General features: G+C 46.4%; 3 protein-coding genes and 2 long non-coding RNA genes across 5 annotated transcripts; 4 read left to right on the forward strand and 1 right to left on the reverse strand.

Moving 5' to 3' along the window:
• Positions 1–241: 241 nt before the first annotated feature.
• On the forward strand, positions 242–6,923 carry LOC310702190. Its single transcript, XR_014523339.1, has 4 exons — positions 242–591; positions 2,593–2,715; positions 3,305–3,348; positions 5,791–6,923. It is a non-coding gene; the product is annotated as an uncharacterized lncRNA (long non-coding RNA).
• Positions 6,924–16,009: 9,086 nt separating this feature from the next.
• Positions 16,010–34,600, forward strand: NCR3 (natural cytotoxicity triggering receptor 3). The gene is made up of 4 exons (XM_083493511.1): positions 16,010–16,427; positions 28,889–29,242; positions 30,596–30,718; positions 32,178–34,600. The coding sequence occupies exons 1-4, from the start codon at positions 16,376–16,378 to the stop codon at positions 32,237–32,239; spliced, it is 591 nt and encodes a 196-aa protein (XP_083349637.1). The 5' UTR covers positions 16,010–16,375; the 3' UTR covers positions 32,240–34,600.
• A 10,624-nt stretch (positions 34,601–45,224) lies between these two features.
• Positions 45,225–56,352, forward strand: LST1 (leukocyte specific transcript 1). Its single transcript, XM_083493613.1, has 5 exons — positions 45,225–45,446; positions 46,723–46,774; positions 49,696–49,806; positions 53,137–53,159; positions 55,231–56,352. The coding sequence occupies exons 2-5, from the start codon at positions 46,747–46,749 to the stop codon at positions 55,480–55,482; spliced, it is 414 nt and encodes a 137-aa protein (XP_083349739.1). The 5' UTR covers positions 45,225–45,446; positions 46,723–46,746; the 3' UTR covers positions 55,483–56,352.
• A 14,590-nt stretch (positions 56,353–70,942) lies between these two features.
• Positions 70,943–96,185, reverse strand: LOC310701819 (regulator of G-protein signaling 3-like). The gene is made up of 7 exons (XM_083493240.1): positions 96,022–96,185; positions 81,221–81,643; positions 79,115–79,197; positions 76,259–76,324; positions 73,995–74,056; positions 73,121–73,287; positions 70,943–71,616 (listed from the first exon to the last, which is right to left on the reverse strand). Exons 2-7 carry the CDS (start codon positions 81,641–81,643, stop codon positions 71,425–71,427), a joined length of 993 nt encoding a protein of 330 aa, XP_083349366.1. The 5' UTR covers positions 96,022–96,185; the 3' UTR covers positions 70,943–71,424.
• Positions 96,186–118,469: 22,284 nt separating this feature from the next.
• LOC310702208 lies at positions 118,470–127,727 on the forward strand. Its single transcript, XR_014523358.1, has 3 exons — positions 118,470–118,824; positions 125,815–125,909; positions 127,658–127,727. It is a non-coding gene; the product is annotated as an uncharacterized lncRNA (long non-coding RNA).
• The last annotated feature ends 15,710 nt before the right edge of the window (positions 127,728–143,437 follow it).

A 143,437-nucleotide genomic window follows, 5' to 3' on the forward strand; every position in this document is an offset into this window, starting at 1 on the left:
TCCCTCATCCCTTCTGTGGTCTAATGCAACTGAAATGATAGCCACATGAGTTTTATTTCCTCCTCTTGACCATGTTGGAAATAAGTTGTGTGTGACCACAGGTGCCTTATTCAGGGACCATTAAGACTGTACAGTTTAGCTACGCTGGGGGGTTAGGCTGGGAGAACTGGTCAAGACCATGAACAACTGGGTCTCCTGCTTTTCCTTCGCTCTCACCCCCATCCCATTTCCACTGTCCCAGCTTCCCAGGCTCAAGAACCCCTCATGGTCTCCCAGCCCAGCTCAGCAGAAGGCATGGAAGGCGGTTCCGTCACCTTGCACTGTTCCTACAACTCCACCTCAGAGCCTAAGGTTGGGAGCTTCCGGTGGGTGAAGGAGCCAGGGGTGGAGGTCAGAAAGACCACCCGGGAATTCATGGGAAGGGTGAGTCCCACCTCGGAGCAGGCCTTCCTCTTGGGGAGAAGAGCCGACATAGAGATACGGGATCTGAGACATTACGACTCGGGGTGTATCAATGTGTGGTGAAGATCCCTGGATTCCAGGAGACATCGGGGAACGGGACTGAGCTTCGCGTGCTTAAAGCTGAGAAAGGTAAAGAGCTTGGGTTCTGTGGAAGGAATGTACAGTGGTTCCTCAGGTTACAGACGCTTCAGGTTACAGACTCCGCTAGCCCAGAAATAGTACCTCGGGTTAAGAACTTTACCTCAGGATGAGAACAGAAATCGCACGGCAGCAGTGGGAGGCCCCATTAGCTAAAGTGGTACCTCAGGTTAAGAACAGTTTCAGGTGAAGAACGGACCTCCGGAACGAATTAAGTTCTTAACCCGAGGTACCACTGTAGTTGGTCAGGAGGAAGGAAGGAACTGGGATGGGATCATTGGGAAAACAGTGTGCTAGACTCAATTGTTGCTGGTTTTATCATAGGAAGTTGCCTTCTACTGAGATAGTCCATCTAGCTCATTATCAGTTTACAGTGGTACCTCGGGTTACATACGCTTCAGGTTACAGACTCCGCTAACCCAGAAATACTGCTTCAGGTTAAGAACTTTGCTTCAGGAGAAGAACAGAAATTGGGCTCCGGCGGCGTGGCAGCAACAGGAGGCCCCATGAGCTAAAGTGGTGCTTCAGGTTAAGAACAGTTTCAGGTTAAGAACGGACCTCCGGAACGAATTAAGTACTTAACCTGAGGTACCACCGTACTGTAATCTACAGTGACTAGCACAGCTCTGCAGGGTTTCAGGAAAGATGCTGTTGCTCTACTACTCAGCTACAGGCCTTCCCTGTCGCTTGAAGCTGCTTGTGTAGAAAGTGCTGGGGTGTAAGTACTTCTGGATTTTCTGTGTAGACAGTAAGTTGGGGGTGAAGAATTGATATATTTCAGGAACGGGTGAGGGAGCTGGGTATGTTTAGCCTGTGTAAGAGGAGACTAGGAGGAGAAATGAGAGCCATCTCCAAATATGGTGCATGCTCTAGTTATCTCTCGCTTGGACTACTGCAATGCGTTCTATGTGGGGCTCCCTTTGAAGGTGACCTGGAAACTACAACTAATCCAGAATGTGGCAGCTAGACTGGTGACTGGGAGCGGCCTCCGAGACCATATAACATGAAATACCTACACTGGCTCCCGGTATGTTTCCGAGCACAATTCAAAGTGTTGGTGCTGACCTTTAAAGCCCTAAACGGCCTTGGTCCTGTATACCTGAAGGAGCATCTCCACCACCATCGTTCTGCCCGGACACTGAGGTCCAGCTCCGAGGGCCTTCTGGCGGTTCCCTCACTGCGAGAAGTGAGGTTTACAGGGAACCAGGCAGAGGGCCTTCTCAGTAGTGGCACCCTCCCTGTGGAACGCCCTCTCACCAGATGTCAAAGAGAAAAACAACTACCAGACTTTTAGAAGACATCTGAAGGTAGCCCTCAGTGTCTGGGCTGAACGATGGGGGTGGAGACGCTCCTTCAGGTATACAGGACCGAGGCCGTTTAGGGCTTTAAAGGTCAGGATCAACACTTTGAATTGTGCTCGGAAACGTACTGGGAGCCAATGTAGGCTTTTTCAAGACCGGTGTTATGTAGTCTCGATGGCCACTCCCAGTCATTAGTCTGGCTGCTGCATTCTGGGTTAGTAGTAATTTCTAAGGACCGGCTGCTGCTTTGAGGTTCTCCCCTAGATTGGATGGGCAGCAGTGATGTCACTGAATGTTCCCAAATATTCTAACTGCTAAGGGGAAAGGCCATTCTCAGGGTGTGATAACATGTGCTACATGAGAAATAGACAGCTGGTTGTTCTGTCTGAGAGGGAAAAACCCCATGCAAGGCCAGAGGACAAGACTGTGTTTTCTTGTTGGCGGCAATGAGGCAAGAGATTCTCTGTGCTAGTGTATAAAAATGCCCAGAGGAACATCTAAAGTTAAAAAGAAAGAATAGAAACCGCAACAGCAATCCAGCAGGATCTGTTGAATTTAATCTGAAATTTTCTCACAATGTCTTCCTGTATTGCGGCACTGTGTACATATGTGGGTGAGTGTGCCTTATAACATTTTGTTACCTTGATTCTGAAGTTTGATGATGTAATACCCCATTTATTCTCTCTCCTAGGAGATCCTAAGAAACCTGATGAGAATAGCACACATTCCATAGCGCTTTGGGCAGGCCTCAGCTCAGCCCTGGCGGTTTTTGTAGTTTCTCCTCTGATAGTGCTCTACTGTAGGAACAGACAAGGTGAGCAAGGTGACTGGAGCTTATCTCTAAACCAGAGATGAGCATTTGACAGACCTGGGGGTTGAAGGCAGGGTGGATAAAAATCAATGCTTTTTTTTATTTTAAAAATGGATTTTTAAAAAATTTAAATCGGATTTTTTAAAAAAATTAAATCATATTTTTTTAATTTAAATCGGATTTTTAAAATAAAATGCTTTTGGAGGAAAAATATTTCTAAAGATAGTTTTCTATTTAAGTTACATTGTAGTCCAAAGGCTATTCATCAGGAAATAAGGATTTGTTTTAAGTTTTTCATGTGTGCTAAAACTCTGGCTTTTTTAAAAAATAAAAAAAAAACCATTTTACCACATCAAGTTAACAAACATGGATACATATGCTATAATGTTATTGTTTTAGTTAAATAAATTGTTATTAAGGAAATGATATTATGTTGACGTCCAAAACATCTGGAGGGCACCAGCTTGGTGAAAGCTGCTATAGCGTAGCAAAGAGACGGGAACCAAAAATAGGCCTCCTATGGGTTATACTTAGAGGAAAATTTGTTCGGATTGCATCTCGCTCGCTACATTTTACGAAACTGAATTTGCAGGTTGCCGCCAAGCAAGAGGATCCGGGACGAAACGCCTGAGTCAGGTAAGCCCCGAGCTTAAAAACAGAGTCAGGCTTGCAAGTGTAGCGCTCAGAAACCTGGCTCCAAGCTGGATACGGTTGGGAGGCAGAAGGGCTGCAGTTCAGTCGCAGATACTTCATGGCATGGCAAAGGTCTCAGGTCTGATACCCAATATCTGCAGCATAGCTGTCAACCTTCCCTTTTTTTGCGGGAAATTCCCTTATTCCAGCGCCGTTTCCCGCTGCTTCCTGCTGCTATCCCGGATTGTTGGATATCCCGTAGACTGTCCCCGGGACAGGTGAGGCTGCTGATCCCTTATTTTCAAATCTGAAAGTTGACAGCTATAATCTGCAGACTGGCTTGTGCTTGAAACACAGTTAGCTAGCATAGATAATACTAGACAGGCAAGTTTGGAAACTGGGAGGAGGTTGGAGAGGTGAGGCAGAACTGATGTAGTCTCTAGCCCAGAGGTTTTCAGCCTTTTTGAGTCTACGGCTCCCTTGAGCAACTACAGTGGTACCTCGGGTTACACACACTTCAGGTCACAGACTCCGCTAACCCAGAAATAGTACCTCGGGTTAAGAACTTTACCTCAGGATGAGAACAGAAATCGTGCGCCAGCGATGTGGCGGCAGCGGGAGGCCTCATTAGCTAAAGTGGTACCTCAGGTTAAGAACAGTTTTGGGTTAAGAACAGACCTCCGGAACGAATTAAGTATTTAACCCGAGGTACCACTGTAAGGGACGTGGGTGGTGCTGTGGGTTAAACCACAGAGCCTAGGATTTGCCGATCAGAAGGTTCGAATCCCCGCGACGGGATGAGCTCCCATTGCTCGGTCCCTGCTCCTGCCAACCTAGCAGTTCGAAAGCACGTCAAAGTGCAAGTAGATAAATAGGTACCGTTCCAGCGGGAAGGTAAATGGTGTTTCCGTGCGCTGCCTCTGGTTCGCCAGAAGTGGCTTAGTCATGCTGGCCACATGACCCGGAAGCTGTGAGGAGATTTCACCCCTCCCATACCCAAGAATCTCCTGACCATCTCCTGATGGTTTCTGCTGACTCTCCACAGAGAAGAGGAGGCGTGTCCTGCCTATTAACTTATTCTGCCCAGCAACAAATCTGTGTGTGAGAGAGAGAGTCAGTCAGTCAGTATATCGGAGAGAGTGAGAGTGTTAGAGATCCTAGAGATTAGATTGCTGCTAAGAGCAGCTGCAGACTCTCAGTGTAGCATTGCTTTATGCTCAGAATATACAGCTCTGTATATAGTTTTGTACCATAGTTGTAGTTATAGAATAAACGGAAGATATTTTACAGAGCTGCTCTCCGAGTGGTTTATACTCTGCAAGACTCTGCAAAACTCTGCTGCGCAACGACTGAAGTATTGAGACAGTGTATCCGGTGCTCTCAGCTCTAAGCTGTGAGTCCACAGCACTGTGACCGTTTCCTGCGGGAAGGAGGTCTCTGGCGGTGCTACCCAGCTCGCCCAGCCCAGTCGGGGTTGAGATACAAGAGTCCAGTTGGTACACTGGCTCTAGGGCGATGCTGACAAGCTGTACGCCGGCTCCCTCAGCCAATAAAGCGAGATGAGCGCCGCAACCCCAGAGTTGGTCACGACTGGACCTAATGGTCAGGGGTCCCTTTACCTTTACCTTACCACTGTATATCCATTTTTTTTGCAAGCGGTCTCCCCCAGTGTAGTGCATTTTTGTACGCCACTTCCCCTAAGGCACTTGGTTTAAGACACACTTCGCCCAGATGTGCTCATTGTTCAATACATAGAATCGTACAGTTGGAAGGGACCCCATAGGATCATCTAGTCCAACCCAAATATGCAGCCGCCTCATACAGGGTTCAAGCCTGCAACTTTGGCATTATCAGTACCTAACCAACTGACCTATCTAGGCTATCTTTGGGCTGGAGACCTGCACTGCAAAATTCAGAGAAAAGCGAATTTAGAAGAACAGCTATCTTTTGGTTTTGCATATTGTTTTAGGAAGTGAGAATTAGGTATGTTGGCAATGAAATGAGAACCAAATTTCTCTGCCACCCCTGGACGGGCGCATTAATTACTCCCCGCATCCCTGGAAAAAACAATACAGTGAAACCTCAGCTGCCAAATGCCTCCCTTTGGAACATTTTGGCTGCCGAACGCCAAAAACCCAGAAATAGCTGCTTTAGTTTTCGAACAATTTTCAGAAGCTGAACGGCTTCCGGGGAGTTTTTTCTTCTTTTCTCTCCACTGACTTTGCCAACCACCCTTTGATCCTTGGTTGTCGAACGTTTTGGAAGTCAAACAGTCTCCTGGAACGGATTACGTTCGACAACCAAGGTTTGACTGTAATTGCAGTGATTGTAGTAAGGTTGATCCGAAGGAGCGATAACTTGCTAGAGGCCTAATGGCTGATGTTGTGGCTGTACCAGTGTTCAGGAAACAAATGATGACACTGATTCCTTGACCTCTTTCCGTAGGACAAGAAGGCAGAGTCAACGGCAGATCTGAATTATTCAGAGGTCGTCGTGAAGAAGACGGGGAAATCCAAGCGTCAAAGCGAAAAGGTCACATATGCTTCCATACGTGTATAGTCTTTTTTAAAAAAATATTTTTATTGCATTTTTGAAAGTTACAGAGAAAAGAGAAAAAGAATAAAAGAAAAAATACAAAAAAAGAGGGGGGGAGAATTTAAAAGATATGTGTACAGTGGTACCTTGGGTTACAAACGCTTCGGGTTACAGACTCCGCTAACCCAGAAGTAGTAACTCAGGTTAAGAACTTTGCCTCAGGATGAGAACAGAAATTGTGTGGTGGCGGCTTGGCGGCAGCAGGAGGCCCCATTAGTGAAAGTGCGCCTCAGGTTAAGAACGGTTTCAGGTCAAGAACGGACCTCCGGAACGAATTGAATTAAGTTCGCAACCCGAGGTACCACTGTATAGTCTTGGAGTAAGTGCCTTCATCCTCAAACCTACAGTAATTCCTCAACTTCCTGGCCCCTCCACCGACTGCTTGAAAATGGCTAATTCTTTTGGTGGGTCACCTAATGATTTGTCTGTCTGTTGGTAGCAATTGTAATGTGTTGGGCTAGATTTGCATCCCATAGAATTCAAGACGTAATGCGGGAAAATGAAAGAAATAAAAGAAACAATAAAACCCCCAATTAAAAATCAATATGAATATTTGACACGGGCATGCTGTAGACCACCTGGATGAAACTCATGTGCCACAGTTTGGGAATCCCTGCTCTATGTACATTCCTGATAGCAGGATTTTGATTTGTGGCAGCTTGAAAGCCAGGAGAGGAAGAAGGATGGGAAAACTGCCATTTCCTCCCACTTGGGTGACTTAAAGCAAAAACAAATGGGAAGGATGTAGAAATGTTTAGCACAACTTCGAGAAAGGTTTACCTTGGAATGAACTGTTTAAAAATGTAATGTTTAAATTCTGTTTTTCCAGATTTTGCTTCAGTGCTGTAAATTATTGGCTAAGAATAACAAGTCATATTCAACCACAGTTTTGTTAATAATGATGATGATGATAATAATGATATAATGCATATTTTTCTGTATCAGCAAAAACAACCAATTGAGATGTATAGAATTCAAGACCCAATAATATAAAATCATTCACTTCCTGCCTTATACAGATACCTATATACAAATGCTGATTAAAGGTTTTATTTTGCTTGCTACTCCTTTGACATTCTGGATTGGTATTTCAATTCATATTATGTCCTCCTGGATTCTATACAGTTGTACCTCGGAAGTCAAACAGAATCCGTTCCAGAAGTCCGTTCGACTTCCAAAAAGTTCAGAAACCAAAGCGCGACTTCTGACTGGCTGCAGGAGCGTCCTGCAGCCAATTGGAAGCCACGCCGGACGTTTGGCTTCTGAAAATTGTTCAGAAACCGGAACACTCACTTCCGGGTTTGCGGTGTTTGGGAGCCAATTTGTGCAGGAGCCAAGGCGTTTAAGTTCCAAGGTAGGACCATAGCTGTCAACCGTCCCTTTGGCGGGAAACTCCCTTATCCCAGTGCCGTATCCCACTGCTGTCCCTTATTGATGGTGTCCCTTAAATTTCCCGGGTTTCAAAGGAAGCAGCTCCTCTCCCTCCCTCCCTGCCGGCCAGGGAGGCTCCAACTGTGTTGCTTGGCTGCGTTGCTCACCCAATAAGGAGTCTAAGAACGACTGGGGGGTGGAGCTTGCATGCCTTGTGCCGATCAAATCGGCCGCGTTGCCTGGGGACTCGCCTTTGCTCAGCGCTTCCCAGCAGAGATGTGACAGTGGTTTCCCTTGCTGCATCCCCTTTGCCGGGTTGCTGCGCTGTGGGAACCACCGCTTGAGGCTTCGTTTGGCTGCTGGCTGGGCTTTCTGCCTTTGGCTCGGAGGGGCTCAGAAGTTGAACATACCTGTGCCCAGAAAATCCCTTATTTTGGCTGCTGATCCCTTATTTTCAAATCTGTAAGTTGACAGCTATGGGTAGGACAGTATTTGCCTTTGTTCCAAAAACATGCACTTTCCCATAACTATTTCAGTCATATAGTGGTATATTCTTTCTCCCCCATATTTAAAATATTTTAATGCAGGTCTAGCCCTACCATTGGACAAAGTGAAGTGGCCCCCTCAGGCAGCTGATTCTTTGTGTCATGAAAAGGCAGCAGAATGTTAGCTATTTAATGTCTCATTATTCTGCACCCCACCCCAGAGCACGTCAGGCACTCCTGTCTTCCACTGCCTCCCGCAGTTTGGTCAAACTCATGCTGGTAGCTTCGAGAACACTGTCCAACCATCTTGTCCTCTGTCGTCCCCTTCTCCTTGTGCCCTCCATCTTTCCCAACATCAGGGTCTTTTCCAGGAAGTCTTCTCTTCTCATGAGGTGGCCAAAGTATTGGAGTCTCAGCTTCAGGATCTGTCCTTCCAGTGAGCACTCAGGGCTGATTTCCTTCAGAACGGAGAGGTTTTATCTTCTTGCAGTCCATGGGACTCTCAAAAGTCTCCTCCAGCACCATAATTCAAAAGCATCAATTCTTTGGCGATCAGCCTTCTTTATGGTCCAGCTCTCACTTCCATACATCAAAATTACTTGAGCAAAAATTTGCTTTTTTAGACAGTTGGAGACCAAGGAGAGAGACTTATGAGGGAAAAGGGAGGAGGAGGAGGAGGTTGATAGGGTAAGTAAAAAAAGAAGATGGAAAAACTTCATTCAGAGGCAACAGAGGGTGCTATTCTCCACCTTTCATGAGCGATTCTACCCCTCTCCCTTTGAAAGATAGTGGCACAGATATGGCAGCAATTCTAACATTTTACCGACAGGTGTCAGTGTCTTCTGGCTGTCACAAAGCTACATTTTGGCTGAGCCCGAAAGCAAATGCAGCTATGGCTGAGTAAAGGGACAGCGTAGAGTGTTTTTGAGGTTGTACAAGATGTTAGAGATGTTGTTGCCCTGTGGGTGGGAGGTCGGATAAACTCCTCTTGTTCAACAATCTTGCAGGGTTTTGTAATAATAATAATAATAATAATAATAATAATAATAATAATAATAATTTTTTATTTATACCCCGCCCTTCCCTGTTCAAAAACCGGGCTCAGGGTGGCTAACAACAAATTTAAAACACTTTAAAACACTTAATTATAAAAGCAGCATAAAATACAGTATAAAAACATGAATAACAATGAAATTCAAAAATCAGTTTGATAATCCCCAGGGCTAGCTGGCTGAATTGGTCCTACTTGGGCCAGCGAGGAGGCCAGGGGAGAATTAGCTGTGGGGTCTCAGACCGGGTGATCTTCATAAAAGGGGAGGGGGAGGGAAGAGAAGGGAAATAAAAGATCAGGCTGAATTCAAATTAAAGGCCAGGCAGAATAGCTCTGTCTTACAGGCCCGACGGAAGGAGGTTAAATCCTGAAGGGCCCTAGTCTCATGGGACAGAGCATTCTACCAGGTCGGAGCCATCACTGAAAAGGCCCTGGGATAGTCTGACTTCCTTAGGGCCTGGGACCTCTAAACTATGGTTATTCATGGACCTCAAAAGCCTGCAAAAACTGATGGACCAGAGATAACACTGGGGCAAACTAAATCGCAGAACCATAGAGTTGGAAGGGATCCCAAGGGGATCTAGTCCAACCCCCTGCAATGTAGGAACCTCAGATAAAGCCTCCATGACAGATGGCCCTCCAACCTCTGTTTAGAAACCTCCAAGGAAGGAGAGTCCACCACCTCCCGTGGGAGTCCATCTCACTGCTGAACAGCTCTTGCTGCCGGAAAGTTTATCCGAATGTTTAGTCGGAATCCCCTTTCTTGCATCTTGAAGCCATGGGTTCGAGTCCTACCTTCCAGAGTAGGAGGAAATAAGCATGCTCGTTCCTCCATGGGACAGCCCTTAAGATATTTGAAGATGGCTGTCATATCTCCTCTCAGTCTCCTTTTTTCCAAGCTAAACATACCCAGATCCTTCAAGCACTCCTCATGAGGCTGTTTCCAGACCCTTGATCATCTTGGTTGCCCTCCTCTGCACACGTTCCAGCTTAACATCCTTCTTAAATTGTGGTGCCCAGAATTGGACACAGTACTCCAGGTGTGGTCTGCCCAAGGCAGAATAGAGTGGGACTATTACTTCCCTTGATCTGGACACTAGACTTCTCTTGATGCAGCCTAGAATAACATTAGCTTTTTTTGCTGCTGCATCACACTGTTGACACTTGTTAAACTTGTGGTCCACCAAGACCCACAGATCCTTTTCACACGTACCGCTAGTAAGACAGGTGTCCCCCATCCTATATTTGTGTATCGTGTGTGGGAATGTTTAGGGATGCGGGGAAGGATATATTGTCTAAGATATCCTATCCTAACTTGTCTTTGCAAGTTCAGCAAAATCAGCAGAGTTAACATTCCCCTTTTTAAACACACTCGCAGCAGATAGCTTGCTCAGACTCATTAGAGTCTCTGTAAATATTTCCTGGTATTTTCCCTGTTTAATCCCTCCTAAAATAAGACGCCACACAGTCTTCTGTAAAGTATAAAATGTTTACTCACAAGTAATCATCTGTTCATACAATGGTTCCCAGAAGGCAGACTTAAAAGGTTAGAACATAGTTTAAATGTGGCGACTATTTCCTTATGGGAGAAAGCCCCCCCCCTTTCTTCTCTTGGCCTGGAGCCAAGGGTGCATCTTAGTAGTGCTGTTGTTAAGATGGCATCGATAGAGACAAGATAAAAGATGGTCGCCAGCCTGTGGTTCTGGTTCTTTCTGTTGGATTCTTAAGCCTTATCAGAGGAAACTGGCCACTCTCCAGGCACTCGGCTTAAGCTCCTTGTTGACCTCCCCGTCTGCGTCTCCTGGCAGGATACAGGCTAGGTCACTATCGGCGATCCTCCTCAAGCGTGAGAAGAACACACCACTCTCCCCTCCTCCCTGCCTCCCCCAGGGAGGGGAAAGAGACAGACAGAAATGTATTTACATGTCTTTATTTCTGTCCTTGCAGCAGTACAGAGAAACGCGTCTGTATTCAACAGACTCCAACAGTAGAGAGAGAAAACTCCACCCCTGTACTTCCAGTACAGGTCAGATGACACTCTGAGCTAACATCCGGTGCTCAGTACAGTGAATAGACTGCCCCTTTGTTCCCATGGTCCAGTCTCAAACATCAACATCCTGTTTTGCATTCCAGCCACCTGCAGCTCGCTCTCGCATTGCTGCTTTTCCGTAACACTTTCTACTTCAGGAGAGGCCATGTCCATCTCAAGTTACACATAGGAAGTTTCGTCTCAGTCCTGGAAAGCAGGAAGTTCCTGCTGGAGGACTGAGACAACCTTCATGTCTACTCTAGTAATGTTGTGTTTGACTGCACCTGATTCTTACATCCCACATCAGGTTCTTCCCGCCTAAGTGTAGAGCCTTACATTTGTCCCTGTTGAACTTTGTTTTGTTAGCTTGGACCCCATTCTCCAGTTTTTTAAGGTCACTTGGAATTCAGATTCTGTCTTCTAAGGAATTAGCTACCCCTCCCAGTTTGGTGCCATCTGCGAATGAGTGTGTTGTTCAGTGGGGAAGTTACTGGTGTGCCTTGTCAACTCCCTCTTAAACTAATTTATGAGCGTGTCTGTGTGGCAGATTCAAAGCAGTTTAAATGTCACCCCGAAAACTTCTGTCCTGTGAGGGTGGCTAAGGACCTTTAACAGAGAACGACCAGAGTCATCAGCAAACTGCAAATCCCAGAATGCCTCGGGGCAACCATGGCAGTGGAAGGAAAAGAATTGGACCCACTGATTCCATAATAAAGCTCCACCTGGAAGAATCCTGTGTCCCACACAATTCATACTTTCAGAACTTCATCTGCCTTACTGACTTATCCCCAGATAGTGGATCTTCCTTCACATTACATCAGGATGATTGGATAATGCCTACTTTGATTCACCAGGTGTTATCCCAGAATGCCCTGAGTCGGAGGCTTCAGTTGGGGCAGAAAACTGAACTCAAAGAAACCACTCCAGTAAGAATAATAAAAATGAAAAACTCTACTGCTCTGGAGGACCAAGACGGTGGTGGATGCCTGGATTAACCTGAGGAAGGGGCCATGGATCTTAACAACCACAAGCAAGCAACCAAACCTGGATTTACAAAGTGCTGCAAATGAGAAAAATGATTTCTCCCCATAACACACACAAATGGATTTACAAAGTACCCCACTGGGATTATAAGGACATGGCAAGGAGGCATTTTGGCACTGAATTCAGTGCGGACCATTTCCATTTTACTCCATTGTGGTTTTCCTGGTGAATTTCACACACACACACACACACACACACACACACACACACACACACCCTCTTGTAAAGGGAGCCATTTGGCCTCTAGTTTTTAATATTCAGGGCTTCCTTCCTTCTGTAAACTGAACCTCACAAGACTATGTCCTTGTTTCTTTTAAAGTTATTGATTATATCCTGCCTGAGACACTGAAGAGGAAGGAAAAGCGGTGCCTTTTTTAAACATTATTCTAGACTTTAGAGGAAGGAAGCCAGGGCAAAAAAGATGTGGTTTTGAGAATTCATTGTCATGGCGGATTTGTTTTACGGGGGCCCCAGACTCCATCATTTGTCACTGTTGTGCTTAATTTAAGGATCCTCCTCTCTGTCATCGGCTGCTTGTGTGGTGTTGAGAAAATTATGCTGGTGTCCTTTCAATCAATGGGGCCGCCAACTATCCACGACTTATAGCAGAAATGAAACAATAGTCAAGTGACGCTTCAGAGGCTATGTAGCAAATGTATTCGTGGATTGTGAAGAATGATTTATTTGATGGACTTTAGCCCCCCAAAGGTTACACCACAGTAAATTTGTTAGTCTTGAATGTGCTCATGCCGTTCCTTTTGTTGCTTTGCTCGGATTTCACTACGGTCTGCTTCACAGGGTCGTTGTGAGGATCAAAGACCACGAAACAAATAAAAATGCTAAATTCATTCCATTTCAGGGAAAATAATTGCAAAAATATTGGCCAGGAGGAAATCAGTGCTAAAATGCTGGCGTATTTTCGTGAGGATTGAAGTAAAATAAAAATAAAAATGCTGCAGAAATGTGGAGAACTGAAAGTATGATTGAATGAAGACAAACTGAGGGAACGAAAATGGACAGATTCGTCCATCCCTAGTGGTAGAGCGTATGAAGATCCCAGGTTCACTTCCCAGCGTCTTCAAGTAGGGATGGAAGAATCCTGTCTAAAATCTATGTAGAACTGCTGCCAATTAATACAGACTGAGCTAGACGGACCAATGGTCTGACACAACATAAAGAAGCATCCAGTATCCCTATACTGGGACGCAGGTGGCGCTGTGGGTTAAACCACAGAGCCTAGGACTTGCCGATCAGAAGGTTGGCGGTTCGAATCCCCGCGACTGGATGAGCTCCTGTTGCTCGGTCCCTGCTCCTGCCAACGTAGCAGTTCGAAAGCATGTCAGAGTGCAAGTAGATAAATAGGTACCACTCTGGCGGGAAGGTAAACGGCGTTTCCGTGCGCTGCTCTGGTTCGCCAGAAGCGGCTTAGTCATGCTGGCCACATGATCTGGAAGCTGTACGCCGGCTCCCTCGGCCAATAAAGCGAGATGAGCGCCGCAACCCCAGAGTCATCCGCGATAGGACCTAATGGTCAGGGGTCCCTTAGTATCCCTATGGTGCTTTTTTCAGTCCATCCCATGAATTAAAACCTTGCATTTATATTTCAGTGACATTTTCTTTCCTCATTATATCAACCATTCGGTTGTGTGTTCTGGATCTGGAACAACAACAACAACAACTTATTACTTATACCCCACCCATCTGGCTGGGTTTCCCCAGCCACTCTGGGCAGCTCCCAACAGAATATTAAAAACATGATAAAACATCAAACATTAAAAACTTCCTTAAACAGGGCTGCTTTCAGATGTCTTCTAAAAGTCAGACAGTTGTTTATTTCATTGACATCTGGTGGGAGGGTGTTCCACAGGGTGGGTGCCACTACTACAGACTGCCAGGTCACTGGGTGAAATGGCTGCATGGACTACGATGGGGGCTATTCCTGCAGAAACAATCCTGGCTATATCGACATCATTGAGTCCTCCATATTTATTCTACCTCAGTTTTGAGGAATGCCAGCCTGGGGTGAAATAGAGAGGGGATGAATAAATAGCAATCTTGTATGTTTGGGGCTTTCGAAATGCATTTTAGAAACTGAAAATGTGGTGGGAGAAACGAAAGAAAATAGTTTCTATCAGCACGATTGGTGATAAGGTATACCGTATTTTTCCGTCTATAAGACGTCCCTGTGTATAAGACGCCCCCTACTTTTGGGGATTCAGATTTAAGAAAATCCACCCTCGGCACTATCCGTGTATAAGACAACACCCTAATTTTGGACATTGTTTTTAAGGGAAAAAAGCTCATCTTAAACACGGTAATCTTTAACCAGTATTGTCATGGGGTTATTTTCAGCGCTTTAAATCTTGGGAAAGTGTTGTATGATACTTCAGTTGCTGGATCAATTCAAAAGCATGTCTGTACTGGTGCCCTCCAGATGTTTTGGACTACAACTCCCATCAGCCCCAAGGACCTGTAGTCTAAAACATCTGGAGGGTACTGGGTTAGCTGTAACAAGTAACAGCATTCGCAGTGGCAACTGTACAGGACTTGATGGGTCGTCGGTCTTGCCCATGCTATCAACCTCCTTTTTCATGCTCAAACTGTGCAAAACCAGCAATGTGTGCCCCCCCCCCCCAATTTTTCTGGTATAGCGCTCAGGGTTACGGACATTGTACACCATTTGCTCTCTCTCTTTCCCACATGCGTGAAGATTGACAGCCCAAGAGTCCCCTCCCCTCTGCTGTGATGCAATGTGGTCTCAGAGTCTCTTCTTGTGGCCTTGCATTCTGCAGAAGAGAGATCAGATCAAGATAAAACTGTTCCACCGAACAGTGTTTGGGTGCGATTTCGAATTCTTACAAAATGCCGCCTGCTTCTCTTGAACCAATTAAGATTCTTGCTTTGGTGGAATATAAGGTGGAGAAAACAGCTGCAAAGAATAAAGGAATTTTTTTTTTTTAATATACATTTTTATTAGTTTTTTTAACATATCATTTCCAACAGTCCTTCTTATCTTATACAATATTTTAGACTTCTGTCTACAACCTCTGAAGATTTTCTGTTCTTTATGACTTGTTCTGCATTTCTTAATTTCTCTATTACTTTTAATTCTCATTAACTAATAATTCTCTTCATAGTCTTCCTTGCAATATTTCATATAGTCCTCCTTACAGAACTTCTTGCAGTCCTGCTAGCGTATTACAATTGCTTTTCAGATAGTTCAAATATTTACTCCAGTCTTCTAAGAATCTCTGGTCCCGCAGGTGGAGGGCACAAGGAGAAGGGGGTGACAGAGGACGAGATGGTGGGACAGTGTTCTCGAAGCTACCAGCATGAGTTTGACCAAACTGCGGGAGGCGGTGGAAGACAGGAGTGCCTGGCGTGCTCTGGTCCATGGGGTCACGAAGAGTCGGACACGACTAAACGACTAAACAACAACAACAAAAAAGAAAAGCTCCTTATCATCATTCACACCAGTGTCTTAATGCAACATTTTTGTACATGTGTAAACATTTTTGTTTGCCGTTTAACCTAATCTATTAACCTCAAGATGCTGCTCCCACAGCTTGGGACCAGGATAATTGCCCTTACATACTCATTCGACCCCTGGGCTCAACAGGTGAGGGTCTCCTACAGATACAATTTTATCCATTCTGAACGATATAGGAATTGGGCTGTTGAGTGTTGTGAGAACTGAAACACAGCCAAATATCGAAATTCTCACGCGTCCGAATTTTGCAATGCAGTTGTCCAGTATTTACAAAAATGCACATATTAAATAAAGGAAGATTTGAGAGCAAAAAAATATGCATATATTCGGTTAAAGTGCACATATTGTGGAAATAACATATTAAAACACACCGTATTAGGAGGAATTGCTGGCAAAAATGTGTATATTAGTCAAAACCACACACAAAATGTGCTTATTAGGGGAAATTCGCACCAAAATGCTGAAGGTTTTGTAATGTGTTTTTTTTGGGGGGGGGGCGAATTGATGCAAAAACGTGAATTAAATTTAAAACTGGACCGAGGAGAAACTGAGAAAATTGAAATGGACAGATCTCTGCATCCCTATGAAGCGCCCAGAGACTCTTGAAGCATAGGCTCTGATCCAGAACTTAAGAATTGCACACTTTCACAATGTAGGTTGTATGACAGGATGGCTGAAGACTATGGAAAGATAACAAGTGTGTGTGAGACACCTATTTCTGTCTCTGCGCTACCCCACCAGACCCCTTTCCTCTCCTATCTTCACCCCATCGCAACAACCTACAAGCTTCTCTCCGCATCTGCCCCACAAACAGGAAGCCTTGTTTTCAGCCGGTCCTGAGTGACTAGCAACTAGCATCTTTCAGAGACAAGAGAAACTGCCCTACTTCCCCATCTCTTATCGCCTTCCCCAAAAGGAATTTCATTTCTGTCCACAACTACCACCAACCCACCGGCTTTGCTCAGATGGGCCTCATGGACCTGAAAGCGATTCACTTGATGTTGACTCTGATCACAGGTAACCAAGGCAGGTGTGTTCGATGTTTCACCTTCACAAGGAAAAGCTTTAGGCGAGGGGGCCGGAGAGTCAAAAAAGGGCAGTTCTGTTCCAGATTTCTAGGGTTGCCAACTGTCTTTTAAAAAATAGTAATTGTGCGTACTGTCTTTTGCTGGCTCTGTTCCTGTGTCTTTAACAGCAGGCATAACAAATGGAAATTAGGTAAGCATTTTTTCTCCCCTGATTGCGGACATAATATGACGAGGAAAGCATCGCTTCTTTATGTCTGGCAGCTGACACAAGAGTAGAGGGTTGTGTGTGTGTGTTTTAACAAAGCCTGGAACTCTAGAATTTGCACTGTGGAATAGATCTGGTGGATGGAATTTGCTTGTACTCAGGCTCTGACTGATCACTGTTTATTTGGCAACAGGGAAGGAATCTTTCATCTGTTCACTGGTTGGGAATTTTTTCTTTTATAGTTTGAGTTGATTTCTCAAGCTTTTGTTCTGCTGGAGCTTGCAGGCTACCTGAGGCAGGTGGAGGTCTGGATTGTGTGGGCCGATCGGTGAGGGGCTGGGGCTGGGGGCAGACCCTGCTTTTTGGCAGGGCGGAGTGGGACTTGATAAGGCTTTGGAATCTACAGAATTTTAGGGAAGAGGGTTGTTATTTAGAGCATTTATACCTTGGTCTTTGGCTTAAAAGGCCCCCAGAGTGGCTTACGTACAGTCAGTTGAATGAATTTTATTATTTCGGTCACAGACCAGTTCCAGCCCACATACAATATCAAGGAAGTCATAAAACACGAGAGGGATACATTTGAATCTGCAATTAGGTATAACAGGGACAATACAGATATAGCAACAGTTAAAAAAATATATATAAATTAAAACTTTGTCTACTGTCAGTTAAACAAGGTGGTCCCTGCCCTCAGGTTTACAATCTAAAAAATGCAAGTTAAAAAGGTAAAGGACCCCTGGATGGTTAAGTCCAGTTGAAGGCGACTATGGGGTTGCGGCGCTCATCTCGCTTTCAGGCCGAGGGAGCCGGCATTTGTCCCCCAAAATGCAACACACAAGGGAAAAGAGACAGGGAGGGAAGGGGGGGGGGGGACAAACAGGCACCAATTCTTAAAATAGTAATTCTTATCACAACCAGCTGGCACAGAAACAGTTCAGGGGCAGGAAATGTCTGACGGAGATGGTCTTTCAGCAAAGCTGATGGAATGAGCCTCGTTCCCATCTCTCGCACTGAGGCAGTGATTTGGGGTGCTTCAATCATCATCATCAACCTTTTATTTGACCGTCAGTCAGAAAAAAAGCACATTTGTCAATACACAGTTAAAAGCTCCAGGAAAATTTTAGAACTTAGCCAACACTAAAATGGGCTAAACAGATAGCCCCATATCAATACAGTCAATTATAATCTTGCGACGCTTAAAAGCTAAAAAAAGAAATTTGGCCACCAAGGAAGGTATAGCTCTAGTGACGTTATTCAGCAAGTGTAAAACCTGGTTATCTCCGGATAGGAAGCTAGATTGACATAGGAGTGGGTCTATAAAATTATGTCTAAGCTCTGCATAGGAAGGGCAAGTCAAGAGAATGTGTTCAGTGGACTCAACCACACCCATGGCACAATGACAGGTTCTCTGGGCGTATGGTACTCCCCTGTACCTTCCCCACAATATCGCAGAGTCAAGGACATTTAATCTAGCCGCTGTAAGAAGTCTACGGTATTCCACATAGTGAATTTCTGCAAGGTAGGGGCTGGTATGGTCCGATAAATCTGGTCCCCTAGGAACATCCCTGGTTTTACCTGGGCTATGTCCTCTTGTCTGGCAATGTCACTCAGTCTCCGGGAGATCACAGCTCTAGGCTTCAATCACATATTGGCAAATTTGGAGGGTGCGCAACAGACCCACTCCCCTCCCACCCACAAAAACTGGACCTTTGGGAAGGTGATGGGGAAAGTGTGGGATTATTATCTAACTTCCCTGCAAATAAATCAGGACTTAATGCTCAATAAGCAGGTAATCTAGAAGCACCCTCAATAAAGGCACATTGGGCAGCAAGGGCTAGAGATAAGCATGTGCTTCGTACACTGAGCATCCCAGATTATTATTATTTATGTGTGTATATATAATTTTTATTAAGTTTTCTATTTTACAATTTAAAATATTCATTAAGCCTTAAATGTCAAAGACTTCCCTTCCTCTCTTTCCATGGTTCAATCGCATATCGCAAACCCCCACATATTTTACATTAACTAAACCATTCAGTATTCCATTAATACATCCATAAAAACTTGTTTACACTGTTGAATTTATCTTAATAATGCCAACGTTTTCAAGTATACACAGTTCCCCCCATTTATTCAATAAACGTTTTCCGTTCTCTAAACGTATGTTCTTCTTGTTCTCTTGTTGTATATGTCAGGTCCGCAATCTGTGCATATTCCATCAGTTTAAGTTGCCGTTCTTCTTTAGTCAGGACCTCGCTCGTTTTCCATTTTTGGGCTAACGAAACACGGGCTGCAGTAGTGGCATACATAAATAGCCTTTTTTGACACCTGGGAATTTCCATCTGAATTATCCCCATCAAAATATTCTGGTTTTTTGTTTTGGAAAAGTACTTTTAAACATTTTTTTCAATTCATTATAAATTATTTCCCAATACTCCCAGATTAAATCCCTGGCATCTCCAGACTGAGTTGGGAAAGATCCCTCTCTCAGATCCTTCTGCTAGTCAGACCTGGTGGTGTGGTGTTAATGGACTACAGTTCCCATCAACCCTGAATATCGGGCAAGCCGGCAGGCGATGAGGAGGATGGAAATTGTGGCCATACAACATTTGGAGGGCTACATGCTCCCTGCCCCTGTTTGGGGCAATATTTACCAGGAAGATAGCTGTTGCGTTTCCTCTATGTCTTTTGTTTATTTCTGCAAAAAGCTTTGTCGATTTCACTTCCTTACTTCTGATGGTACCAGCGAAACTGTAAAAGCCTTCCACGGGAGTGAGGAGGAGGGCGAACCAGCAACCCATAATATAGTAGCACAGCTTTCCACCCTGCCAGAGCAAGCCGACCCACATTCCACCCTTCCTCTCAAAGGAACCATAGGCGCCGACTCCATGGGGCTTGAGGGGGCTCGAGCCCCCTCAAAAAATTTTTTTGGGGGGCTCAGCCCCCCCAATAATCTCGGGCGCCCTTCCAGCAGAGCGCCGCTGCCGTCCCCCGCCTCCTCCCCACCTGCTCCTTCACCAGCCAGCCAGCCGCGCGCCCTAATCGGAGAGCCCCGGCCGTCCCCCGGGAGATTAGGGAATCCCCGGGGGCGGGGGCTCCTGCCTCGCTGCTTCGCAGCACCACCGCCACTGCCAAGGCACTGCCGGAAATCCCGCAAGAACAGGGGAATCCCGACTGGCCACACCTCCCAGCCAGCCAATTGGCTGGCTGGGGGGGCGTGGCTTGCCCTATTTAGGGCCGGAGCCACTTTATTTGCATATTCATGAGCTTATTTATTATTCATGAGCTTTCCCGGGGCCCCCCCAATATTTTTTATAAGTCCGCGTCTCTGAAAGGAACCCAGGGTGGCAAACGCATCTATAAAATTATTGAAACGTTCTTAGATCAGGTCTAAAAGCATCCTTGAAACAGTCACATTCTCTCAGCCGGCCATTAAATGCCTGGGTAAGCAGGAATGTTTCTCAACTCCTGAAAGTCGATAATGAGCGAAAACAAATGCATGTTGCCAGGGAGGGCATTCCACAAATGGGGAGCCACCACTGAGAAGGCCCTGCATGTATTTGGTTTGTTTGTACGGATTTAGACATGCAGCTTTTCCATATAACCTCACAAATCAGCAACAATTAAGTTCAATAGAGGCAAGATAGAAGCAGTGGTAGGGAAATCCTTTCTGAAAGTTAGCTCTCTCCTTCCCCCAGGGCAAGACAAATCTCTGGGGGAGGGATGCACTTTCAATTAAAAGCTAAATCTAGCCAATTCGTGCTTTCCAAAACAGTGCGAGAACTGAAACACCGCCGTCCTTTGACAATCACAAACACCCGAATTTTTTGAGGCAATTCTCCAGCCAGACAGTGCTTACAAAACTGCATATATTAGGGGGAAGTCTGCATTAAAATGAATATATTTGTGAAAATAACATGCCAACATGCATTATATCAGGTGAAATTGCTTGGGAAAATGTGTATATGAGATGCTTATTAGAAGAAATTCCCACTGAAATGCTGAAGAATTCTCATGGGGATTTTTTTAACACGCCAATTGCTGCAGAAATTTGGAAAACAGAATTTAAGACCAGAGAAAAACGAGAAACAGAAAATCAAAATTGTCAGATCCTCTGCTAACCCCACGATGGCAGCTGCAGGAAAGTAGAATTTATGGTATATTTGGGCTCCAGAATGAGAATTTTAACTTCTGGGTGGTCAAATTCCGGTCTGTAAACAATTGTCTTTGTGTCTTCAGTATTCAAATTAAAATGAATTTTATTTTCTCAATTATTTATTTATGCTACTCCTAACTTTACAGACAGAGGGAAGTAATCAGAATGAAAACTTAATATAAGTTTTGTGCTGATTTTCATTTGTAACATTTTGTTTTATTTCTTTATATTTAGAGGATATTCTCTTCAGCTGTTTTACATTGTTGAAATTTCCTTGTATTTTTGTCTTTTTTAAAAAAAAACATTATCAACCATTTATTCATCTGTACAAGCATCTGAAAGTGATGTACAATAAGAATAGACATACATGCTAGAGGTCCAATTATTCAGCTGGGAAAGCTGGTTGGAAGAAAAATGTCTTCAACTGTATTTTTGCAGCAGGTTTTTATGTGTAATATCTATTTCAATGCCAAGGAAGATTCTCTATTTAGTTGTTAACTGTGCCTTACAGAATGTGATTTTTTTCCCTTGGTTTTTTTTTTTTTTGAGATGTTTTAACCTATACTGTAAGCTGCTTAGGTATTTGTTTTAAAAATAATTGGTAAATGGTCTATGCAAAACTTACTTATCTCCCTGTGCCGTAAGACCCCATTGGCAGGTTACAGCAGGAAAAACCAAACTGTTACAACGAAACAAGAAAAGTGTAAAAATTGTCAAAAATAGCTTCATATATAAAACGTTTAAAAACAATTCCATATATGAAAACAGAGGGCAGACTGGGATAAAGATCTCCACTTAAAAGGTCTTGTTGGGAGATGAAAGGATTCTGTGGTTGACGCCGCCGGCACCTAAATAAATAACTAAAATAAAAACTATACCAAAATGAAATTGCAACAACAACAAAAAGCAATATCATAAAATAAGTTTCACCAGATTCAATGGAGCTTGCATCCAAGCACCACAAACTGAACGCAAGTTGCATTAATTTGTGATAGATACTTGCAGCTTTGAAATTTGGTGTCAACAAATGCCCTCTTGCCTTTGTTTGAAGTTAATGTGGTCCTGATGTTGAGTGAATACAGTGGTACCTCAGGTTACAGACACTTCAGGTTACAGATGCTTCAGGTTACAGATTCTGTTAACCCAGAAATAGTACCTCGGGTTAAGAACTTTGCTTCAGGATGAGAACAGAAATCATGCAGCGGCAGCGGGAGGCCCCATGAGCTAAAGTGGTACCTCAGGTTAAGAACAGTTTTAGGTTAAGAACGGACTTCCGGAACAAATTAAGTTCTTAACCTGAGGCACCACTGTATGGGGAAAACAGTGATTTCCACACTTGATTCTGTTTCTGTAGAAATTATCTGACATTCTTGGTACATACCGTACATTTAAACCTGAATCCTGACAAGACAGAAATACTGTTTGGGGGGAACAGGGGGCGGGCAGGTATTGGGGACTCCCTGGTCCCCCAAACCTGGGAGCAGCCTGGGAGTCATTCTCGACTCACTGCTGTCCATGGAGGCGTTGGTCAATTCTGTGTCCAGGGTGGCTGTCTACCAGCTCCATCTGGTACGCAGGCTGAGACCCTACCTGCCCGCACTGTCTCACCAGAGTGGTGCATGCTCTAGTTATCTCTTGCTTGGACTACTGCAATGCGCTCTACGTGGGACTACCTTTGAAGGTGACCCAGAAACTACAACTAATCCAGAATGCGGCAGCTGGACTGGTGACAGGGGTGGAGGAAGGGGGGTAGTGGGGGCAGACTGCCCCGGGTGTCACCACTGAGGGGGCTGACAAAATGACATGCGGCACTCACCACAGGGCCTGCAGCACACCCAGCCACACGTCCCTTCTGGGAGTGATGTAGTGGCTTGGGTACCCGCAGGCTTCTGACTGCCCTAAATGGTCCGCCCACTGCCTCCCCCTCAGCTGTAGGGCGGCTGAGTGGGAGGAGGCAGGCTGACTCCTTGGAGGCCCCGTGGAGCCTCCCGCCCCGGCTGGCCCAGTCCTTCTCCAAATATCCTTGTCACTCTGTAAGCTTTCTTAATAATAATTGTGTTTAGTCGTGTCCGACTCTTTGTGACCCCATGGACCAGAGCACGCCAGGCACTCCTGTCTTCCACTGCCTCCCGCAGTTTGGTCAAACTCATGTTAGTAATAATAATTGTAATAATAATAAAAATAGTAAATAATAATAAATAAACAATAAATATATAATAAATTAATAGTAAAGGTAAAGGGACCCCTGACCATTAGGTCCAGTCGTGGCTGACTCTGGGGTTGTGGCGCTCATCTCGCTTTATTGGCCGAGGGAGCTGGCGTACAGCTTCCGGGTCATGTGGCTAGCATGACTAAGCCGCTTCTGGCGAACCAGAACAGCGCATGGAAATGCCGTTTACCTTCCCGCCAAAGCGGTACCTATTTATCTACTTGCACTCTGACATTCTTTCGAACTGCTAGGTTGGCAGGAGCAGGGACCGAGCAACAGGAGCTCACCCCGTCGCGGGGATTCGAACTGCCGACCTTCTGATTGGCAAGTCTTAGTCTCTGTGGTTTAACCCACAGCGCCACCCACGTCCCTAATAGTAAATAGTAAATAATACAAATTGTAATAATAATTACTATTAATTATGTGCCACCACCTGACTGTGTTGCCCAGAGAACAATGTTTTAGACATTTTTTAAAAAGGGAAAAAAAGATTGCCCAGGATTTTAACTGATTTTATATCTACTGCTTTTTTGTATTATTTTTTTGCTGTTGCTACGATAATTGCTTTTGTTTCTGACGTTTTTGATCTGTTTTATATTTGTTTTATGGTTCTCTCTTTTTTCTTTAGGCTATCTTGGAAATCTAGATTAGTAAAATTATGCTAAGGAAACAAAGGATGCTGAGAATTGTAGCTCTGTGTGGGCTAAATTGCATTTCCTGGTATTCTTTGGTGGTGAAAACGGTGTGTTTTAAATGAATGGTGTATATGCAGCTTTAAAGATCAGAATGAAATGGCAAGATGGAGTTGGAGTTCCGTATTTGCAGAACTACCATTGAAAAGTGGTTCTGAATCACGTTGCATTTCCCCCCCTTTTGAAAACAGATTTTATTTGATTTAAAAAAATATAAATTAATAACAAAATCAATTACAAATCCATATAAAGAGATTGCTCTGAATCTCAAAAATTCCCCCCCTCCATAGGTCCAAATGTCAACATTTACAACTGCTTATCAATCCGTTATCCACATTTAAAAAAAAAAAAATCCATCTGAGTTATCCACAGTCTTTGTTACCTTACAATTGAGATTAAAATCCTGCTATTGTTTTCATCTGCTCGCAATGGTCTCCTAAATAAATTATAAATTTTCCCATTCTTTTTTAAAAGTTGTTGTCCTCTTGGTTCCTGAACTTTCCACTTAATTTTGCCATTTCTGCATGGTCCATCAACTTGGTTTGCCATTCTTCCCTGGTCGAGATTGTTTCTTCTTTCCATCTCTGGGCTAATAACATCTGTGCAGCTGTTGTCGCACACATAAAAAGTATTTTCTGATCCTATGGCATCTTGGTACCTAGAATTCCTAATAAAAACGAATAACGTTGCATTTTAAAAGGCTGGAGCAAAATCAAAATCTGTTTTTTAATTTTTTTAAAGGGGATTTAGAGCCCCATGGGCTCTTGCAGAGAGAGGCACCTGACTTTTTTAACAATAACTATACAACCTTTAGACGACACCTGAAGGCAGCCTTGTATGGGAAAGGTTTTTTATGTTTAATATTTTATTGTGTTTTTATATATGTTGGAAGCCTCCCAGAGTGGCTGGGGCAACCCATCAGATGGGTGAGATATAATAATAATAATAATAATAATAATAATAATAATAATAATAGTTGTTGTTAAATAGGAAGTCCCTATCTGGATTCTACCAAATGAATGAACAAATGAGGTCAGAGTAAAAGCGGCTCTTGCGGCAGCATCCTGTGTTACTAACAGTTCCTCAAACTCATATATATATATATTTAGTACTGCAGGGGAACTTCCATTACATATGGAACAGAGAAGTCCACAACAACACACGGTCAGGCTTGTAAAACTGTGAAGCGAGGGATAGTTTCAGAACCAAAATAAAAGTGAGCCCGTGATGTGTGGCCATTTGAAATATGTGGCTTAAATTACGGTGAGGGATTTAAGCCACAGATAACCGTGAGGGAGGGGAGAACAGGAAGGTGTCTAAGATGAAATCTGCTGTGTGACCCAATTGACTAGTCATTTGTGGTGACTAGCGAGGCTCCGATGGGAGGAAGTATGCCTCTGAGTGACATTTGCTGGGAAACTCAAGGGGGCAGTGCACTCTTGTGCTCAGGTCTTGCTTTTTTTATTGATTTTAATTTGTTTTGCTACATCAGACATTAAAACAAATGAAAAAAACATACATCACACATACACACAAAAAAGAAATACATAAAAAAGAAAAATAAAGAAAAAAAACAAAAAAAAACATCTCCTAACATAAGATATCAACAAATTAGGTTACATTTACTAAATAACACACAACACTAATTGACTTCCCTTCATCTCGATTTCAGAATATATTATATTATTTTTTTATCTGCAGTTTCTTTTCCTTAAGAAACTCTTTACATCACAAGTGTTACATCATACCTACTGTAATTTTTAGATTTTTTACCTCTGTTTCCATGTATGTCATAAATTTATTCCATTCTTTGTTAAACTTTATGTCTTTTTGATTTCTTATTTTCTGTGTCATTTTTGCCAATTCTAAATAATCAAATAGTTTGGATTGCCACTCGTTTATAGTTGGGATTTTTGATGTCTTCCAATTCTGCGCTATTAGAGTTCTAGCAGCCACTGTCGCGTACTGAACGAGTGTTTGATCTTCCTCAGGTCTTGCTTTCAGGCTTCCCACAAGGATTTGGGTGGCCGTTGTGAAAACAAAATGGCGAACTGAAGGACCACTCGCCTGATCCCTCCACTCCCACCACACCGAAAACAGGCTGGTGGTAGCTAGGAGCTGGTATCCCCCCCAGTCAGTCAAACATCTTTATATTTGAAATACTTTATTGTCACTTGTACAACTTGTAAAAGTAAAGGTAAAGGGACCCTGACCCTGACCTGGTCCAGTCGTGACCGACTCTGGGGTTGCGGCGCTCATCTCACTTTATTGGCCCAGGGAGCCGGCGTACAGCTTCCGGGTCATGTGGCCAGCATGACCAAGCCGCTTCTGGCGAACCAGAGCAGCGGTACCTATTTATCTACTTGCACTTTGACGTGCTTTCGAAATGCTAGGTTGGCAGGAGCAGGGACTGAGCAAAGGGAGCTCACCCCGTCGCGGGGATTCGAACCGCCGACCTTCTGATCAGCAAGTCCTAGGCTCTGTGGTTTACAGTGAGATTACACGAGCACCCCCCACTCAGCTCTCTTAGTCTTAATACCCCTCGTTTACTGACGCACACCCACCAAACCCCAAAGTCAGTTGCCCTGTTGTGATCTTTTCATTCAGCAGCCTAACAGCCCACGGATAGAAGCTGTTCTTTACCCTGTTGGTGCGACTAATCCCGCTTCTATATCTTCTGCCTGAGGGCAGGAGATCAAGAAAGTGACGGCCAGGGTGTGAATCGTCCCTGAGAATTTTCCTCACTCTCCTGAGGCAACGTTCTTCCGCTATTTCATCCAGCGGATTCACGGGACAGCCCATAATATCTTGTGCTATATTCACCACCCTCTGCAGGCACTTCCTATCAGATGATGTCAAACCAGCGTACCACACCGTGATGCAGTATGAAAGGACATTTTCTATTGTGGACTGGTAGAAGGAGATCGTCAAATCTGATTGACATCGTTCTTCCGCAGTACTCTGAGGAGATGGAGTCTCTGTTGGGCTTTCTTAACCACCTGGGTTGTATTTATTTTCCAAGTAACGTCTTCACTGAGATAAACTCAGCTGTTAGATAACAAAATACAGAGCTGGTTATCACGCCAATGAATACCCACACAATACATTTCCAATCCTTCCTTTTATTGAGACAAGCTGCTGCATGGGATACACTTCTGCTCTCGGCCTTCCAAATTTCCTGCACCCCCTTTCTAGGCTAAAATGAGCCAAAGGCAGACCTACAGAGAGGGAAAGAAAAGCAGGGATAGATTGCACATGGTTGCTTTCTTTACGCACGTTTGCCTTTTTACCGTCAAACAGGAAGTTGGTCGACTACTTCCCCTCACATAACGTTGTCCAACAGCCTGGCCACATGCGCCATCCTCATGTCATGATTGCAAACTACTTCCACAAACCCAAATTCGGCAACAGCTACATGGAACGGAAGGGGATGTGCGTAGGGGTGTCTGTGTGTGGCCTTGCTAATATCCCTCTTCACAAAAAAATGAATCCCACACAGACCCCGTCAGGATGTGTGAACCTGCACGAAACAGTAAAAGTGTACAGATTCCTAATAATAGGACATTCCATCAGCGAAAGGATTTCTGCTTGCGCAACAGGAAATTATCCCCCTTTCTCCCCTCATGCATCCCTCAATCTGTTCCAGGGGTTCTGTTCTGTTCTGTCCATGGGCATGGGGTGCCTGCCCTGGGAGGTGGGGAGTCCCATTGTGCAAGAGGAGTTATTATCATTATACAGTCGTACCTCGGAAGTCGAACGGAATCCATTCCAGAAGTCCGTTCGACTTCCAAAATGTTCAGAAACCAAAGTGTGGCTTCTGATTGGCTGCAGGAAGCTCCTGCAGCCAATTAGAAGCTGCATAAGCCCCGTTGGACGTTCAGCTTCTAAAAATAGTTCGCAAACCGGAACACTCACTTCCAGGATTGCGGTGTTTGGGAGCCAAAACGCTGTTTGAAAACAAAGGTACGGCTGCAATTGTTTTTATATTTATGAGTTGCTTCCGATGAGGCATCTTTAAGTGATTTCACAATGCAATTAAAACATATACAAAACGATTGCATATATAAAAATGAACGCCATTACAAAATGCAAAAAAAAAAAAAAAAGTTGAAAGAATTGCATGCAGAAAAGCAACATTTCAAATTTCAATCCAGATTCCTACTTGCCAGTACCCTACTTGTCACATTCCACCTGTTGAAAGCGCATTGTGTAAATAATCTCAGAAAGGCTGAACGAAAGCTGAGTGTCTGGCAATCCAGCTTTGTAAACAAGCACACAAACCTTTCTAGCATGCAGAAATATTTACTACCCTGCTAAGAGACTCATTTTCTACCTCCACAAGAAGATAAGCCTTCCTCTGAAGCCAAAATCGGGAAGAAAGGCCAATAGACTCTTAGGATTGTGTATGGTTGTGTTTTGTTGTTGTTGTTGTTGTTGTTGTTGTTGTTGTTGTTGTTGTTGTTGTTGTGTGTGTATGCATGCTTTGCAGGCAGATTGGCCGGGGTTCAATGCTCAGCAACTTCAGAGAGGTCTGGTAGAGACCCTAGTCTGAAAGCCTGGACAGCTGTTGAAATATACTCAGAGTCAAGAGTGGATTTCATGCTCTTTATTCAGCTCATAGTGGTGAGGAGGAATGAAAGTTCCCCCAAAGTATCTGCTTTATATACATTATTTACACAATGGGCTGCATGTGATTGGCTAATTCCAGGATTCTCCTGTAGGCCAATCAGGTTGTGGATTCACTTCCATCTGGAGCTGGATTGGGTGGCTCCTGCGGACCAATCATACAGCTGCATTGTTCTAGGACCAATCAGACTGCTGCATTCTGAATCCTATTGTTCTAGGACCAATCAGACTGCTGCATTTTGGATCCTATTCAACTCAGCTGTACAAAACAGCTGTAAATACTGTTGAGCCAGATGAACCAACACCCTCCCTTGGTAAAAGGGAGATTTCTGTGTCCCTTTAGTGACCAGGTGAGTGATTAAATACAAGGCTGTTATGACCTAAAATTTGGCAGAAGGGAGACAACCGAGGAGAAGCACAAAGACCATTGCACAGAGAGACCATAAGCCAAGACCATCATGGCATACGATTGGGGACGATGAGAATTGCCGTCCAGCCATCGGAGCTGTGTGGGGTGGGACGCCTGTCTGACCTCCTGACTCTTCCATCTGTGTTCTTCTAGCTTCCCAGGCTCAAGAACTCCTCATGGTTTCCCAGCCCAGCTCAGCAGAAGGCATGGAAGGGGGTTCCGTCACCTTGCACTGTTCCTACAACTCCACCTCAGAGCCTAAGGTTGGGAGCTTCCGGTGGGTGAAGGAGCCAGGGGTGGAGGTCAGAAAGACCACACGGGAATTCATGGGAAGAGTGAGTCCCACCTCGGAGCAGGCCTTCCTCTTGGGGAGAAGAGCCGACATAGAGATACGGGATCTGAGACATTACGACTCGGGGGTGTATCAATGTGTGGTGAAGATCCCTGGATTCCCGGAGACATCGGGGAATGGGACTGAGCTTCGCGTGCTTAGAGAAGACCTGAAAGGTAAGCTGATGGGAAATCTAGGAGGCCTGACTTTTGTATGGATGGATTGTATTGTCCAATTCAGGCTCCCAATCTGGTGCCCCAGATCAAGCTGACCTGAATAGCTTTTGGTAGTCTGTAAGTTCTGAGAACCGGTAGTGAAAGTGAATAATAATAATAATAATAATAATAATAATAATAATAATTATATCCCACCCATCTGGCTGGGTTTCCCCAGCCACTCTGGACGGCTCTCAACAGAATATTTAAAACACAACAAAACATCAAGTATTAAAAACTTTCCTAAACAGGGTTGTCTTCAGAGGTCTTCTAAAAGTCAGATGGTTGTTTATTTCCTTGACATCTGGTGGGAGGGCGTTCCACAGGGCAGTCGCCACTACCGAGAAGGCCCTCTGCCTGTTGGTTTCTGTTTCCCTCACTGAGCAGCTGCTGGTAGTCACAGGACTATGTTTTCATTCCACAGTCCAGATACTGTTGGATTCCCACTGGAAAGGGAGACGGGATGTGACGTTACTGGTTTACTGTTTCCTTTGTACTGTCGTTTCATTGTTGGAGTTGCTCTCTGCTTCTCACAGAGACAAGATGTATATTTGTATGCTCTCTGCATAGCTTAGAAATAAAGCTTAGCAATGTAGCCATACCTGCCTCGTCCTTCTGTTGTGGTCTCTGAGTATATACTCTGCTGGGCTCAAGCCAAGATGAGCCAGATCAGCTCGGAGGACCAGAGCTGAAATTCTAACACTGCCTGGTTCCCTGTACAGTGGTGCCCCGCAAGACGAATGCCTCGGAAGACGGAAAACTCGCTAGACGAAAGAGTTTTCCGTTTTGGAGGTGCTTCGCAAAACGAATTTCCTATGGGCTTGCTTCGCAAGACGACAATGTCTTGCGAGTTCCTGCTGGTTTCCCCCCCTTTTTCTAAGCCGCTAAGACACTTATCAGCTGATCCGATCAACAGATAAGCTGCTAAAAGCCGCTAAAAGCCGCTAATAGCGCTAATCCGCTAATCCATCAATGGGCTTGCTTCGCAAGACGAAAAAACCGCTAGACGAAGAGAATCACAGAACGGATTCTTTTCGTCTTGCGAGGCACCATTGTAACCTCATTTCTCGCAATGAGGGAACCGCCAGAAGGCCCTCGGAGCTAGACCACAGTGTCTGGGCTGAACGATGGGGGTGGAGACGCTCCTTCAGGTATACAGGACCGAGGCCGTTTAGGGCTTTAAAGGTCAGCACCAACACTTTGAATTGTGCTCAGAAATGTACTGGGAGTCAATGTAGGTCTTTTAGGACCAGTGTTCTATGGTCTCTGTGTTCCCCTGTCTTAATCCATTCTCCTGTCTTTGGAATCATCCAGGGTCTAATTCTGCACCACAACGGGATACCATGGTCCTCATATGGCTTCTCCTGCGTGCCGTTCTCTGTACCTTTGGAATTACAACCACTGCTTTGGTGACACGTCTTTATTATGGGAAGAGATGTGAGTAACCCTCAGGACCCCCCCTCCCCTGCAGAAGCTAGCATTTTCTGGACCATAGAGAGAGTCAGAAGGGGAAAGGGGCAGAAGATTGCCATGGCCGGGAAAGTATGATCCACCCCACAGACCAAATTCAGGCCCCCAATCTGAGGTGACCTGAGTGTTCTAGCTGTCAGGAGTTCAGCCTACACTCAAGTAGGACCCTGGCAGAGACACATGCCTGACTGGCATGTTCTCTCCCTCCTGGTTGATCGTTCGGGAGCTTCAAAAGCTTTCTTCTGCCTGAACATCACAGTGACCGATGCCAACCGACACCGGCACACTTAGGGATCCGCAGGGTTTGTGCATGGCTTGCGTGACAGACCTGAACAACTCAGCATTTTGGCTAATCTACTTTATTTACATATAAACACACACGGAGCACTGCGACATTGCACCCTCTCTCTCTCTAGCATCAGACAGCAAAGAGAAAAAGAACAAAAGACAATAGTCCCACTTCACGGAACACAGTAACACAAACATCCTGTCTCTGTCACTTCCCACTCTGTGGAGTCAAAACATATACCGTCATGTGATAGACAACAATCCCATGACTGCAATCATAGAGCAGGAATTCTAACACTAGCCAGCCTACCCAGTCTCAGTCCTGAATCCATTCAGGGGAAGGCTAATGCTTAATTAGGGTTTTTAAAAATCCCTAATTAAATATACAAGCAGGAGGAGGACAAGAGGAAAAGGAAATGCTCCCCTTCCATGACCGAGAACAGTGCGTTCAATCTTACTTAGCATGCTTAGCATGCACATTCGCTGTCAGGATCTGCTTGAGAAGGAGCACCCTGCAGAATTCAGTCTTGAGGGGGTTGACTTGAAGACCTTCATTAGGAACAAGAGGGCAATAAATATCTACATCAGGAACTTCTGTCCCTGTGGATCTTGCTGCCTGAGGCAGGCCCCTCACCTTGTCTCATGGGTGGGACGGCACTGGGCTTGCCAATCAGAAGGTCGGCGGTTCGAATCCCCGCGACGGGGTGAGCTCCCGTTGCTCGGTCCCTGCTCCTGCCAACCAAGCAGTTTGAAAGCACGTCAAAGTGCAAGTAGATAAATAGGTACCGCTCCGGCGGGAAGGGGTCCTTTACCTTTACCTTTACTAACTCAGGCCAGGCCAGGCAACTAAGCCAGGTGGTGGCAGGGCAGCTCTGAGGGAGAGAGAACAGCTCTGTAGGCCTCGGTGGGGAGTTGTAGGTGGCAGCAACTGATCTGTGGGATCTCTGGTGCGCTGAAACATCCATTTCCACCCCCTCCCCTGGATATCAGCTGTGTGGGCCAAATGGGAAGTTCTCATGCACCTCAATTTGATACTTCCTTCTTGCGCATGTGTCAGGTGTTGTTGTTTTGGTTATGTCAGGCTGCGCACTTGGAAAACCAGTCTGCTAATAGTTACCTCTTTTCTTCCTTATTCTAGCTCCACAAAATAGGCCATTGCACCGCAGAGAGAACAAATATAAAGCAACAAGCAGGACTTGACTACAGCAGCAGAGGCAGCTACAAAACCCACGACCCATTCTCTATTCCTTTCCCCCTTCAATCCAGTAGAACTCATCCTCCCCTTTATAATCTGAGGACCTTCATCAACAGAACAGAATTAACCCTTCTGTAGACTCCTCTGCTACTGAGCAAACCTAGGCTGAATTTGATGTTATAGTTTCAGTAATTATATTGCTAGACTGTCCTTGGATGGCCCAACCCAATAGACAATACTGGCAATTCCTAATAAGGATCCGGCATTCTTCTTTGGCGACCACTCATAACCAAGTAAGATTGTCTTCCATGGACACAGTTTTAACAGTGAGTCCGTAAGTGACTGTGGAGGCCAATTCTGGATCCACACATCCTTCCACGGTGGGGACATTGGTTTCCAGGCGGGAGTTGATCACGGTGTGGATTTGCCAAGCGTGCCTTCCTCTTAGCACGTTTCTCCCTTGTGTCCTGAGTTCGAGTGTCTTCAAAGCCTTTGGCAAAGGCTGTGCCCATTAAGGGTACAGAGCAACACCTTTCTGAGTCTTCCAACTGGACCAGATTTTTCCTGAGTTTCTCCCTCTCCCCCCCCCGACCCCTGCCCTGGAAAAATCCTGAGCAAATCTGAGGAGATCTACACAACACTCAGCCATCTCTACTGATAGCACAAATTTGTCATGTGCGTGCATGTGATTGTTGAAGGGTGGCATGTAAACACCATGAATAAACAAACATAATTGTTCTTAAGAAACTATGTTAGCAATAGAGATGACAAGCCCTGCAAGGTTCTCCATAGAGTGGATTGAGATTTTCTTTGATTCCACTGTCCTCACCAAAATTGCAGGGGGGAACCGGGGGGGGGGATACAGTTGAATCTGAGGGCTCAGAAAGTTAAGGCCCTGCCCCTTAATGGAGCCTGTCATTGACGTTTCCCAGTGTCACAATGCCCCGAGTGATGACAAAGCACTGTGGGAAATTTAAAATGGTGGCTTTTAGCTGCCTGGAGTTGCCACTGGGGGGAGGTGACGGAAGAAAGGGGCACTTTGCTGAGGGTCCCTCACAACTGCAGTTGCTTCCTGCTCAGTAGCTGTGGTTGTTTTTTCTTAAAGGCAGGCCACTCACTGCAAGGTTCCTTAGGGCCCCATTCTTATTCCACTCTCATCCTGAGCTAATTGAGTTCAGCCTACACTCGAGTAGGAGCCTGGCAGAGACTCTTGCCCGACTGGCATGTTCTCTCCCTCCTGGTCGATCGTTCGGGAGCTTCAAAAGCTTTCTCCAGCCCAAACATCACAGTGACCGGCGCCAGCAAACTTTGGGATCCGCAGAGTTTGCGCATCATGCGCGTGACAGACCTCAGCAACTCAGCATTTTGGCTAATCTACTTTATTTACATATAAACACACACGGAGCACTGCAACATGGCTCCCTCTCTCTCTAGCATCAGACAGCAAAAAGAAAAGAACAAAGGACAATAGTCCCACTTCAAGGAACACAGTAACACAAACATCCTGTCTCCATCACTTCCCACTCTGTGGAGTCAAAACATATACCGTCATGAGATAGACAAAAATCCCATGACTGCAATCATGGAGCAGGAATTCTAACAGGTTAGACTCCTACTGAATGTTCATGGGGAGGTTATATGTTGAGCATCTGTCCTGATTTGCTTGCAGAATGTGTGTTTATATGTCTTCCCATTGACTCAGCCATTCATCCTGCACTTTTTAGTGCATTTCCTACATCTTTCCTAACTGCAAAAGGTCTGCTTAAAAAGAAGAATGATGGAGTTGGTTTGTTGTGCTAGGGTGACGAAGCACTTTCATCTGCTTTCCTTACACCAAGCAGTATAAACTTGAAGTTTAAAGGTTTAAAGACTGTCTCAAGGCAAATCTTGTAGTATAAACACCGACAATTGGGAAACACTGGCCTGCGAGCGCTCCAGCTGGAGAACAGCCTTTACCAAAGGTGTCATGGGCTTTGAAGACACTTGAACTCAGGGCGCAAGGGAGAAACGTGCTAGGAGGAAGGCACGCTTGGTAAATCCACACTGTGATCAACTCCTGCCCGGAAACCAATGTCCCCACTGTGGAAGGACGTATGGATCCAGAATTGGCCTCCATAGTCACTTACGGACTCATTGTTAAAACCGTGTTTATGGAAGACAATCTTCCATAAATCTTTGGCTACGAGTGATCGCCAAAGAAAGAAGAAGACACTTGAATTCCTCCTGCAAAACAGTGACAGCTTGGAAACACCCTTACTGTTTGTGAGTTTGCTTAGGGGTAGGAGTATTGGGGTATTGGTTTGTTTTCGTTCTTGTTCTTGTTTTTATTTTGTGTTTTTATCTTGTATTTTTATGCTGTGAACCGCCCTGAGATGAAGGGCGGTATGCAAATTTAATAAAGAAAATTAAAATAAAAACTAAAAACAATATTCATTCCACGCATGCACAAACCTGTACATTTCCATTCTAGTGGCCTGGATGGAAGATGGAACTTGATATGCAGAAATGGCAGAACTTACTGGAAAAATAAGAAATCAAGATAACAGACTTTTTATAGAAGAATGGAAATGGTTGATTGAAGATTCACAAACAAATTGTAAACAGAGAAGAACATTGGCAGGATTATTGTAACAAGCTGCAGTTTCATAAGAGCATGTATTTAAAGTAGAGGAATAAATGAACAAATTAAGTTCAAGAACAAATATGCAGAAAATATTAAAAATAAATTTAAGGAACCGCAGAAAGAGGGGGAAGGAAGTTTTGAAATGCTAAAATGACTGTAGAATTATTGACAGGTATAAACCTGAAAATCATAAATAAATAAAAAGGGAGGGAAAAAGGAAGATGGAACTTGAATATAAAAGAACGGCAAATCTACAAGGCCTTGTAGGAAACAACACGGCATGCAAAAACCAAAAATTATTGAGGTTATAAAAAGTAAGAACCATCCCTGTATATTTGGTACATATGCCTATGTTTCTTTTAAAAAAATCTTGTCATTTCCAACTGCTCTTAAAAACCTTTGGCACAACAAAGGCTTCTCCTAGACCAGGCTTCCTCAACCTTGGCCCTCCAGATGTTTTGAGACTACAATTCCCATAATCCCTGTCCACTCTTCCTGCTAGCTAGTGTAATAAACAAAAATCTGCCTTTATTCCCTTATGGGGAACACAAGAGCCCTTATAGAGTCCTTTGTAGGTTCTCCATCGGTTGGAGAAAATAACAGAGGCCAACCAGAGAATATTGAGAAGCAAAACAGCTAGTAAGCCTGATCTTTATTAAAGCTGTTGCAACAGGGTGCCCCCTTCACACCCAGGAGGAGGAGGACCCAGAACAAAGGTGTGTGTACCCTTATATAGACATTTTAAATTGCCCGCTCTGGAGTCCAAGACCACCCCCAGAAACATCATACCTACATCACAGAAGTGGTGTAGCTCAAGACCATCCCCCAGATACATCACAGAAAGGGCAGTCTACAACAGAAATCTGAGTGCCTTGTTTATCTCCTGTCTGGCAGGTTACCTATTAACGGTCACTTGATTGGATACCCTGGGGAGCCTGGCCAGTCTTTTGTCATGACAAATACTTAGTTCCTGAGCCAGGTCACTGGCTCACCCTATTCATACACAGACATACCCTTAAGATAGGATTTGTGAAGGAGGAGACAATGGGGAGGCTTTTCCATTTTCCTTCGACCTTGCAGAGAAATGTTTGAGGTCAATTTGGGAGGGACAAAATGGTTTCAGGACTTTCTGTGGGGTTTCAGACATGTGGTTTATATATCAATGTATGTGCTTGGTTGGTGCATTTATGAACATTTATAAGGGGACGACAGAGGACGAGATGGTTGGACAGTGTTATCGAAGCTACCAGCATGATTTTGTCCAAACTGCAGGAGGCAGTGAAAGACAGGAGTGCCTGGCTTGCTCTGGTCCATGGGGTCATGAAGAGTCAGACATGACTAAACGACTAAACAACAACAGCAAGACCTTAAATTTTTTATTTCACTAGAGATCATGGGAGTTGTAGGCCAAAAACATCTGGAGGGCCGAGGTTGAGGAAGCCTGTCCTAGACTAAAATGAAACCTAGGTGTAGCCCTTTCAAACGTTCACTGGCAAAGGGGCCTGGGGGAAACAACCACTTCCTGCACAGTCCGAGGACACCCTAGACTTGTTTGCACTCAAGTCACCAAAAGTTTGCAGCTCCCTGCATGGCGCTGACGTGGAAGGAAGCCCACCAGGAGGGGCTCGCTTCCAAGTAAACGTATGATGGACCAGGCTATGCAGTTGACAACAAAGCTCTCCACCCATGTTTTCCTGGGTGACGTCAGGCTAACCCGTACAGGGCTTCTTGAACTCGGATTGCAAAACTTTTTGGGTTGTGTTTTCTGCGAGAAAGAGAGGAAAAAGTCAGAGGAGGCTGTGTGGAGCCTTACGCCCGAGAGAGTGAAGAGTCTAAGCCTACAGCTGGCACAGAGGAAGACAGGAAACATACCCGTATTTTTCGCTCTATAAGACGCACCAGACCATAAGACGCACCTAGTTTTTGGAGGAGGAAAACAAGAAAAAAAATAATCTGAATCTCACAAGCCAGAACAGCAAGAAGGATCGCTGCGCAGCGAAAGCAGCGATCCCTCTTGCTGTTCTGGCTTCTGGGATAGCTGCGCAGCCTGCATTTGCTCCATAAGACGCACACACATTTCCCCTTACTTTTTAGGAGGGAAAAAGTGAGTCTTATAGAGCAAAAAATACGGTAATTTATTTAAGATTACATTTCTATCCTGCCTATTCTCCAATCAGCCCAAGGTGGCGTGGATGATTTTCCTTTGCTCTCCACAACAGCACTGTGAGGTAGGTTAAATGGTGACTGGCCCAAGGTCACCCAGTGAACTTCATGCCTTAACCGGGGTTTCAACTCTGGTTTCCAAAGTACTAGCGCATCACTCTAACCACTACATCACAGTTGGTTCTCTCTCTCTCTCTCTCTCTCTCTCTCTCTCTCTCTCTCTCTCTCTCGTTATACAACAAAGGTCGGCAAAGTTTTTGTGGCTTGGGCCAGTCCATGTCCTGCAGACGCTGCGGTGGGCTGGATTGCGCACGCACACACGCCTGCGCAAACGCTATTTCTTTTTTCTTTTTCTTTTTCAAAATGGGTAAAACTTTATTCTATTTCCATTCTTCGCCATTAACAGAAAAATTGGAGAAAGCAATGTTTGTTTTACAAAGATAATGCAACTCCCAGAGAAGAAAAACCCTAAACTGAAAATAGAGGTAACATGTACAGTGGCACCTCGGGTTACAGACGCTTCAGGTTACATACACTTCAGGTTACAGACTCCACTAACCCAGAAATAGTACCTCGGGTTAAAAACTTTGCTTCAGGATGAGAACAGAAATCGTGTGTTGGCAGCGGGAGGCCCTATTAGCTAAAGTGGTGCTTCAGGTTAAGAAAAGTTTCAGGTTAAGAACAGACCTCCGGAACGAATTAAGTACTTAACCCAAGGTACCACTGTACTGCCCTCTATTCAAAGAAAATAACTCCTGATCTTTTTGGTTAAAATAATACTTAGACCAATCATTTTATCACGCTCGCTTGATAAAGTGTGGCTGCTGGGGGGGAGAGAGGGAGGGCAGAGAAGGGGCCTGTTTAAAAATACTGAATAAAAAATTTAAAAAGTTGTGCCTGAAGTGAATACATTTTTATTTTTTATTTTTTTGCAGCCAGCGCCCAGTGTACTGTAAAAGAAGACTTAGGCTTTCCATAGCTGTATTGAGGCTTTCATCAAGCTGAAATAGTTGATGTCTTGTGTGGTTTTATTTCTCTCCCTCCAGGCGCAAACGCTATTTCCGGCGCTCCTTCTGGTGTGGAGGAGGCATGCGCAGCTTCCCATTGGCTGCAGGAGCTTCCTGCAACCAATGGGAAGCCGGCCAGTGTCATGGAAGGCTGTCCCCGCTCTGCTCTGTGCCAGTTTAGCGCGGTGCATGGGAGCCAACCGAACGGGCAGCAGGGGTCCCTGAGCAAGTGGCGGGGGTCCATGGGCTGGTTAAATGACCCCCATGGGCCGCTTGTGGCGCATGGGCCTTAGGTTGCCGACCCCTGTTATACAATAATCCTTTGACAATAATAAAAGTTTCCTGGAAGAGCGGTTGGCTGTTAAACCACTCTGGCCATTGTAGCTCTGTGAGGGGAATAGGGGTCAACAAACAACTCCCTTAAGAAACTACAGGCCTCAGGTTTCTTTCAGGGAAGCCTGTTTTAAAGTGCTATATTTCTGCTTTAAAATTTCCCAGTAGTGATGTATGGAAGTGAGAGCTGGACCATAAAGAAGGCTGATCGCCGAAGAATTGATGCTTTTGAATTCTGGTGCTGGAGGAGACTCTTGAGAGTCCCATGGACTGCAAGAAGATCAAACCTCTCCATTCTTAAGGAAATCAGCCCTGAGTGCTCACTGGAAGGACAGATCCTGAAGCTGAGGCTCCAATACTTTGGCCACCTCATGAGAAGAGAAGACTCCCTGGAAAAGACCCTGATGTTTGGAAAGATGGAGGGCACAAGGCGAAGTGGACGAGATGGTTGGACAGTGTTCTCGAAGGTACCAGCATGAGTTTGACCAAACTGTGGGAGGCAGTGGAAGATAGGAGTGCCTGGCATTGTCTGGTCCATGAGGTCACGAAGAGTCGGACACGACTAAACGACTAAACAACAACAATGTGTAGTACAGATGGAGGCCTCAGCGGGGAGGGAGTTCCACGCGCTTTTAGCAGCATTCCCCAACCTGCTACCGTCCAGATGTTTGCACTATAATTCCCATCATCCCTGACCACTGGTCACACCGGCTGGGGCTGATGGGAGTTGGAATCCAACAACATGTGGTTGGGTAAGGCTGCCTTATAGTAAGCAGGGGTATATTAAAAACATGCTTTTATAGAAACATCTTTATATTCTTGTATGCTTCACAGGAGGATGAAACCTCTCACATTTTTGGTTTCTGGCATCTGTTTACTGGGGGAAATGAAGTTCTTTACTGGGCCAGTAAAATGTGCTAACCTGCCTCCCACCACCACCGTTTACCCCAGGGAATTGTGGGCCTTCTCTATTTGAGGTATTCTCAGAGGAGCAGACATTGTTGCCCCACCCCAGCTATTGTGGGTGATGCAGCCCAGCGAAGCAGAACGCTCATCCTGTCAGGTGTCCGAGCCCCCTGACCCCCGACTTCTTTTGTGTGGGTTGTGGTGGTGGGCCCCACCCTACTCGATTTCCTTTCTGCAAAATCTCAGCTTCTGCTGCAAGAACCGAAGCGGCGGCATTGTGCCACATTCTGAAATTCAGAAGAAGGAGAGTCGAAAAATGTTGGCCGCTCTGTTGTTCTCTCTCTCCCGCAGGTGTCGCAGGAGCAGGCCGACTAGTAATCGCACCATTCAGAGTTGGAGTTAGCACATTATTAGCAAAAATACGATCTCCACAAACTTGGTCAGATGTCAGGCCTAATGAGGAGAGCAGCTCATTCTCAGGGGTCTTACTCCATTAGAATCAGTTGCTGTCACAGCCATCGAAGTCCCCTCCTCTCTGGGGCTTTCCCCTAGCAATCAGAGACTGGGCCTGAATGCAGCCAAGCTGTCCTCTGCTCTTTTTATGCCTCTTCTGGTTCTGGGAGATAAGCAGGGAGGGGAGCTTGTGGCAGTAGGAGCGGGAGACACCCGTGACTCTTCACCAACCTGACTCATCTCTGCCTCTTGTCCTCTCCCCTCTCCTCCTTCCGCTTCTGCCTCTGATTCTGGACGTCTCTCTGCCACAGACTCCCCTTGCTCACTAAAGCCTGTTACCTCTTCAGCTTCTGACACCTCCTCTTCTCAGTCTTTTTTTTTTAAATAAAATATTTATTAAAGTTTCAGAAAAAGGAATTACATAAAAACAAGAATTACAAAAGTACAAAACAAAAATAAAAATACAAGAAAAATACAGAATAGAAAAAAAAATAAGTACAAAAAGAAGAAAAAAAAAATCAACCTTTCCATATCTTACATTGATATCCTTGTTTCCCTGACCTCCTCATACCTCCCTTTTTTGTGTTCCAATTCAATTAATTAATTCAGCAATTTCTTTCCCTCTTTATTATCCTGATCTTTGATCTTAATATATTATAACATTAAATTTTTACCTATTTAAAAATCAAATTTTTCCATATTCTTTTATATCATTACAGCTAGAAACCGCTTAACTTCAATCAAACATCATTCTAACATTCATTAATTTTGCAATACTTCTGTAAATAGTCTTTAAATTTCTTCCAATCTTCTTCCACCAACTCTTCTCCCTGGTCTCGGATTCTACCAGTCATTTCCGCCAATTCCATGTAGTCCATCACTTTCATCTTCCATTCTTCCAGAGTGGGTAAATCTTGTGTCTTCCAATACTTTGCGATAAGTATTCTTGCTGCTGTTGTAGCATACATAAAGAAAATTCTGTCCTTCTTTAACACCAATTGGCCGACTATGCCCAGGAGAAAGGCCTCTGGTTTCTTCAAGAAGGTATATTTAAATACCTTTTTCAGTTCATTATATATCATTTCCCAGAAAGCCTTAATCCTTGGGCACCTCCACCAAACGTGAAAAAATGTACCTTCAGTTTCCTTACATTTCCAACATCCTCTTCTCAGTCTTATCCCTCTAACCGCACATCACCACTCCCTGGGCTCTGAGCCCTCTTTCCTTGGAAGGTTCCCCAGCTGGATCCCCCACTCCCCACAAAAAGGTGTTTTGGGGGGGCACGGAGGCCAACATTTTCCTGGGGGAAATAGTGCTGCAAAATCAAACAAGATCACAGCAACCAAAATGGCCGCCATTCTCTCATGATAAAGTATAGGGCATGGGTAGGCAAACTAAGGGCTGGGGGCCAGAGCTGGCCCAATTGCCTTTTAAATCTGGCCTGTGGATGGTCTGGGAATCAGCGTGTTTTTACATGAGGGGAAATGTGTGCTTTTATTTAAAATGCACCTCTGGTTTATTTGTGGGGCATAGGAATTCATTCATCCCCCCTAAAAAAAATAGTCCGGCCCCCCACAAGGTCTGAGGGACAGTGGACCAGCCCCCTGCTGAAAACGTTTGCTGACCCCTGGTATAGGGTGTTCTGGCTTTTCCGGGACACTTGTGGGGTATGTATTTATAGAATCATAGAATCATAGAGTTGGAAGAGACCACAAGGGCCATCGAGTCCAACCCCCTGCCAAGCAGGAAACACCATCAGAGCACTCCTGACATATGGTTGTCAAGCCTCTGCTTAAAGACCTCCAAAGGAGGAGACTCCACCACACTCCTTGGCAGCAAATTCCACTGTCAAACAGCTCTTACTGTCAGGAAGTTCTTCCTAATGTTTAGGTGGAATCTTCTTTCTTGTAGTTTGGATCCATTGCTCCGTGTCCGCTTCTCTGGAGCAGCAGAAAACAACCTTTCTCCCTCCTCTATGTGACATCCTTTTATATATTTGAACATGGCTATCATATCACCCCTTAACCTCCTCTTCTCCAGGCTAAACATGCCCAGCTCCCTTAGCCGTTCCTCATAAGGCATCGTTTCCAGGCCTTTGACCATTTTGGTTGCCCTCCTCTGGACACGTTCCAGTTTGTCAGTGTCCTTCTTGAACTGTGGTGCCCAGAACTGTTCCATCCCTTTTGCTTCTGGCCCCACTCACCACTGGCTTATTGCCCCCAGAGTGGAATGTGGCACCCAGATTTATGCACATACATGCAGCACAGAGCAGCATAATTCCAGATTACAGTGGTACCTCGGGTTACATACGCTTCCGGTTACATATGCTTCAGGTTACAGACTCCGCTAACCCAGAAATAGTGCTTCAGGTTAAGAACTTTGCTTCAGGATGAGAACAGAAATCTTGCTCTGGCGGCGCGGGGGCAGCAGGAGGCCCCATTAGCTAAAGTGGTGCTTCAGGTTAAGAACAGTTTCAGGTTAAGTACGGACCTCCGTAACGAATTAAGTACTTAACCTGAGGTACCACTGTAGTTGAGATTCATGGAATAGTGGGCTGCCCCATCTTCGCTTCTAGTAAGCCGCAATTTAAAACAAAAGTAGCCACATGAACCCTTATCCGCCACAATTCAATGAATGCGACCATGCCACGTGGGAAACATTCCTTTTAGGAATTAAAACAACTGACATCTCCAAAGACAAGAAGAGAATCTTTTTATGTGCAACAGCTGCCGGAAGGTTACTGGTTGCAAAAAATTGGAAATCAGAAGGAGTACCAACACTCCTGGCAACATAAGACTGGCAACATAAATTTTTTGAACTGATTGAATTAGCAAAAATGACGGCAACAATTAGAATGCAATCTAATCAAAAGCTCAAACAGGAATGGAAATGTGTAGAAGAATACATGGCCAAACGATGCTCCAACAAGAATTTATTGATATGTATAGACTGATTTCACAAAATTAAACGTTAAGCAGATATATAAGAATGAATGTTTAAATATTAAGACAGAAAAATACAATCTCAATAATAAAGTTACAAAATAATAACAAGGAAGTCACGCACGGGTGGAGGGAAGACACAGGGCAAGAAATAAGAAATGGATAAATGTTGGTACATAATGAAATGTGAAAATGCGAATTTACAAATATAATGTATATGTATCATTATGTAAAGATTTCATATATGTATTGCAACATTAATAATAAATAAATAAATTTTTAAAAAATGAAGGGAGAGAAAAAGAATGTGGCCATGCCACACCACCCATTTATCACTCAGTGGCTTGTCACTTGATGGCTGCCGCATCACGTGGTAGCTTACGAATGTGAAAAAATCATCAGAGAGAGCGAGTGTTGTATAGTGGCTTAATAGATTGGGCTACAAAGAAGGTTTGAATGTTGCTGTGCCCTGAATCCTGGCTGTGGCCTTGGGCTAGCCACTTAGTCTCAGCCTCAGTCCTCCCACCTGTGATATGGGGATAGTAATAGTGACTTAACGTACAGGGCTGCTGGTCTTTGAGCTATCAAGTGCCTGGCTGAACAGCAATATGTGGTTTTTTTAAAAGTTCCTCATGAAAGTGAAGAACGATGGACAGGCACACGTCATCGGAGAGGGCATTCCAAAAACAGGGAGCCACCACCCAGAAAGGCTCTGTCACAAAAATTAACACCATTTGGGCAGCTCCCATCAGCTACATGCACCCAAGGGCTCTTTGTGCGCTGCTTTTTAAAGAATACAGTGGTACCTCGGGTTACAGATGCTTCAGGTTATGGACGCTTCACGTTACAGACTCCACTAACCCAGAAATAGTACCTCAGGTTAAGAACTTTACCTCAGGGTGAGAACAAAAATCGTGTGGTGGCGGCAGCGGGAGGCCCCATTAACTAAAGTGGTACCTCAGGTTAAGAACAGTTTCAAGTTAAGAACGGACCCGTACAGGTACAACTCTCAGGGATCTGGGATTGGCTGGAGCCACACATCAGATGTGGAGTTGGTGGGAAATCCAGGTGTGCCGCTGTGTAATGTGTGAAACAGCCCTGTGAGTGATGAACACGGGCCGAACACGTGATGGGTATGAATGTGTGAACCGACATTGTGTCTAAATTTGTGTGTTGGTGCTCCCAAAAGGTGGCTCAATATTGTAAGCAGATTGTTAGCAATGGGATCCCTCCCCCCCCCCAGGAAAGGTTAAATCCCAATTAAAGTGGATGAAGTGTGGGGCTGTTGGCTGGCTTTTGGCTGGCTATGGGTTTATCCGCTATTCCTCTTGTTGCGCTGATTTCCTCTGGGAAAAACCACTTTTTGGCGCTCACTCGGAGCAAACGGCAATTTGGGTTTTCTCCTGATTGATGTTTGCTCCGATTTAGCACTAAAGAGAGGCAGATAAGCAGAAGTGTGGACAAGCCCTACATTGTGTGGCTGCTGTGAAAAATGTGCTTGCGTAAGGAGCAGCCATCTCATAACAAAAACCTATTTAATATAGATTTGAATCTCTGGGAAAAGCTTTGGAAGAGTGATCTGAAGTTCACAGCATGCTATTCTTTGAAGGGGAACTACCTGAAAATGATTTATCGATGGTATTTAACTCTGAGTAGACTTGCTAAAACGTGTAAGTCCGAATCAGATAAATGCTGGAGATGTAATGAGGTTGAGGGTACGTTTTATCATATGTGGAAGACTTGTAAAAAGGTAAACGAGTATTGGGAAATGATATATAATGAATTAAAAAAAATGTTTAAAAGTACCTTACCAAAAAAACCAGAGTCCTTTTTGTTGAGGACAATTCAGATGGAAATTCCCAGGTGTCAAAAAAGACTATGTATGCTACTACTACTGCGGCCCGTGATTTGTTAGCCCCCAAACAGAAAACGAGCGAGGTCCCATCTAAAGATGAATGACAACTTAAGCTGATGGAATACGTGCAGCTTGCAGATTTAACATATAGAATAAGAGAACAAGAAGAACATACGTTTAAAGAAGACTGGAAAATGTTTACTGAATATATGGGTGAAAATTGTGTTCATTTAAAAACACTGGCAGCACTAAGATAAATTCAGCAGTGTAAATAAGTTTTGATGGATGTAACAATGGATTACTGAATGGTTCAGTTAATGTAAAATATTCAGGGATGTATGGTATGCAAAATGAAAGAGAAGAAGGGGAGTCATTGATTTAAGGTTGTTTAAATGAACATTTTGAAATGTAAATTAGAAAATTTAATAAAAATTTTATATTAAAAAAGCCCCCCAAAACAACCATTTCAATGCACCCTGGGGGGGGAAAGTCGTCAGGCCGCTTTGATCATTCCATGCCATTACTTTTCCGGCGACTGTCATTCAAACTGGGTTTGTTAACCCAGTTTTTGTCTTGGATTGGCTAAGTTCAGCCTGAGAACACGAAGCTTTTAACAGCTCAGATAGCAATCTTGAGACGTTTCTCTTGTGGGAGCGGAGCCCGTTGTCCTCCGTAGTGAGCGCCTTCTGAGCTCTGCTTCTTCTGCCCCAGTGGTCGAATGGAAACATCTGCTCTGTAAGTTCTGGTTTTGCGCGCCGGGTCCCTGTTTCCTGGTGGAAGCAGAAGTTGCAGCTCGCTGCTTCGTGACATCTGTCACAAGAAGGTGTCAGATCGAAAGCGAAGACAGACGGCCGAGGACGGATGCCTGAGCGCTTGGGATGTTGAAGACGCCCCAAAGCCCTTGGGACCAAATTGAATAAGTGGAAGAAGGTAAGAGGGGATTAAATGGAACCTGTGAGCCGCTTAGGGCCTGGATCTGTGAGAGGGTGGTGGGAAGGGCAGAAGATTTGGGAAAGTGCAAAGGAATGGGTGAATGAAGAGAGACACCGATATTAGGGGCAGGGAGAGATTTCAGTGAGTCTTCCTGTGAAATGTCTGAGGCTTCAGTCACCTACAAAGTTCAGAGGGCTGGAGCGGTGGAGCGACTGAGCTGTATGAACTCAACCAGTTTTATTTTATTTTATTTTATTTTATTTTGTACTTCTGCAAGCCTTGGGGTTCTTGTCTGCAATTCTGGTGGCACTCACCACTTGCGTTTGCTGTGTAGCTGCTGTATAGACCAGCTGGCAGAGCACGAGACTCTTCATCTCAGGGATGTGGGTTCGAATCCCACATTGGGCAAAAGATTCGGGCATTGCAGGGGGTTGGACTAGATGACCCTCGCGGCCCCTTCCAACTCTACAGTTCTGTGCCAGTTGTGATAACTGAGCATGCATTGTGCAAATTGGACACATACCTTGGAATTGTTGTTGTGGTTAAAAAACACCCCATGTAACTTTTTCAGCAATGTAGTGCAGCAGTTGATCATGCGAGCTGCGTTTCTAGGTACAAAATTATCTCAGACACGCTTGGTGACTGTCAGACGAGTCATTGTTCCCTCAGCTTCAGCCACCCCTCAATCTCCAATATAGAGATGATTATGTTACTGACTTGCCTTCCACGGCAGTTGTGAGGGTTTGCTGAGATTTTGTACATGAAGCAGTTTGAACATTTGAAGTGTTCTTTTTATCTGCCTGTGAGAAACCCTGTTGTTCCTTAATTTGTTGTTGTTTAGTCATGTCCGACTCTTTGTGACTCCCTGGACCAGAGCACGCCAGGCACTCCTGTCTTCCACTGCCTCCCGCAGTTTGGTCAAACTCATGCTGGTAGCTTCGAGAACACTGTCCAACCATCTCGTCCTCTGTTGTCCCCTTCTCCTTGTGCCCTCCATCTTTCCCAGCATTTTTCAGGGAGTCTTCTCTTCTCATGAGGTGGCCAAAGTATTGGAGCCTCAGCTTCAGGATCTGTCCTTCCAGTGAGCACTCAGGGCTGATTTCCTTCAGAATGGATAGGTTTGATCTTCTTGCAGTCCATGGGACTCTCAAGTTCCTAAATTATAGATCAATAATGACAGAAAATGTTTTCTGAGACAGCCTGCCCCCTACTACCATTAATAATAATAATAATAATCCCATGCCTTTTACTTGTCTCTTTTGTTTCATTCTAGAACACCTCATTTCTTACTCTGGCAATGCTTGTTTTGCATTGTGAAGGAGACGGTAGGTGCATTTCAGCCCTTGGTGTCAACTGTTCTCATCCACAGGTTGGGATCGGGGCCAGCCCTGCCATTGGGTAGACTGAGGCAGGTTCCTCAAGGGGCAGGGGCAGAGGTGGGGCAGAGGGGTTTCGATCTCTGGGAATGGAGTTGAGAGATGACCTAACCTGGGGAGGAAACAGCAAAAACCTGAGAGGTTATATTTTCTGAGAATCCTCCGGAAAAACAATCTCTCAAAGGACCTGTTGATGGCATTTTACCATTGTACTGTTGAGAGTATATTAACTTATGGTCTCTGTGTGTGGTTTGGGAGCTGCACGGTCAGGGGAAAAACACTGCTGTCCAGGGTTGTAAAGACTTCAGAGAGAATAATTGGGTGTACTCTTCCCACCTTGGATCAAATCTATGCTTCCAGGTGCTATAAGAAAGCTGCAGAGATAGTGCAGGATAGTGCGCACCCCGGAAATGATCTCTTTCAGCTTCTGCCTTCTGGAAGAAGGTACAGGGTTATAAAGACCAGGACTAGCCACCTGAGAAACAGTTTCTACCCAAATGCGATTCTGGTTCTAAACGCAGTATAAGGGGTCTCTATAGTATATTGTATTTTAAAATGGGGTTTCAGAGTTTTTAGGCTTTTGAATGTCTTACGTAGATTTTTCAGTTTCATTGTCCTCTATGGGACAATGACAATAAAGATATTGTATCGTATCGTTAATGCCCATTTAGAACACATGGCTTCCCCCCAAAGAATCTTGGCAAGTGTAGTTTACTATCTGCCGGCCTACAATTCCTGGAGGCTTTCAACAAACTACTGTTTCCAGCTTTGTGCCTCAGTGTGGGGTCGGTGGTGCCATAGGAAATGTAGTTCTCCCAGGGGCTGTGGAAACTGCACCTCCCATGGACCCCTGAGCTGGGATGTGCTGTTACCCAGGACGTCAGAGCCACAAAAGCGAGAGAAGGCACCCCAAAACTCATTCTCCTCCTCTGCTTGGACCCCTTCACCTCTGCTCTCATCACCAGCAGCAGTGCCTGTTTGACGCCACAACCATGGATGTTTGGGCCGTGAGTGCCATGCAGTGTGCAAGGCCCCGGCACTGAAATTTGTGGGTGCCTGGCCCCTTCATGGGGAATTTTGTGGGTTCCCAGGTACCCAGGTCCCTAGGGAGTTGGCACCTATGTCACCAAGGCATGGAAAATGAGGAGAGTATGTTTTTGGGTGGTAGCTTTTGACGATGAGGTAGGGCATTTGAGACGAGCAGGTGATTTTCTCAAGCCCTTAGATTGGCTCAGGCAAACGTCTTGATTTATTCTGCTGTGTTCTTTTGTGTGTGTTGTGGATGCTTGGAAAAAAAGAAATCAGGTAATTTGTGTGAGCTAATCCAACAGGAGCTTGGGATAGGCTGCAGGACTTTTCAAAAAGCATTTTTCCTTGAAGGAAAGAACAAACTCAAAAGGGCACGCGAAAGGGCACGTTTTAAATCTTCCCTTTAAATATTCAAACGCAATTTACTTAGATGAAAGAGCATGATGAATTTACATGATGAATCGCGCATTTTAATAGCAAATAACTGTCATTTCATGAAAGCTGAATTTAAAAATGTCCTAATTAGAATACAGTGGAGCCTTGGTTTTTCAAGCGTCTCAGAAGCCGAACAATTTGGAAGCCAAACGCTGAAATCTCCTGGAAGTAATTGCTTGCATTTTCGAATGTGCCTCGGAAGTTAAATGGCTTCTGCTGTGTGTTTTTCCATTTTTTCAATGGATTTTGCCGACCGCCTATTGATGCTTGGTTTTTGAATGTTTTGAAAGTTGAATGGTCTTCCGGAACAGATTACGTTCGAAAACTGAGGTTCCACACTGTGTGTGTGTGTGTACACACACACACACACACACACACACAGTGGTACATCAGGTTAAGTACTTAATTCATTCCGGAGGTCCGTTCTTAACCTGAAACTTTTCTTAACCTGAAGCATCACTTTAGCTAATGGGGCCTCCTGCTGCCACTGCACTGTTGGAGCACGATTTCTGTTCTCATCCTGAAGCAAAGTTCTTAACCCGAGGTACTATTTCTGGGTTAGTGGAGTCTGTAAGCTGAAGCGTCTGCAACCCGAGGTACCACTGTGTGTGTGTGTGTGTGTGTGTGTGTACACACACACACACACACAAATACATATATACATACAGTCATACCTCGGGTCACAGATACTTCAGGTTGCATTTTTTCGGGTTATGGACACGCCGAAACCCGGAAGCACCGGAATGGGTTACTTCCGGGTTTCGGCGGTCGCGCATTAGCAGAAGTGCTAAATTGCTCTTTGCGCACGTGCAGAAGTGCCGAATCGCAACCCGTGCATGTGCAGACATGCCGCTGTGGGTTGCGAACACTGTGGGTTGCGAACGTACATCCCTCATGGATTATGTTCGCAACCCGAGCGTCCACTGTGTGTGTGTGTGTCATAGCTGTCAACGTTTCCCTTTTTTTAAAGGGAAATTCCCTTATTCCAAATAGGATTCCTCACAAGAAAAGGGAAAAGTTGACAGCTATGATGAGTGTGTGTGTGTGTGTGTGTGTACACACACAAACACACACATATAAAACAACACCAAAACGCCCACTCTGGAACAGGCTGGCACTGTCTCCTCTCTCTCTCTCTGGCTGAAATAATATCCTTAGGTGGCATCTGTTCACCAGATACTCTGTGGGCAGTGTTGGGACCTGGCAAATGTCCAGCCATGCCACCCTCTGGAATGGGCGCTGGGTGGAAGAGGTCTTGCTCCAGCCACCTCAGGAGGGGGTGACACAAACTACAGTTAGTTTTGGTTCCAAGGCGAGGAGTGGGGTCATAGGCAAGAGGGACGGGGGGCAAGAGGGGGGACTGGGCTCCCTGGCACTGATGGCCTCACATCTTCCCAACTATGCAGATCTCTGCCAAATCACAAAGTGGCTGCTCTTCGGAGGAGGAGCGGCCATTCTCCTGATGCTGTTGGTTATCGTGATCCTCTCCATCTGCCTCTGCCGTGTCTGCAAAAGAGGTAACGATCTCATTGAGAAATATCTGGGAACAGCCTCTAAAGCAGGAGAGAAAAACTGCCTGAAACAAAGGATGTCCTTTTTTAAAAATCAAAACCTTTTTAGCTGAGAGGTTGTACATATGTTGGTCCTCTCTGGAGAATCCTAAACCCTCTGTTCCTGAAATGAGTAGGGAAGGGGGGAACTGTGCTAAAGTTGAGAATATTTTCCTCAAATCAGTCCCGGTCCCCAACACTTAGGAAACCTCAAAAAGTTTATTGGCTCTGCGTTTCGGAGAGACCTGATCTTGGGGGGAAAGGACATATTTCTGTGGTCGTGTATGCAGAAGGTTCCGAATTCAATTCCTGGCATCTCCCTGTGCAAGGCTTCCTGCCTGACACCCTGGAGAGAGGCTGCCAGTCAGTGTAGACAATATTGAACTGAGTACGCCAAGGATCTGACTCAGCATAAAGCTGCCTCCTATGTCCATACAAACTACATCTCCTGGTCTAGCGTGAGGACCAGAACACAGATACAGGGCCCCTTTCAGACATCCTTTGTTTTGTGTATTTATTATTTCAGACCCTCCAAGTGTCCCTATTTTCTAGGAACATTCCTGGATTTACAGAAGTGTCCTAGTTTCTGATTTGATCCCAGAATGTCCTGCTTCTCCTTAGGACGTTCCTATTTTCATTGGAGGAAAGTTGGAGGGTATGGAGTTATCTGACCCCTGAGCCAAGGAGATAAGTAACTAGGCAACCTTTAGAAGACATCTGAAGATAGCCCTGTATAGGGAAATGTTTTATTATGTTTTTGTTTGTTGGAAGCTGCCCAGAGTGGCTTGGGCAACCCAGTCAAACGGGGTGGGGCATAAATCATAAACTACTTCTTCTTGTTGTTGTTATGGAATAGGATGTCCCTATTTTCAATGGAGAAATGTTGGCAGGTATGTTATTTATCGTATTTCTTATCAAGGATTGCAGGCAAGCAAAGAAAAAGTGATGAAGCAATTTATTAAAAGCTTTAAAATTATAGAATTGTAGAGTTCAAAAAGACCCTGAGGATCATCTAGTTCAACCTGCTTCGATGCAGAAATCTCAACAAAAGCATCCATGACAGATTCAAAACATCTCCAGTACAGTGGTACCTGGGGTTAAGAACTTAATTTGTACTTAACCTGAAACTGTTCTTAAACTGAAGCACCACTTTAGCTAATGGGGCCTCCCACTGCTGCCACTGCGTGTTTTCTGTTCTCACCCTGAGGTAAATTTCTTAACCCGAGGTACTATTTCTGGGTTAGCGGAGTCTGTAACCTGAAGCGTATGTAACCTGAAGCGTTTGTAACCCGAGGTACCACTGTGCAGATATGGACAGGGAAATAACTCAACCAAAAAACCCCCTGCTAGAATACGAAATCCCGCTTTCAACAATAATTTTAGTGATTATTTTATTTATACCCCTCACATCCGCCTGGGTTTCCCCAGCCACTCTTGGCGGCTTCCAACACATGTAAAAACACTTGCAGGTGCTTGTGGGGTGGCAGACTGCTTTGTTTCCACAATCAGTGCATGTCTTGCCATTTCCTACTGAAATCCTGTTGGCTTTCCACACCACAAATGTTCTGGGTTTCTGTTGTTTTTATTCATAAAAAAATTATTTATATACTACTATATTTTTTAAAAAAACAACAACCCCAAAGCAATTTACAGCTATATATAATTATAACAAAAATGCACAAACCTTTAAAATCAGACACCACCAGCCAACCATTATGGGAAGATGTAGGGTAAAAGCACCTCTCTAGATGACAATAAGGCACCAAATATACCAAAATGATATGAGGATGACCCAGTGTACATCTACCACTCACATACATATATTGCATCAGTGATATACAGTGGTACCTCAGGTTACATACACTTCAGGTTACATATGCTTCAGGTTACAGACTCCGCTAACCCAGAAATAGTTCTTCAGGTTAAGAACTTTGATTCAGGATGAGAACAGAAATCGTGCTCCGGCGGTGTGGCGGCAGCAGGAGGCCCCATTAGCTAAAGTGGTGCTTCAGGTTAAGAACAGTTTCAGGTTAAGAACGGACCTCCAGAACGAATTAAGTACTTAACCTGAGGTACCACTGTATTGTCAAAAGCTCTTGGGGGAAAACAAACAAATCCAAAGAAATATTCTGGAGGGACCTATAAATCAGATATTTCACTTCGTCAAATACTTTTAAGGATCACTTTTGTATACACAGAAAATCACCATGCAAGCAGCCACAAAGTCTGGCTGCTACCGGGACCCAACGCAACCACATTTTAAGAAGCGGGGGCTGTAAATTGCCTGGGGAGCAACAGAATGTATTGACAAGGTTGCTTGTCCCAGTGACATTGCCTGGAAAAATAGGTGGTTACCCTATGCGAGCTTTGCGTGCCCGCATGCAAAGTATTTTTGGACTTCTGCAAACCTCAGGGTTTTCCCCAAGCCTGTGGATGTGTGATGATTATGGAGAATGCAATGGCTGAGTTTTGGGTTATTCAGGCAGCTTCCAGGGCTGCTGCTTGCTGTAAAAAAATAAAGTACAACCTGAGGAAAGAAGAATATAAAATGAAAGCAAACACACCTTTAATTCACAATTTTTGTCCTAATAATAATAATAATAATAATAATAATTTATACCCTGCCCATCTGACTGGGTTTCCCCAGCCACACTGGGCGGCTTTCAACAGAATATTAAAATACAATAATCTATTAAACATTAAAAGCTTCCCTAAACAGGGCTGCCTTCAGATGTCTTCTAAAAGTCTGGTACAGTGGTGCCCCGCAAGACAAACGCCTCGCAAGACGGAAAACCCGCTAGACGAAAGGGTTTTCCGTTTTGGAGGCGCTTCGCAAAACGAATTTCCCTATGGGGTTGCTTCGCAAGACGAAAAAATCTTGCGCGTCCCCGCGGGTTTTTTCGCTCCCCCCCTTTTCCTAAGCCGCCTATCAGCTGTTCCGCTGAAAAACCCGCTTAACAGCTGATCACGGAAAGCCGCTAGACCGCTGTAGCGCTAATCAATGGGCTTGCTTCGCAAGACGAAAAAACCGCTAGACGACGAGAATCGCGGAACGGATTCTTTTCGTCTTGCGAGGCACCACTGTAGTTGGTTTTCTCTTTGACACCTGGTGGGAGGGCGTTCCACAGGGCGGGTGCCACTACCGAGAAGGCCCTCTGCCTGGTTCCCTGTAACTTGGCTTCTCGCAGCGAGGGAACCACCAGAAGGCCTTCGGTGCTGGACCTCAGTGTCCGGGCAGAACGATGGAGGTGGAGACGCTCCTTCGGGTATAACAAGTGCTTTTGTTTTCCTTCACAGGAAAGAAGCGAAAGCCTGTAGAAGTAAGTATGGTGTGATTTAGAGACAATACCCAAGCGGGCAGAGGAGGTTGGGTGAGGAAGAGCTGTACACATTTGCAGCATGTAGATTCAGGATCCACAGATGAATTAGAGGAATGGGGAATGGCTCAAAGGAACTTTATTCTCCGGAGCTTCTAAGGCAAACTTGCACAACAACCTCTGGGGCATTGTGGAGTCCTGCAGATGTCAGGGCTGCAAGCCCTATCATCCCAAGCCAGCCTGCCCAGAACATCACCACATGGGCTATCCAACCTTCATAATGTTAAGGGAGCATCTCTAGATTCTAAATTCTATCAATACCAGAAGGTCATCCCTGAGATAAATTCAAGGTGTTAGAGCTGATCATTGCGGTTTTGGAATGACTTCTACTTTTCTATGTGGAGAGGGGGGTTTTTCTGTCCAGAGGACTGGAGAATAATTCAAGCCTATGAGGGCACATCTAAAGTCTGGTACAGTCCAGAGAAACAAGTTTAGCTCCTCGGTGGAAGCTGGATTTCAGTCAGGTAGCCACCAATCTCCCTTTTTTAAAAAAAATGCAGAAGAAGTGTGCGACCAAAAAAGGACTCCGATTTGCATAAAATTTGAGCAGTGGGATGAAGCTGAATTCCGCTGAACTGTGACCAGAATTGTGGTGGTGGAGGTGATAGGGCTAAATTTGTACTTGCTGCAGAAAGTGGGTGGGTAGAGAGGAAATCTACTGATACAGCAAAGGCCCAAATACAGATATTTTTATTCCAGTCAAGGGACTAAGGCTGCAATCTTAACCCTACTTACCTGTGAATAAGTTCTGTTGAACTCAGTGGGGGTTCCTTCTGGGTGCACACAATTGCACAATACGAGCCAGGGCTGGATCTAGACCCATCAGAGAAGCGCTCCAGTTTAAAGCGTTGCAAATGTAAACAGGGAAAACAGGTAGAGAAAAATGCACCACCGTCTGGTGGCACAATGTTATATCTCATATACAATGCGTATAAATCGCTTTTTCTATACCAGTCTAGCTGAGCCCCAGGTCTAGGGAGAGTCAGTCCTGTTGAGTTCCATAGGGCTTACTCACAGGATGCAGTTCTGCAATCAAACAACATTTACAAAAAATAATAATGCATCTATTTAAAGTAAAAGTGCGCATAGAAATGAGTGGTGAAAGGAACATGCAAAAATGTATTATACTAGGAAGAACTGCTTGCAAAAAATGTGTACATCACTCAAACCTAAATAGAAAAAAATGTGCCCGTTCAGAGAAATTCACACTAAAATGCTGAATAATTTTCATTGGGATCTTTTAGTAAAGCAAACAAACAAACAAACAAACAAACAAACAAACAAACAAACAAACAAACTGCTTCAGAAATGTGGAGAACTGATTGTAAAAATAGGAAACCGAGAGAAACAAAACTGAATTAAATCCATGCCTATTGTGAGGTCAGGGACATGGGTGGCGCTGTGGGTTAAACCACAGAGCCTAGGACTTGCTGATCAGAAGGTCAGTGATTCGAATCCCCGCAACGGGGTGAGCTCCCATTCTTCGGTCCCTGCTCCTACCAATGTAGCAGTTTGAAAGCACATCAAAGTGCAAGTAGATAAATAGGTACCACTCCAGCGGGAAGGTAAACGGTGTTTCCGTGCGCTGCGCTGGTTCACCAGAAGCGGCTTAGTCATGCTGGCCACATGACCTGGAAGCTGTACGCCGGCTCCCTCGACCTATAGAGCGAGATGAGTGCGCAACCCCAGAGTCGGTCACGACTGGACCTAATGGTCAGGGGTCCCTTTACCTTTACCTTTATTGTGAGGTCAGGTGAGGGAAACATAGCCCTCACAGGGGAAGGTAAGAAGAGATGGGTTTGAGACCCTCCCTGACAGGTGAATTCTGCCAATGGTGGCTTCTTCCACCATCCAAGCACTGTGCCCAGGGAACTCCCAGGGGCCAACAAGGATGGAGGAGGAGGTATGGTGGTGGGGGTGGGGCTGAATTTCACGTTCGAATTAACCAGCCCGCTCTTCTCATCTTTTGGCACTAACCGATGTGACCTCTTGCTGTATCCTTCCCTTTCACTAGGGTGTGGCCGGCAATCCGGATGAAGCTAGCTTGCATTACGCCGAATTGCAGAACCTCCCCGATTGCAATAGGGGGCAGTGTGATGGGGGGGCCTGCCCAGCCCCTTTGGCATCTCTCAACAACGACTATGCTACAGTGGCGGAGCTAAAGGAAACGGCCGATCAGGGAAGCCGCTGCAGGCCTGAGCCAAACGAAGAGGACGGAACGGATGGCGCGGTGAGTGGGGACCAGTCGTTCGTGGAACAGGACTGAACTTTCGTTGGACTGGAATGGGAGATTCAGCGAGGGGAAGAAGGTTCTGTGCTTGATGTGGACTGTGTATCTGTCGTGCTCGGATTCTGGCCCCAGAGAAGCTGAAACATTCGGCCATTGGACTGTTTGATGCAGGTTGAATATCTTTGCATAGATCTTGCGGGGAGGGGTGTGCCTATTTTATTTTGCTCCCCCTCTTTTTGCATCTTCAAACAATTTGGATTCCATTTTCGCAAAGAAAGGGAAGGGGGTTGAGGGGGGATGGAGACATTTCCTAGCTCAGGCATAGGCAAACTCCGGCCCTCCAGATGTTTGGGACTACAATTCCCATCATCCCTGACCACTGGTCCTGTTAGCTAGGGATGATGGGAATTGTAGTCCCAAACATCTGGAGGGCTGGAGTTTGCCTATGCCTGCCCAAGCTCATCTCTACAGCCGCTGACACGCTGTCATGCACTTGGAGACCTGGGTTCAAATCTCCAATGGGTTGGGCTTCAGAGAAGCCATTCATCTTAGGCTGAGCTACCTCTCAGGCTTGGGCCCCATGTATGGAACAATAGGTGGGGTGCAAAAGTGACCAAACGTGAATATATACGAATCATGAAGAAACCTAGAAGAAAACCAATTCTGTGACAGAAAGCAGGTTCTGTATCTGTGCTGTGACATCTCACCAGACTTCCCAGCATGTCAGAGCTGAAAACAGGGAGACTCTTTCTTGTATACTGCAATCATCTCTGTTCTCATCCTACCCTCTCTCATTACACAAAGCTGTTATTTTCCTACTGTACACTATCTTCATTGAGTCTACAATAGCCTGTCTTTCGCTGCCCCTCAAAGCAAGGTGCACCAGTAAAACTTACTGTGAAGGTCTCCTCGTTTTATTTTTATTTTTCAAATAATCTTACAACGAATGTGGCTGAAGTGCTGTAGGATGTCTTCAAGTCAAACTCATTCAGCTACGTTCACTGTCTGGTCACTGGAGGAATGGAATGGACCATTGCCCCAGTGCAAGGAGCATTTATGTGCTAAAAAAAGGTAAAGGTGAAGGACCCCTGACCGTTAAGTCCAGTAGCAAACGACTCTGGGGTTACGGCGCTCATCTCGCTTTACAGGCTAAGGGAGCCGGCGTTAGTAAGTTTTTCCGGGTCATGTGGCCAGCATGACTAAGCCGCTTCTGGCGAAACCAGAGCAACGCACGGAAACGCCGTTTACCTTCCCGCTGGAGCGGTACCTATTTATCTACTTGCACTACTTGCTTTCGAACTGCTAGGTTGGCAGGAGCAGGGACCGAGCAACGGGAGCTCACCCCGTCACAGGGATTTGAACCGCCAACCTTCTGATCGGCTAGCCCAGGGGGCTCAGTGGTTTAGACCACAGTGCCACCCGCGTCCCTATTTAGCTAGGCTACCCTAATCTCATGCCCTCCAACTTCAGATGTATATAGAGAGGGGACATTTGGGGGGGGGAAGAGAGATTGGGGTGTGTTGCTTTGGCAGATAGGCGGACTATGCTTCAAAGGATGACTGAATGTGCAAATGGCGGGGGGTGGGGATAAATAAACTCTGAGCATAGAACTGCCCCAAATGACACACGAGCAAGAAAAGAGAAAGATCCTCTTTTGAGGTTCTGAGCTTGTTGCTCTTTCCTTCTCTCCCACGGAAAAAACGGGTGGGTGAGTTTCAAGAAAAGAGGAAGGCTTTGCACTTCCTCTCGCCTCCTCGGTCAGGAAGCTTTGAAAAGGAGAAGAAAAATAAACTTTGCATGCAGCACTTAAAAGATTTTGGTGCCCTCATGTACAGTGGTACCTCGGGTTACAGATGCTTCAGGTTACAGACTCCGCTAGCCCAGAAATAGTACCTCAGGTTAAGAACTTTACCTCAGGATGAGAACAGAAATCGCACAGCGGCAGCGGGAGGCCCCATTAGCTAAAGTGGTGCCTCAGGTTAAGAACAGTTTCAGGTTAAGAACGGACCTCCGGAACGAATTAAGTTCTTAACCCGAGGTACCACTGTATATCTAATTCAAAATATAAACAAGAAACAACCGTAAAATAAAAATGAAATAAAATAAAAATGAAACAAAACCAACAGTAAGGTGGAAAACAATGTTTACTTTTGTACACTTCCACTTTATATTTGAAAGTAAATTCTGCTACTTTTTCTAATTGCAAAGTCTTTCATCACATCCTCAAAACGAATCTTATGTAACACATCTGCTTCCAACACTTAGCAGAAAAGATGAGGGACCCAGCCTGGGCCTTGTTTCGTAGTTGTTCTGTTGGGTTTTTAAAATATATTTCAGCTGAGAAAACAATCGTTCAGCTGAGCAATTTTGTCACCGTTAATGTGAAAAATCCGGCAATGGAAAATCTCCATGGTGCCCCCTCCCCGCACTTCCCATGATGCCCTAAGCACATGCTTATTTTGCTTAATGGTTAATCCAGCTCTGGCATGTCAAAGGCCACAGGCTTAATCCCCACCATCTCCATGGTGGGCTAGGAGCGAACTGTGTCTGAAAAGCATGGAGATTGTCCCTGCCAGCCAGTGTATGCAGTATTGCCTCTGCTAAATTACCCCGTGGCCCGGCTCATTCAAAGGCAGCTCTTACGACTGACAACTCCCCACCCATCTGTGGCCTGGCTGATGCAACACAAGGGTAACATGTAGTTCACGCTTAAGAGCTGCTGACTCTCTGGCTAAAATGCAACATAGCTGCCTCTCAGTACTGGCTGTAACCTGCCCATTTCCCATTTCCCATTTTCCTCTTTTGCTCCTCTTCACATAGCATTGGCCATGTGCAGAGGGACGCGGGTGGTGCTGTGGGTTAAACCACAGAGCCTAGGACTTGCTGATCAGAAGGTCGGCGGTTCGAATCCCCGCGACGGGGTGAGCTCCCGTTGCTCGGTCCCTGCTCCTGTCAACCTAGCAGTTCAAAAGCACTTCAAAGTGCAAGTAGATAAATAGGTACCACTCCAGCGGGAAGGGAAACAGCGTTTCCGTGCGCTGCTCTGGTTCGCCAGAAGCGGCTTATTCATGCTGGCCACATGACCCGGAAGCTGTATGCCGGCTCCCTCAGCCAATAAAGAGAGATGAGCGCCGCAACCCCAGAGTCGGCCACGACTGGACCTAATGGTCAGGGGTCCCTTTACCTTTACATAGCCTTGGCAGCTGACTGGGGCACCCTTCACCAGCAAGCACTCGAGGGAAGGACTTTTACATCACACTTTGTATGTAGAATTCAATCTCTGGCATCCCATGTATAGGTTGCAAAGGAACTCTGAAGACCTGGAAAGCTGCTGTTAGGCAGTGTGGACAGAACTGAAACTTGATATACAGTGGTACCTCGGGTTACATGCGCTTCAGGTTACATACGCTTCAAGTTACAGACTCCGCTAACCCAGAAATAGTGCTTCAGGTTAAGAACTTTGCTTCAGGATGAGAACAGAAGTCGTGCTCCGGCGGCGCGGCGGCAGCAGGAGGCCACATTAGCTAAAGTGGTGCTTCAGGTTAAGAACAGTTTCAGGTGAAGTACGGACCCCCAGAACGAATTAAGTACTTAACCGGAGGTACCACTATACTGAGACTCGGACTGGGGGTAAGGCAGCTTCCCAGTACAGTGGTACCTTGGGTTACAGACGCTTCAGGTTACAGACTCCGCTAACCCGGAAGTAATACCTTGGGTTAAGAACTTTGCTTCAGGATGAGAACAGAAATCGCAGTGGCGGGAGGCCCCATTAGCTAAAGTGGTACCTCAGGTTAAGAATGGTTTCAGGTTAAGAAGGGACCTCCGGAAAGAATTAAGTTCGTAACCAGAGGTACCACTGTATACCATAAAACAGAAAGCTTAAAATAATTCTCATGAGGTACATAATTAACAACATCCTAGAAATGACTTTAACCCATCAGCTTCTTAAAAAAACAGTGGAAAAGGGGGGGGGGTGCGGTTGTGAGATGGTGTGTTTTTAACCTAGTGTACAGTGGTACCTTGGGTTACAGACGCTTCAGGTTACAGATGTTTCAGGTTACAGACTCCGCTAACCCAGAAATAGTACCTCGGGTTAAGAACTTTGCTTCAGGATGAGAACAGAAATCGTGCTGTGGCGGCACGGTGGCAGCAGGAGGCCCCATTAGCTAAAGTGGTCTTCAGGTTAAGAACAGTTTCAGGTTAAGAACGGACCTCCGGAACAATTAAGTTCTTAACCCAAGATACTACCGAACTGCTAAAAAGAGGAATGATTGACAGACATGTACAGGTACAACTCTCAGGGACGAATTAAGTTCGTAAGCAGAGGTACCACTGCATCCCTCTTTGTGCTGTCCTGACAGCTTGTTGGGGCAAGCTCCTGGCTCCTATCTTTGCATGCAGAAGATCCAAGATTCAATCCTTGGCATCTTCAGGCCAAAGGATCCGGGAGCAGCTGATGGAAATACCTTTCTCTTGCCAGAGACCCTGGAGAGCTGCTGCCAGCCAGAGTTGGCAAGAAGTATGTTTCCCAGTAGGTTTCCAAGCACAATTCAAAGTGTTGGTGCTGACCTTTAAAGCCCGAAATGGCCTTGGTCCAATATACCTGAAGGAGCGTCTCCACCTCCATCGTTCTGGCCAGACACTGAGGTCCAGCTCCGAGGGCCTAATGGCGGTTCCCTCCCTGCGAGAAGTGAAGCTACAGGGAACCAGGCAGAGGGCCTTCTCGGTAGTGGCACCCACCCCGTGGAACGCCCTCCCATCGGATGTCAAGGAAATAAACAACTACCTGACTTTTAGAAGACATCTGATGGCAGCCCTGTTTAAGGAAGTTTTTAATATTCTGCTTGGAGCCACACAGAGTGGCTGGGGAAACCCAGCCAGATGGGCAGGGTATTATTATTATTATTATTATTATTATTATTATTATTATTATTATTAACGTGGTCCATTATTATTGAGCTGGTCCAAGCTAGTTATGTTCCCTATGCATCCCATTCAGTATCTCCCAGAGTTAAGGACGGGTGAATCTCTTTATTTCAGTTTCCAGCAATTTCTCATCTCTCCCATCTTAAGTTCAGTTTGCAACATTTCCACATCAATTTCTCTCTGTCTCTCTCTCTCTGTGTTTCTTTTTAAAGACATCCTGAAAATTTGTCAGCCCTTTAGGCCCAACAGACACATTTCTGCAAGCGATTACCCCCAACACAACACATTTTGTGAATGCATTTTCATGAGCCTATGCACGTTTTCTGCCAATATTTGCATTTTTGTAGATGCAGAGAAAACTGCATTGCAAAAAGTGCACATTTCGAAAGATTTCAGTCTGCATTTCAGTTTTGCCTGTTGTTCTGGAAAGCGCTGAGTAGGTAGACAGACATTAAGATGTGAAACGAACCAAACATTTACCCCCGATCCTGCCAGGGGCTCGCTGTCCTTTTTATAACACATCCTGAAGGGAAGTGAAATTCTAAAGCAGACGAGCGGGTTTGAAAGGAAACCTGCAAAATTGCAGCATTTGCACAACTCCAGACATACAGGCATTACAAAACTGCAATGCAATTTCTGACCCCTGCAGAGGATCATGGTAGCACAGTTTGCAGGCTATTTTGCTCCCAATGGAATTTCCAGACCATAATATGTTGCTGTTTAGTCGTGTCCGACTCTTCGTGACCCCATGGACCAGAGCACGCCAGGCACTCCTGTCTTCCACTGCCTCCCGCAGTTTGGTCAAACTCATAAACTCATGTTCATAGCTTTGAGAACATTGTCCAACCATCTCATCCTCTGTCATCCCCTTCTCCTTGTGCCCTCCATCTTTCCCAACATCAGGGTCTTTTCCAGGGAGCCTTCTCTTCCAATGAGGTGGCCAAAGTATTGGAGCCTCAGCTTCAGGATCTGTCCTACCAGTGAGCACTCAGGGCTGATTTCCTTCAGAATGGATAGGTTTGATCTTCTTGCAGTCCATGGGACTCTCAAGAGTCTCCTCCAGCACCAGAATTCAAAAGCATCAATTCTTTGGCAATCAGCCTTCTTTATGGTCCAGCTCTCACTTCCATACATCACTACTGGGAAAACCATAGCTTTAACTATACGGACCTTTGTTGGCAAGGTGCTGTCTCTGCTTTTTAAGATGCTGTCTAGGTTTGTCATTGCTTTTCTCCCAAGAAGCAGGCGTCTTTTAATTTCGCGGCTGCTGTCACCATCTGCAGTGATCATGGAGCCCAAGAAAGTAAAATCTCTCACTGTCTCCATTTCTTCCCCTTCTATTTGCCAGGAGGTGATGGGACCAGTGGCCATGATCTTAGTTTTTTTGATGTTGAGCTTCAAACCATATTTTGCGCTCTCCTCTTTCACCCTCATTAAAAGGTTCTTTAACTCCTCCTCACTTTCTGCCATCAATGTTGTGTCATCTGCGTATCTGAGGTTGTTGATTCTTCCGGCAATCTTAATTCCGGCTAGGGATTCATCCAGCCCAGCCTTTTGCATGATGAATTCTGCATATAAGTTAAATAAGCAGGGAGACAATATACAGCCTTTTTGTACTCCTTTCCCAATTTTGAACCAATCAGCTGTTAAGCAGCTTCCCATGGCAGGGATACATATTGGGACAGCTTGGTCAACAGAGCAGGAGATGCTTAATCTAAGGGTCTTGGGTTCAAGCCCCTTATTGGGCAAAAAGATTCCTGCGTTGCTGGGGGTTGGTGCAATTCTATGAGTCTATGTCCTCCAGGCCAACTTAAAAGGTAAAGGTAAAGGGACCCCTGACCATTAGGTCCAGTCATGGCCGACTCTGGGGTTGCAGCGCTCATCTCGCTTTATTAGCTGAGGGAGCCGGCGTACAGCTTCCGGGTCATGTGGCCAGCATGACTAAGTGGCTTCTGGTGAACCAGAGCAGCGCACGGAAACACCGTTTACCTTCCCGCCGGAGCGGTACCTATTTATCTACTTGCACTTTGACGTGCTTTTGAACTGCTAGGTTGGCAGGAGCAGGGACCGAACAACAGGAGCTCACCCCGTCATGGGGATTCGAACCGCCGACCTTCTGATCAGCAAGTCCTAAGCTCTGTGGTTTAACCCACAGCGCCACCCGTGTCCCCCATGCCAGCTTAGATCCCATTAATTAAAGCTTGCCTGGCTGAGCTGTCCTTGGTCCTGCAGAAATGGGCTGCAACCTCCACCTGTTGCTTCGTAATAGATCGGTTGGGGGCCAAACGACATGTGACTTTTAATGCCTTTTTTTCACAGGTTCAAATCCTTTCTGTAGGCCTGGTCACAAAACAGGAACCTAAATGGCGCTTCTTCTTTTTTTCGCAAGTATATATAGTTCAGTCATTTAAAAATATTTTTAAACTGGTGTGTGTGTGTGTGTTGTGTTTTGCAGAGATAGCACAACCTTTGAGTCCTTAGAGAGGTCTTATATGCATGTGTTTCGAACCCGGGGCCCTCCAGATGCTACTGGACAACAACTCCCATCTTCCCTAGCCATTGGCCATACTGTCTGGGGCTAATGGGAATTGGAGTCCAGCAGCTTCTTGGGGACTGCAGCTTGGGAAATGCCTAATAATAATAATAATTTTTTATTCCTGGTTTAAAAACTGGGCTCAGGGCAGCTAACAGCAAATATAAAACATTGATTAAAATGTGACTTAAAAACAGCATAAAACAGCATAAAATACAACATAAAATGCAGCATCAATATCAATAAAATTCAAGAATCATTGGTTCAGATCATTGGTTCATTTGCTTTCTCCAGAACCACTTTAATTTTGCTCTGCAAGTCCTAAAATCAGGGGTGGAGAATGTATTGCCCTCCGGAAGTTACAGGACTACAGCTCCCATCATTCCTGACCATTCACCATGCTGGCTAGGGCTGATGAGTGACCCTGGGCTGGAAATATTGTTAAGATGCCAAGCTCACACAACCTGTTGCAGGCCTATCACCGTTAAGAGGCTTCTTGCCTGTAGTTCTCTCCTTTGGCCAGTTGGTGGCACACAAGCCAAACAACCGCCTGACTTCTCCCAGGTCACAGATTCAAGGCCTGACACTTCTGACACAATTTCCTGCAGAGTCTCCAGTACACATTTTGCAAACACTCGTCTCCTTAGTATGCTTGTAAGTATACAGCAGCCCCCAAACAGCACACACATTGTGCGAGCCAGCATGCGTATGTGAATGTACTGTCAGCAAGGGAACCTCCACCTGCGTGTACACAGGTGTTTTAAGTATGCACACACATACATAATCCATGCTGCTGCAAATAATAACGATGTACACACAGCAACCGGTGTTTTGCCTCTCTGTCGTGTTCTAGTATCATATCCTAGTGTAAACCCAGGTTAGCCCTAGTGACTGAACATTCAGTGCCCCCTAGTGGATCTCTGTGCAATGATGTTTACATAAAGTATGTTTCGAGAGGGGAAACTGCAAGTGAAACCTTTGAAAGACTTCCACGTTTTCAAAAATAGCATCCAGCAGAGTTTTACTCGATGGCTGGGCTCATCCTGGGGCTTTTGTTGTTGTTTAGTTGTTCTGTGGGTTAAACCACAGAGCCTAGGACTTGCCAATCAGAAGGTTGGCGGTTCAAATCCCCGCGACAGGGTGAGCTCCCGTTGCTCGGTCCCTGCTCCTGCCAACCTAGCAGTTCAAAAGCACGTCAAAGTGCAAGTCCTTTTACCTTTACCTTTAGTCATTTAGTCGTGTCCGACTCTTCGTGACCCCATGGACCAGAGCACGCCAGGCACTCCTGTCTTCCACTGCCTCCCGCAGTTTGGTCAAACTCATGCTGGTAGCTTCGAGAACACTGTCCAACCATCTCGTCCTCTGTCATCCCCTTCTCCTTGTGCCCTCAATCTTTCCCAGGGTCTTTTCCAGGGAGCCTTCTCTTCTCATGAGGTGGCCAGAGTATTGTAGCCTCAGCTTCAGGATCTGTCCTTCCAGTGAGCACTCAGGGCTGATTTCCTTCAGAATGGATAGGTTGGATCTTCCTGCAGTCCATGGGACTCTCAAGAGTCTCCTCCAGCACCATAATTCAAAAGCATCAATTCTTCGGCGATCAGCCTTCTTTACGGTCACCTCCATACATCACTACTGGGAAAACCATAGCTTTAATGGGTAGCCATATTCAAACTCTGATGAAGACTTTGTGGATAGTGTCATTATGCGCTTGAGTCACCAGGTGGCGTTGTGATCTAGGTGGAAGCAGGTGTTTTCCTGTGTCTACCGTGTCCTTGGTTCAGACAGCCAAATAGTCCTTGTTCAGGTTCCTGCCTGGCATGCAGTCTTCCATGAGAGTCTCTGAGGCCGCATGATGGAACCAGGGCATTGAAGCCAGTAGTGCAGCAGACAAATGGCATTGCTGTGTCTTCAAGGGAAAAGGCCAGGCTTCTGGGATTTGTACCTGGCCTGGATAACCCAAAGACTTCAAATCGCCCGCCAGTTGCTGAAACTGAGTTGCGTACAGTGGTGCCCCGCAAGACGAATGCCTCGCAAGACGGAAAACTCGCTAGACGAAAGAGTTTTCCGTTTTGGAGGTGCTTCGCAAAACGAATTTCCTATGGGCTTGCTTCGCAAGACGACAATGTCTTGCGAGTTCCTGCTGGTTTCCCCCCCTTCCCCCCCTTTTTCTAAGCCGCTAAGCCGCTTATCAGCTGATCCGATCAGCAGATAAGCCGCTAAAAGCCGCTAATAGCGCTAATCCGCTAATCCTTCAATGGGCTTGCTTCGCAAGACGAAAAAACCGCTAGACGAAGAGAATCACAGAACGGATTCTTTTCGTCTTGCGAGGCACCACTGTACATCTTGATCCCTTTCTGCACGTCAAGACCCTAAAGCAACTTGGAACCAGGTTACCTGAAGAATTGCCTCTCCCCCATATATCCCAGCACTCCTCAGATGGAGTGCTGCTGAGTGTACTGCGTGTTCTCAAAACGGGGCTTTCGGTGTTGCAGCTACCAGCCTTCTGGAATCAATTACCGGCTGAAATTTGACAGGTGCCTGACATCATGACGTGAAGCCTGTCCCTGAAGTGCGATCCGGCCATTTATGAAATATTAATTGTGCATCTGTAGCAATGCTTTCAGAATATGTACGGCTAGTATTTTATCTTACCTTTGTCTCGCTGTATGCTGCTTCGATGGCCTCAGGCCAGCAAGCAATTTATACCATTGCAGCATTAATAAGTTAAAATTAAAGGGAGTTCTGAGGACCGAGTGCAGAGAGTTCCAGAAACTGCCCCGCCTCAGGCTGCAGGTCCACAGGGACGCTGTAATAAAAAATTTAAGGTCTTATATATATAATAAATGCTCATAAATGTACCAACCAAGCATGTACATATAGATATGTGGACTACATGTCTGGAGCAGCACAGGAAGACTGCCCTGAAACCATGTTGACTCCCAAACTGACCAAATGTTTTCTCTGCAAGGAGGGAGGGGGTGAGGGAACCTTCCCATTGTCTCAGGAATTGGGAAATCACCATCTCAAAGGAATGGCCAGACTACCAGGAAAGGCAATCAGATAAGGCATTATCAGATAACCTGGCAGACAGGAAAAACAACAACATTCAAATGTCTGTTGTAGACCACCGTTTCTGTAATGTAGGTATGGTGTTTGTGGGGGTGGTGGTCTTGGGCTTACACCGCTTCTGTGATGTATGTATGATGTATGGAGGGGTGGTCTTGAGCTCCAGGGCAGGGAATTTAAAATGTCTATATAAGAGTAGGCACACCTTTGTTCTGGGTTCCTCCTCCTTTTCCTGCGTGTGTGGGGAGCACCCTGTTGCAACAGTTTAATAAAGATTAGGCTTACTAGCTGCTTTGCTTCTCAATATTCTCTGGTTGGCCTCTGTTATTTTCTCCTACCGATAGAGAACCCACTTAAGGACTCTATATGGGCTCATGGATACCCCATAAGGGAAGACGGGCAGATTTTGTTTACAACAATGCCATCCCTGAGCAGGTTTGAAATAGGGCTATGTCAGCTCCCACCCTCTTGAGGATCTGGCCAGAGGGCTTTCTCTCTATGTACAGCAGGTGTGGGGATCCTCAGGCCATGGGAGACTAAGGCAGCCTCCCAGGCCTCTCTGTTCGACCCTCAGGACCCTAGGCCATGCCCTTCTCCCAGGCTACTTGCCTTCTCCTTAGGCCTCATCCACATGCACTGGGTTCTGCCCAACTTTGGGGGGGGGTGCATGTATGTGACATTGCATGGCAGGAAAAGGCCCACTAGGGCCCATTGCATCCACAGGGTGGCCTGCTGGGGCCCGTTGCAGCCATAGAGGCACAGGTCCAGGGCAGCTGTCCACCAGCTCCATCTGGTACGCAAGCTGAGACCCTACCTGCCCGCGGACTGTCTCGCCAGTGTGGTGCATGCTCTGGTTATCTCCCGCTTGGACTACTGCAATGCGCTCTGTTATGTACTGAGTTGAATAGGATCCAAACTGAAGCAGTCTGATTGGTCCTAGAACAATAGGATTCAGAATGCAGCAGTCTGATTGGTCCAAGAACAATGCAGCAGTATGATTGGTTGGCAGGAACCACCCAATCCTGCTCCAGATAGAAGTGAATCCACAACCTGATTGGTTTACAGTAGAATTCCGGAATTAGCCAATCATGTGCAGCCCATTGTGTAAATAATGTATATAAAGCAGATACTGTGAGGGGACTTTCATTCATTCCTCCTCACCACTATGAGCTGAATAAAGAGCATGAAATCACTTTGGGACTCTGAGTATATTTCACGCTCTATGTGGGGCTCCCTTTGAAGGTGACCACTAATCCAGAATGTGGTAGCTAGACTGGTGACTGGGAGTGGCCACCAAGACCATATAACACCGGTCCTGAAAGACCTTCATTGGCTCCCAGTACGTTTCCGAGCACAATTCAAAGTGTTGGTGCTGACCTTTAAAGCCCTAAGCAGCCTCGGCCCAGTAAACCTGAAGGAGCGTCTCCACCTCCATCATTCAGCCTGAGGTCCAGCTCCGAGGGCCTTCTGGCAGTTCCCTCATTGCAAGAAGTGAGGTTACAGGGAAGCAGGCAGAGGGCCTTCCCAGTAGTGGCACCTGCCCTGTGAAACGCCCTCCCACCAGATGTCAAGGAAATAAACAACTACATGAATTTTAGAAGACACCTGAAGGCAGCCCTGCACAGGGAAGTTTTTAATGCTTGATGTTTTATTGTGCTTTTAACATTGTGTTGGGAGCCGCCCAGAGTGGCTGGGGAAACCCAGCCAGATGGGCGGGGTATAAATAAGATATTATTATTATTATTATTATTATTATTATTATTATTATTATTATTATTCTGCAAGGCTTGCCGTGGCTGTGGGTAAGTTTGCCAGGACCTGCCACAGGCCACAGAACATTGAGGGGGCCCGGACCGCTCCTTGAAAATCTGGGAGGGCTCGGTCCCCCGTCTCCCCATAGATGTCGCCACTGCTGTTCACCAGCCTTCCTCTACCCTCTCCTTAAGTGACTTATTGTCTGGCTGGAAACTTTTCTTGAACTGTGGGGAGGCCTGCTGCTCTCCAAAACGGGGAGATGCGTCCGTGCTATACAAAAATAAAGTGCCACGTCGGGGTAGAATTTCAACGATTAAGATGTGTGTACTCCCAAAGATGTTATTCTTATTTCAGATGATTCCAATACTTAAAGGGACAATGATTTTTAGAGAGTGGCAAAGAGTGATTTCAAGATATATCTGGCAGGGCAAAAAGCCAAGAATTCAATATAAGTTACTAACAGATGCAAGAGAAAGAGGAGGCTTTGCCCTGCCAGACTTGAAACTTTATTATGAGGCATCATGTCTCTGTTGGTTGAAAGAATGGATAAAACTAAAGAATACAAAATTGTTGGATTTAGAAGGATTTGATAACAACAGATCTGGGTGGCACGCGTACTTATGGTTGGAGAAAAAGAAGAGTCATAAAGCTTTTGAAAACCACATCTTCCGGAAATCGTTAATCGAAGTATGGGACAGATATAAAAATTTACTGGAATCAGGAGTCCCACACTGGTTGTCCCCATTAGAGGTCTTGTGTGGGAGATGATATATAATGAATTAAAGAAGATGTTGAAACACAGTTTTGTAAAGAAACCAGAAACCTTCCTTCTAGGAATAACAAGAAATAAAATAAATAAAAGGGACTGTAAACTTTTTCAGTATGCAATAACAGCAGCGAGAATATTAATGGCCCAAAAATGGAAGCAGGAAGAACTACCGACTCTGGAGGAATGGAGAATGAAGCTAATGGATTATGCAGAACTGGACAAAGTAACCGGGAAAATTAGATATCAACGAGATCACAAGTTCATTGAGGACTGGGAAAATTTTTCAGAATATTTGAAGAGTGTATGTGATGAGCAAACAACGCTAGTGGGTTTTAAAGAAGCTTTGTGAAAAAATAAGGAATATTGCAAGAATGTAAATAAGGTTATAAAGGTATTTTTAAAAGGCGATACTAAATTTGAGGAATGCGTAGACAAAAATTTTAAATACGGATGATTGTCAGAGAAGCTGAGGGAAGTTCAAAAGATGAAAATATGTTATTTGGGAAATTGTTTGATTGGAGATATTTGTGTAAAATTTAATAAAAATCTATTCAAAAAATAAATAAATAAAGTGCCGCGTCAGTTGCTGTTCCCAATTTGACAACTCGCCTCACCTATCCCTGCCTAAGGTTGCGAGAAGATTGCCCCCACTTGCTATAAGACTTGCCTTCCCTCTCAGTAGCGAAGATTCCCTGGGTCCTGAACGGCAGGCCTCAGGCCAGATTGCGCGTTGCCACAATGAGAACCAGGAAGGGCCCGTAATTTGATTCAGCAGCAGAGTACAGTGGTACCTCAGGTTACATACGCTTCAGGTTACAGACTCCGCTAACCCAGAAATAGTACCTCGGGTTAAGAACTTTGTTTCAGGATGAGAACAGAAATCGTGCTCCGGCAGCGAGGCAGGCCCCATTAGCTAAAGTGGTGCTTCAGGTTAAGAACAGTTTCAGGATAAGTACGGGCCTCCGGAACGAATTAAGTACTTAACCTGAGGTACCACTGTACTTGCTTTGTACCCAGAAAGCCCTGGTTTCGGTCCCTGTCCTCTCCAGTTAAAAGTATCAAAAGTATCCTGACAGTAAGAGCTGTTCGACAGTGGAATTTGCTGCCAAGGAGTGTGGTGGAGTCTCCTCCTTTGGAGGTCTTTAAGCAGAGGCTTGACAACCATATGTCAGGAGTGCTCTGATGGTGTTTCCTGCTTGGCAGGGGATTGGACTCGATGGCCCTTGTGGTCTCTTCCAACTCTATGATTCTATGATTCTATGATTCTATGAAAAGACCTTCTGCTCAATACACAGGTGAGATGCAGCTAGCCAGAGGAGGTTAAGTTTCCCCAGCATGGTGCCTCTCAGATTTTTTCGGACTACAACTCTGACCATACCAGCTGGTGCCAATGAGGAGCTGTAGTTCAAAATGTCTGGGGGGCATCATGTGGGGGGGAAGCCTGGGAAGTGGCCCCTTTGGCATTGTGCCCTCTCTAGGGGCCCTCTTACTCCAGCCCCCACTGCTGCCACAAACAGTCCCACCATGTAAATTTCCCACAATGACCTGGGGCAATGCTGTGGCAGGGGCAGCTGGGGAAATTCAAAACAAGGCCGATCACCAGATGTATTTGTTGGTGCTGTTTCTAAGGGGGTGCCCAGGGCGTGTACCCAGTGGCGTAGCGTGGGGGGTGCAGGGGGGCCGGCCGCACCGGGCACAACATCGGGGGGGGGGCGCGCTTGCACTCACAGCTCTCTGCCCCTACCTGGCACACTCTCTCTCTCTCACTGAAGTGCTGGCTGTGTGAATCCGATCCGAGCCGCCGGGTCGCCGCCCACTGGGGGGGGGGTGCCAGGCGTGCGGTGCTGTGCGGAGAGAGAGCGAGGGACTATCTGGGGGAGGGACAGTGCAGCGGCCGCCCAGCGCAGCGCTGAGCGCGGGAGAGAACCACACCAGACCAGACCAGGCAGCAGCAAGAAGAAGCTGGCAGCTTCACGGGTTAGTGGGCGCAATCCACGGGTTAGGGGGCACAAATTACTTGCCTTGCCCCGGGTGCTGACAACCCACGCTACGCCACTGCGTGTACCAGTCAGCTCCTGGGGTATTGGCAGCTGCCCATGGGTGCCAAGTGGTGACATTAGACCCGTTTCGACCTAAGACAGTGGTACCTCGGGTTACATACGCTTCAGGTTACATACGCTTCAGGTTACAGACTCCGCTAACCCAGAAATAGTACCTCGGGTTAAGAACTTTGCTTCAGGATGAGAACACAAATCGTGCTCCGGTGGCACGGCGGCAGCAGGAGGCCCCATTAGCTAAAGTGGTGCTTCAGGTTAAGAACAGTTTCAGGTTAAGAACGGACCTTCGGAACGAATTAAGTACTTAACCTGAGGTACCACTGTATGTGGAAATTCCAATGTTGCAACAGGATCGCAGACACACAAAAAACACATACAGCTCGTGGTCAGTGATTCTATACTTCTAGTATTATTATTATTTTTTGCATCAGTCCACAAAAAGTTCTGCCCATGGGCAAATGGGCACCAGCTCCAACTTTCCGTGAGCTCTTTCCTCCACGAAAAGATTGGCGTGCCGGTGTGTCAACAGAGCCAGATTTAGGGTGGTACGGGTCGTTTCCCCACACAGGCCGACGAGCCAAGGGGGTGCAAAACTGAGAAGATCCACAATTGAGAAGATCCACTTGGGGGCGCCACATTATGGCCTCACGCAGGTTGCCATGTTACGAAGGATTTTTCAAGTCCGCCCCTGGTGGCAAGTCCACAGCCTTGCCAGCATTGGTGTTAGCGTCAGGCCAATCCATCTCTCCCGCTTTGGGGCTGGATACATCCTAAACAGTCTGCCGGAGGAAGTCCAGGAAGAAGGTCTTCGTCTTTGGTTCCTCCTCTCCTAGACGGGCCTCCTCTCCAAAGAACGAAAGGCAAATATGGCTGGTTTACACAGGCCCGTTGGGTTGGTGTCTGTCAGGCTGTGACAAGGTTTGGTAAAGCAGGGAGCGGAGGAATCTGGGATATGAGTCCTTCTCCATCAGGCCGTATATGCGTCTCTGAGCCTGTTCGAAGCACGAACGAGTGGGTAGCAAAATGTTCCGATTTGTGATGTCTCTGGTCTGGCAGTCAAGGTTCACCTGCAAAAATGAGATGGAAGCGGTCAGGTTACATGCCAGGAAATGGTTATTGCTAAAGCGATTTAAACAATGCCTAGCACACAGGGAACCAGGCAGAGGGCCTTCTTGGTAGTGGCGCCCACCCTGTGGAATGCCCTCCCATCAGATGTCAAGGAAATAAACAACTATCTGACTTTTAGAAGACATCTGAAGGCAGCCCTGTTTAGGGAAGCATTTAATGTTTGGTGTTTTATCGTGTCTTTAATATTTTGTTATGGGTCGCGGGTGGCTGTGGGTTAAACCACTGAGGCTAGGACTTGCCAATCAGAAGGTCGGTGGTTCGAATCCCCGCGACGGGGTGAGCTCCTGTTGCTTGGTCCCTGCTCCTGCCAACCAAGCAGTTCAAAAGCACATCAAAAAGTGCATGTAGATAAATAGGTACTGCTCCGGCGGGAAGGTAAACGGCGTTTCCGTGCGCTGCTCTGGTTTGCCAGAAGTGGCTTAGTCATGCTGGCCACATGACCCGGAAGATGTACGCCGGCTCCCTCGGCCAGTAAAGCGAGATGAGCACTGCAACCCCAGAGTTGGTCACGACTGGACCTAATGGTCAGGGGTCCCTTTACCTTTACCTTTAATATTCTGTTGGGAGCCACCCAAAGTGGCTTGGGACACCCAGCCAGATGGGCAGGGTGTAAATAATAATAATAATAATAATAATAATAATAATAATAATAATAATAATAATAATTCAGTCATAGCTGCAGGGGAGAATTGGAGCACTGAAAACAGGCGTCTGTGGGTCGGGATGGAGAGGCATGGCCAAAACGGCAGTAGGATACCAAAGGTAGCGTCAAGCAGGGAGTTGGGAAAAATAAAAATAAATTACTAGGTCCGGATTAACTCATAGGCAAAGTGCAGTGTAAAGCAGAGGTGGAGAACTGGAAGGAAGATGATTTGGTGACTTGGGTCACATCCAACACCATACAGTCAAACCACATGACTTCCCCCCCAGATGACGATGATACGTTCATATTCCACCTCAAGGTGGTATATACCCTTCTCCTCCTCTTCATTTTTTCCTCACAACGACCCTGTGAGGGAGGAGAGATAGTGACTGGCCCAAGGTCACTCAGTAGGCTACTTGGATGAGTTGAGATTCAAACCCTGGTCTCCTAGGTCCTAGTCCAGGACCTTACCCACACCATTACAGTGTAGGGCCGGCGCAAGGCGAGGCGACCGCCTCAGGTGACAGAGTTCTGCGGCACAGCAGATCCCGATGCCAATCTTTCTCCCCCACTCTTGTTCCTGATGCAGAACTTCCCTGACCCATTCTTCCCTGGCGCAGAGGTGGGGGGTGCCATGTCAAGGTCTGCTTTAGGTGGCGAAATGTCTTGGGCCAACCCCTGGTTAAGAAAACCTCACCCATCCCTCTGCCTCCACCTCAGAAAAGAAGACCAGCTCATTCAAAAGGCATTTTGGGTGAGGATAGTTTTGGAAGCGTGCTTATCGAGCCCAGTTCTCTTACCTCTTTGGGGGCATGGATGGTGACGTATTGGTCATAGATCTTCTTGGCGCTGTCCTGGAGTTTGTCGCAGCCTCGCAGCTTCCGGTAGTCTTCGCACGCCAGCCAGAAATCCAAATTCTCTTCGCTGAACTCTGACTTGAGGAAAGCGTGGAAGACAGACCGTCCATCTGCAGGGAAGAGGGATGGAGGAGTCAGGGGTTTCCCCTCAAAGAATCCAAATTATTTTATTGGAATAAAGGGTGCAAATGCTTTAGCTGAGATTTCGGCATTGCAGTAGGCTGGACTGGATTACCCTTTAGGTTCCCTTCCAGCTCTACAATTCCACGATTCTATGAAATTTCTGTACATACCGTATTTTTTGCTCTATAAGACGCACCTTTTCCCTCCTAAAAAGTAAGGGGAAATGTGTGTGCATCTTATGGAGCGAATGCAGGCTGCGTTGCTTTCGCTGAAGCCAGAACAGCAAGAGGGATTGCTGTGCAGCAATCCCTCTTCCTGTTCTGGCTTCAGGGATAGCAGTGCAAAGCCTCTTCAACAACATTTGATTCAGAATATTTTTTTTCTAGTTTTCCTGCTCTAAAAACTAGGTGCGTCTTGTGGTCAGGTGAGTCTTATAGAGCGAAAAATACGGTAATTGTTTTCTGCTTCGGATTTTCAGCTCTTGTTTCTTGGAAAGGGAAAATGGGAGGGATAGTATTTCTATGTGGATAAAGGGTAGTAGGCAAATGTAATCAATAATAATTTTATTAATTTAATAATAATAATAATAATAACAATAATAATAATAATAATAATAATAATAAAACATAATAAAACATAATATGCTGTGGCAGCTTTTCTAAAGACTTTTAGTGGTTCTGAACCACACACTTACATGGATGAAGCAGCAACTTTTCCAGAGATTCAGCCCATTCTTGCGCCTCCTCAGGAGTCGGCCTATAAGAGAGAAAATGTCTGAGCAACTGGGAACCAGCTGCCCTCTGAGCCCAGAAGCAATTTGGCCAGAGTTGCATAAGGCCTCCCAGGTCCTACTCTTCACAGCATGGACTGGGGTACCTGTGGCATTCTGGATGTTGTTGGACTACAGATCCCATCTTGCCTCGCCACAGGTTGGTGGTAGTTGCACTAAAGGAACGCTGATACAGTGGTGCCCCGCAAGACGAATGCCTCGCAAGACGAAAAACTCGCTAGATGAAAGGGTTTTGCGGTTTTTGAGCTGCTTCGCAAGATGAATTTCCCTATGGGCTTGCTTCGCAAGACGAAACCGTCTTGCATTTTTTGCAAGTTTGTTTCCTTTTTCTTAACACCGTTAATACAGTTGCAACTTGACTTCAAGGAGCAACTCATAGAACGCGGTGTGGTAGCCTTTTTTGAGGTTTTTGGTGATTTTTGAAGCTTTTCCAAAACTTTTCTGACACCGTGCTTCGCAAGACGAAAAATTCGCTAGACGAAAAATCTCGCGGAACGAATTAATTTTGTCTTGCGAGGCACCACTGTATTCTTCTGTGAACTCCTGTGGCGCCTTCAGAGGGGAACTTCAGGGCACAGGTCCAGACTCCCACTCGGCAAAATAACCAGGAATGACCCTAAACGCAGCAGAGCCGGCTTGCTGCATTGTGAGGCAAGGGAAGTAATGCGTATTGCTGTCTCAAAAGGGCCGCTCCTCTTAAGATCATTAAGCCATGGGCCATTTTTGATAACTGCACCACAGCTCAAATCTCTGTCTCTATCCGGCCAACCCATAATTCTACTAGATTCACTCGCAGAAATCAGGCAGATAATCAACAACATCGAGACGAACACACATTCCCTGCACTCTTAAAAGAGATTTGGCCCCAGACCAGATCTAAATGGCCTATAGCTCTTCCTGGAAGAAGAGGTTAAGTGGACGGGTTAACAAGAAGGATTAAAAATTAAAAACGAAAAACAATGTGATTCATTGCTGGCTTATTACAAATATATTTTCCCCATTACTAATCCATCTCCTCCCCACGCCCCTCCACCTCTTGATTTAAAAAATGCCTTCCTTTGCCATTTCCGTCCAGGTACTTAGTAGGAGGACTAAGAGCTTTCCATGGAATCATAGACTTGCAGGGTTACACCCTGTTATGCAGGACCGGTCAAGTTGTGCAGATGCCCGATGATCGTCTTCCAAAGCAACTTCCCTATTCTGAACTTAAAAATGGAAAGCGTGATGCCGGTGGTCAACAAAAGAGGTTTAAAGACTGTCTCAAGACAAATCTTTAAAAATGTAGTATAAACACCAACAACTGGGAAACACTGGCCTACGAGCGCTCCAGTTGGAGAACAGCCTTTACCAAAGGTGTCATGGGCTTTGAAGATGCTCAAAATCAGGACGAAAGGGAAGAAGAAGAAGAAGAAGAAGAAGAAGAAGAAGAAGAAGAAGAAGAAGAAGAAGAAGAAGAAGAAGAAGAAGTTTTGACATCCCGCTTTATCACTACCCGAAGGAGTCTCAAAGCAGCTAACATACTCCTTTCCCTTCCTCCCCCACAACAAACACTCTGTGAGGTGAGTGAGGCTGAGAGACTTCAGAGAAGTGTGTCTAGCCCAAGGTCACCCAGCAGCTGCATGTGGAGGAGCGAAGAAGCGAACCCAGTTCACCAGTTTACGACTCTACTGCTCTTAACCACTATACCACACTGGGGAGAAATGTACTAAGAGGAAAGCACGCTTGGCAAACCCTCGCCGCGATCAACTCCCACCCGGAAACCTATGTGCCCACTGTGGAAGGACGTGTGGATCCAGAATTGGCCTCCACAGTCACTTACGGACTCAGTATTAAAACTGCGTTCATGGAATACAATCTTACTCTGCTACCAGCACTGGTGATGCAATGGCGTACACCTGGGGCAGCAGGCTAGTCTAGGGGGACGGGCTAGTATGCACAGCTCTGTCCTGCAACAGAGGGGAGTAGTCCAGGGAGGGGCTTAGGAGAACAAGCCAGGGCTGCTACTACTGCCCTGGCCCAACATCTCCCACATCTAATGGTAGGGCCGGCCCTGACAGAGATACAGAATAATAACTGTATGGTCCACTGAAGCCTCACCCCCCCCCACAAACAAACAAACAAACAAACACACACACACAATTCTTGTTAGAATAAGAAAGCTAAATTACCTTAGGGATTGAATTTCATTACCCCCTGAGCTCCATAACCTTAGGAAGTTTCTTTTGTTTTTCCTCCTTTTGAAAAGAAAGAAAGAAAAAGTAAATCAAATGCAAAGAGGCAGTGGAAGCCAACCTTCAGATTGGTGTGGGGTCTGCCCCCCCCCCGGGGGTATTCTGCAACACATCATTGATGCAACAAGAGTGCATTAGAGGTGCATTTATATTGGCCCATCTGCTCATTGTTTCTCTTTCTTAGTTGCTCTGCGGTGCTCCTCTGATGTTAGTGTCCAGGGAGCCACTCCTGAGCTTCTGTGCAACAAAAGAAGGTTGTGGGAAACAAACCAGAACATTGGGTACAAAAAGTTACAGGATTGCATCAGGAAGCTATGGGCCATTGTCAGGGAACTGACATCAGAGCGAAAGGCGAAGGAGAGGCTCCCTGATTCTGCAGGAGAAGGTACCAGCACCAGGGGGAGACGCAGCTTGGTAGAGGGGGAAGGAAATCGGCGTAACACCAGGGATCCAGGAGGGCAAATGGGGGAAGTGGAGGGAGAGCTCCGGGATTCTTCCCTGGACATCAGTGAGGAGAGCACTGGTCCTCCACTACCCACGCCCTCCCTGCGCAGAAGACTCCTGCGCAGTGAGAGGCAGAGACGACTGGGAGTCAAACAGCTTTTATGCTGGAAAAGGTTTAAGAAACGCCCACAGACAGATTCTGCTAGCGACTGAGGCAGCCACGCTGAGATGGGCTGTGCAGTCAGGACGGTTTAACCCAGGCAATTAAGCTCCCTAACTGGGACAGTTTACGCACGAGTAACTCAAACCCATTACAGCCATGCAGCAACTGGAAAAGAAGTAGTAAGTCCAACCCAAGACATTTTCATGCAACGAACAGTATTGAAAGCTGGAGCAGATGAGCCATTGGCCTGATCCTGTTCTTATCTCAGTAAGTCCTACCAAGTAGATCTACAGTATTACCCCCATTTTCCACATGTAAGGCAAGATTGGAACTTTATCAGAAATAGGTGTTAGAATCTCTTTAGCATTCTATAGCACCTTTCCCTGCAGAAGTGCCTCAGTAGATACCGTATTTTTCGCCCTATAGGACGCACTTTTCCCCCTCCAAAAATGAAGGGGAAATGTGTGTGCGTCCTATGGGGCGAATGCAGGCTTTCGCTGAAGCTTGGAGAGCGAGAGGGGTCGGTGCGCACCGACCCCTCTTGCTCTCCAGGCTTCAGGAAGCTATCCGCAAGCCTTGGGAGCCCAGGAAATAATTTTTTTCCTTTATTCCCCCCAAAAAAACCTAGGTGCGCCCTATGGGCCGGTGCGCCCTATAGGGCAAAAAATACGGTACGTTCTTTTGGTCATCCTTGAAAGGCAACCTTGAAAGGCAGGCTGCTAGCATTTATCGTTGCCGTATTACAGACCTGGGGGCTCGGGGATTGTTGTCTGCATGTGTTCTGTCTTGAGAGACAATGGACTGTGCCTACAGGAGGTGAAGCCAATCTGCTGCCTTAGCATCACCAAAGTGACCTTCCCTGGGGCGCAACCCTGGGCAGTGTGTCTGGAGTTCTTGGGCTGCCCAGATGACAAGACTCCCCTCTTGGCCTTGCTGATGTGGTCCAAAGGAAAGCAGAGCAACAACATTTTGCTCTGTATTTGATTTTGATATTTGGTTGGAAGCCGACCAGAGTGGCTGCGGAGACCCAGACAGATGGGCAGGGTATAAATAATGAATTATTATTATAAATTATGATAACATTTGGCACCAACTTAGCTGCAGGAGTTGCCGGAAGGAGGCTTACAAGGCACCATCTAACAGTCTTAGGGATTCTGCTCTGAATTTGTGTAAGATTTACTCTTTAGTCTTTTCTTCTCCTGAAGATCTCCCACAAAGCAGTGGAGGTTTAAGAACATTATCATCATCATATAATAATAATAAAATTTTAATTATATCCCGCCCTCCCCAGCTGAAGCTGGGCTCAGAGTGGCTAACAATAAAAGTAACACATCATTCTAAAAGCAATTCATTCTAAAATCAATTCAAAATCAAATTAATGGCATCCATTGGGCTAGAGTTCTGTGAGGATTACCAAAGGAGGGGGTCAGGCTGTGCCTTGGCCAAAGGCCAGGCGGAACAGCTCCGTCCTGCAGGCTCTGCAGAAAGATGTCAAGTCCCGCAGGGCCCTAGTCTCTTGTGACAGAGCATTCCACCAGATTGGGGCCACAGCCAAAAAAGCCCTGGCTCTGGTTGAGGCCAGCCTAACCTCCCTGTGGCCTGGGACCTCCAAGGCCATCATGGTTTTCCTTCTCCTAGATGGGCTACCTTCCCAGGTTGATGAACCCCATATGCCACTCACTTCCCTCTACAGCACATGCAGAAACGGCCTTCTTGACCACTGGACCCACTATTGGGTCCCGTTTGCTCAATCCACTGGAGCCCTAACTCACCAAGGGTTGAAGGCCCATTGGCTGCCTTCACCTGGCTTAGCCAGCCAGATGAAATTCTGCAGGCTCAGGAATACAGGTGTACCTCGGTTCTCGAACGGAATCCGTTCCGGAAGTCCGTTCGACTTCCGAAAACGTTTGAAAACCAAGGTGTGGCTTCCGATTGGCTGCAGGAGCTTCCTGCACTCAATCGGAAGCTGTGGAAGCTGTGACGGATGTTCAGCTTCCAAAAAAAGTTCGTAAACTGGAACACTCATTTCCGGGTTTGTGGCGTTCGGGAGCTGAAACGTTCGAGTCGCAAGGCGTTTGAGAACCAAGGTATGACTGTAGTACAGCTACCCAGCAAGTCGAAGGAGGAGGTGAGATTTAAACGAGGATCTGGCAGATTATAGCTCTGCTTTTAGCTACTCAACTCACCGGCGGCGTTTTTGCCTCTGTTGTGCCTGGCAGTTGCTGTCCCCTTCTGATCCCAGATCCGATTCCACACTTGACGCCAGAGACTGAAACACAGAAACAAGAGTTTAAGTTCTGTGATGCCCCAAGAGACCCAGGTATCCAGGGTCCCACAACCACTTCCAGAGGCCAGGGGATTTTATGCCACTCCCCGAATTTCACTGAATTCAGGGCTAGAGTCACCTCACCTTATGCACAGGGCCCTCTTTATATCTTGAGATATAAAGCCAGACTGGTGACTGGGAGCGGCCGCCGAGACCATATAACACCGGTCCTGAAAGACCTACATTGGCTCCAAGTACGTTTCCGAGCACAATTCAAAGTGTTGGTGCTGACCTTTGAAGCCTCAGCCCAGTATACTTGAAGCAGTGTCTCCACCCTTACCGTTCAGCCCAGACACTGAGGTCCAGCGCCAAGGGCCTTCTGGCGGTTCCCTCATTGCGAGAAGTTAGGTTACAGGGAACCAGACAAAGGGCCTTCTCGGTAGTGGCACCCACTCTGTGGAATGCCCTCCCATCAGATGTGAAGGAAATAAACAACTATCTGACTTTTAGAAGACATCTGAAAGCAACCCTGTTTAGGGAAGTCTTTAATGTTAGAAGTTTTTATTCTGTTGTTAGTGTTCGGTTGGGAGCCGCCCAGAGTGGCTGGGGAAACCCAGCTAGATGGGCGGGATATACATATCATGATTATTATTTAGGTTCTCAAAACATTTAAAGGGGGGGCCCTCTGTAAAGGTCATCCAAGACAATTCTCCTTAATATATAAATGTTGTTACAGTGGTACCTCTGGTTAAGAACTTAATTCGATCTGGAGGTCCCTTCTTAACCTGAAACTGTTCTTAACCTGAGGTACCACTTTAGCTAATGGGGCCTCCCGCTGCCGCTGTGCGATTTCTGTTCTCATCTTGAGGTAAAGTTTTTAACCCGAGGTACTACTTCCGGGTTAGCTGAGTCTGTAACCTGAAGCATTTGAAACCCGAGGTTCTACTGTATTGATTATTATTATTCAATCAGTGAGTCACTTAACTCACAAGAGGTTTCAAAGACCCAGCCCCTCACAGTACTCTCAGCCACAGGAGTCAGTTAAGCTACAATGGCATCAGCAAACCTACTAGACAAAGGACTTTGCCTCTCAGATCCTTTGCATCACTTATTAGTCTCTGGTCCCTCTCTAGAGAACCCAGGAGTCCAGGCTCCCAGGCCCTTTGGCATAACCCTTCCTTGGTAATGAATTATCAGCTTTCTATTTCGCCTCGGGATGTGCTTTTCTGTCTCGTTCTCTCTTTTTTTTCACTGCAGGAAATTCCAGAGATTAAAACCATTGGGAACAAAGACACTAAAATATTTATACAACCCAGCTAAAATAAAATAAAATCTGGGCTCGCAGTTTCTCCTGGAAGTGGTGTGCAGTGGCGGGTGAGTTTGTGGAAAGAAGAAAGATGGACGTTAAGCAACAAGTAAGAGGACCTTAAGGTCCATGAATAGTCATAGTTTAGAGGTCCTGAGCCCTAAGGAAGCCAGACTATCCTCCACCAGGGCCAGGGCCTTTTCAGTGATGGCTCCGACCTGGTGGAATTCTCTGTCCCATGAGACTAGGGCCCTTCAGGATATAACTTCCTTCCGCAGGGCCTGTAAGACAGAGCTATTCCGCCTGGCCTTTAATTTGAACTTAGTCTGATCTTTTATTCCCCTTCCTTCCTTCCCTCCTCCTCTTTTTATGAAGATTACCCGCTCTGGGATCCCACAGCTAATTCTCCCCTGGTCTCCTCACTGGCCCAAATAGGACTAATTTAGCCAGCTAGCCCTGGTGATCATCTAATGTCTATTGGATGGACTGCCCCCCTAAATTGATTTTTGAATTCTGAATTTATTGTTATTCACGTTTTATACTGCACTTTATGCTGTTTTTTGTTGCATCAATTAAGTGTTTTAAATTTGTTGTTAGCCGCCCTGAGCCCGGTTTTCTGAACCGGGAAGGGCAGGGTATACATAAAAATTTATTATTATTATTATTATTATTAACAAAAGGGCAGTGACGTGCGAGGAGGAGTAATGGCCGCCCACTGACTTTGTTGGACCCTCCGAAGAGATTCCTCAAGTGCTGCTTGGCCGCCGCAACTCTCCCTCTGAGGCGTCGCTCTTTCCTCAAAGACTTGGGGGACGGCAAGCTCCACCCGCTTCCTGTTTTGTCCACCACCTCGGTCTCCCCTGGGCATGGCACCCCCTTTTGGTCCAGGCGGCCCTCGCTGCGGGATCGCCACACCCCTCCGGGGTCTTGCAGGGGGATCTGGAGGCAGGTGGACACTTCTTCGCCCTCCAAGAGGATGCTGGGAGGGGAGGGTTTGTCCTGACTGGGAGCCTCCTGGTCACCCCCGGACTCCGACTCCTCGAAGCTCTGGTGCCGGCTTCGGAGGGTGCTCCTGTGCCAAGGGAAAAAATCGCAGTCTACCAGGCAGCCTTCGGAGCCACATTTCTGGAGGGGGCTTAGCATCTGTGAGAGAGAGAGAGAGCAAGAGAGAGAGAGAGAAATTATGGCTATTTTGGTTTAAATGTCCAGTAGCCCAACTACTTGGGACGCGGGTGGCGCTGTGAGTTAAACCACAGAGCCTAGGACTTGCCGATCAGAAGGTCGGCGGTTCGAATCCCCGTGACGGAGTGAGCTCCCGTTGCTCGGTCCCTGCTCCTGCCAACCTAGCAGTTCAAAAGCACGTCAAAGTTCAAGTAGATAAATAGGTACCACTCCGGCGGGAAGGTAAACGGCGTTTCCGTGCGCTGCTCTGGTTCGCCAGAAGCGGCTTAGTTATGGTGGCCACATGACCTGGAAGCTGTACGCTGGCTCCCTTGGTCAATAAAGTGAGACGAGTGCTGCAACCCCAGAGTCGGTCACGACTCGACTTAATGGTCAGGGGTCCCTTTACCTTCACCTAGCCCAACTACTAACCTACAAACAGCTCAGCCGGCCTGCTTTTATAGGCTGTCAACATTGTAACAACAACAACCCAGGGTTTCCGGCCTAAATTAACTGATGTGGACCTGAGTGAAAACTATATACACGATACCCCTGGTGGCCAGGGTCAGAACTTCAACACATAACATAACCAGCCCTACAAAGAGGTGAGCTAGGGAAGAAGAGTTTGGAAGGAGAACGGTTGAGAAAACTGAGGGTAAAGGGGAGAAGGACGAAGGATAGTATAAGCAATTTCAGAGAATTCTATGGCATCATCATCATCATTATTTATTGAGTTTATATACCGCCCTATACCCAGGGGTCTCACAGAATAAAATCAAGATACAAAACCACAAAATACCTAATAAAAACAACAACCCAATAGCTCCGTCCCCATAAAAAACACATTTTAAAAGGGAATAGAATGTCAATCGGATCAACCAAAGGCCTGGCTAAAAAGGAACGTTTTTGCCTGGTGCCTAAAGGTGTATAAATGAAGGCAGCAGGCGATCTTCCCTGGGGAGAGCGTCCCACAGACGGGGAGCCATCGCAGAGAAGGCCCCATTCTCGTGTTGCCACCCTCTGATGGGCCATGCAAATGCTTTATACAAAACATGAAAACAAGGAAAGCTTTAGTCTTTGCACAAAACAGGGATGCCTTTAACCAGGAGTTAAAGGGACGACCAAGGCTGGGTTTACACAACAATTTGAAAGAATCGTCCAAAGCATTGTATGCACATTTTCTAATTCAGTATTTGTCAAGCTTCCTATTTCTTGGGGGTGGGTCTCCACGTGAGTGTCTCTCTTCTTTTTGCCACAGGGCCCCTGTGAACTCCGGAGGGTGATGGGAAGTTCCTACAGAGTGCCAGGGGCACATCAAGTCTTCACACTCTCTAGATCGCCAGGCTAATGGCCAGTCAGAAAAAGATGTTTTTTTGAGCCTCTCAAAATTTTGAGCCACCCAGGCTCTGAGCACCTTCCTCTCTTCACTTAAGCTACAATCCAATGCCTAATTTCCTGGGAGTAATCCCCGCTGGAATCGGTGGGGATTACTTTTGAGGAAATGCGCAGAGCATTGCGCTGTCAGACAATGGCCTGCAGGGATCCCATCCATTTACTCTCAAGCTGGGAATCTCTCCAAGGCAGAAAATATCTGAGAGAAGCTCATTAAAGAATTATCTGGCCGGGACTTGGTATCAATGATGGAAAGGCATGTGGGGATGAATTGTATTCCTCTTGGTCATGGGTAGGCAAACTAAGGCCTGGGGGCCAGATCCGGCCCAATCGCCTTCTAAATCCAGCCCGTGGACGGTTCGGGAATCAGTGTGTTTTTAAATGAGTAGAATGTATCCTTTTATTTAAAATGCATCTCTGGGTTATTTGTGGGGCCTGCCTGGTGTTTTTACCTGAGTAGAATGTGTGCTTTTATTTAAAATGCACCTCTGGATTATTTGTGGGGCATAGGAATTCGTTCATTTCCCCCTCCAAAATATAGTCTGGCCCCCCACAAGGTCTGGGGGACAGTGGAGCGGCCCCCTGCTGAAACAGTTTGCTGACCCCTGCTCTTGGTCCACCCACCCTTTATTACCATCGCTTTCCAGAATATCACCTACGTCATAGGCAACCGTACTGAACAGCAACAGGGAAGGCTGGTCGGTTAAGCTAAATGGGGGTGGTCCCCCCCAACCTCAGCCTGGGCTCCCACCTGCCTGCCATCTTACAACCAGTCATGGGGGTGACAACAATCCCATGACTGCAATCATAGCTCAGGAATTCTAACATCCACTGCCTGTTTTCTCCTCCTCCTTCTTCAACTCAGGATTGCCCTTGCAGAACATAGCAGGGAGCAGGTGGAAGAGAATTCAACTCTTCCTTGACTCCACCAACTGCCCAAACGGAACCAGTCACCAGAAGTTAGGCCAAAGAAAGGGGATAAGATCAAGGCCGCCGGTGGAAAAGATGCTTCATGGCCAAGCAGGCATTTGATCTGGAATCATTCCAAACCATCACTCCCTCCAATCTTCATCCAATCTAGTTTCTGGCCTGGTTTTTGCCCGTGAAACAACATTGGTTGTCCTGACAGGTAACCAAGGCTAGGACGAGGACCTCAAATCTTTAAGCAGGGGCCTTACCCAGACATCCTGTTTCCGGACCATTCGCCCCGATTTGCCAGCACAAAATTCACACAGAGGTTAAAAAGCAATGCTAATTTTTTGTTTTCCGTGCAGGTTACATGACACTGAGCGATGTCATGGTTGCCCAACAGTTTCAAGTGCATCTTCCCACACTTTTCTGACCACAAAAATCCCGCCGTTCCAGTTTGTTTTGGAGGCGGGCAGGCAAACATTTTTTTCAATCTGCATTTTGATCAGTCTGGCCATTGGTCCACCTAGATCTCTCACAGCTTTTCCTGTAGATACCAGGGATTGAACCTAGAATCTTCCATATGCAAAGCCAGATACTCTGCTGGTGAGCTATGTCCCTTACATTCCTCCAAATGCTATAGCTTGAATTTGCTGGTATATGATGGAATCATACCAGCAAAACAGTGAAGGAACCAGCCAGACTATCATCTCTGTGGAGAGTTGAAGCCGGTTCTCAATACAATCCAACTAACTTTATTGTACTAGTCATTGGAGGGACACGGGTGGCGCTGTGGGTTAAACCACAGAGCCTAGGACTTGCCAATCAGAAGGTCAGCGGTTTGAATCCCCATGACGGGGCGAGCTCCCGTTGCTCGGTCCCTGCTCCTGCCCACCTAGCAGTTTGAAAGCACGTCAAAGTGCAAGTAGATAAATAGGTACTGCTCCAGTGGGAAGGTATACAGTGTTTCCATGCACTGCTCTGGTTCGCCAGAAGCGGCTTAGTCATGCTGGCCACATGACCCGGAAGCTGTCTGCAGACAAACGCCGCCTCCCTCGGCCAATAAAGTGAGATGAGCACTGCAACCCCAGAGTCGGTCACAACTGGACCTAATGGTCAGGGGTCCCTTTACTAGTCATTGGCCATGACAAATGTGAACCAAAAATGAATACAGTAGATGCTTGGGTTGCGAACGTGATCAGTGTGGGATGCACGTTTGCAACCTGCAGCAGCGCGTCTGCGCATGGGCGGGTTGCAATTCGGCATTTCTGCGCATGCGCAACCCCCGGAACCTGGAAGTAACCTGTTCTGGTACTTCCGGGTTTCAGCGGGTCCGTAACCCAAAAAAGTGCAACCTGAAGCGTCTGTAACCCGAGTTATGACTGTACAAGCAAAATGGGGTCGAAGCTGGTTAAAGCATACTTCAGGGCAGGACTGGGGAACCCTTTTGGACCTGGGGCCCAGATCTTTATCTGCCCTCACCCCACTGACCAACTTTGACAGGTGGACTGGACAACTCGCCTTGTAATCGTGTGATGTCGTTAAGAGACCACATGATTGACAGATCTGATGTCACACCCACCTGCCAGAATCCCTTGCACGGGGTTCCCAGTGACATAGCCAGGCCATAGCTGTCAACGTTTCCCTTTTTTAAAAAGGGGAATTCCCTTATTCCGAATAGGATTCCTCGCAAGAAAAGGGAAAAGTTGACAGCTATGAGCCAGGCCCATGCTTTGCAAGCCTCCTTCATGCTGCTCCTTTCCACCTCCAATGGTGAGTGGGCAGGTAAGGAATGCTATAAATCCTACAAATAAATCCTACAGATAAATAGGTTTTGTCATAAACCTTCCAGGCTCTTCTACAGCAGAACCTGAAGCGTTGCCGCATGTCTTCCCATGGCTCCCCTTACCAGCTACGCTCCCACCCCAATTAATGTGTGTGGGGGGGGGGCATTCAGTGAGTGGTATGACGTCATTATTCTGCAAGTTTCCCTGCTCTCCCCTCTTTCTCTCCAGACTCAACTTCACTGGTTGCTATTGCAGGACAGTGTGGCGGTTGTGTTATGCCTTTAGTAACCCTACACTTTACAGAACGAGGCAGGGGACACAGCCTCTTCCAGACAGCCTGTTTATGGAGCGTGCATTTGGATTTCAAAAGCCGCTTCGCGGTAAAAAGAGCCCCAAACCCACATTAATTGCACAACCTGATGATTATCAGCTTGTAGTCAGAGAGAGATAGGCTTTTTCCACTGGCAGCAGCAACACTGTGGAACATCTTCCCTGCCAATAACCAGGAGACTTCATCTGTTTAGGACATAGCAGTTTGGACAGGCACACCTCCCCCCCCCCCCCGATTTCCTGAACCTCTTGCGTTTTATTGCTTTTAATGGCTGTTCTAACTCTTTTTATTGTTTGCTGTTTTTATGGGCTTATTTTATTGTACATTTTAATGGCAGATCTTTTTCTTTTTTTATGTTCAGATGAAATTGCTTAACTGCGTATTTTCATTATGTGCGTTTATGTTATCTGCCAGTTTTTCTTCTCGTTTAAATAAAAAAATATATAACACACACACACACCTTCTACCTGTAAAACTGTAGAGAGCTGCCACAGCTTTGGGGGTGCTTTTTCGGAGAGCTTTCATCTTGTCCCCTCTGCTTATGGCTGCAGCTGCATCCTGTATTGTGGGCACAGCAGTCGAGCCAAATTGACATTTCTGGTGCTGTGCTTGCACCAGGCTGAACTATCTCCTGTCAGCCCCCCTCTCAGTAACCAGGAGTGACGCACAGCATTGAGAAGCCGGAAGATCAACGCAGCCTCACCAGCAGTATCCCACCGGTGTCGCCCCACTGACTGCTACTATGCTTATCTTACTGTTGAGGTGGTCAACAATGTGAGTGTCTAAAAAATTCCCATTGGTCTGCCCTCTGCAGCCTTCCTGGGTGTGCGGGAGAGAAACCCTCCCATCAGACTTTTTCAGATCAGGAAGCGCAGGCACCTGGGGAGGCTGCTGAACGCTGGAGAAATGTTTAGTTGGAAGGGAGAAACACACCCGCACCTTCAGCTCCCTCACCAAAACAAACTAAGTTCAAGACCCCACCCCTCACACAAGTAATAAAGAAACACTAAAGCTGGAATTAAGATTACCGGAAGAAATATCAACAACCTCAGATATGCAGATGACACAACCTTGATGGCAGAAAGTAAGGAGGAATTAAAGAACCTTTTAATGAGGGTGAAAGAGGAGAGTACAAAATATAGTCTGAAGCTCAACATCAAAAAAAACAAAGATCATGGCCACTGGGCCCATCACCTCCTGGCAAACAGAAGGGGAAGAAATGGAGGCAGTGAGAGATTTTACTTTCCTGGGCTCCATGATCACTGCAGATGGTGACAGCAGTCACGAAATTAAAAGACGCCTGCTCCTTGGGAGAAAGGCGATGGCAAACCTAGACAGTATCTTAAAAAGCAGAGACATCACCTTGCCAACAAAGGTCCGTATAGTTAAAGCCATGGTTTTCCCAGTAGTGGTGTATGGAAGTGAGAGCTGGACCATAAAGAAGGCTGATCGCTGAAGAATTGATGCTTTTGAATTATGGTGCTGGAGGAGACTCTTGAGAGTCCCATGGACTGCAAGAAGATCAAACCTCTCCATTCTTAAGGAAATCAGCCCTGAGTGCTCACTGGAAGGACAGATCATGAAGGTGATGCTCCAGTACTTTGGCCACCTCATGAGAAGAGAAGACTCCCTGGAAAAGACCCTGATGTTGGGAAAGATAGAGGGCACAAGGAGAAGGGGACGACAGAGAATGAGATGGTTGGACAGTGTTCTCGAAGCTACCAGCATGAGTTTGACCAAACTGCGGGAGGCAGTGGAAGACAGGAGTGCCTGGCGTGCTCTGGTCCATGGGGTCACAAAGAGTCGGACACGACTAAACGACTAAACAACAACAACAAATTAATCCTCAAGCGCCCTGAGAAAGGGGAAATAGAAGCCTCTTTCACAGGGGAATTGGATTCTTTCTGAGGGGTGCCCTGGGGACTTTAAAAGAGAGCAGCTTATAATAACCAGATCAAATTCAAATGGAATCCAAAGTCTCCTCTCTTGCTTATGATCCCTCAGAGAATGGCTGCCAGATCATAAATGGGCATTATGGTTCGACTCGGTAGCAGGAAGCCGTATATGCTCGTGTCCTGGAGCCTCCATTTTGGCCAACTGAAGTCAGGAATGTTTTCCCGCCTCCTTTTAATCCTCTTGTTTGATTTCCATCATTCTTTAAGTGCAGCGCGGACAGGCTCAGCTTGCGAGACATTTCAGATGTGGTGGACTGATTTAGTGGAGAGGAAACTTTTAAATGTCGATGGTACTCTTGGTCTCTCATACACCCTCAAACACAAACAAACATGCCCGCCTGCCCTGTGTTCAGTTCCTTCTGGAAGATTCTTTGGGTGAAAGATTTGCTCACCTTTTGGCAAGGGGGACTAAGTACTGGCCCTGGTGGGAGGGCGGGAGAGAATTTTTACCTCAGGTCAAATTTTACCAGATTAACTGTTTGCAGTGTATGTACAGTTGTACCTCGGCTCCCAAACGCCTTGGGAGTCAAATGTTCTGTCTCCTGAACGATCAAAAACCGGAAGCGAGTATTCCGGTTTTCAAACTTTTTTTGGAAGCTGAATGTCCGGTGCGGCTTCCACTATTGTTTCCAGCGTGCCTGCGCAATCGGAAACCAATCGGAAGCCACGCCTTGGTTTCCGAACGTTTCGGAATTCGAACGGACTTCCGGAACGGATTCCGTTCAACTTCCAAAGTACAACTGTATATGTACATTATTATCATTTTATTACAGTATTATTATTATTTCCATTTAGTACCACCTTTCACCATCAGGTCCCAAGGCAGGTGGCAGAGATTTAGAATTCCATATTAAAAACAGTTAAAGCAAATTACGGCCACAGAAATGGAATGTGTCCTGGAAACCCCCCCCCCAAAAAAAAACCCCCTAAGGCAGAGAGGGGTGTCTACTTCAGCATAGAGCGGAAACAATATAATAAAGGTTCCAGATGCAATTCTGTGGGGAGGGAGTCCCACAATATTGGGGCCACCAACACCTGACCTGTTCTGGGTGGGGGAACCACTAAGATGGCCCCCTTGGACCAAGTGCGTCTACTCTATAGGGAAGGAGGAGTCTTTCAGATATTTAGGTCCCTATGTCATTTAGGGCTTTAAACAATAATGTGACGGCAGAGGGAAGGTATTGGCCTGACCTCTGGTCACCTGTGTCATACTGAGACAGGCAGGAGAAGGGGTGAGTAGGAGGAGGAAGAGACGACACAGTGGAAACACACTGGGCTGGCTACCTGACCCCTCCTGTTCCCCATCCCTGTATACAGCAGCAACATGAGCAATGGGAGGTCAAGTGAACGACTGCCCACATAGCCATATGCTATTGTTGCATGTGTGGGAATACACACACGAGTGTGCGCACACACAGACAACTTTGCTTCCAATAGGATGTCCAACACACACACAAAAATTGGGAGATACCAGACGTTGTCTATCCACCAACAGAATGAAGAACCGTTTGTGAAATAAAACGGTTCTTGTGGCACTGTGGTCTAAACCACTGAGCCTAGGGCTTGCCGACCGAAAGGTCGGCGGTTTGAATCCCCTTGACGGGGTGAGCTTCCGTTGCTCAGTCCCTGCTCCTGCCAACCTAGCAATTCGAAAGCACGTCAAAGTGCGAGTAGATAAATAGGTACCACTCCGGCGGGAAGGTAAATGGCGTTTCCGTGTGCTGCTCCGGTTTTGCCAGAAGTGGCTTAGTCATGCTGGCCACATGACCTGGAAGCTGTCTGTGGACAAACGCCGGCTCCCTTGGCCAGTGAAGAGAGATGAGCGCTGCAACCCCAGAGTCATCCGCAACTGGACTTAATGGTCAGGGGTCCCTTTACCTTTAACTATGCAACCTTTGGAAGACAACTAAAGGCAGCCCTTTTTAGGCAAGGTGTTTTTTTAAAAAAAAATGCTTAATGTTTTATTATGGTTTCCTATATGTTGGAAGCCACCCAGAGTGGCTGGGGCAACCCAATCAGATGGGTGGGGTAATAATAATAATAATAATAATAATAATAATAATAATAATACATAACAACAACAACCACCAGGGGCTTTTTTCAGGGGGAACCTACAGGAATTGAGTTCTGGCACCTCTTTTTCTAGAAAAATAGCACTAATAATAATAATAATAATAAATTTAAAAATTTGGCTTTGTAATTTGGAATTTATGTGATGTGATTTAATTTGATGTGATTGGCCAGTTAATAAAAATTATTTATAATAATAATAATAATAATAATAATAATAATAATAATAATAATATACTTCTCTCCCCTGCCCCCATGGCAACACCTGTGCCCCACAATCTGCTCCTGACTCTCAGGAGCAATTTTAAGGAGGCACATGGGGTGAGATCCTAAGAAAATAAGATAAAATGAATCCTGTTCCCGCTGCGTCCTATTCTCACAGTGATCCACAAGCAGAACAGCAGCTCAACAGCTCCTCTCCATGCTTCTGCAGTTTCCAGCAACTGGTATTCGGAAACATATTGCCCCTGACAGTGAAAGGGGGAAGTCCCATTGCACAGGCAGACTTCCACTCAGGCAATGTTGGCTGTCGTTCCGTATTATTTACATATCCATTCATTATATTTATTAGCTGCCGGATAATGTCACTAGGTAGTATAAATGCAAAACTAAGTAAAAGAGTGTGTACATATATACAGTGGTACCTCAGGTTACATACACTCCAGGTTATGTACGCTTCAGGTTACAGACTCCACTAACCCAGAAATAGTACCTCGGGTTAAGAACTTTGCTTCAGGATGAGAACAGAAATTGCGTGGCGGCAGCAGGAGGCCCCATTAGCTAAAGTGCTACCTCAGGTTAAGAACAGTTTCAGGTTAAGTATGGTCCTCCGGAACGAATTAAGTACTTAACCAGAGGTAATACTGTATACACACACACACATATAAAACAGCAGTTAATACAGTATACATCATCCACGCGAAAAGCCAAACCAGCACAAAAGAATAAAGGAATTGCCAACTTACCACAACTTACGTTTACACATCAGAAAAGCTAAAAGTTGAAAAGTTAAAAAGCACCATCTCACCCGCTATTACACAACAAAGGTAATGTTTTAAAATGACTGTACAGTGGTACCTCGGGTTAAGAACTTAATTCGTTCCGGAGGTCCGTTCTTAACCTGAAACCGTTCTTAACCTGAAGCATCACTTTAGCTAATGGGACCTCCTGCTGCCGCCGTCTGATTTCCGTTCTCATCCTGAGGTAAAGTTCTTAACCCGAGATACTATTTCTGGGTTAGCGGAGTCTGTAACCTGAAGCGTCTGTAACCCGAGGTACCACTGTAATAAAAAAATATTTAAAACAGTTATGCAAAAGCTAATGAAATGCCTGAGGAAAGTGTTCCGCAACCAGGGAGCCGCCCCTGTAAAGGCCTCAGACGCCATTTGGAGGAACAGCAGGATACAGAAGCATAGAATTCGAATCATAGAGTTGTGGACTTGGAAGGGACCCTGAGGGTCATCTAGCCTGACCCCCTGCAATGCAGGAATCTTTCGCCCATCGTGGGGCTCAAACGCACGACCCGAAAAATAAGACCCTCATGCTCTACTGACTGAGCTACCTGGGCAAATAAATAAATGTAACAAATAAATAAACTCAGCACAGACCACTCGCTCCTGGAATCCGCTCTATATGGCGAAGAGTTAGAGTTCATTGGTAGAGGGCAGAATTTGGTAAATGCCTATCCGTTCCTTTCCCCGCAGAGTTCACAACAATGGGCAACTAGCCCAAGGTCATGCCTGACAGTGGATTTGAACCCAAGTCTCCCCCGCCCTAGACCAAACTATACATACTGCAGGTCCTTGCATGCAGAAGATGCGAATGGGTCTTGGGCGGACCCTGCCTGAGACCTTGGAGACACACACAAGACACACACACACATATTGGTGGGAAGGTGTTGCCATCCCCTATACAGTCATAAAGGTAAAGGTAAAGGTAAAGGTAAAGGGACCCCTGACCATTAGGTCCAGTCATGACCGACTCTGGGGTTGCGGCGCTCATCTTGCTTTATTGGCCGAGGGAGCCAGCGTACAGCTTCCAGGTCATGTGGCCAGCATGACCAAGCAGCTTCTGGCGAACCAGAGCAGCGCACGGAAACGCCATTTACCTTCCCGTTTACCCCCTATTTAACTACTTGCACTTTGATGTGCTTTTGAACTGCTAGGTTGGCAGGAGCAGGGACTGAGCAACGGGAGCTCACTCCGTCATGGGGATTCGAACCGCCAACCTTCTGATCAGCAAGTCCTAGGCTCTGTGGTTTAACCCACAGCGCCACCCGTGTCCCTTTATACAGTCATACCTTGGGTTAAATATGCTTCAGGCTGAGCGTTTTCAGGTTACGCTCCGCGGTGACCCGGAAGTAACGGAATGCGTTACTTCCGGGTTTTGCCAGTTGCGCATGCACAGATGCTCAAAATGACATCACACGCATGCGCAGAAGTGGCGAATCACAACCCGCATGTGCGCAAACGCGCAGGCGCGGGTTGCATTCGCTTCTGGTTGCGAACGGGACTCCGGAACGGATCCTGTTCGCATCCAGATGCACCACTGTAACATGCAGCTTGGCTCACTTGCTTGAGTCGCCTGCGCAGAGTCCTGCCCCATAGCCATCTGTCTGTGGTGCACCTGTTCGCAGCTTATGGCACCCTGGTTTGCCAGGCACACGGCACACTGGTTTGCCATGTCTTGGAGGACTTAGGTGGCGCACCCACCCACACCCGCCCTCCCCAAGCGGGTTGGGTTGGCAAATCCGTGGCTGGAAAGTAATCACTGGTAATAAACGGATGCGCATTCTGCATTCTGCCATGGCTTTTCCTCTTCCTCGTCCCCTCGCCTTTCTGGGACAAGCCAGCCTTCTGTCGCTACAGGGAAAGAAGAGTTAATGCATGTGTGTACCCCACGGGACAGCAAAAGGTCAGGGACGGAGTTTCTGGCTTATGTCTCTGCCGAGATGTAAATCATGCGCTTGCAGAAAAGTCGAAGCAGGGAAGGGAGAAGCCCAGCGCTGTTGCCCTACAAGCCTGCCTGCCCTCTCTCCTTCCCATAGCTGTCAACGTTTCCCTTTTTTTAAAGGGAAATTCCCTTATTCCGAATAGGATTCCTCGCAAGAAAAGGGAAAGGTTGACAGCTATGCTCCTTCCCCGTCTTCGTCCAGTGCGCATGGGCACACAGCCCACTGCCAAACTGGCCCAGTCCTCTCTCCCCATCCCTAGAGGCTCTCTCCCCAGAGCCACTCATTTCGTCCATCCGTCCATCCACCCTGAAAGGTCGAGGAATGTCCGGAACATCAACAACCACTGAAGGAAAAACCAAGGGGGCCATCTGAAGGGACTGCGATAGAAGAGGCTTTTCCTTTGCAGCAAACTTGGGCATGGGCACATCAGCCGGCCGGGACACAGCAAGGATGGAAGACGAGGAGGGTGAGGACTGAGAGAGGGAGAAAAACAGCCCCCACCCCTCCAATTTCATACCCTTCAACATTTCTCCGATGAAAATATGGGCATCCTATTCCATAATTATAATAATGATATTAAATTTGTTGTTAACACCCCATCCATCTCTCTTGGTTGCCTCACCCACTCTGGGCAGCTTCAAACATATATAAAAACATAATAAAACATTAAACGTGGGTTTTTTGTGTGAAAAACAAATACTTCTCTATACAGTGGTACCTCGGGTTAGGTACTTAATTCGTTCTGGAGGTCTGTACTTAACCTGAAACTGTTCTTAACCTGAAGCACCACTTTAGCTAATGGGGCCTCCTGCTGCTGCCGCGCCGCCGGAGCACGATTTCTGTTCTCATCCTGAAGCAAAGTTCTTAACCTGAGGTAATATTTCTGCGGAGTCTGTAACCTGAAGCATATGTAACCCGAGGTACCACTGTACAGGGCTGCCTTCAGATGTCTTTTTCTTTGCTTTCCTGCACTCCTTGATAATAAATATGATAAATAACATACTCTCCAACATTTCTCCGATGAAAATAGGGACATCCTACTCCATAACAATAATAGTAATTATAATAAATTTATGATTTATACTCCACCCATGTGACTGGGTTGCCCCAGTCGCTCTGGGCAGCTTTCAACAAACAAAAACATAATAAAACATTTTTTTTAAAATTCCCTATACAGGGCTGTCTTCAGATGTCTTCTAAAGGTTGCCTAGTTACTTATCTCTTTGGCTAAGGGGTTGCATAACTGCAAACCCTCCAACATTTCTCCAGTGAAAACAGGGGCGTCCTAAGGAAAAGCGGGACATTCCAGGATCAAATCAGAAACCGGGACAGTTTCCAGGGCTGTCCTTGGAAAATAGGGATACTTGGAGGGTCTGCAATTTGTGGGGAGCAAGGATTGCACCCACAACCTGTACCTTCCAGGAACAATAGTTTCGGGCAAGCTTTTTTTTCTAGCTGGGCAGAAAGGTCTAGCTGGGCCTTAGGTGTTCGTTTTTCCGTATTTGCAACTGGGTGCTACTATTCAAGGTGTTGCTCTTATTATATAAGGCACTTAATAACTTGAGAGCAGTTTACTTACAAGATCGCCTTGCCCCACACATGCCCAACCGACCGCTCCAGTTGGCAGGATTGGCACTACTGGAGGTGCCTACATAATATTTTCCCGTAAATTCCTGAACTGCCCTTCATCCGAAGATCGTAGGGCAGTTTACATTATGAAAGCACAAAAATATGCAGGATAATAACAAACATAAATGCTAAGTCCCCCCTCCCAATAGTAGCCGTTCTGCTTTTGTAAGTGTGGCAACGACTGGGCTTTGGAACTCCCTGCCACTTGATATTAAGCAGACAGCTTCGCCGTACCCTTCTCGCACCAGCTAAAAGCACTCCTGTTTAGACAAGTCTACCCAGAGGATTAGAAAGTTGAGGTAATTTTTATCCGCTTTAGTATTTTAAGTTTTGTACGTTTTAAAGTAAGGCTTCCTTTCCTTTCCTTTCCTTGTTTTATCTTTTCATAAACCACTTTGAGGGTTGTTGGGGTTTTTTTTTGTGTGTGTTTTTTTAAACAATCAAGTGGTGTGTAAATTTTCTGGAATAAATAAATAAATATTCTGGGGAGGGAGGTACTGTTTTCATTGTATGTCTGCAAATCACCTTAGCACATATCTAAACTGTGAATAATAATAATAATAATAATAATAATAATAATAATATCTGATCTCAGTCTTTGAGAATGGGGAGAGGGATATGGCAATGTAGAGATGGAGGGAGGGAGGGATAGATTCAAAAATGGGGACAAAACTGGGGTCACAGAGATTTAAGAAGGGAAGCTAGATGTGTCGCTGATAGCAAAGGGGTTTTAATTTTTTTTTTAAAAAAAGAGTATTCAAAGTGCTACAGCTGCCATCCTAAATCAAATAGGATATCCTTCTGAGTAAACGTGGCTAAGATTGTGCTGTTAACAGGATTTGCTGTGGCTCAGGTATGGACCACAATAAATCATTTGCCTCTCAAAGTGCTGGAAGATTTCCACCCCCACCCACCGCCGCCGCCCACTCCTAGGCAAAAAAAGAATGAGGAAACTGATTTAATAAAGATAATCAAAGTGTACTGGCACTGCGTGCCTGTCATATATTTACAAAACACATAAAGCATGCTCCCCCTTTCCAAAGAACCGTAGTTCACTCCCCACAGAGCTGCTATTCCCACCACCCTTAACAAAACTACAGTTCCCAGCCTGGGGGGTGGGTGGGGCAGGTTTTGCCTTAAATGCACTGTGTAGACACAGCCTCCCTGTCCGTCTCTCTCTGTCTTACATGAAGAACAGTGAGGCAACTGATTCCCTCCAGACAAAGTATACAGAGAGTCAGCAAGAGAGAGCAATTGATTGAATCAGGTGGAGAGAAAGAAGAAAAGACAGAGAAATAAATAAACACAGGCTGGCACTGGCTTTTCCTGCTCACCTTTCTGTCTCTCACTCGCCTGCAGTCTTTTCCTCTTCCTTACTTTCTCTCTTCCCCACTCTTCCCCTCCTCTTCTGGGCCACAGGAGCAGCCAAACCTCCGCCAGCTAGTTCCTTTGCAGCTCTGAACAGCCTAGTGCTCAAGTCGGCTCCTCCCTCAATGTTCAATGGGAGTGGCAGAGTGCCTGTGTGTGTGTGTGTGTGTGTGTGTGTGTGTGTGTGTGTGTGTGACCCTGGGCCTTTGACAGTGCAAAAGTAAAGCGTGACATCACGAGGCACTCCCCAGAGATTTGCGGTGGCTGAATGGGGCACAAGTGTGTCATCAGGCAACGGAAGTGTTGCAGAGTTAAACACCGCCTGCGGTTCAAGCCTAGTCACTTTCTCCAAGTGCCTCTGGAGAACTGTGTGTATCAGGCTGGGGGGGATGGGACAACAAAATCTCCCCATCTTGGGGGGGAAAGCTGGGGCAACTCGATCTCTGCCTGTTGCTCAGCTGCTCAAAGGCACATTACTTGCTTACAGTGCAGGCTGGACCGTTAGGGTGAAGGGGGGCACTGCCCCACCAACCTCGGTCCAGTATACCTGAAGGAGCGTCTCCACCTCCATCGTTCTGCCCGGACGCTGAGGTCCAGCGCCGAGGGCCTTCTGGTGGTTCCCTCACTGCGAGAAGCCAAGTTACAGGGAACCAGGCAGAGGGTCTTCTTGGTAGCGGCACCCGCCCTGTGGAACGCCCTCCCACCAGATGTCAAAGAGAAAAATTACTACCAAACTTTTAGAAGATATCTAAAGGCAGCCCTTTTTAGGGAAGCTTTTAATGTTTAATAGGTTATTGCATTTTAGCGTTTTGTTGGAAGCCGCCCAGAGTAGCTGGGGGGACCCAGCCAGATGGATGGGGTATAAATAATAAATTATTATTATTATTATTATTATTATTATTATTATTATTATTAAACCTCAGCCAACCCCCACCTGCCAGCCTTTGTATTTTTTTCCCCACCAGGTACCGGCCTCCTCCTGTTTAGTCTCGTTGCGATTTCTTATGGAACTTGGCAGGATGGAGACAAGGCTTCGTCTGGCTTCATCTGTCTGTCATCATGGTCTGGCTGGATGCAGAGGAATGCTGGGAGGCACCAGTTGGGGGACCCCCCAAGGGAAGAAGACTTAGAGCCCAGGGAGCGGTGGTGGATTGATGATGAGTGGTCAGAGCAAGAAGAGGGAGCAGACTGGGAAGAGGAATGTTGGAAGCTGAAAAGGCAACAGGGTTTAGTGAGCAGGGAGAGTCTGTAGCAGAGAGCAGTCCAGAATCAGAGGCAGGAGAGGAGATGGGCCAGGAGACAGGATGATGGAGGCAGGCTGCTGAAGAAGCCAGGGGGTCTCTTCCTCCCACTGCGACCAGCTCCCTTCCCCTCTGGTCTCCCAGAACACGCAGAGGAATGAAGACGGTGGAGCAAAGAGAGACAAGACGGAGAAGTCTCAGATTGCTGGGGAAGGACCAGTGGGGGTGGCAGGAGTCTTAGAGAGTGGTGGGAAAGCAGGGACCTTCAGTCCTTGCAAGTGCCTCATTGGGGCAAGACCTACTGGGAAGAGTTGCTGTCATCACAGCGCCTGAGCAGTTTTGGTTTCTTTGAATAAAGAGTTAACGTCACAGAGACCAGGTGTTTCATTGCTGACTTGCTCCTGGTACTGCCGATGGCTCTGGCGCCCTCTGCTGTTGGCCTCCTCGCCTTCTTCCCTCCCAGTCCTAATGGGTACCCTTCATCACTGCCTGCATCTGATGGGTAAGGGCAATGAGGACAAGGTCCCTGGGCCTTTTGTAATAGTTGTGTCAAAACAAGGGAGCTACTGTATGGGCCAAAATCCTTCCCCGCCTCAACCCCCACTGGATTGCCATACCAGGAAAATATGCACTTCCTGAAGCTCTGCTCATCGTGACACATGTGCCCAAGAGCAACTTGTTGCAGATACCCGAAGGGAATTCCATAGCTGATCTGAGCAGCGCATGACTCAGGTTGTGATGTGATATTTGTTGAGGGGGCAGAGGAGCAGGTAGGAAACGTCACAGGAGCTGATCCTGCCACATCCCAGTCTTTTGAGCAGCGAAGTGAGGGCCTCACCTCAAGGAACTCAGGGAGGAAGTAGGAATTTAAACCAAGAATTTGCCTGCTCACCGTTAGGTTGCCCAGGTGCGGAAGAGGACACAATTCCTGCACCTTCAATAGCTGTGTTGAATTTCAGCGAGAAGAGCTTTCGCTTTAAGGACATCAGAAGAAAAAGTACGAATGATTTCAATGTTTTTGATGGCGGCTTGGAGGCTTTCTTACAATCCGTCAATATATAAATATGAATAAATAAATAAGAAGAGCTGTCCTGGATCAGGCCAAGCACTCATCTCATCTGGCATCCTGTTCTCATCCCCTCTTGGGGGAGTCCTTTTCATAACTTAAGTCTGCACAGTGTAAAGGAGTACATTCTTTTTCTATCCCGAATGTCCCAATATTTCACCTTCATTGGATGCTTCTAAGTTCTGAGAGAGGGAGAAGGGCTTTTTCAGGTCCATGTCCTCCATGCCATAATTTTATACAGTTCTAGCATGTCATCTAAAGTATTGCACTTGGGCAAAAAAAATGAGAGGCACAAATACAAGATGGGTGACACCTGGCTTGAGAGCAGTACATGTGAAAAGGATCTAGGAGTCTTGGTTGACCACAAACTTGACATGAGCCAACAGTGTGACGCGGCAGCTAAAAAAGCCCATGGAATTCTGGGCCTCATCAATAGGAGTATAGCATCTAGATCAAGGGAAGTAATAGTGCCACTGTATTCTGCTCTGGTCAGACCTCACCTGGAGTACTGTGTCCAGTTCTGGGCACCACAGTTCAAGAAGGACACTGACAAACTGGAACGTGTCCAGAGGAGGGCAACCAAAATGGTCAAAGGTCTGGAAACAATGCCTTATGAGGAACGGCTAAGGGAGCTGGGCATGTTTAGCCTGGAGAAGAGGAGGTTAAGGGGTGATATGATAGCCATGTTCAAATATATAAAAGGATGTCATATAGAGGAGGGAGAAAGGTTATTTTCTGCTGCTCCAGAGAAGCGGACACGGAGCAATGGATCCAAACTACAAGAAAGAAGATTCCACCTAAACATTAGGAAGAACTTCCTGACAGTAAGAGCTGTTCGACAGTGGAATTTGCTGCCAAGGAGTGTGGTGGAGTCTCCTACTTTGGAGATCTTTAAGCAGAGGCTTGACAACCATATGTCAGGAGTGCTCTGATGGTGTTTCCTGCTTGGCAGGGGGTTGGACTCGATGGCCCTTGTGGTCTCTTCCAACTCTATGATTCTATGATTCTATTCTATGATTCTATGATTCTCCTACTCACCTTTCCTCAAAATTAAAAAGCCCTGTTTTAATTGTTCAAACCTGTGTTTCCACTGTGCCCTTGAATCCTTCCTACAAAATACTGACAGAGAAGAATTGTGGGGTGGGGGCTCTCAGGAGGATGCCCCCCAGCATTGGTGTCTTCCATTTGTTTATTTTTGGATTTCTTCTTCTTCTTCTTCATCTTAACAATGAGTTCATAAGAGTTCATGAGGTTTTAACAATGAGTTCATAAGTGACTGTGGAGGCCAATTCTGGACCCACACGTCCTTCCACAATGGGGACATTGGTTTCCAGGCAGGAGTTGATCACGGTGTGGATTTGCCAAGCGTGCCTTCCTCTTAGCACGTTTCTCCCTTGCGTCCTGAGTTCGAGTGTCTTCAAAGCCCATGACACCTCTGGTAAAGGCTGTTCTCCAACTGGAGCGCTCGCTGGCCAGTGTTTCCCAGTTGTCAGTGTTTATATTTTTTAAGATTTGCCTTGAGACAGTCTTTAAACCTCTTTTGTTGACCACCAGCATTACGCTTTCCATTTTTAAGTTCGGAACAGAGTAGCTGCTTTGGACTACAAATCCCATCATCCCTGACCATTGGCCATGCTGGCTGGGTACGATGGGATTTGTAGTCCAAAACATCCAGAGGGCGAAGAAGGCTGGACTAGATAGTGTTGGGCAAGAGGGACTAATGTTGCAGCTCAGAATGACCTAGTCAGTAACTCTCACAGGTCTTTGGCTTGGCAGAGAATGGCAGAAGCTCCCGTGTCAGTCCGTGTCATGCAAATCTTCTACGAGACAAACATTTGAAGATGTTCTTTGTCCCAGGAAGAGAGCAATATAGCTAATCACAGGTAATATCCTCGGTATCTGAAGCTGTGTACATAGACTATGTTTGCAGACAGTACAATAAAGCCATCGCGTTCCCCTTTTTCTGCAGTGGAATGCCATCTCTGCTGGAACTGGTTCTGCAGACTTTTGCAGCACTTCTGGCTGTTTGCTGGGAAACCCGGAACTGTCCCCAAGAAGCATAACCAGATGTGCCATAGATGTACCATGTACATATCCTTTTCTGGGATTGTTGCAGAGGGCTCTGCATCCTTTTGAGTGGCACATTGCGGAAATTGCCATCACACAAGACAGTTAAGGGAAACTTTGGCAGTGCAGCAGCACATTTCTGTTTTGCCTGATAAATGCAGACCCTCCAAGTGTCCCTATTTTCCAGGGACAATCCTGGATTTACAGAAGCCATCCCAGTTTCTGATTTGACCCAGGAACCTCCTGCTTTTCCTTAGGACATCCCTACCTTCATGAAATGTTGGAGGGTATGGAGTTATGCGACTCCTGACCATCTGAAGGCAGCCCTGTATAGGAAAGGTTTTTAGAAAATGTTTTTATATACAGTGGTACCTCGGGTTACAGACACTTCAAGTTACAGACTCCGCTAACCCAGAAATAGTACCTCAGGTTAAGAACTTTGCTTCAGGATGAGAACAGAAATTGTGAAGCGGCGGCGTGGCGGCAGCAGGAGGCCCCATTCGCTAAAGTGGTGCTTCAGGTTAAGAACAGTTTCAGGTTAAGAGCGGACCTCCGGAATGAATTAAGTTCTTAACCCGAGGTACCACTGTATGCTGGAAGTCGCCCAGAGTGGTTGGGGCAACCCAGTCAGATGGGTGTGGTATAAGTATTATTATTATTATTATTATTATTATTATTATTATTATTATTATTACTACTACTACTTCTCCTCGGTAGAAAGCCTTCTCGGTAGTGGTGCCCTCCCTGTGGAACGCCCTCCCGTCAGATGTCAAGGAGATAAAGAACTACATAACTTTTAGAACACATCTGAAGGCAGCCCTGTATTGGGAAGTTTTTAAATGTTTGATGTTTTATTATGTTTCGATACATGCTGTAAGCCACACAGAATGGCTGGGGAAACCCAGCCAGATAGGCGGGGTATTATTATTATTATTATTATTATTATTATTATTATTATTAATAATAATATTGAATAGGGCATCCCTGTTTTCATCGGAGAAATGTTGGAGGGTATGTAAATGAGTCTTTCTCGGTTATGGTTGTGCTGTTATTTTCCCCCTCCTCTCTCTTCCCTCCTTATAAAAAAACAAAACAGCTTTCATCTTCATAGGACGTTTAGAACTGCATCAGGATTTCCATAAAGAGCCTCAAAGAGCAATTAGGCAAGCACCATGTAAACAAAACGATTGTTTAGAATCATAACGATAACAACATCATAATTATTATTTATATTCTCCCAACTGCGCTGCTATGGCTACATGAAGCCGTTTGAGGCTGTCGTTTCTTGCCGGGGAGCATGTGTGTGTTTCTGGGAGATGAGGCACGGGATGATATTTGTGTTCATTGAATTGTGCTAAATCCCAGAGTTGTCATCTGTTACTGCAAGAAGCCACAAGCCTCACTGTTTCTGTGTGCATTTTTAAATTTTATTTCCAAGAGAGCTGGCGGTTTTGCGAACATTTCTAACCTCCCACCCCAAAAGCAGCCTTGAGTTCATGCCCCATGGAATGAGGAAGTCAGGCGTTGTGTAACAAGACAAGTTGGGGCTTGTTTGTGTGAATACCGACATATTTCTTGACAAGAGACTGCATTCTCGCCCCCTTCCAGCCACCCTTTGGCAGTTGCGTGGCGGGCCAGAACGCAACCAGTAAAGCTTGCCTCCGCACAACCTCTCCATGCAAAGGACATACCTTACCTGGTGCCTCGGGTTAAGTACTTAATTCGTTCCGGAGGTCCGTTCTTAACCTGAAAATGTTCTTAACCTGAAGTACCACTTTAGCTAATGGGGCCTCCTGCTGCCGCCACACAATTTCTGTTCTCATCTTGAAGCAAAGTTCTTAACCTGAGGTAATATTTCTGGGTTAGTGGAGTCTGCAACCTGAAGCGTATGTAACCTGAAGCGTATGTAACCTGAGGTACCACTGTAACGCTTCCGAACGCCAGTTGCTTGAGACCGCAGGAGGAGACAGTGCTCTTGTGCACAGAACCTACGCTTCCCACCAGTGGCGTAGCGTGGGGGTGCCAGGGGTGCCGGCGGCACCGGGCGCAACATCTGGGGGGGGGCCCGGATCTGGAGCTCCACCTACAGCCCAAGGAGAGGAGGGGGCGGGGAGGCGCCCGAGGGGAGGGGGCTTCGGCTGCCTCGGCCCGCGGGGGCTCCGCAAATAATAAATTTAATAAATTCTTGCTGAGCCTTTTGGGGGGGGGTCCTTGGCTCCTTCGCTCGCCCCCAGCCCCAGTGGCGTAGGGTGTGTGTGCAGGGGGGCTGGGCGCAACATCTGGGGGGGCACGCTCACACTCGAGTGCTAAAATCCACGGGTTAGGGGGTGCAAATTACTTGCCTTGCCCCGGGTGCTGACAACCCACGCTACGCCACTGCTTCCCACAAGCTCATGTGGAAATGCAGAGAACGGAACGTAAGATTGGGAAACTGGAGGAGCTGAGAGAGGAGCGGCGTTTGTCCCGTTTGCCCATCCTTAGCAGCCAGAGGAAAGGGAAATGGCGCCTGCTCTGCCACAGCTCCCGGCGACAAGGCTTCAGAAACTCAAGGGATATGCATCCTTCACAAAGACACTGCTCTGCTTGCCTCCATTGTTCAGTCCCTTTGGGGTGTGTTGCAAAACCATTCAGCAGAAGCAGGCTGTGACGGCCTTGCCTTCTGACGTGGGCTGGTTTCCAGGAATACCTTACAAACACATATCTCATCCCTCTTCTGCCAGCACACTGACTGACTCCCTCTTGTCTCCGGGGCAGCGTTCAACCTAGCAGGAAGTCTGAGCAGATTTGGTTTGTGAGACCGGCGTTCCCAAGAGAGAGGTGCTCCCTCTTCCCTCCCTTCCAGGGGCGCCGACTTGGCCCCCCAGGTCAAAAGGCCTCGGTCCTGTATACCTGAAGGAGCGTCTCCACCCCCATCATCCAGCCCAGACACTGAGGTTCAGCGCCAAGGGCATTCTGGCGGTTCCCTCGCTGCAAGAAGTGAGGTTACAGGGAAGCAGGCAGAGGGCCTTCTCAGTGGTGGCACCCGCCCTGTGGAACGCCCTCCCACCAGATGTCAAGGAAATAAACAACTACCTGACTTTTAGAAGAAATAAACAACTACCTCGGTGGTGGTGCCTGCTGTTAAGTCGTGGGTGAACATATCAGACGACACAGCAATTCTTCAAACAGCTCTTGTTTATTCACAGGCCAGAACAGAACTGAGCTGAAGGGTTCAGCCAGCCTCCTTATATAGAGCTCCACTACAACGCAACTGTAACAACTTTCTGTAACTATCCAATCACTGAACATCACTTTCAATCCCTTATTTGCATATGTGGACCTGAGTGAAAACTATCTACAGTATTCCCCTGCTGGAACAGGGTGAGAACTTCAGTACATAACACCTGCCCTGTGGAACGCCCTCCCATCAGATGTCAAGGCAATAAACAACTATTTTACTTTTAAAAGACAACTGAAGGCGGCCCTGTTTAGGGAAGTTTTTAATGTCCGATGCTGTATTTTTTTTAATATTCGGTTGGAAGCCACCCAGAGTGGCTGGGGAAACCCAGCCAGATGGGTGGGGTATAAATAATAAATTATTATAATATTATTATTATGGTGGCCCAAAGGCACTTGCGACATGTCACGGCATCATGACACCTCATTACATTGGTGGCGGCGCAATGGCACTTCCGGGGCCTCACTGGGCCTCAGAGGTTATGTCTGAGGCCTCGCAAGACCTCTGACACAACTTCCAGTTTCTACCGGAAGTCGCTTCCGAGGCTTCACAAAGCCTCAGAGGTTGCGTCGGAGTCCCATGGTATTGGTGCTGAGCACCCACAAAATCTTTTTTGTGGGTACCCTGGTACCCAGGGCCCCCTAGAGTTGATGTCAGTGCTCCCTTTGCAATCTCTGTTGTTGCAAAGCCAAGCCCGTTGCATGTTTCTCTGAGGGGCAGATAAACACCACAAAGGAAACCTTGACTGTTCCATTGCAGGCCCCTTAAAGGTGTATTCGTTATGTCACATAGCGCTCATATACTTCTTTCCCTCTTTGTCGTTACAGTGGTGCCTCGCAAGACAAAATTAATTCGTTCCGCAAGTTTTTTCTTCTTGCGAGTTTTTCGTCTTGCGAAGCACGGTTTCACATAGGAATGCATTGAAAATCAATTAATGCGTTCCTAGGGAAACCGCCTTCAGATAAGGTCCGGGGACAGTCTGTCCCCCGACCTTTTCTGAAGGCTGGGGGGGGGGGGACAAGGGCTTTCCTTTCCAATGCCAGCCTTCAGAAGGCTGTTCTGAAGGCTGGCGGTGGGAAGAAAAGCCCTTCTTCCCACCTCCCGCCCCGCAAGCTCCGGGGACAGGAGGGCTTTGCTGCCGACCGCCAGCATTTTAAAAGCCCCTGCTGTCCCAGGGCGATTTTAAAATGCTGGCGGGCGGGAGCGAAGCCTCCGCTCTCCCGGGGAGATTTTAAAATGCTGGGGGTCGGGAGCGAACATTTTAAAATCTCCCCGGGACAGCAGAGAAGTCTCCGCTGTCCCGGGAAGGCAGGCGGGGGGGAGCAAAGACTTTTGCCCCCCGCCGGCCTTCAGAAGAGGTCCAGGACCTCTTCTGAAGGCCGGCGGGGGGCAAAAGGCTTTGCTCCCGACCGCCAGCAATTTAAAACAGGTCCCCGGAGATTTCCCTATGGGCTTTCGTCTTGCGAAGCAAGCCCATAGGGAAATTCGTCTTGCGAAGTGCCTCCAAAACAGAAAACCCTTTCGTCTTGCGGGTTTTCCGTCTTGCGAGGCATTCGTCTTGCGGGGTACCACTGTATTAATATTTCCAAAACTTAAACACAACATACCACAAAATGTCCTGGCGCTGTGGGTTAAACCACAGAGCCTAGGATTTGCTGATCCCTGCGACGGGGTGAGCTCCCGTTGCTTGGTCCCTGCTCCTGCCCACCTAGGAGTTCGAAAACACGTCAGGTGCAAGTAGATAAATAGGTACCGCTCTGGCGGGAAGGTAAACGGCGTTTCCGTGCGCTGCTCTGGTTCACCAGAAGCGGCTTAGTCATGCTGGCCACATGACCCGGAAGCTGTGCGCCGGCTCCCTCTGCCAATAAAGCGAGATGAGCACCGCAACCCCAGAGTCGGTCACGACTAGACCTAAAGGTCAGGGGTCCCTTTACCTTATAAAAAACGAGCAGTTATATTACGTGTCCAAAGAGACAAAGCTAACATGTCTCTGCCCCTTAAATCCAATATTGTGATTCAATTCAGCAATTTTAGCAGGTTCCCAAGGTTTTCCCACTCATTCTTCCATAGGAAATGTCCCCATTTCTGGAAAACATTTTCCGGCAACATGTAACAGACCCCTTCTGGTATCCTTTCCCTCTCCCTTTCCACACCCTGAGCCCCTTACCCCAGGGGTCCCCAAACTAAGGCCCGAGGGCCGGATAAGGCCTGAGGGACTCGTTTATCCGGCCCGCGGCGACCCCTGCTGCCTGCTGCCGCTGCCTGCTCTTACCGGCACTGCGCGCCCCAACATAGCTGTCAACTTTTCCATCTTCTTGTGAGGAATCCTATTCGGAATAAGGGAATTTCCCTTTAAAAAAGGGACACGTTGACAGCTATGCACCCAAAATAGCATGTGAGCATGCGCAAGCGTTATGTGCACATGCGCAAGTGTTATTTCCGGTGCACATCCGGGGCGGAGGAGGCCCGTGCACATGCGCACAAGCTATTTCTGGTGCTCCTCTGACCTGGAAGTGCACCAGAAATAGCATGTACGCACAGGTATGGGCACACACTCCCCCACTCTCCGGCCCGCCGCTTGATCAGCACTGGAGACACCGGCCCGAGGCGCGGTAAGTTTGCTGACCCCTGCCTTACCCCATTGCTTAATGCCACTCCCCATGCCAGCCTCCCTCCCCCTTGCCCCCAGTGAATAGCTTCCCACTTCCAGATTCTTTTGCATTTGGATCGATCTCATCATCTGTTTTCCTCAGGGCCTTGCAGAGCCAGGTAGTGGCCCGGGCCAGGTAGATAATGTGGCCCCCCTTTTTTTTACCCGGGGGATAACTGAGGTCTTATAAATAATTTTCACGAAAGTTATGCTGACAAATGATTTTATTTCAAGGATTGAACTGTATCTGCATATACAGTGGTGCCTCGCAAGACGAAAAGAATTCGTTCCGCGAGTCTTTTCGTCTTGCGATGTTTTTCGTCTTGCGAAGCACGGTCCGTCGCAACTGCGCCTCTTCAAGCGGCTTTTAAAAAAAAGCGCAAGACGTTTTCGTCTTGCGAAGCAAGCCCATAGGGAAATTCGTCTAGCGAAGCAACGCAAAAACCGAAAAACCCTTTCGTCTAGCGAGTTTTTCGTCTTGCGAGGCATTCGTCTTGCGGGGCACCACTGTAAAGACCAAATGGAAAATATAGGTAAATATGCTGACCGAGGCCCCCTTTGGAATCAGAGGCCCGGGCCAAGTGGCCCATATGCCACCCCCCCCCCGGTCTGGGCCTGGGCTGGAGGATCTTCTGAATGGAGCGAGCGAGAGGCAGTCCTTTGCCTGCCTATAGCTGCCTGGGTAGAAATATTAATGATGGATGTAAACACTTATCTGCTCTTCTCAAAGCAGGGAGAAGGCAGACAGCACTGGGCCTTGTCAGATGAGTTGAGGATGGACTGAAATATGCTGCCAAGATAGGGAGGGGGTGGGAAGAGGAAGGGGGAGCCTTTTGTTTTTGGGGCCTTTCAAGGACAGCGTTCCATATTGATTGAAAAATGCCGCCGCCTTTTGTCCGTCCCAAGGTTGCTATTGGAAACGGAGCCGAGAACGACCCAGACCTTTCTTTGTGCTGAAGCCTTTGAAAGTGACTGTTTAAAGATAGCTGTTGCAGCCGATGTAAGAGGAGGTGTTATAAGAATTCTAAGGTCTCAAATATAAAACAAACGCTCATAAATGTACCAGGCAAACACATACAGAAGTATATAAACCACGCATCTGAAATAGTTCAGGAGAGCAATCCTGAAGCCATTTTGACTCTCCCAAATTGACCTCAAATATTTCTCTGCAAGGAGGAATGAAATGCAAGGAGGAATCCCATTTCAGATGCAGTCTGGCAAGAATCTGTTAAGGTGAGCAAACTATCAATATGTGTAAGAGATTCAGGAATGAAGTATCTCAAAGGAATGGCCAGGCTAGCCAGAAAATGCAATCAAGTAAGGCATTATCAGGTATCCTGGCAGACAGGAGAGAAACAACACTCTCAAATTTCTGCTGGAGACCGCCTCCTTCTGTGATGTATGTATGATGTTTAGGGGGGTGGTCTTGGGCTACAGGGTGGGCAATTTCAAAAGTCTATATAAGGGCTTAAAGTGGTAAGGACCTAACAGAAGCAGAAGACATCAAGAAGAGGTGGCAAGAATACACAGAGGAATTATACCAGAAAGACATGGTACACCCCAGGTAGTGTGGTTGCTGACCTTGAGCCAGACATCCTGGAAAGTGAAGTCAAATGGGCCTTAGAAAGCACTGCAAATAACAAGGCCAGTGGAAGTCATGGTATTCCAGCTGAACTATTTAAAATTTTAAAAGCTGATGCCGTTAAGGTGCTACACTCAATATGCCAGCAAGTTTGGAAAACTCAGCAGTGGCCCGAAGATTGGAGAAGATCAGTCTACATCCCAATCCCAAAGAAGGGCAGTGCCAAAGAATGCTCCAACTACCGCACAATTGCACTCATTTCACACGCTAGCAAGGTTATGCTTAAAATTCTACAAGGAAGGCTCAAGCAGTATGTGGATCGAGAACTCCCAGAAGTGCAAGCTGGATTTAGAAGAGGTAGAGGAACCAGAGACCAAATTGCAAACATGCGCTGGATTGTGGAGAAAGCTAGAGAGTTCCAGAAAGACATCTACTTCTGCTTCATTGACTATGCAAAAGCCTTTGACTGTGTCGACCACAGCAAACTATGGCAAGTTCTTAAAGAAATGGGAGTGCCTGATCACCTCATCTGTCTCCTGAGAAATCTCTATGTGGGACAAGAAGCTACAGTTAGAACTGGATATGGAACAACTGATTGGTTCAAAATTGGGAAAGGAGTACGACAAGGCTGTATATTGTCTCCCTGCTTATTTAACTTATATGCAGAATTCATCATGCGAAAGGTGGGCTGGATGAATCCCAAGCCGGAATTAAGATTGCCGGAAGAAATATCAACAACCTCAGATATGCAGATGACACAACCTTGATGGCAGAAAGTGAGGAGGAATTAAAGAACCTTTTAATGAGGGTGAAAGAGGAGAGTGCAAAATATGGTCTGAAGCTCAACATCAAAAAAACGGAGATCATGGCCACTGATCCCATCACCTCCTGGCAAATAGAAGGGGAAGAAATGGAGGCAGTGAGAGATTTTACTTTCTTGGCTCCATGATCACTGCAGATGGTGACAGCAGCCACGAAATTAAAAGACACCTGCTTCTTGGGAGAAAAACGATGGCAAACCTAGACAGCATCTTAAAAAGCAGAGACATCACCTTGCCAACAAAGGTCCATATAGTTAAAGCCATGGTTTTCCCAGTAGTGGTGTATGGAAGTGAGAGCTGGACCATCAAGAAGGCTGATTGCTGAAGAATTGACGCTTTTGATTTATGGTGCTGGAGGAGACTCTTGAGAGTCCCGTGGACTGCAAGAAGATAAAACATATCCATTCTGAAGGAAATCAGCCCTGAGTGCTCACTGGAAGGACAGATCGTGAAGCTGAGGCTCCAATACTTTGGCCACCTCATGAGAAGAGAAGACTCCCTGGAAAAGACCCTGTTTTTGGGAAAGATGGAGGGCACCCGAGGTACCACTGTACAATACTGCCTTTCTCCCCAGGTGGTTAACCATTTTAAAGAACTAAGACAATATGTAAGATGGCAGACGGGCAATAGTCTGACTGGAGGAGGACCTGGCACGTGGTACGCTTCTTCATTCAGAAATATTGTGGTGTTTTGTTTTGCTTTTTAAACGTTTCACGCATATATTTAAGTTTCATCACTGCGTTTTTAAAAGACCAGGCCCCTGTTGATGCTTCGCCTTTGCCTCTTGCGCCAGAGAGCCGTGTGAGGGGAAATGGGCTCACCATGTAACCGCTGCAGGAAGCAGAACGGCCAGGAAAGGAAGGAGCTATTGCCTCACGTCTCCGCTCCAATGGCTGAAAAAAGCCCAAGTCCCACTTGATCTAGTGGAGTTTTTGCCAACCTGGCGCTATGCAGATGTGTTGGCTGAGGGCTGATGGGAGTTGTAGTCCCATGGATGGATGGATGGCGGCCAACAGATTGAGGTTCAATCCTGACAAGACAGAATACTGTTTTGGGGGGACAGGGGGCGGCGGGTGTGGGGGATTACCTGGTCCTGAATGGGGTAACTCTGCCCCTGAAGGACCAGGTGTGCAACCTGGGAGTCATTTTGGACTCACAGTGTCCATAGAGGCACAGGTTAATTCTGTGTCCAGGGCAGCTGTCTACCAGCTCCATCTGGTACGCAGGCTAAGACCCTACCTGCCCGCAGACTGTCTCGCCAGAGCGGTGCATGCTCTGGTTATCTCCGGCTTGGACTACTGCAATGCACTCTACGTGGGGCTACCTTTGAAGGTGACCCGGAAACTGCAATTAATCCAGAATGCGGCAGCTAGACTGGTGACTGGTTGTGGCCATCAGGACCACATAACACTGGTTCTGAGAGATTTGCATTGGCTCCCAGTACGTTTCCGAGCACAATTCAAAGTGTTGGTGCTGACCTTTAAAGCCCTAAATGGCCTCGGTCCTGTATACCTGAAGGAGCGTTTCCACCCCCATCATTCAGCCCGGACACTGAGGTCCAGCACCGAAGGCCTTCTGGCGGTTCCCTCATTGCGAGAAGTGAGGTTACAGGGAACCAGACAGAGGGCCTTCTCGGTAGTGGCGCCCACCCTGTGGAACACCCTCCCTTCAGACGTGAAGGAAATAAGCAGCTATCCTATCTTTAAAAGACATCTGAAGGCAGCCCTGTAATTCTGGGACTGTCCCTGGGAAATAGGGAAACTGGCTCCCTCCTTGCTGTCTTTCTGCTGGCAACGGGCTTTGGGGAACTGATTGCTTTTAAGGAAAGGGCTAGTGCTGTTCTTTCTTTCTTTCTTTCTTTCTTTCTTTCTTTCTTTCTTTCTTTCTTTCTTTCTTTCTTTCTCTCTCTCTCTCTCTCTCTCTCTCTCTCCCTTCCTTCCTTCCTTCCTTCCTTCCTTCCTTCCTTCCTTCCTTCCTTCCTTCCTTCCTGTTATGTACTGAAGTTTTCACCCTGGGCCAGCAGGGGGATACTGTAGATAGTTTTCACTCAGGTCCACATATGCAAATAAGGGATTGAAAGTGACGTTCAGTGATTGGCTAGTTACAGAAAGTGGTTACTGTTGCGTTGTAGTGGAGCTCTATATAAGCAGGCTGGCTGAACCCTTCAGCTCAGTTCTGGCCTGTGAATAAACAGGAGCTGTTTGAAGAATCGCTGTGTCGTCTGATATGTTCACCCACAACTTAACACTTCCTTCCTTCCTTCCTTCCTTCCTTCCTTCCTTCCTTCCTTCCTTCCTTGATTCATTGCAATTGTTTGGAGCACTTGGGTCAGCGCGGTAACCAAAAACAACGACCACATTTGTTTGTGACCTGCCCTGAGAAGCTTCACCCACAGCTTTCTGCCAATCAGCTTGCAGAAGGCAGAAAAGAAGGCAGGGCTGTTGCTTTTCCTAACCAAGGCGACCTCTCTTCTGACTTCAGTGTGTCAAAAGTGCATTGGCGTTAAGGTTCTGGAGATAGTCAAGCTATTTAAATTGAGTCGATTAATCAGGCAGATGATCAATGGGCTAAAAATCGTTTCATGGGCTGGAACAAAGACTTGGTGGGAAGGAGCTCTGTTGCTGACTGCAAAAGAAACTGAACCAGTAAGGGCAGATTTGACTTCCCACCCTCCATTATGCAACCTTCCGAAGTGTAGTAACAGCACGATGAGGCTGGTGAGACCTAGGAGTTGTTGCTAAGGTGGCCGGATGCGAAAGAGGACTCATGCACCTTGCAGAACAAGCTACACTTGCTGAAATCGCCGCTTCTGCAATGCTGTTATAGGTGCACGAGGCCAACCGGTGCAGGGATGGCTCCCTATCCTACCGAAAAGCGCACTGTTCAGGCTCATACTTTGTCCAACCCACACTGAAAGCACACAACTTCTGTGGACCCTGAGCACTGTGGTTTGCTAAGCGTGCTGAAAACTGTAGCTCTGTGAGGGGGGAATTACAGTTTCCAGGATACTTGGGGTGGAAGTTTTGCACTTTCAATGTATTTTGTGGCTCTGCCCTCAATCTGTGGGCAAACTTTTTCACGGCATGTAAATATGCACTACAGTGGTACCTCGGGTTACAGATGCTTCAGGTTACAGACGTTTCAGGTTACAGACTCCGCTAACCCAGAAATAGTACCTCGGGTTAAGAACTTTACCTCAGGATGAGAACAGAAATCGTGTGGTGGTGGCAGCGGGAGGCCCCATTAGCTAAAGTGGTACCTCAGGTTAAGAGCAGTTTCAGGTTAAGAACGGACCTCCAGAATGAATTAAGTTCTTATCCCAAGGTACCACTGTATAAGCCTTTAGATACTGCTGTTGCTAAAGGCGCAGGATCAAGGCCCGTTTTTTTAAAAAGAGAGAATAAGTTGGTAACCTTTATTCTTCAACCCTGTTTTCATTCAAGTGGTGGGCGGTGCTTGCCCAGGCCTTTCTTGCCCTGTGTTGTCCCCACATAAACAGATCGAGGCTTAAGGGTGGAAGGATTGGAAAGAAAACGTTGGCAGAGGCATCTTTGCTGCTGAGGACATTCTTCGCTGGGTTCCAGCCCCTCCATCACCTCCCGCAATCTCAGTTGTCAGAATTAGAGAGAACTTCCTCATCACTCTCGATATCGTTCTGACAGTAGCTGCAAGTCTAAAGGTGAAGCTTGCTTGTGACATTTCCCTTTTCGATGATTAGATTAGGTCAAGCATTTATATGTCTAGAAGTGAGATTAGGCAGCAGGCATTACGTGTGTCAGGGTTAGGCAAAATACGATTTATGTGGGCGGGTCCAGATGGAAAAGAGGGCGGGGCCCCAGCGCCTTTAATAGCTGTGCCAAAGAAATTGGAATTCAGGAATTCAGGTGTGCTTTGCTATGCCAGCCACATCCTCTGAAATTTTCTACACAACTATTAAAGGCCGTGTTTCTTTTTCCAGATGGTCTTCCTAAGTACAGCCATACCTCGGGTTACAGACGCTGCAGGTTGTGTTTTTTTGGGTTGCGGACCGCCGAAACCCGGAAGTACCAGAACAGGTTACTTCCGGGTTTTGGCGGTCGCGCATTCACAGAAGTGTTAAATCACGCTTTGTGCGTGCCTAGAGGTGCCAAATTGCAACCCGTGTGTGTGTGCAGAAGCGCCGCTGCAGGTTGCAAGTGCTGCGGGTTGTGAATGCGCATCCCTCACGGATCACGTACACAGCCCAAGCATCCACTGTACAGTGGTACCTCTGGTTAAGAACTTAATTCGTTCTGGGGGTCCGTTCTTACTGAAACGGTTCTTAACCTGAGGTACCACTTTAGCTAATGGGGCCTCCCACCACCGCCGCGCCACCGGAGCACGATTTCTGTTCTCATCCTGAAGCAAAGTTCTTAACCCGAGGTACTATTTCTGGGTTAGCGGAGTCTGTAACCTGAAGCGTCTGTAACCTGAAGCTGAGGTACCACTGTACAGTATTACTTGATTCCACGGCTATGTAGATTCGCTCCCCCCCCCCCGGAACAGTGGGTGGATGATTCTGTTTGGAGTCTACAACAAGGAAGGGAAGTCTGTGGCCCCACTGAATATTTGTTGGACTCCTACCCGTTGACTGCAAGAAGATCAAACCTCTCCATTCTTAAGGAAATCAGCCCTGAGTGCTCACTGGAAGGACAGATCCTGAAGCTGAGGCTCCAATACTTTGGCCACCTCATGAGAAGAGGAGACTCCCTGGAAAAGAGCCTGATGTTGGGAAAGATGGAGGAGAAGGGGGCGACAGAAGACGAGATGGTTGGACAGTGTTCTCGAAGCTACCAGCATGAGTTTGACCAAACTGCGGGAGGCAGTGGAAGACAGGAGTGCCTGGCGTGCTTTGGTCCATGGGGTCACGAAGAGTCGGACATGACTAAACGACTAAACAACAACAACATCCTATGATCTCTGTCTGTCAGTCATGCAGTTTAAGGCTGCTGGGAGCTATGGCCCAAGAGCGATTCCGGACAAGGCTACCTGATAGCTCCTCTTGGCACTGAACAGACCTGTAAGATTGCTTAGATCACCTGGCAGTGAAACTACTGGCAGCACCACACCTTATCATATATCACGGGGCGGTGATCCAAAAGCTGGCTTTTCCAGCTGTTGTTGTTTTCTGTGCACTGCATACCCTCCAACATTTCACATTTGAAAATAGTCTGTTAGGATTACCAGATGATATTACCACACTGGTGTGGCAGGAGAGAATGGCAAGTGTGGAGGGAAGATTCAAGGACCATCAAAGAAACCGTGTCATATTGCATAGTACAGTGGTACCTTAGTTCTCAAATGCCTTGGTACTCAAACGACTTGGAACCCAAACACTTCAAACCCAGAAGTACGGTAAGTGTTCCAGTTTGCAAACTTTTCTCAGAAGCTGAACGTTCTCCGTTTTGAGTGTTACACTTCCAATTTGAGTGCCACACTTCCATTTTGAGTGTTACGCTGAGGTCTGTCTGTTTTTGTTATTTATTTTGTGTTGTTGTTTTTGAGGCTCTTTTTGTTTTGTTTTTGTGACTGTGTGGAACCCAGTTCAGCTACTGTTTCATTGATTGATTGTGTGACTGCAGTACATTGTTTATTGCTTTCATTTTATGGATTGATGGTCTTGTTAGTAAAATTCTTGTTAAACTGCTGTTTTAGGAGTTGTTTTTAAAAGTCTGGAATGGATTAATCCATTTTGCATTACTTCCTACAGGAAAGCGTGCCTTGGTTTTGGAACGCTTTGGTTTTGGAACGGACTTCTGGAATGGATTAAGTTTGAGAACCAAGGTACCACTGTATACCGAGTGGCTTCTTTTTATTATTCCAATGTATTTCTGAGCAATAAAAAAATCACGAGTGAACTTTTATTCAGGAAGTGTATAATGTTTGAGAACAGGATACTGGAGTAGTTCGGGCCATTGGCCTGATCCAGCACGACTCTTCTCACGTACTTATGTAACCTATTTGCATATATCCACCAAAAGAAGAAATTTTCCTTCCTAAGGCATGTTGCAATGATGGCCAACAATATTCCATTGAAAATTGTGCTCCCTGCTGGTCTGCTGTAGCTTTATGGGATGATTCATTATGCCAGGCTTTTGTTTCCCTTATCTTATTCCACAACAAAGGCTACTGCTGGACATGATCTGCGAAATACGAGCCGGAGCAATGGAACAAGGAGCGAGTTCTAATCTCGCTGGGGAGTCTGCTTAATGACTTCAAGCAACTTGCTCAGTCTCAGCCTACCTCAAAGGGCCTTTTTGCGGGGCTCAAAAGGCGTGCCAGCCTGAACTCCTTGCAGGAAAGGTGAGTTTAAAATGTGCAATATTACTATAATTGGTATTATTGTGATTCATGGTCCATGTCCCTTAACATTAGGGAAGGGAGGGGGAGCTGCATCCATGGCTTCTATTTTTAGCACCAGCTGTTGTGAGAGCTTTTATAACATCTGGTTCTCTTTTTAGATACCCAACAGTGCTACTTAACTTTGGTCTTTCACTCGCATATAAAGCTGCCTATTAAATAATCTGACAAGCTTGCATTTTATTTTAAAGCCTGCTAGGAGCTTAGAAGGAACGCAGGTGGTGCTGTGGGTTAAACCACAGAGCCTAGGGCTTGATGATCAGAAGGTTGGCGGTTCGAATCCCCGCAATGGAGTGAGCTCCCGTTGCTCGGTCCCTGCTCCTGCCAACCTAGCAGTTCGAAAGCACGTCAAAGTGCAAGTAGATAAATAGGTACCGCTGCGGCGGGAAAGTAAACGGCGTTTCCTTGCGCTGCTCTGGTTCTCCAGAAGCGGCTTAGTCATGCTGGCCACATGACCCGGAAGCTGTATGCCGGCTCCCTCGGCCAATTAAGCGAGATGAGCGCCGCAACCCCAAAGTCGGCCACGACTGGACCTAATGGTCAGGGGTTTCTTTACCTTAGGAGCTTAGAAGTCTGCTAAGAGCAACTGGCAGAGGAGAGAAGAGGCTAGTGGCTTGCTAAAAGCAGATGGAATAAAAGGGACAGGCCATTCCAGCCCTTTTCTTCCACCTTCCTTGATCGCCTGCATGTCATTCTCTAGTCACCCACGGCAAGCAGGAGAACGCTTACATTCACCCAAAGCATTTGCTTCGCACTCCCTGTTTCCTGAGGCAATAGTTAGGAATCAGACTGCTTCCCAGCTTCTGTTTCCAAGCGTGGAAAATTGTACTGGTGACTTTTCATATTTTGGGTCAATTATTTATAAACAGAGGAGCAAAGCCTTTGGCTTCAGGCCACCCTCATCCAGAAACGAAGCAAAAGTCCATGTGCAACGGCATTCGTTCACATTCCTAACATGTTGTGTTTGGCTTTCCCAGAGCCCCTCTCCCCTTCTCTCTCTCGCCCCACTGTCAACATTCAGACTGGAAGCTGCTTGAGGGCAGAGCACTATTTGGTGGAGGGGAGGAGAAGGTCCTTAAGTCACTCTTGGCCTCACATCCTGGATTTGGGGAGTTCTCAAGGAAGTTGGTGCGGTGGTAGTTTGCTCAGGGAAACCACATGCCAACTCTGGTCCTGTGGGAACCCTGAGCAAGTTCTTCCATTGCCAATCTGTATTGTGGCAATATTGTGGTGGTTGCAGTAGCCCAGCTGCTACAAGATGGAATTTGAAAGCACCAGTGCCCTCTACAGGCCACACATGCAATGTAATAAAGTGATTTTAAGAAGTTTAGCAGTGGGTAGGTAGGGGCGAAACCATCCATTTCCATTTCTCTGTTTCTCACTTTTCCATTCTGAAGTTCCGTTATCCACATTTCCACATCCCTTTGCGATTTTAACTTATTTTTAATTGAAAGTCCTCGTGAAACTTATCAGTAGATTTCTGCTGACACACACATTTCAGTGCATTTTTGCATAGCAGGCATGTTTTTGCAAAGCAGTTTTCCATAATGTAATCCATTTTGGTATGGGACGCGGGTGGCGATGTGTGTTAAACCACAGAGCCTAGGGCTTGCTGATCAGAAGGTTGGCGGTTTGAATCCCTGCGATGGGGTGAGCTCCCGTTGCTCGGTCCCTGCTCCTGCCAACCTAGCAGTTCAAAAGCATGTCAAAGTGCAAGTAGATAAATAGGTACTGCTCCAGCAGGAAGGTAAAAGGCGTTTCCGTGCGCTGCTCTGGTTTGCCAGAAGCGGCTTAGTCATGCTGGCCACATGACCCAGAAGCTGTACGCCGGCTCCCTCGGCCAATAAAGCGAGATGAGCGCCGCAAGCCCAGAGTCGGCCACGACTGGACCTAACGGTCAGGGGTCCCTTTACCTTTACCTAATCCATTTTTGTATGTTATTTTCATGCATGTGTGCATTTCTATGCATGCTTTACCCCGGTATATTTTTAAAACACATTACTTGGCCAGAGAACTGCATTGCAAAATTCGGAGAAGTGCGAATTTTGAAGGATGGCTGTGTTTTGTTTGGCATATTGTTCCAGAAAGCGCGAACCAGGTAGGTTCACCTTCAAATACAAACTGAATTGATTTGTGTATGATTTTTATGATATAAATAAATTCTCAAACTACATTTCCCAGGATCCTTTGGGGAAAGGCATGCCTGTTTAAAGGAGAATGATACTGTTTTAGACAGCAGTTCTCAACCTGTGGGTCCCCAGATGTTGTTGGCCTACAACTCCCATCACCCCTAGCTAGCAAGGTCAGAGCTCAGGGATGATGGGAGTTGTAGTCCAACAACATCTGGGGACCCACAGGTTGAGAACCGCTGGCTTAAGAGGTGAACAGCAAGATGGCACCCCTCCCACAAATCATAATCATAACAACAACAACAACAACAACAACAACAACAACAACAACAACAACACCCTGACCATCTGGCTGGCTTGCCCCAGCCACTCTGGGCTGCTTCCCATAGATATAAAAACATAATAGAACATCAAACATTAAAAACTTTTCAATACAGGACTTCCGTCAGATGTCTTCTAAAAGTTGTGTAGTTCTTTATCTCCTTGATGGGGGTTGAATCCACCACACCTGAGACAGCAGGCCAGTTTAGGGGGGGCCAGGAGAGGGCATGTGCTGCTGCTGCCCCCAACCTTTGCCACCTGAGGCAGTTACCTCAAACTGCCTAATGGGAGGGCCAGTCATGCTGTATGTGTGCCTCTCCCCTGTGTCACGAAACACAGCCACATCCTGTAGAGTCTTTCTTTCTCCATGGAATCCACTTGTACTGTAGGACATGGGAACGTCACACGGATCAGATAAGACTGTACTCTCTGGTTTGACCAGCAGGAGACACAAGAGTCCCATGATTTTAAAAAAGCAACAGGTTTGGACTGCTACTGTAGTAAGAGTCCGGCATAAGCTTTGCAGGTGCTTCCAGATACCAACAGAAATTATTTGAAAGAATGATTAAGGCTGACCCAGGTTGCTTCCACATATGGAGCTCTTTTGGGCAGCTGAAATGTTGTTGTTCCATGAGTGTAATGCCCCTCTCTACAAGATACACCTGGCTGCTTCCTTATTATTATTATTTTTTAAAATGGCTCCTGAATCTGCTTTTAATGGATGCTGCTTTTGTATTTTGCAGTTATTATTTTAACTGTTTTTGCTTTTGATCTGGAGTGCGGATAGTTCCACCCACCACATTCTTCTTATGCAGGTGAAATAAGAGGGCAACAAAAGGAACATTCTCCGGCAATGGGAATGTGGGATACATTTTCCTGAAACCCTGTCATTCACAGTAGACGGTACTTAACCAGGAGGACCAATAGTCTGACTGGCACTGAATTGTAGACTTGGAAGGGACCCCAAGGGTCATCTAGTCCAACCCCCTGCAAATGCAGAAATATTTTGCCCAATGTGGGGCTCAAACTTGCAGCCCTGAGGTTAAGCGTCTCATGCTCTTTCCAACTGAGCTATCCCAGGAACATCCAGATCCAGGGAAGTAATAGTCCCACTCTATTCTGCCTTGGTCTGACCCCACCTGCAGTACTGTGTCCAGTTCTGGGCTCCACAATTTAAGAAGGATATCGACAAGAAGAGAGAGCTAAGTCTTGAAGTTGCCCATCAAGAGTTGACATCATCTGGTCGCCATTGCTGAACACGCCTACGGGCTGCTTGGTCACCGTCTCCTCGAAAATGGTGAGGTGTATTGTTTATTTCTATGTAATTAACAGCTATCATACTTATGTCATCTGTATCTTTATCTAGATAGATACTGTATTTACTCTTACGTAATGTGCACCAGCCTTTATGACCATTTGCTCTGAATTTTGCTGGGAGGCTATACAGCAATGTACAGTGGTACCTCAGGTTAAGAACTTAGTTCGTTCTGGAGGTCCGTTCTTAACCTGAGGTACCACTTTAGCTAATGGGGCTTCCCACTGCCGTCAGCCACACAATTTCTGTTCTCATCCTGAAGCAAAGTTCTTAACCTGAGGTATTATTTCTGGGTTAGCAGAGTCTGTAACCTGAAGTGTCTGTAACCCGAGGTACCACTGTACATTTATCTTGCTTCCAGGCTGATTTGTTTGCAGGGTGTTTACACATCTTCTGGGACGCGGGTGGCGCTGTGGTCTAAACCACTGGGCCTCTTGGGCTTACCGACCAGAAGGTCAGCAGTTCAAATCCCTGTGATGGGGTGAGCTCCTGTTGCTCCATCCCAGCTCCTGCCAACCTAGCAGTTCAAAAGCACGCCAGTGCAAGTAGATAAATAGGTACTGCTGTGGCAGCAAGGTAAACGGTGTTTCCGTGCACTCTGGTTTCCATCATGGTGTTCCCTTGTGCCAGAAGCGGTTTAGTCATGCTGGCCACATGACCTGGAAAATCTGTCTGTGGACAAACGCTGGCTACCTTGGCCTGAAAGCGAGATGAGCGCCGCAACCCCTTTGACTGGACTTAACTGTCCAGGGGTCCTTTATCTTTTACCTTTACATGTCTTCCCATTAATCATTCACCAACCCCACACTTTTCAATGCCTTTCCCCACATTGCTTTCCTAAGAAGTCTGCTTTTTAAAAAAAGAAGTGGGGTTTTTTTGTGCTGGGGCAACAAAATTCTTTAATCCACTCCAGTTGCGCGTACCTACATTTACTTGAATTCTTCCTTCAAAATACCAGCAGTCTGTAGTGATAGAATCATAGAATTGGAACGTACTCTAAGGATCATCTAGTCCAATCAAGAAGCATCTGCCAATTTAAGTTCTCTCAGTTTCCCACTTCTTTGATCTTCATTTCAGTTATTCGTATTTCTGCCCCAATTTGTGATTTTTTTGGGGGGTGGGGAATCCTCATGAAAACTCTCCAGCATTTTGGTGCAAATTTCAGAATTTTTTACTCCTAACATAATGCATTTTTGTATGTCGTTTACACCAATAAATTCATTTTAAAGGCACATTTCCCCCTAATATGTGCATTTTAGTAAACAGTGGTTCGTTGGAGAACTGTATCACAAAATTCAGGTGAGTGTGGATTTTTGCAGGCTGGCCGTGTTTCAGTTCTCGTATTATTTCAGAAAGTATGAGTTTCATAGATTCAGCTTCATAGGAAAACTGAATCTAGCTGATTCTTTGTCACCCACTCCCAGTCTCAATAAAGGGTTTGCCAGTTTCACTTGTCCCAAGGGAAAGTCTGGAAAACCCCTTCTTTTGGCTTTGCCTTGACGGTTGGCCCGACAAAGCCCCTAGTCAAATATAGTATCAAATTTGCTAAAAGGGAATTAGCTAGCAGAAGCTTTGCATTTTGACGGTGAAATTGTGTTCTGTCAATGTGAAAACCACATGCAAATGAGGCAAGTGTCTGGAGCTGAAAGGAATCCATCTCGGTCTGTCTTTTAAAGTCTGGCTCTCCTATATCATGGATGGGATTTATTTATTCTTAAATTTTGTTTATTTCGTTTTCAAAAGTTTACATACTTTACCATCAACAATACCGTTAATTTATCCATTGACCTCCCACCCCCCCTTCATGGTGTTCTTTGTTTTTTCCTTTAATGCTCTGTATTTCAACTTAATAATAATAAAATTTTATTTCTATCCCGCTCTTTCCAGCCGAAACCAGGCTCAGAACGGCTAACAACAATAAAAGTAACACAGCATTCTAAAATAAATTCATTCTAAAATCAATTCAAAATCAAATTAATGGCAACCATTGGGCTAGAGTTCTGTGAGGGTTACCAAAGGGGGGTGTCAGACTGTGCCTTGGCCAAAGGCCTGGTGGAACAGCTCTGTCTTTTATCATTATTATTATTATTTTTATTATTTCAACTTACAAAATTCTATATATACATCCTGAGTGATTAGCATTCGTGTCTTTCTGCAGTTGCTCATATTTCAAATCCTGCTTGTGTTTCCATGCAACTATCATAGTTCATTGGATATTCTACAAAAAGCTTCCAACCCTCAATTAATGTTTCGTCATTTTGATCTCTTAATTTTTGCTGTTAGTGTCAGGCGAGGAGTATCCTCTCCTCAGAGGCAAGAAGAACAAACAGTTCGTATCTTATGGCTTTATCTGAAGGAGTGTTTCCACCCCCATCTTTCAGCCCAGACACTGAGGTCCAGCTCCGAGGGCCTTCTGGTGGTTCCCTCACTGCAAGAAGTCAAGTTACAGGGAACCAGGCAGAGGGCCTTCTTGGTGGTGGCACCTGCCCTATGGAACACCCTCCCACCAGAGGTCAAAGAAAACAACTACCAGACTTTTAGAAGACATCTGAAGGTAGCCCTGTTTAGGGAAGCTTTTAATGTTTGATGCATTATGGTATTTTAATATTTTGTTGGAAGCTGCCCAGAGTGGCTGGGGAAGCCCAGCTAGATGGGCAGGGTATAAATAATAAATTATTATTTTTATTATTATTATTCACTCATCTGGTTGCAAGACAAAAGATCCATGTCTCCACAGGTAGGAGACGTTGGCTACTCTGAGTCCCTCCTCTTCCGTCTCCCACAACATTCTGGAAACCGACAGGAAGTCACAGGAGCCACATCCTTCCGCATTCTCTACTCTTGAATGTGGAGGGACCAGCGAGCCCTTGGACCAGGAGGGTCTCTCATACTCTGCTCTCTGCTCTCTCACTTCTCCCTCCTTCTCCACTATCTCATAACTAGGCGTTTCCTCATTCAGCTGTACATCATCCCTGTCTCCCTTTCCTCCTGAAATTGCTGGGGACAGGGAGGGCAAAACTTCCCACTCCTCCTCCTCTTCTGAGAGGAGCCCATCAGACCAAGGGCTCATTTCCCATTCCTCCTGTTCAGTCCAGTCCCCGACAGTTAGCTTTGCTCACTCCATTCTCACAATTCCATCCATTCTCTCCCCCCCCGCCTTATTTTGAATGTGACTTGGGAGAATGTAACCACAGATGAATATTCCTTATGACAGGTTCCCAATTATTGTATACCTGAAGGAGCATCTCCTATCGTCCAACCCGGACACTGAGGTCTCCAATGCTGAGGGCCTTCTGGCTGAGGGCCTTCTGGCAGTTCCGTCGCTGCGAGAAGTGAAGTTACAGGGAATCAGGCAGAGGGCCCTCTCGGTAGTGGCACCCGCCCTGCGGAGCGCCCTCCCATCAGGTGTCAAGGAAATAAACAACTTTCTGACATTTAGAAGACATCTGAAGGCAGCCCTGTTTAGGGAAGCTTTTAATGTATTTTAAATCTTTTGTTGGAAGCCGCCCAGAGTGGCTTGGGAAGCCCAGCCAGATGGGTGGGATATAAATAATAAATTTATAATAAATAATAAATAATAAAAACAGCCATTTTTTAAAAAAACCCAACAACAACATAATTATAATTATGTTGTTGTTGTTGTTATTTTTAATGGCTGTTTCTTTTAATAGTGTATGAGCGGTGCTTATCTACACTACCTAATATCACACTTAAAATAAACTACTTCCAGTGTTGTTAGGAACATTGGAAAGTACTTTATACTGAGCCAGACCACTGGCCCTGTACTGACTTCTAGTCATGTCATTGCTCAGCAAGTCTGCCTTTCTTAGACTCCAGGCTCTTCAGGTCAACTCAAACATGAACAGCTTTATTTCAGTAGACTCCTACCTCCCACTCAACCCCTACAGGAAGTTCCATCTTCAAATAATTCCCCTTCTCCCAGGAGCTGACTATGTACACAGAAGAGATTTTCCAAGGTTGCCACCTATGACACATGTTCATATAACGCCCTCTCACACCACGGTATGGTAATTAATCCAGAACACATGGGGTTTTCCTGGGTTCTAGAGGGAGAAGCAGTTGGGAGCAGAAAGTCTTTCTCAACAGCATTCGAAAATAAAACTGCTGCTATCATAATGCTGTTAGGATACCGCTAGGATATGTGACTGCATTAGGAATAGCATTTACAGTACTGGTTGCTTTGCCTCAAAATGGATATTGCAGTGTTGGGAAAGGGGCAACGTAATAATCAAGGCGATGTAGCAATTCCCCATTTCATGTTACGTCACTGTTCATTTGTATGTCCCAAAGGATCCCAAGACGGCTGCCAAGAATAAACAGATACATAAGGAAAAGGTACCCCTGACCGTTAGGTCCAGTTGCGGACGACTCTGGGGTTGCGTGCTCATCTCGCTTTATAGGCCAAGGGAGCTGGCGTTTGTCTGCAGACAGCTTCCGGGTCATGTGGCCAGCATGACTAAGCCGCTTCTGGCGAACCAGAGCAGTGCATGGAAACGCCGTTTACCTTCCCGCCAGAGCGGTACCTATTTATCTACTTGCACTTTGACGTGCTTTCGAACTGCTTGGTGGACAGGAGCAGGGAACGAGTAATGGGAGCTCACCCCGTCGCAGGGATTTGAACCGCCGACCTTCTGATCGTCAAGCCCAAGAGGCTCTGTGGTTTAACCCAAGCGCCACCCCTATTATGGAATAAGATGTCCCTATTTTCATCGGAGAAATGTTGGAGGGCATGCAAGCAAGAGCTGTGGCAAAACCTTGCAGCAGATCTTCCCTCCTAAAAGAATTGTGGAGTTCCAGCATGCCCTCCAACATTTCTCCGATGATGCCAGCATGATTAGACCACAGCGCCACCCGCATCCCTAAACACATCCCTAAATACAATCACAGCAATGCAGATGCAAACAAGAATGATGCAGATTCAAAACCTTCCCAGTGCCGAGGGCCTTCTGGCGGTTCCCTCACTGCGAGAAGTGAAGTTACAGGGAACCAGACAGAGGGCCTTCTTGGTAGTGGCACCCGCCCTGTGGAACGCCCTCCTGTCACATGTCAAAGGGATAAATAACTATAGAACCTTCAGAAGACATCTGAAGGCAGCCCTGTATAGGGAATTTTTTATTGTTTAATGTTTTATTATGTTTTTATATGTGTTGGGAGCCACCCAGAGTGACTGGGGCAACCCAGTCAGATGGGTGAGGTAACAACAACAACAACAAACTGTTGTTACAGTGGTACTTCGGGTTACAAACACTTCGGGTTACATACTCCGCTAACCCGGAAGTAGTTGCTCCGGGTTGCAAAATTTGCCTCAGGATGAGAATGAAAATTGTGTGGTGCTGGCACGGCAGCAGTGGGAGGCCCCATTAGTGAAAGCACGCCTCAGGTTAATAACGGTTTTGGGTTAAGAACGGACCTCCGGAACGAATTAAGTTTGTAACCCAAGGTACCACTGTATTGTTATTAGGCTCACATAATAATGGGGGAGGGGAGGCAACTGGAAACACTTGCTCGTGGTGGCTCCAGTGGTCTCTCCCCTGTATCAATGCCTGCCAGACAGCAGCTCCTCCAACTTAGGGATGGGGAGGCAGTGACCTTCCAGACCTCCCAGCATGGCCAACAGTCAGGGACGATGGCAGATGCGATCAAACAACATCTGGAGGGCTGCAGAATCTTCAGCCACTGCTTACACCCGTTACGCAGAAGGGTGGCTGAACTAAGGCAGACAAAAGGTGCATGTTGTGCTGTGAGTTGAGCCAAACTCAGAGGTTACAACATGAATGAATGAATGAAGTCTTTGCAAGAGTCTTTTTGAACTAGCTCAAGCAAGTGGGCTGCTTCAAAGAGCACTTTTGCACAGAACTTTAATCCTTGTTCCACTGATGAGCAGGGATTCAAGGCCGCTGCCTTAGCCAAATAATAATAATAATAATAATAATAATAATAATAATAATAATAATAATAATTTGTATTTATACCCCGCCCTCCCCAGCCAAGGCCGGGCTCAGGGCGGCTAACAAGCAATAATAAAAACAAGTTGAATGAATACAACTTAAAAACAAGAGTAAAATACAAGATTAAAATATTGAAACATTAAAATATTAAAATGCAGCCTCATCACAGGAGGAGAAAGGAAAAAGAAAAAAGAAAGAGGGGGAGGGAATCAAATTGGCTCCAAGGCCAGGTGGAACAACTCTGACTTACAGGCCCTGCGGAAAGAAATCAGATCCTGCAGGGCCCTGGTCTCATGAGGCAGAGCGTTCCACCAGGCCGGAGCCAGTGTTGAAAAGGCCCTGGCTCTGGTTGAAGCCAATCTAACTCCCTTAGGGCCCGGGACCACTAGGGTGTTGCTATTTATGGACCTTGAGGCTCTCCGTGGGGCGTACCGGGAGAGGCGGTCCTGTAGGTAGAAGGGTCCTAGGCCGTGATAATCTTGTTTCCTGCTGGGAACGGGATCATACTTCCAATGCTGGATTAAATCATTCCTCCCGCCCATCAGCTGATGGTCAGGTGGACGTGGTGGTGGTGGTGAAATGAAGGTAACAGACCAAATTGGAACCCCCTTGCAGGCCAACACTGGCCAGCAGGCCAGGGGTACCCTAACCCCCGGCATATATAACCTATTATTTCAGGCTAAATTACGCATACGAAAATGTGCTCATCAGCAGAAATTCATACCAAAATTCTGACAAAAGTTCATGGGGGGGGATGGAATCACACTGGTGTAGAGAACTGAATTGGACTGGGAAATAGGAAACTAACATTGACAATTCTATCCATCCTGACCTCACCAAGGTGCAAATTGCCCACCTGCTTTTGAAGCGAAGGCCCACGCTTCTTTTTTTAGTTCAGAAAGTATGACTTTCAAAAAGGTTTCTTTGGCACCTCCCCCGTACACACACTCTCTCTCTCTCTCTCTCTCTCTCTCTCTCTCTCTCTCTCTCCTCTTTTTGTAAGAAACCAGCCGCTAAGAAAAAGACCACACCAAACGGAAACGGATGCCGCAAGCTCATAAGCGTACTGAGAAGATAATGAGGAGAGGCCCTTTCTTGGTACTGAAACTGTTTGATCGTTCAGAAGTAGGTGGGGGAAGCTGGTTTCAGAAACCAGTTGAAAAGATAAACCGTTCCTATCTGCCACACACATCAGAGAAAAGAGGCTATAAGAAGCAAAAGCCCGGCCAAAATGCCAGTAAGATGTCAATGTCAAACCCCTTAGGCCCCGATTCCCAAGCCGATTAGAAAGGTGACATTGTATTCGTCCCAAGTAGCAGAGACACTTGTGTTACTGGTGCAGCTCTTCCCATGCTAGGGGATAAACGTCCCGTATTTTTTGCTCTATAAGACTCACTTTTTCCCTCCCAAAAAGTAAAGGGAAATGTGTGTGCGTCTTATGGAGCGAATGCAGGCTGCGCAGCTATCCCAGAAGCCAGAACAGCAAGAGGGATTGCTGCTTTCACTGCGCAGCAATCCCTCTTGCTGTTCTGGCTTCTGAGATTCAGAATTCCCCCCCCCCTTGTTTTCCTCCTCCAAAAACTGTGGTCTGGTGCGTCTTATAGAGCGAAAAAATGCGGTAAGCGTTTGCTTCAGAATAAGCAAAAATTTCAAATGGGGCCCACCTGTTTCAGCGTTCTTCGGTTCCAAAATTAAGGCAGAGAAGAACAAATGGATATACAGTCATACCTCCGGTTACAGACACTCAGGTTGCACATTTTTGGGTTGCGCGCCACGCCGAACCTGGAAGTACTGGAACGGGTTACTTCTGGTTTTCGGTGCTCGTGCATGCGCAGAAATGTTAAATCGCGCTTTGCGCGTGTGCATAAGTGCCGAATCGTGACCCGCGCGTGCACAGACACGGCGCTGTGGGTTGCGAACTCTGTGGGTTGCAAACGTGCCTCCTGCATGGATCACGTTCACAACCCAAGCGTCCACTGTACAAATTGGCAGGTCGCACACATTCACTGTACATTTAAAGCAGTTGGATTGACTGGATGAGACCAATAGTGGAGGGGGGGGTGTCTTGTCATCTGGGCAGCCCAGGACCTCCATGCGTGTTCATGCCCCCAGGAGGTCACTTTGCTGCTGCTGCTAACGCAGGAGTTTGACTTCACCCCTGGAGGCACACTCTATTGTCCCTCGAGACAGACAGATGTCAACTATACCACTTTATTTATTTATTTATTATTTTATTTTGACAAAGTAATAATCATAAATAAATAATAAAAATGTGCACCCCACCACCGAGACCATTCCATTGTAACTATCCAGCCTCCCAAAATTTCAACACCTCTTGCGATGGTTTGACCCCTTTCCGTTTTAACAGTATACAAATTCTACAAATCTCCCTATCTCCTCAAAATCATTTCTCCTGCATATTCCCAGTCTTATCTTAATGGCGCATGTTAATTTATCATTAATAGCTATATCCCAAACCTCTTTATACCATTCTTCCGTTTTATATTCTGCCCGCCCCTTCCACTTCCTGGCTATAATAACTCGTGCAGCTGTCAATAAATTTGTCAGCAAGTCCTTCATAGCCTGCGAACCTTCCACCCCACTGCAAATTCAGAATGATGCTACCTCTGGACTTTCGGTCACCTTTAACCCCGTGATTTCTTCTATTTACTTAAACACCCTTGCCAAAAAGTTGTACATATTTACACCCCCACCACATGTGAACGTAAGTCCCTGTTTCCTGGCATCCCCTCCAACATAACGCTGAATATTCCTTGTTTATTTGATTTAATCTGACTGGTGTTAAATACCATCACCAAACTAATTCAACCATACCACTTTAACAGGAACATACAAAACTGCCTTATACTGAATTGGTCCATCTAGCCCAGTGTTGTCTACACGGACCGGCAGTGGTCCATCTGAAGATGCCATGGAGTAGACTTGGGGCTCTCTCCATGCAAAACAGAGGCTCTACCACTGAGCCCTTGCCAACAAAGGTCCATATAGTAAAAGCTATGGTTTTCCCAGTAGTGATGTATGGAAGTGAGAGCTGGACCATAAAGAAGGCTGATCACCGAAGAATGGATGCTTTTGAATTATGGTGTTGGAGGAGACTCTTGAGAGTCCCATGGACTGCAAGAAGATCAAACCTCTCCATTCTGAAGGAAATCAGCCCTGAGTGCTCACTGGAAGGACAGATCCTGAAGCTGAGGCTCCAATACTTTGGCCACCTCATGAGAAGAGAAGACTCCCTCGAAAAGACCCTGATGTTGGGAAAGATGGAGGGCACAAGGAGAAGGGGACGACAGAGGACGAGGTGGTTGGACAGTGTTCTCGAAGCTACCAGCATGAGTTTGACCAAACTGCAGGAGGCAGTGGAAGACAGGAGTGCCTGGCGTGCTCTGGTCCATGGGGTCACGGAGAGTCAGACACGACTGAACGACTAAACAACAACAACCACTGAGCCTACAGCCTTCCACCCAAAGTCAGGATTTCCCTCAAAGAATCCTGGGAACTGTTATTGGTTAAAGGTGGTGGGAACTGTAGAATTGCGAGGTATGTCCTAAAAAGCTCCCAGAGCACCCTGAATGAACTACAGTTCTCAGCATTCTTTTGTGGGAGACAAGGATGTTAAAGTAGCAGAAGAGTGTTTTGAGTATGTGGTGCGGATACAACCACTTAAGGTCCCGTATATAAATTGCTGAAATACATTTTTAAAAACCAACCGATTTGGCTTCTACCTGTGCTATCTATCGAGATTCAGGGCACCAGCAGCCACTACAGGCATCAGGAGCTGAGATGGAGACAGATCAAATGGGTCATGTCCACATTTTTATCTATTAACCTCATTGTCTGCACAGATGAGGCGGAAGAACGGATGCAGAAGGTGAAGAAAACCTCTGCATTGTTCACATCCTGTACGGTTTCTCGTGACGGGATTCACTAAACCCTGACCTATTTATGGGGTGGAAAGATCTAAAATGGCAGCCTGCCAGCAATGTGGAAGCTGGTACCTGGTATTCCGGAGTTGCCTTTTTTAAACAGCTACAACAGGCCATGGGCAGAGAGAGGCTTCATAGGATGGAGTGTGGCGTCCATAATCTACTGCTTGCATGGGGAGTCTTTGGCGCTTCAGATGTTGCTGAACTACAACTCCCATCAGCCCCAGCAAGTGTGCCAAATGGCTGGGGATGATAGGAGCTGTAGTCTAGCAACAACCGGAAGTCCAAAGATTCCCCACACCAGACTTAATAGGTTATAGCAGGGGGGCTGGGAGCTGTTAATTAAAGCTTGGGGAACAGGGTATTAGGGGACTGCCATGGGTCTGAAAGCCAGAATTCTGGGCCCCAAGTTTTCTCAATATATGAGAGTCACCCAAGCAGACATTTTCCACCCCCGCATGACCCTGCCATATCTGCGGCCAACACATTGAAGTGAGATGCCAGCAACACTTGGAAACAGAGGATTCTTAAAACTGTGAACTGTGGTCAGGACTTCTTGCTTCTGAGAAACAAAGACAACATTTATTTTTTTCCTGTTCGTGCGCAGGCAACGAAAACCAAGTGTGGACTGCTCACTGTCACCTCTTTTTCCTTTCTGAGGCTTAGGCTCCATCTGCATCACACAATTAAACCAGGATCCTACCACTGGGTAACAGCCGTGGCTTCCCTCAAGGAATTCTGGGAGCTGCTGTTTGCAAAGGGTGCTGAGAGCTGTTCGGGTGCCTGCATTCCCTCATGGAGCTACAATTCCCACAGGTCCCTGGGAGAAAGCGTTGGTTGTCAAACCATTCTGTAGATATGTGGGGGGGGGGTAGGGGGCACCTAGCAACTCTCAGCACCCTGAGAGTTCTGCCCCCATCGTTCTGCCCGGACACTGAGGTCCAGCTCCGAGGGCCTTCTGGTGGTTCCCTCCCTGTGCGAAGTGAGGTTACAGGGAACCAGGCAGAGGGCCTTCTCGGTAGTGGCCCCCACCCTGTGGAACACCCTCCCATCAGATGTCAAGGAAATAAACAACTATCCGACTTTTGGAAGACATCTGAAGGCAGCCCTTGTATGGGGATTTTTTAATGTTTGATGTTTTATCGTATTTTTAATATTTTGTTGGAAGCCGCCCAGAGTGGCTGGGGTATAAATAATAAATCATCATCATCATCAAACCACAGATCCCAGGATTCTTTGAGGAAAACCGTGGCTCTTGAAGTGTTAGGACACTGCTTTAAATTTATAGTGCAGATGGGGTCTGTGGGATGTGAAACACAAGAGCAGTCAAGTACAACATCCCTAGAGTGGACATAAAAGGGGGTGTCTGGACCAGCTAGTTGGAACTTCCTGTTTCTCCTAAGCTGAGACAGACTTCCTCTGCATGTGACTAGAGGTGGGTGTGACCTCACCTGCCCAGGTAACAAAAGAGCAGGACTGGTCAGCCATCTCTCTCTCTCTCTGACCACATTCGTCGAAGAAGCAACATCTGCTTAGCCTAAGATGCTCTCTTGGCTTGCAGCCAAGAGAGGACAAGGGAGCTGTCTCCTTATGGGATAGTTTCCAGGTGTATATAACTTTTCTAAGCTCAGTCTGCCTTCTGGGATCCAACTGTGAACAGAATGTGTGAGTAAACTCTTTTTACACTTCTATAGAAGACTGTGTCGTGCCTATCTTTTTATGAGGGACTAAATGGGGAATTACCTTTAAAACGTGTTTTAGAAGCTTTAGCGAGCCTGAGCACATGCATCCGCTGTGTAAGTTTAAAAAGGGGATGTTACTCTGCTAAATTGTAGAACTTGTTAACACAAGTTGGAAAGGATATAATCAAACAATATATCCTCTCCTGCATCCCTGAACATTCCCACAGGGTCTTAGTAAATGCTTCACATCATTATGCAGAAGCCAACTGGCAGGGCTGCTGAATCTTACTTCAACACTGGAGATGAGGCAATAGCGTCAGATTTACTTACCAGCTAAGTAAACTACAGTTTAGGACCTCATGTTATCAGGGACTGTAAACACAAACACCTCACTGTTGGTCTCTGAATGCCTTAACTTGGGCAGGAGGCTAGTTTAGGGAGCATGGGGCAATCTGCATGGCACACGCTGCTCTTCCCAACATTCCTCAATTGGTTAGAGCGTGGTGCTGATAATGCCAAGGTTGCAGGTTCAATCCCCGTATGCGGCAGCTGCACGTTCCTGCGTTGAAGGGGGTCATAGAATCATAGAATTGTAAAGAAGCTGGTAAAATGCGGTCTTGACTATGCTACCACTCAGTGGATTTGTAACTGGCTGACTGACCGAACCCAAAGGGTGCTCATCAATGGTTCCTCTTCATCCTGGAGAAGAGTGACTAGTGGGGTGCCACAGGGTTCTGTCTTGGGCCCGGTCTTATTCAACATCTTTATCAACGACTTGGATGATGGACTCAAGGGCATCCTGATCAAATTTGCAGATGACACCAAACTGGGAGGGGTGGCTAACACCCCAGAGGACAGGATCACACTTCAAAACGACCTTGACAGATTAGAGAACTGGGCAAAAACAAACAAGATGAATTTTAACAGGGAGAAATGTAAAGTATTGCACTTGGGCAAAAAAAATGAGAGGCACAAATACAAGATGGGTGACACCTGGCTTGAGAGCAGTACATGTGAAAAGGATCTATGAGTCTTTGTTGACCACAAATTTGACATGAGCCAACAGTGTGAAGCCGCAGCTAAAAAAGCCAATGCAATTCTGGGCCTCATCAATAGAAGTATAGCATCTAGATCAAGGGAAGTAATAGTGCCACTGTATTCTGCTCTGGTCAGACCTCACCTGGAGTACTGTGTCCAGTTCTGGGCACCACAGTTCAAGAAGGACACTGACAAACTGGAACGTGTCCAGAGGAGGGCAACCAAAATGGTCAAAGGCCTGGAAACGATGCCTTATGAGGAACGGCTAAGGGAGCTGGGCATGTTTAGCCTGGAGAAGAGGAGGTTAAGGGGTGATATGATAGCCATGTTCAAATATATAAAAGGATGTCACCTAGAGGAGGGAGAAAGGTTGTTTTCTGCTGCTCCAGAGAAGCGGACACGGAGCAATGGATCCAAACTACAAGAAAGAAGATTCCACCTAAACATTAGGAAGAACTTTCTGACAGTAAGAGCTGTTCGACAGTGGAATTTGCTGCCAAGGAGTGTGGTGGAGTCTCCTGCTTTGGAGGTCTTTAAGCAGAGGCTTGACAACCATATGTCAGGAGCGCTCTGATTGTGTTTCCTGCTTGGCAGGGGGTTGGACTCGATGGCCCTTGTGGTCTCTTCCAACTCTATGATTCTATGATTCTATCTCCTGGGAAGGAAACCGGTAGTGAACCCTTCACACCTTCTGAGATCGGTTTAAATAAATCTAAGGAAACCAAATTATCGGGATTAGCAACAGGGACCTAGAAATGGGTCACAGTTCTGTTACACGCTTGGAAACCTTTGTCGCGGTGCTTGAAAAGGTGCCTGTGGAGCCAGCAAACCGCCAAAGGCTCGATCAGGATGTCATATTGACACCCCTGAAGGGTAACATTTTCCCTGCACAGTTCCAAAACGAGTCAGCCCTGATCTATTTCTGGGGTGGAAACATTTTAAACCGAAAGCCACCATGCTAGCAAGAGCTGCCCCACTTGCCTTTTTGGCAGCACACGTTTGCATTTTATTTACTATGGTTCTTTTGAGGCCTCTTAACTGTTCACCTGCTTGTTAAAAGAGATTTCCCCCCAGAGGAAGGGACCTTTGTGGCCCAAAACGAATTGCAATGTTTGGAGGTGATTTGCTTGAAATATTTTTGTTTTTATTTTTTTAACTTTGAATGAATCTGTTTGCTTCCTGTGGATTCTCCTTAGGCTGTGTTATCAGGGAAGACAATCATATTTTTTATAAAAAAAACATTATTTACGTTTGTTATGTACTGTTCTCACCCTGGGGTAGCAGGGGGGATACTGTAGATAGTTTTCACTCAGGTCCACATATGCAAATAAAGGATTGAAAGTGACGTTCAGTGATTGGATAGTTACATAAAATGGTTACTGTTGCGTTGTAGTGGAGCTCTGTATAAGCAGGCTGGCTGAACCCTTCAGTTCAATTCTGTTCTGGCTTGTGAATAAACAAGAGCTGTTTGAAGGATCGCTGTGTCGTCTGATATGTTCACCCACAACTTAACAACGTTTATATTATGACTTTCAAGTAAGGGGTTCAAGGTGGCCTGCAAAGGCTGTGTGCACAGCCAGGAGAGCATAAGACTCTCAATCCCAGGCTCATGGGTTTGAGCCCCTTGTTGGGCAAAAGATTCCTGCATTGCAAGGGCTTGAGCTCCTGGATCAGAACACTGCTCCATCTAGCCCATTATTGTTTACACTGACTGGAAGCAGCTCTCCGGGGCCTCAGGCATGGGGCACTCCCAACGCTACCTGAAGCTACCAGGACTTGAACGAAGGGCTTTCCTCACGCACAGATGCTCTGCCACTGAGCTACCACACCGCACCAAAGTGCTCCTTTGGTGGATCTACTCCCACTTCCCACTTCACACATGTACTCTTAAGAGTACAATGGTACCTCGGGTTACAGTCGCTTCAGGTAACAGACACTTCAGGTTACAGACTCCGCTACCTCAGGTTAAGAACTTTACCTCAAGATGAGAACAGAAATCGTGTGGCGGTGGTGCGGTGGCAGCAGGAGCAGTGGCGTAGCGTGGGTTGTCAGCACCCGGGGCAAGGCAAGTAATTTGCACCCCCTAACCCGTGGATTTGCGCCCCCTAACCCGTGGATTTGCGCCCCCTAACCCTAACCCCCAGATGTTGCGCCCGGCCCCCCCTGCACCCCCCACGCTACGCCACTGGAGGGACTCCCAAGAAGGTGAAGCGGGACTTCACCCCAGGGTATCTCGGAAGCCCTCGAGGCAGCGACGCTTCCACCCCCTGGAAACAGCAGGAAGGGAGAGCGCTCTTGTGCCCCGGTCCTGCTTTGAGTGCTTCTCATTGACGCGTCTGCTTGGCCACTCACTCTACATGGGCCCTTGTGGCCTTGATCCAGTAGCCGGGTCCTTCTTTGGAAAGAGCGAGCGCCTCCCTCCGCCCCGCCACACGGAGCTCAGCCTGCACGTGGGCAGGCCCTTTGCGTCACGTGCGCTTGGCGCGCTGCTCTCTCCAGCTTCCTCCCGGCCGGGCCAGCGGCTCCGCCTCTTTTCCTTTGCCTTTGAGCCGCTTAATTCCCAGCAAGCAATTAGCAGGCTCGCTCCACCTCCTCCTCCTCCCGGCTTTGCTGCTGCTGCTGCGAGGCTCTTTTCCTCCACCGACGGCGCGCTGCGCCTTGGAGAGGTTCCCGCTTCCTCGAGGGGGGCCGGCCAAACGCGCCCCCAAAAATGTTGCGCCCGGTGCGGCCGGCACCCCTGGCACCCCCCACGCTACGCCACTGAGCAGGAGGCCCCATGAGCTAAAGTGGTGCCTCAGGTTAAGAACGGACCTCCTGAACGAATAAAGTACTTAACCCGAGGTACCACTGTACATGCAAAAGGACTTGGATGTGGGCGCCAAAAATTCAAGAACCCTCACAGTTGGATTTGCAACTTAATTTGGGTTGGCTGGTGGCATGAAGAGGAGCACTCCTCTTAGGAGGTTTGCAGAAGTACATTAAGTCCTTCTCCTCTTCTTGTTAAGAAAGAACAGACCAACTCAGGGGCGGAACTGAGCAAGTTCAAGTCATTGTGGAATCCTGGGACGACAACTGGAAAAGAAAAATGGAAGGTTGGGCTTGGAGGGAGCAATTTGTTGGAACTCCACAATTCTTTTAGGAGGGAAGATCTGCTGCAAGGTTTTGCCACAGCTCTCGCTTGCATGCCCTCCAACATTTCCCCGATGAAAATAGGGACATCCTATTCCATAATAGGGGTGGTGCTTGGGTTAAACCACAGAGCCTAGGGCTTGCCGATCAGAAGGTCAGCGGTTCGAATCCCCGCGACGGGGTGAGCTCCCGTTGCTCAGTCCCTGCTCCTGCCAACCTAGCAGTTTGAAAGCACGTCAAAGTGCAAGTAGATAAATAGGTACCGCTCTGGCGGGAAGGTAAATGGCATTTCCATGCGCTGCTCTGGTTCGCCAGAAGCGGCTTGGTCATGCTGACCACATGACCCGGAAGCTGAATGTCGGCTCCCTTGGTCAATAAAGCGAGATGAGTGCCGCAACCCCAGAGTCGGCCACGACTGGACCTAATGATCAGGGGTCCCTTTACCTTTACCTTTATTCCATAATAATAATGATAACAACAACAATTTTATTAGTTGTACCCACCCATCTGACTGGGTTGCCCCAGCCATTCTGGGCGTCTTCCAACATATACAAAAACATAATAAAAATAAATAAAAAATTCCTTCCAGTAGCACCTTAAAGACCAACTAAGTTAGTTCTTGGTATGAGCTTTCGTGTGCATGCACACTTCTTCAGATTATAATTTTTTTTTTATTTTGACTATGGCAGACCAACACGGCTACCTATCTGTAACAAAAACATAATAAAGCATTAAAAAACTTCCCTGTGCAGGGCTGCCTTGAGATATCTTCTAAAGATTGTATAGTTATTTATCTCCTTGGCTCAGGGGGTCACATAACTCCATACCCTCTGTGGCGATCACACAGGGTCCCCGGATGTTTCACCATCTATTGATCCCTATGCCACCACTTTATTTCTCACTGCCACCACCCAGGCCCTACCTGGTACAATACGGAGTCCACTCAGGGTTAAATTGGAACATAAACTTTTGTTTATTTATTGCAGTTTAACAAGCGTGCGGTTTCATAAACGGTATCGGTCAATTACAATCATGGGGTGCCTGTCCAGATCTATAACTTCCGCTACCTGCTCTCACTCACTAAACCACCTCTCAGGTATTTACTTGTCTTCCTAGCCCCTAACTGTTCCTGACTCAGCTTATTTTGCTACACTAACTCAGCCTACCCACAGACTCTATCCCAACTCACTCCCACTCCAAACAACCAGCCAACCTCCAACAACCCCCCCCCATTCACCCCTCCCAGAGCTGGTTTTATAGTCCCTCTGACTCCACCCCCCTGGGTTCTGATTGGGTAACCTGTTTAACTATTTCACCTCCAGCACTCTCATATATTAACGCCACACCCTCCAACATTTATCCGATGAAAATAGGGACGTCCTAAGGAAAAGCGGGACATTCCAGGATCAAATCAGAAACTGTGACGGCTTCTGTAAATCGGGGACTGTCTCTGGAAAACAGGGGCAGTTGGAGGGTACGTTCTTGTAACCTTAATGCTGGTCCTTGCGCTATTTTTGCAAGGTTGGCATCAGAGATTGTCACCAGTGCCGGATAGCTAAACAAGCTATAGCTTAGGGCCCCACTCTCTTGGGGCCCCCACAAAAAAAAATTAAAGAAAAAAACAACTGGATGTACATTTCCAAAATATAAGATAAAAAACAAATAAAATAAAAGTTACATACAGCAACAGTGTTTGTGTTGTGTTGGCTCCTATGGTGTAAGTAATGGGCCCCGCCTGCTAGCCTGCTCCCTAAAATATCACTGGTTTGCTCATTTCTATATACAGTGGTACCTTGGTTCTCAAACTTAATCCGTTCCGGAAGTCTCTTCCAAAACCAAAGCATTCCAAAACTTCTTCTTAATTGTATTTCACTATTGACATACAGTGGTGCCCCGCAAGACGAATGCCTCGCAAGACGGAAAACCCGCTAGACGAAAGGGTTTTCCGTTTTTGAGCTGCTTCGCAAGACGATTTTCCCTATGGGCTTGCTTCGCAAGACGAAAACGTCTTGCGAGTGTTCCGATTTTTTTTCGTTCCCCCCCTTTTTCTAAGCCACTAAGCCGCTAATAGCCTTTTAGCCGCTAATCCGCTAATCCTTTAATAGCCGCTAAGCCTTTAATAGCCGCTAAACCGCTAATAGAGCTAATCCGCTAAGCCGCTAATAGGGTTGCTTCGCAAGACGAACAAACCACTAGACGAAGAGACTCGCGGAACGGATTACTTTCGTCTTGCGAGGCACCACTGTACTTCTTAATTGTATTTCAGTTCAACAATTACTTTGATAAAACACATACAGTGGTACCTTGGGTTAGAGACGCTTCGGGTCACAGACACTTCAGGTTACAGACTCCGCTAACCCAGAAATAGTACCTCAGGTTAAGAACTTTGCTTCAGGATGAGAACAGAAATTGTGTGGCCACAGCATGGCGGCAGCGGGAAGCCCCATTAGCTAAAGTGGTACCTCAGGTTAAGAATAGTTTCAGGTTAAGAACGGACCTCCAGAACGAATTAAGTTCTTAACCCGAGGTACCACTGTATTTTGTTATGTGCAAATGGCTTTAGAAACCTATTAGGTCCATAAATTACCATATAGCATATATTCAACACAAAAACCAGCGATTTGTTGTTGACAAAGGACAGCTGGACATATAAAGGGCCCCATTACCTTCAGTAGCTTAGGGCCTCATCAGACCTAAATCCGGCCCTGATTGGCACCTTTGGGCAACTGATAAGTAAGGCCTCAGCGAAGCCACCTTTTAACCACAGCAGCTGCAACTGTTCCAGTGGAGATTTAAGAACCCAAAACCAAAGCAGAGCACCTGTCTATTAATAGCTGTGTAACAGGAAGACGTTCCATCTTCTCCAGAGATGAGGTAGGTTTCTCCTGTTGAATTCCCGCCTTTCACACGTTTTTTAGGAGCATTGCAAGACAAATGAAACCCCCCATTTCAGGACGAGTGGAGCGTTTCATTTCCCTACCAGTCAGGGAAGCAGAACTGCGTAGGGCCCTGACCTATTTTCTCTGAAGGCACCCACAAGCCTGATGTGGTCGGGAGAATGAACCTAAAGCAAGAAATCTTTCCGTGATCGGCTCGCCCACAATTTCGCACTCAGGCTGGAAAGAAGAGAAGAGGTTCCTCAGCAACGCTGTTGTCATAGGATTTCTTGGGGAACTTCTGCGTCCGGGATTTTCGTGGAACCACAAGAGGAGCTAGAAGTGGGAAGGTGAAAAGGACGACACGATGAGGCTGTTCCATCCCTTCTTGGCAAACCGGGCCGACGTTTTCACTGATCCTCGTTCACCGCGACCTACGGAGGAGGGGCAAATCTGTCAATTTCAGTTTCTCATTTTTTCCATCTCCAGTTCACTACATTTCCACATCAGTTTGCATTTGTTCTAATTATTATGACTATTTTTGAAATGTCAATTCATTGGGCATTTTAAGGCAGATTTCTCCATATATTTGTAGGCAATTGCCCCTAATATGCACAATTTTGCATTCTCCCCCACATAAAGCATTTTCCTTTGCTATTTTCATTGCCGCATGCATTCTTATGCACACTTTACTCTGGGATGTGCATTTTTCGTACATGTTACCTACAACTGCAAAACCCACAAGGCAAAACAAAATGCCTTGGCTAGGATTTTCACACCACACATTCCCTAATAACTCTGAAGGCATATTTTGCGCTCAGAACATCCTCATATGCAGGCACCAATGATATGTCACAGATTCAGGTCTCCTCCACCAATTCTACTTCAAACTTCCATTCATTTCTTTAAATTGAGTATGCAACACGGTAACTCCCAGATGTGGCTGGGCTTACTGCTGGGGGAGGAATCCACAAAAGTCAGATTGCCAGATTCTCTAGGTGAATTATGCCCCAGTTCAAGGTTGTTCAAGGATGGCAGTGTGGCCTCCATTCGTATACAGTGGTGCCTTGGTTCTCAAACGCCTTGGTACTCAAACAACTTGGAACCCAAACACTGCAAACCCGGAAGTAATTGTTCCAGTTTGTGAACATTTTTCAGAAGCCGAACATGCTCCGTTTTGAGTGTTGCGCTGAGGTCTGTCTGTTTTTGCTATCTATTTTGCGTTTTTGCAGCTCTTTTTGTTTTGTTTTTGTGACTGTGTGGAACCCAGTTCAGCTACTGATTGATTGATTGTGTGACTGCAGTACCTTTTTTATTGCTTTCATTTTATGGCTCGATGGTCTCGTTAGATAGTAAAATTCATGTTAAATTGCTGTTTTAGGGGTTGTTTTTAAAAGTCTGGAATGGATTAATCCATTTTGCATTACTTCCTATGGGAAAGCGTGCCTTGGTTTTGGAACGCTTTGGTTTTGGAACGGACTTCCGGAACGGATTAAGTTTGGGAACCAAGGTATCACTGTATATACATATATTACACACACACACACAGACACATTTTTGCTTGGGCACTTTTAAAAATCAGCCAGTAGGGCAAGCAGCCGCTTTGCCCCCCCCCCCCCCCGCTTCGAATGCAAACACAACAAATCCCCTGGGGAGTGTAGGGACTTGGTGATATCCCGGACTCAGCTTTATAGCTGCAGATAAAACGTTTTAAGTGCAATATACAAATGCAACACTAGATTTTTTTTAACAAAAGCATTTCTCGCAGGGGCTGCACCATGTTTTCCCCTCACAATTCCCCTTGAAAATTTCCTCCTTGGAAATTACTCCCCAGGGTACTTCCTGTCTCTGCAGTCAAAGCGCGTGCTATTTGCTCCAGATTGTGGGAGGCTCGATGACCAATTTTATAAGTTTAAAATAGTTTTGTGGGTGGTGGGGTTTTGTTTGTTTGTTTGTTTGTTTTTGGAGGAACAGACTCTGCAGTGCTACCCTCAGTCTGCTTGGGAAGTACAGTGGTACCTCAGGTTAAGTACTTAATTCATTCTGGAGGTCCGTTCTTAACCTGAAACTGTTCTTAACCTGAAGCACCACTTTAGCTAATGGGGCCTCCCACTGCCGCCACACCGCCGCGCGATTTCTGTTCTCATTCTGAAGCAAAGTTCTTAATCTGAAGCACTATTTCTGGGTTAGCGGAGTCTGTAACCTGAAGCATATGTATCCCGAGGTACCAGTGTACTGCTTAACAAACAGCAGAGTTTCTACGTGGGTTTTCAAGGATATTCCATTCGAAATCTGCCCAGAAACAGGATAGGATGAACTTGGTCCTGTCTTCTCAAGCAGAACTGGCACACACTTTAATGGGTATGCACATCCCCAGTAGAACAACAGCTCCCATCGTCTCTGACCATTGACCATGTTGACTGGGGCTGATGGGAGTTGGAGTCCAACACGATATGGAAGGCCACACAGCTAACACACCCCTGACCTAAATATCTTGCACTCCTATATGGATTAATAAAGAATAAATCCAACTCTGGAAAGTGTCTTTCCTTCAGTTAAACACAGGAGCCCACTAATTCAGGGAGATCAGGAAGAAGCCCTTCTCTCCGTGTCGCCAGCCTCACTTGGTGGGGACACAGGACAGGGCCTTCTGGGTGGGGCTTTAAAACGCCCTTCCTGGATAAGCTAAACTGGCTCCCACCTTGTGGTCCCTTCCTTGTGGTCCTTCTGCCAGCAGGTGAAGGCTGTTTCAGTCTGACAGGCCTTTGGGAACTGACTGGTTTTTTGTTTTTGTTTGAAAGGAAAGGCCTTTTGGGACGCAGGTGGCGCTGTGGGTAAAAGCCTCAGCGCCTAGGGCTTGCCGATCGAAAGGTCGGCGGTTCGAATCCCTGCGGCGGGGTGCGCTTCCGTCGTTCGGTCCCAGCGCCTGCCAACCTAGCAGTTCGAAAGCACCCCCGGGTGCAAGTAGATAAATAGGGACCGCTTACAAGCGGGAAGGTAAACGGCGTTTCCGTGTGCGGCTCTGGTTCGCCGGAGCAGCTTGTCACGCTGGCCACGTGACCCGGAAGTGTCTTCGGACAGCGCTGGCCCTCGGCCTCTTGAGTGAGATGGGCGCACAACCCTAGAGTCCGGCAAGACTGGCCCGTACGGGCAGGGGTACCTTTACCTTTACCTTTAAAGGCCTTTTAGTAGCGCTGTGCTATTTTTTATTATCTGTATGTGTTTATACAGTGGGACCTCTGGCTACGGATTTAATTCGTTTCAGGGTTCTGTAACTAGAGGTGCCGCTTCTGCGCACGTGCACGGCGCAGTAGAGCGCTTCTGCGCATGCGTGCGGTGTGAAGACCACTTCTGTGCATGCGCGTGGCACGCAGAATGCTCCTGCGCATGCACGAGCAACAAAACCCAGAAGTATACACTTCTGGGTTTGCCACGACGTAACCCAAAGATTCTGTAACCAGGAGGTTATGCGACATGAGGTACCACTGTGTGTGTGTTGTATATATGTGTGTGTGTGTGTGTTGTTTTCTGAAACGTTCGAGTTCCGAGATGCGGGTTCCAATTGGCTGACAGGTAGGTTTTTACACAGCGGACGCCATGTCGGATGCTCATTTTCTGAGGAATGATCGAAAACCAGAGCACTTCTGGGTTTTCAGCATTCGGGAGCCAAAATGTTCTAGAACGGAGCCGTTTGAGTTCTGAGGTTCCACTGTACTATGAATGGGAAGCTCCGAGCCAAAAATATTTATTGAAATTTCACAAATTATATAAACAGACACAGTAATACAAACAAACACAGACGAAAAAGAAAAAAAATACAAGTATAATTTCAAATCCTTATTTTCTTAAAACTTACTTCACCGACCTCCTCATACCTCCCCTTTCTGCATTCCAATTTCAAATATTAGTTCAGCAAATCCTCACCCTTAATTTTATCTAATTGTTAACCTTTCTTTTCTTTTGACTTAATCTTTACAGCTGTAATCCACTTAATTTCTAAACCAACATCATTCTAACATTCATTAATTTTGCAATGTTTCTTAAGATAGTTCTTGAATTTCTCCAATCCTCTTCTGCCGTCGCTTTTCCCTGGTCTCGGATTCTGCCAGTCATTTCTGCCAGTCCCATATAGTCTATCACCTGCAGAAATCTTATGCGGTGGTTAGACCGGGGGGGGGGGGGGCTGTGGCTTTTAGACTGCCACTGTTTTCAGACGGGATTCAATCACAAACAAATCCCACCAAATCAAGGTTGCACAACGAAAGCCAACACGGAGTGCTTGTGCAACAAGCCTCCTTCCCTGGAAGACCGGACTTTTTGCAATAAGGAAAGTACTGGGGAATTGCACTGGGAAGTGTGCGGCAACAGTTCCTCTGATGTAATGTCATCTAGTCTCCAGACGTAGAAAGGAATGCTTCTGAAATAGCTGATGTCATCTAATCTCTCCACAAGGAAATCAAGGCGAATGCTCAACGAACAGATCACCTGGAAGTGACCTAAGTCGCTTACTGAGCATTTTTTCTGATTTTGTTTGCAAGGCAGTTATGTGGCAATGAGCATTCAACCTCCTGAGATGCTTGTGGGGTGTTTAAACATCTTCCTGTTGTTGTTTAGTCATTTAGTCGTGTCTGTCTCTTCGTGACCCCCTGGACCAGAGCACGCCAGGCACTCCTGTCTTCCACTGCCTCCCGCAGTTTGGTCAAACTCATGCTGGTAGCTTTGAGAACACTATCCAATCATCTCATCCTCTGTTGTCCCCTTCTCCTTGTGCCCTCCATCTTTCCCAACATCAGGGTCTTTTCCAGGGAGTCTTCTCTTCTCATGAGGTGGCCAAAGTATTGGAGCCTCAGCTTCAGGATCTGTCCTTCCAGTGAGCACTCAGGGCTGATTTCCTTCAGAATGGAGAGGTTTGATCTTCTTGCAGTCCATGGGACTCTCAAGAGTCTCCTCCAGCACCATAATTCAAAAGCATCAATTCTTTGGCGATCAGCCTTCTTTATGGTCCAGCTCTAACTTCCATACATCACTACTGGGAAAACCATAGCTTTAACAATATGGACCTTTGTTGGCAAGGTGATGTCTCTGCTTTTTAAGATGCTGTCTAGGCTTGTCATTGCTTTTCTCCCAAGAAGCAGGCATCTTTTAATTTCGTGACTGCTGTCACCACCTGCAGTGATCATGGAGCCCAAGAAAGTAAAATCTCTCACCGCCTCCATTTCTTCCCCTTCTATTTGCCAGGAGATGATGGGACCAGTGGCCATGATCTTCGTTCTTTTGATGTTGAGCTTCAAACCATATTTTGCGCTCTCCTCTTTCACCCTCATTAAAAGGTTCTTTAATTCCTCCTCACTTTCTGCCATCAAGATTGTGTCATCTGCATATCTGAGGTTGTTGATATTTCTTCCGGCAATCTTAATTCCGGTTTGGGATTCATCCAGTCCAGCCTTTCACATGATGAATTCTGCATATAAGTTAAAGAAGCAGGGAGACGCTTCAGGTTACAGACGCTTCAGGTTACAGACTCCACTAACCCAGAAATTGTACTTCGGGTTAAGAACTTTACCTCAGGATGAGAACAGAAATTGTGTGGCGGCAGCAGGAGGCCCCATTAGCTAAAGTCGTACCTCAGGTTAAGAACAGTTTCAGGTTAAGAACGGACCTCTGGAATGAATTAAGTTCTTAACCTGAGGTACCACTGTATCTGACTTTTAGAAGACCTCTGAAAGCAGCCCTGTTTAGGGAAGTTTTCAATGTTTGATGTTTTATCGTATTTTTAATATTTTGTTGGAAGCCACCCAGAGTGGCTTGGGAAACCCAGCCAGGCAGACGTGGTATTAATAATAATAATAATAATAATAATAATAATAATAATAATAATAGATGCTGCCTTCAAATATCTGAGGGGCTGTCCTGTAGATGATGGAGCACTTTTATTCTCTATTGCGTCTGAGAGATGA

This window comes from Podarcis liolepis (genome assembly GCF_965112155.1).
Source record: "Podarcis liolepis genome assembly, chromosome: 2".
In the NCBI taxonomy this organism is placed as follows: domain Eukaryota; kingdom Metazoa; phylum Chordata; class Lepidosauria; order Squamata; family Lacertidae; genus Podarcis; species Podarcis liolepis.

Coding starts and splice junctions, on each gene's coding strand:
- LST1 (XM_083493613.1), top strand. CDS start 46,747: ATGCTTGTTTTGCATTGTGAAGGAGACG. Junction 46,775..49,695: donor TTTGCATTGTGAAGGAGACG/GTAGGTGCATTT, acceptor CCAACTATGCAG/ATCTCTGCCAAATCACAAAG. Junction 49,807..53,136: donor CTGCCGTGTCTGCAAAAGAG/GTAACGATCTCA, acceptor TTTCCTTCACAG/GAAAGAAGCGAAAGCCTGTA.
- LOC310701819 (XM_083493240.1), bottom strand. CDS start 81,643: ATGCTAAGCCCCCTCCAGAAATGTGGCTCCGAAGGCTGCCTGGTAGAC. Junction 79,198..81,220: donor TCTTCGGAGGGTCCAACAAA/GTCAGTGGGCGG, acceptor TCTGTGTTTCAG/TCTCTGGCGTCAAGTGTGGA. Junction 74,057..76,258: donor AATGAAATTCAATCCCTAAG/GTAATTTAGCTT, acceptor TCTCTCTTATAG/GCCGACTCCTGAGGAGGCGC.
- NCR3 (XM_083493511.1), top strand. CDS start 16,376: ATGGGCCTCATGGACCTGAAAGCGATTCACTTGATGTTGACTCTGATC. Junction 29,243..30,595: donor GCTTAGAGAAGACCTGAAAG/GTAAGCTGATGG, acceptor GGAATCATCCAG/GGTCTAATTCTGCACCACAA. Junction 30,719..32,177: donor TCTTTATTATGGGAAGAGAT/GTGAGTAACCCT, acceptor TCCTTATTCTAG/CTCCACAAAATAGGCCATTG.